Source organism: Pholis gunnellus, assembly GCF_910591455.1.
Source record: "Pholis gunnellus genome assembly, chromosome: 17".
Classification (NCBI taxonomy): domain Eukaryota; kingdom Metazoa; phylum Chordata; class Actinopteri; order Perciformes; family Pholidae; genus Pholis; species Pholis gunnellus.
In genome coordinates, this window is record NC_136544.1 from 7387693 (window position 1) to 7531871 (window position 144179).

The 144179-nt window shown below is 41.1% G+C and overlaps 2 protein-coding genes across 2 annotated transcripts in view; one reads left to right on the forward strand and one right to left on the reverse strand.

The window, feature by feature from the left end:
* Positions 1 to 18950: 18950 nt before the first annotated feature.
* LOC306709742 (protein shisa-9-like) lies at positions 18951 to 103621 on the forward strand (the record flags this gene model as incomplete). Its single annotated transcript, XM_079178009.1, has 4 exons — positions 18951 to 19516; positions 52557 to 52672; positions 93248 to 93364; positions 103050 to 103621. The coding sequence occupies 4 exons, from the start codon at positions 18951 to 18953 to the stop codon at positions 103619 to 103621; spliced, it is 1371 nt and encodes a 456-aa protein (XP_079034135.1).
* A 39252-nt stretch (positions 103622 to 142873) lies between these two features.
* desi1a (desumoylating isopeptidase 1a) overlaps positions 142874 to 144179 on the reverse strand; it is a gene marked incomplete at its 5' end in the record, with an annotated part of 6174 nt that continues 4868 nt past the window's right edge. The window contains one exon of the mRNA XM_079178201.1: positions 142874 to 144179. This exon is cut by the window's right edge and continues 1670 nt beyond it.

Sequence of the window (144179 nt, forward strand, 5' to 3'; positions counted from 1 at the left end):
GAAAGAAAAGCCACAGTGGGAGAGAAGCCCCGAGATGCTCCTTCAGTGCACCGTTATGAATCACATAAATTGAGGCGATTGAATTGAGTTCTTTGCATCAATACCTTCAGCAGTGGGGTCCTTAATCGTTTTTTTTTTTTTTGTGAAAACTAAAGGAGGGACCACTCTTCAAACCAGCCAATCTCCTGTGCACTGACCCATTCACACACGCAATCCTCGTTATGTTGGCTGTAAAGCAGGCTGAAGGAAACGATGCGGCGAGAGCCCGGGAAATGAGATGGCTTTTTAAAAATCCATCAGAATATCGGATAGTGCTCTGCTTCGCCCACAATTGCAAATCTTTAGAAATAAATATAAAAAAAACGACAACTTTGAATCTCCTAAACTGGAGCAAGCTTTTTTTTTATTGGCGGGAAGAAAAAAAAAAACACCCTTAGGGGAAACTGTTTGCAATGCTGTGTGGATAAACGGAAACAAAATCAGTGAGACGCACAAATGTGTAATACAGCTGCAAGTCGCTAAGAGGACTTCTACTGTAAATATCAGCGGGGGGCGGCGGGGGGGGGTTGCACTTCTGTTTCCTGAAGGTGTGGTAGAGACAACGCAGAGACAAAAGGAATAGATAGAGGAAAGGAAAACAGAGAGAGAGATTGATAGAGAGTTGGATTCAAGAAGCATTTAATTGCTAATTAATAGGATCATGTTTGGGCTGCAACAAACTGTAAAGCCTTATGGGACCTCTACAGTGCTCCTTATGGCACTGCCTTTAAACTGCCTTTGGAACACTAATTAAATCACACCCTGCTGCTAATTAATTCGCCACCGCTAATTAAACTGAAAGGCACCTTCTTTTCACCCAGTCCTCTCTGTCCCTCAGCTCCTCTCCTCTCTACGGTTTCTCCATCTTTCTGTTTTTCCGCCTCCCCCCCGATTCAGCGACTCGCCCGACAAGCCGAACGCTCGCTCTCCCCACAGTGTCTTCACGGCTGACAGCTGATGCTATTATTGCGTCGTATGCCCCCAGCTGAAAGTGAGGCATCTTGCTATTTGTACCTTTTTTTTAAATGGTTTCACCAACAGGGGGATTGTTAACAGGATGTCAAATATAATCACTCTCTAAATTCCAGCACCACACTCAGCTGATAGGATTCAACCTCTTGTCTCCCACACAGTCGATCAACGGCTGCGTACGCTGCAAATGGCTCCCGGAACAACAACGCGATACTTGTTGTTTTTCCGTACCGATGAATAATACTGCTAATCTCTGTCCCTTTTTAAAAAGGAGAAAATGTCTTCCGATGACTCACGACTTTCAGCGATCCATAATGTGCTTTACTTCCATGCCTGTAATCATTTTGTCAGGTTTCATCCTCTGCATATCTCGCTTTGGATTGTCTCGAAGCGGTGCACTGTGGTTGAACTGTGAGGAAGAAAGGAGGGCCTCGCACAGGAGCCCTTGGTGCGCGGCTGCTGATTTGTTGGCGTGCCATGCGGTGACTGATGGGAAGACGACAGCTGTGCGGGGATGCTGTGTGATTCTGGCCTCGCTTGGTCGAGCTCGGTGCTAGTTTAGTTCCCCCGTGTGCGGACGCCGGCCTCCTGACCCCTCCTCAATAACTCTGTCATGGAAATGTGTTACATGTCAATTTGAGGCCCTATGAATACCCCCACACCACCCACCCCCCCACACACACACACACATCCACACAGGAAGTAACTGAGCATAGCGGGGCATGACAGTTAAATCTCATATGAACTTGTATCGGACAGCTTTTCAAAGACTGTATTAGGTCACGCAGAATAACATGGATTTCATCCATCCATCCATCTATCTACCTATCTATTTTTCTCTCATTTATAATAATTGAAATGACCTCATTATATCTTCAATTTAGTCAACTTATTGACGCATAATGAGCAGCCGCAGAGCTCCTCACCGGGCACACACATACAGTGGCCTGGGGTTATAACGGCCGGCTGAGGAGTCTTCCACACGGAGACATTGACCCGTGGCTAACTTTGTCGTCTTCGGTCAAGTGATTCATAGACAAACTGTTTTTCAGCAAAGTAGCATTTCATGTTTTTCACAAAGCAAGCATGTCATTGTTTCTAAATGCTTTGTTGCCCTGATGTGTGCTAACTACTGGCATTAGAAACCATTTGAGTGAACATACCTTCTCATCTTGTGCTGAGGGGCATTTAAAGGAGAATTACACTTTTTTTTCAATCAAGGTCGATGTTCCAGAGACTCCAGAGACACTGCTGGGCACAGCTGACACAATTCTAATACTGTACAAAGCACTGCCTTGAGGTTCTTGCACTTATAGCTTTATTCCATTTCATGCCATTTTATACTTCTACTCAGTCTTTGAATTACGAGCTAACCAGGGGGGGCTGAGCTCCCATCGAATCAATAAAAGGTAGATTTTTTTAGTGTCTTGAAAGAATGGATAAATCATTCAGCCAGTATATTAGAGGATTTTTTAATGCCGCAGTTACTGAAATACTTTAAGAAATAGTTGAAATCAGATGAAGCTTAAATGTCCATTGTCTGTGTTGTTTAATGTTTCAGCAATACATTCACACTTATCATGCATTACTGCAAAGTAACTATTGAGTACTTTTACTTTTGATACTTACATTAGTTTACTTCAGTACTTCTACTTGAGTTTTGAATAAAAAACGTATTTGTTACATAGTATCGCTACTTTTCCTTGGGTAAAGCACCTGGATACTTATCCTTCCACTGGTTTTATAACCCATGATGTAATTCTACACAATCCATGTGACCAACTGAAACATTCACTCTGACTAACCTCCACATAACCTTCATTAATTTATATTGAGTGAAACTTTTTCTTGATGAATACGCATTGATACACAGTGTGCAAACATACATTTCACTCAAATGGTATATTAGGTCCTCTGCACTGAAATGAATGCACTTTGAAAATGGACAGGTCCAATAATTGAGTTAAAAATAACCTTTAGTTAACCCAAATGCACAAATGACTCTCTCTTTGACCCAAGCAGCACTCATAAAACACAACGCTGCCACAGATTGTTCACCCATGTAATGGGAAAGTGTTTTACAGCTCAGATCTTCAGTTTGAAGTTCAAACTAAATGATCTTCCAGAGGATCAGTGTAGTGCTTCCCTGTGCTTTAAATATCCATCCACTGACATCAATAACAATTATGACGATGATTATGATGATAAAGGATTGTGCTGCAGTTCTCTCGGGCTATGATGTGATTAAATTACCAACGACAAAGATAATGAAAGTCATACACTATTGATTACGGCTGAGATAAACCTTTACGGTGCTGGTGTAGAATTTAAGGCCTCACTCTTCAGGAGAGTGTGTGTGTGTGTGTGTGTGTGTTTGCATATTCTCTGTTTTACTCTGCGGTATCAGCACAGACAGCACAATGACCTTGTAAGGGTCATTAAGGATGGTTTGGCTCAAGGGGGTTAACTGGATGCAAAGAGTGTTTGTGTGTGTGTGTGTGCTTGTGTGTGAAAGCAGATACACACCACGTATATAAACATTCACAGCATCAACACCTTCGCATGCGGCATATAGAAATATCATGTGGTGCGAGTCTCTGCGTGTGAGCGTGAACACTGGCGGAAGGTATGTGTGATCACATAACGAGGTCTGGTATTAAAAGATGTGTTGAGTACATCTTACCAAGTCTCATGCAATCTTATTCGGCATGTTTTATTGAAAAGCTTTTCATCTGCTGCAGGGCTCTACACCAACTCATGAAAGTGGTTGCCATGCAGCTTTTGGTTGCTTGCACTTCTAATATGCTTGGTGTTTTTAGTCACCTTATATTGTGAGTAATTAACCCTCAATGCAGTTATCGGTCAGCTCAATCATGAGAATGTGACATGAAAGAATCCAAGCTTTAATGCAGTAGCTGAACAGAATCCTTTGTAGTTCGTGCTCCGTCTGCTCCTCTACAGAATTAGAATCTTAAGTGTTAACGTTGTCAGTTAAAATGCCAGTAGAGCAGCTGTCCGTTCTCTCCCTTTCAATTAGTGGTTTTCAGCCCAACTTGAAAGAAATAATAAATTGTCCATTTGTAAAACAGTGTTGTTGTGATGTTGTCTCTACAGGAGATGTCGGCACCGCCCGGTGAACGATAGCAAACAGACACACATCATGCAACGGCAATATTCATTTAATACCACCAATGCAACACATTTTAAATGGGGAGTGCATGTTATCATGTTTGCTGTTCCTACTTTTTAAACATTTCTCAACATAGTTGCCAATGGAAACATGGAAACCCCTACTTTAGGGCCCTGTGTTGTATTTATTTTGTCTATTCTATCAATCTATTTTCATTGTTTTATCTATTTTATTGGTGTAATTCATCCTGAGTTGTATTTGTTCATTCTGATCCTTTCATGGAAAGTATACTAAGCAGTGCGTCTGCATTGGTAGCAGGTTAAACAATGATAGGACTTTAATCAGCATATTCTTTTCATTGGAGATCTTTTCAGATTCTCTGACTAACCATCCAAGTCTGCTCAAACACTCCTTTAGTCCACGTCATCTTGAATGCAATGAATTTCGAATGACTAGTCTGATGGAAATTTCATTTCAGTGTTTGCTCTCTTTGTGACGTGCGTGTGTGTGTGTGCGTGTGTGTGTGTGTGTGTGTGTGTGTGTGTGTGTGTGTGTGTGTGTGCACTAAAATCCACTGGGAGATGTCTGGAAAGAGAGTCTGCCTGAAACATCTGCTTTAGGACCCCTACGAGGGACAGATGTGGCCCGTGTCCATTGTTTTTCACTGGATTTATTTCCAAAAGAGGATATGATCCTTATTAAGGAAGACCTTAGAAGTAATCACACAAAATATCCTAAATAGTTAATCACTTTATAGATGGTCTCTGTATTTTCCACTTTTAGAAGTATAGAAAACCTGCAAGACCAAAAAAAAAGGCCTGACGCAGAACTGTGACGGATGAGCTGGCCAAGATCAATTTAACTTGAGGAGGGAGAGGCTCGACATGTGGCCAAGGATGGGGAATGATGTAGGGTGCTCACTGTGGCCTTATGTCCCACAAGAGACAGGGAGGATTAAGGAAATTAGGCGTTTTAAGCTTCATTTATGCTTCTGCATTAAGGGGTTACACCATCCCTACGGCGGCTACGTGCGTAAGCTCAGCGGGCTATTTCATAGCTGACGTGTTTATGATACAGGAAGGTGTCTCTGTAAATTACAAAGTAGTATTGACGCTGAAACAGTCGCTGTTAATATTGTAACACAACGGTCAACGTTGGGAAATGTTGTTGCAACTAAAGCGCTTATTTAAGGTTAGAAAACATATCATTGTTCGGCTCATAGACTTTATACAGGAAGTGGACGTAGTCACCGTGACATCACCCACTGGTTTGTAGACTGCTGTTTGAAATCTTTGATTTCGATATTTTGGCTGTCGCCATCGTGGGTTTGTTTTGGAACCAGAAATGACAAGAGAGGGTGGAGCTAAGTACAACTGAACGTTGAATAAGACAACTGTAGGCAACCAACATTTTACAACTAACTTTTAACTGACACGAGTGCCGGTCCCCTGAATGAAAGTCCTTTGTTTGTTTATCCCATCCACCGCCTCAGGTGCCAATTTGATCTCCCAGGAACCACAAATATACCCCTGCTTTAAAACACAGATATTTGGAGGGATACGTTATATTCAGATAAGTAAAATAAAAGAATCTTGTAAGATGTTATTTTCTTTTTGTTGACTCATTGATCCTGGTTGTTCTTCTCTTTAGCCATGCTGTTGGAGCGGCGGATATAGCAGTGTAGGTCTCAGCCTTCGCCCACCACTTTGGTCCAGCCTGAAATATCTCAGCAGTTGGATGGATTGGTATAACATTTTGTGAAGATCCATCCTACTAACTTCAGTGACTCTTACCACAATGAAGATTGCAGTTCTGGGATTTTGTGAAATGTCTATTGGTTACCATGGAATTTGCTGCAGGTATTCATGACCCCATCGGGATGAATTGTAATAAGTTTGGCGATCCATTTCCTTTTCGTTTAGTGCCATCACCAAGTCAAGAATTTGTCCGATACTTGATGAGCAAATACCTGCAAAACCATCGATATTCCCATCAGTCTCAGCTGTAGTGCTATATGACAAATGCATGCTAACTATCTATAATGCATCTATTCATTTGAGAGCAATCCGTCGTCCCTGCTCTAATCAGGAGCTTTGATGCTTCAGCAATTACTGCTAGAATAATGGAACCTGATATGTTGTTGTCCCAGTTCTGTGTAAATGGACTTGGGCATGTAATCTTACACAACCCCAGGTGTGTGGCCACTGGGGTCAGATTGAAATGTCTTGGGACAGGTGCATTAAAGAGCAGTTCAATTGTAGACACTCGGTGAAGGTTCAGTGTCACGGCGATGCACTGAGCAATACAGTGAGTCTTAAAATGTCTCACTTTAATTGTTTATTAAATTATGAAAGAGACAAGGCCCATGTTTGAGATGTAATTTGATCATTTCAATTGGTTTACAATTGTGTAGCTTGGGGAAGTAACTAATGTGTCTCTCAGTAATATTTATTCAGATTGATATTGTGCAGAGTCAATGAATGTAAATCTAATCTAATAGTGGAGTACTTCTATTTTCCCTTCCAGGAATAAGGATATTCTCCGTGGCTACAGAACCTCATTTTGATTTAGATTGTTTGCGATTGGCTGAGACAGATTTTGTGATGATCCCATTTCTGAAGAGCTTTGAAAGTTTGAAAGGTGTAATGAGGTCACTGCAGCGGGCTTTCATGATGCCGAATAAAACATTTCTGTCGTTGTTCCTAGCTTCTGTGCAAAGTGAGCTCTGAAGGCTAACGGGTTTGGAATGTGAACGAGGAAAGGAGACAACACCATGTAGGAGTTTATTTCAGTTAGACCCAAGGTCGCTTTACTCTAAAACGTCTTCTCTTTTTATTAAAGCTTACTTACTATCTGTGAGTAAAAGAGGGAAAAAAAAGGTGCAGCTTGTTGTCAACACCGGGGATTCACTGGGACTACAAAATCACTTGTGGGTCTAATATATCTCTGATGCTTGCAATGTGCCGCCACACTGGACTGTTATCTTGTGGAGTATCCTGGGTAAATGCTCCTTTTAAGCCAATAAAAAAAGAAATCTCTTGGTAGAGTAGCTGAATGTGTTGGACCGGAGGAGTTATAGTTATGTTCTCGCACCACTTTGTGGAGACTACAAGTGGTCTTTATCAATTCTGAACAATAAGAAACAGCTGTGCTTCTGTTCCTTCTGAGATGCATGCAAGTTTGTGGCCCAAAAATGGCTAATTACACACGTATGGTGACTAAATCAGGACTGTACTGGATTATGAATGGCGGACTTCTCTAAATAAATATTTGAATGGATACAATAAATAATTTTGGCTAATTTTTAAATATTTCAGTGTTCAGAAATCAACCATTAAACATTCTCATAGTTTCAGTCTTCTCCAAGAAAAAAAAAAAAAGGATTCAGTAACTCAGTTGACTCAACTTTCCCTTTGAAGAAGTTTAAAGAATCAAATTAAAGAGGAAGCCCCGACTTTGATACTGCCATCTCAGCATGAACATTTTAGATTAGATCAGGAAAAATATCCTCCCAGAGGCAATTTGCTTTCCAATATATGTCACGTTTCTACACGCTGTAAAATATATGGGGTTTTCTCGAGTTTACAGCCCTTCACGAAAACCTAAAGGTGCTCCTGGGCTCTTCGTGGCATGTAGGTAATCGACAGCACACGTTGGAGTACGTTTCTGTAAGTGTGATAAGATGATAAATATAGAATTGGATAAACAGCTCCGGGGAGAAGCACTGTGAGATGTATGGTGATGTCATCAGCGGTACTGGACCAAATATGAGTCATCTGCAAGTTTAGCAGCCTCGGTGATGAAAACATCAGCCTTAAAATAGGCTAATCCACTGAAATCCACAAATTCAAACTGCTCGCACACACATAAGCACAGACACGTACTTAAACCAAAGTGGTGCCTGCACAGATCATTTTAGATGAACTAGAGATAAATAATGGAATACTTACTACATGTGCTAATACATGTGTGAATTATTGACCTTAAGCTGTAAAGCTATCAAACATGTTAATTCAAAGGCTTTATACTGCCATGTATGCGCGTGCATGCACAGATCACAGAGCTGCAATAAAAGCCTACTGGATTTTACAAATCCGCTTTGTGTCACAAAACTTTAGAAGAAGAAGAGAGAGGGAGCGAGTGAGGGCAAGTTAGTGTCTCTGCATTAACAAGGTCTCCTTACTGCAACTCTATCCAACTCTCACTTTCTGTTTGGATTTTTATAATTTTCTCCATTTATTTCTCCTTAACATGTCCTGACATCATGGATTATTCAGTGAGCCTTCCAAGCACAGGCCTGGAGCCCAGAGGGTCAGGGGGCCCCTGTGTCAGAGCGTCTGTGTGAAGCTAACATTATAATGTCATCAACATTAACATTTCTTGTTGAAAAGTCAATAAAAAAAGACCTTAAAATGAGTACGAAGAACTGCAAAACGACCACAAAGACAAGCAAATCGACTACAGAGAGACAGAAAATGACTACGAAGAGATGCATAACAGACTCAAAACGACTGCAAAAACATGCAAAATGACATTCTGTGACCCAAATCTATGACAAAGAGATGCAAACCGTTTACAAAGAGACACAAAATTAGATTAAAAAAGATTATAAACAGGTACAAAATGACTACAGATACTCCCAAAATGACTACAAAGGGACACAAATCGATGTTTTTAGTCTGGGGGTCTTGCTCTTGTTCAGCTCAGAGAATTTGGGGGATTTTCACATGTCTGTTCCAAGGGGCCCACTGTCTCATAACCCGGCTAATGCCGGAAATTTGTGCACGTCCTTTTTTTATTTGCTCTTTCATTCAGCTCCTTTCCTGCCTTATTGTTCCACCGCCTCCACTCTTCTTTGCTCACCTTTGGGTAACCTTTCTCTCGTTCGCACAGTACCTTTCTACATCCCTCCTCTTTCTGAGGACAGATCTCATCTCTGACTGGCTGATTGGGTTACTGCGGCTGTCCCTGTTGACACACACACGTACACACATTAGATGGCTTTGCAGGGGACTGAGACTGCATTAGAATGAAATGCAGACGGACAGCGAATAATGACATGGACCTCCCGCTGATGCACAGTCGGATAAGCTTCTATTGGCGACTGCTGGCTGACTGCTCAACTAGTCATCTGGCCTTGTTGCTCCTTGGTGCTCTGGTTAGCTGATTGGTAGCTCTCTGCTGACTCTTGCTGATCTCTGAATTACTTTCATCCATCCATCATCTATACCCACTTATCCTGTGCAGGGTTGCATGGGGATAGAGCAGTGGCGGGCCGTGGATTTTATACCCGGGCCTTCAGTGCTGTTCTACACTTCTAATAACCTCATTATGACTTCACAGCTACGGGTTATTATTTGTTTTGTGTAAAAGCCGCATATTCACATAACACTGCAACATTTGACAAATGAAATAAAATGTTACATGAAGCTCAACACCTACAAAACACGAAATGCAGAGTGCAGATACATGAATACGAGCATGACGGGACGCTGCGTCATTAATGGACAATATAGTCCAAATCAATGTAACACAAATATTATTCATAAAAACGCCACGATAGACAAATGAACAGTAGTAACTGTAGAGGTAAACAGACAAACTTCACTTACCAAATGCTGTCTATCCTCCTTTCTTTGTTGACAAAGAGTTTAATCCCAGTACATCGTTTCAGTTCCAGTAAGAAGTCCTTCTCGATTCATGGACGCCAGTGATGACAGTCGAGCCTCCCCAGTTGTATTTTGCTGGTCGTCTTCGGCCGCCGGTTGGCCGTCTGTCTTCAGCCGGCCGTCCGTCTTCGTCCGTGGACCGGCGAAGGGCGGGCCGCGGTTGTGGAGCTGTTTCCCTGCGAACGTGGTCGTTGAGTTGTAGATCCACTCGAGTCTCTCCAAAAGTACCGACGCTCAGTTAAAATGAAACACATTCCCAGCCATAACATGTGCAACGCTTCTCCGACGCTGCATACAAATTCTTTTCCTGCCTGGGTCAGGGCTGCTAGCTGTGGGGTTGGCCTTCTTGAGAAAGGCGTTCCCAGTAACTTCGCCACTAAATCAGTTTCTCCTCCTCCTTCCGCCATTTGATGTTAAAAAATCAAAGATAGGTAAAAAAAAATAAAAATGCCATAATTTGTTCCATATCTTTCCACTTGAACTCTGACTGCTACAACCCCTGCTAGCAAGCATACGTTTCACTTTAGTCACATGCTCGCCCACTGACCAATCACAGCACACTCTGCACCTCGCGGCAGAGCTGCACCTGGACACTGAGCTGCACGTAATGCTGACGTAGTTGTAGGCCAGCTAGCCACTCTGGCGCATCAAAAAATGTCAAACTAAAGATCTGATTGGTTGAACACTATGACAATCAACAATATCGTCCACATTCACTTAAACTGCACATGGATTCACTTGTGAGTCTGCAGGCCTCGGGCCTCTCTTCTTACCTAGAGACACAGAGGTGAAATCTGATTGGATAAAAGCTCAACTTAAAACAAGCTGCAGTGGAAGCAGAGCAACTGAGGAACACAGTAGCTGTGCAATGAGAAAATAAGATAATGGGAAAAATATTTGTATAAATTATGATACATGTATTATTAAATTATAAAATAGCGATAACTTTGTGATTCTGTTTAGGCCAGCAGAGAAGGTTTTGCAGCCCCTGACGGACCGCCACTGGGATAGAGCTATACCAGCAACACACACACAAACACACACACAGGGCCAGCACTTATACACAGATGACTATTTAAATTTTAGAATGGCAGACACCAGAGAAGTGACGCATGAGTCGAGTGCTGCAGATGATGGCAAGGAGCAACTTTCTTTGGGAGCGAGATGGATAATGAATGATAACCCTCATTATGCTGTGTCGTCAGGTTCGTTGACAGTTTGGCTGGATTGCTGATGGGTTCAGATGACATTTTGGCTGATAGAGTGTGTTCTTGGCCATCATTAAACTAAATGGCTGTTTGGATGGCTGTCTGACAGGACTGGATAGGCTGGTTAACAAATGGATAACAACGATCATCAATACTTTAAATACATTAGCAGCGGTCATTGATCCGCCCATGGAAGGGCATGTGTGGTAGTCTTTCTCAGTAGAGTGAAATACAGAGGAACACAGGGAAAAGAGAGGCATGATGTGGAAACAGACGAAACACTAGATATACACTAGATGTACAGAGTGCTCCAAAGTAATGCATTCCAATAGTAAACTTTTTCTAGTAAATTTAAGAAACCCTATAGATTGTTTTCTTCTTACTGTATATCCGACTGACCCACATTGTCTGACAGAGAGGTTAGAGCCGGGGTTTCCTTTCACAGCGGTCTGACACAAGGAACAGACAGGGTGAGATCTTTGTGTGCTTCCTTTTGATGGAAGAAGAGGGAAAGCTGAGAGGGTTTACAGACAAAGAGGGATCGCTGTACAAAAAGTGCCACAGATGGGAATTAGACCCTGATGGGGGTGGGGTGAGGGGGGGGGTTCATTTGCAAATGACACTTTTATTTTTAAGAGAGCTGCAATGATGAGAGCCGCGTAGCAGCTTTAAACCTCCAGTGAGACAGCGTTACTCTCAATAACATTTTTATTTTTATCTTTAACCTTTGAGATAATATTAGACACAAATCTGTACTTGGCTGAAATTTCAAGTCTGATTTCAATGCATTGCTTTGGTCTTTGCAGTGTAAAATACCACTGTCATGGTCAGAGAAATAATAGCAATAAAATAAAGCTACAGAGACACACACACACACACACACACACACACACACACACACACACACACACACACACACACACACAGGACACAAACACACCTTATTATGCCGTAGGGCATAACAATAAATTCAATGCCGTTAAACTCTGTCTCAATCCTCCTCTGGGGAACATGGTAGCTTTTGTTTGTGGGTGTTCGTGCTTAGGTGTGTGTGAAAGTATTAATTTGTGTGTGTGTGTGTGTGTGCCAGCTTCGAATCAATTGCAGGTATACGATGTCTGACCCTTGCAGTCAAGGACAAGGTTGTGGGAGGGCATTGGCTTGGGACGGAGCTGAACATAGACTCTATATAACAAGTGGACGTAGTGACCGCGACGTCACCTATTGGGCTGTGGACTGCCGTTGCATTCTTCGATTTTGGCTATTGCCATCTTGACCTTTAGGCTGTTGCCATCTTGTTTTTTGACCGTAGCTATCTTGTTTTTTTTGCCGTTGCCATCTTGTGTTTTGTTTGTTGCCATCTTGGCTTTTTGCAACCAGAACTGACACAAGAGGGTGGAGCTACGAACAATCGGTCGCTGAATAAGACATTTTTAGGGAACCAAAATGTTAAATAGAAATAGGGTAATTTTTTCATTGACTACAATCAGACATCTTTTTGCAACTCTGCTGGCTATTAGAAAGAATGCAACTCTAACATTGACTTTCAGCCTACAGGTTGCCACCTGGTGCTGAACAGTGCAGTGAATCAAAAACAAAGGAACACGCCTACAACCACAAACATCCATCAACTCCACAGATATCATCAAACTGTAACTTAATCACTTTATTTTCTGTCTTTTCTTTTGTTTTTGGTTTGTATCTACTTCATTGCTTCATTTTTTTTTTCAAGGACTTTCCATTATTATGGATTCCTTCATCCTTCCTCTTTTACTCACTCTGTATTCTCTCATGGCCTTGAGTCTGAGTTACACTCACATAACTCAATCCGTTTTCTTCGTGCTGATCTCCACCCTGAACTAATCTATACTGAGTGACAGTCAGAGAGTACAGAAGTGATGAGCAGCCATGGCGTGTGCAAGGAAGTGACACAGAGCGAGACATAAAGAGTGGGAGTGACAGGCGTGGCGTGGCACCACACCTACACTGGAATTTGAGAGACAACGGGAGACAGCTTGATGAGAGCATGGGAAGATAACGTGAGAGATTGGGACAGACTGAGGGAAGGACAAAATGAAGGTAAAGAGGGGATGTGGTTTGAAGTGGCAGCGGAGGCAGCAGGTGACTGAGATGAAGAGGTAGATTGAGGTTGGCTTTGAGGAAATATAACATGCTCGTCCTCCTCAAGTTTCTTTAAGATGTAATGAATGAGGAGAGGAGGCGAAGAAACGGGGAGGAAGATGAGAAGAAAGTAGAGGAGAAAAGAAGGACATGGAACAAAAAGAAAGGAGACAAGTACCAAGGAAAGGGGAGAGGTGACAAGAAAAGGTTTAGAGCAGAATTGGAAAATCTACTGAATACAGTTCAGTAGATTTTTATCTACTTATTTTAGATAGAATACACTAGAAGGTGTCAAAATAAACAATATATATTCGGGATGTAAACGAAAAGGAATACATTTTCAGAATCTTTGCAGTAATATCTGCTGACTCCCCCTCCCCCAACGAACCTGTCACCGGATTGTCACATAAACGTTGCAGCACATCGTCTCAGCAGCCCAGTCGCAAGTTAACACATTTTTTTTGGCACTGTATGTTTCTGCAGACCACAGATTTGTTGAATGTGGACATTTGTAATTATGTGTACGTTTTAGCATTCGGTCAAAGCAAGTAACAGTACAACCAGAGGTTGTATTACAGCTGTTACGTTACGTTTTAACATTATTTCAACACAAACCATGATGTTTTTTCTAACCTTTACCGACAAGTGCTGTTTAGTTGTTTTTTGTATTTACACTTGTGCGTTTGTGTGTATTTTCCAAGAATACAATGTGGAAAATATAATTATTTTATATTGTAGGGTTGACTATTGGTGCTCTCACAACATATTTAGACAATGAGATTTTTGATAAATAATCATCTGTAATGTGGACACAATGATTAAGTGGTTGAAGGCAAATAAATGAACAGAACAGTCTGGTAAATTCAGAAAATGACATCACTTTACTAAAATGCAGCCTTTAAAAACAGGAACAACACTTATGCCATATTACAATATAACAATGTTGCAAATCTAAGACAATATCTTGCTTCATATCACAATATCGATATAATATTAATACATTTCCCCGCCCTACTAGAGGACTTCTAATAACTTCCGATGTAGGCCTACAGAATATGAATCCTAACAGATACTTTTGTGACATAAGCAGAAGATGCAGATGGTACCTTTTAGGGTACAACCCTCATACTTAGATATTCATATACTATTGCATGAGTTGTGCCAGAGAAAGACCAGGACAGGAAAATGTGCTATTAGACCACAGCCAAGCAGAGAGAGAGAGAGGGAGAGGGAGGGAGAGAGAGAGAGAGAGAGAAATGATTTAAGACAGATCACCCATTCAATCTGCGCACTCTGCCCTCCATCTCTCCCCTAGGACTCCTCCTCTCCATCCATCTCATCCCTCTTTCCTTTCCATCTTGATTTTCAGCCAACACCCTTCGCTCCCCCGTCTCGCTGCCTCTCGCAGCATTGAGAGGCAGCGTCCTGCCTTTCCGATGGCGGTGAACCAGTCCTTATTCACCACAACTTTTATTTCTATCTCTTAATTAATGACCTGCTTTCCATTAGGGGAAATGTGCTGAGGACACTTTAATGTCAGACCGCAGGAAGGAGGAGGATTAGCTGATTTGTGGCTCATCACAGAGTGTGAAGTCGCGGCAGTGTGCCGGCATGCGATGTTTGTGTGCATTTTCTAAGTGTGTACGTGTATTTCTTGACACAACTTCCGATGCACTCTGCCAACGATTTTAAGCGAATTTAGGCCGAGAGGGTTGGACAGAGTACAAACAGCAAGGGAAGATGAGCTGGGGGTACTTGCAGCAAAAACAACAACAACAACAAAAAAAGACAGTGTGGCTCAAATGCATGAGTCTGCGGATAGTGTGTGAACAAAATATAGAAAGATAAAAAGAAGAGGGTGACAGGGAAATGAAAGAAAAAGCCTTCAAGCTTTTATGTAAAAAAAAAAAAGAAGAAAGTTTGGAAAATGAATATTTAAGATGAATATAATGTTCGCCACTTAAAAACAGAATAAAATATTGAGCAGCGTTTCCGTTGCTGCTTTTTTTCTCTCTCAGAGTTTTCTGATGAGGTTTGCCCGGTTCATGGTCAGACCCAGAGGCACTACTTCTTCTGCATCTTCAAAATTTTAGTTCACATTCAACATGATCATGTGGGATTGTTCAAAATTCATAACATTTTGCTTCTCAGTCTCTCTCTTCGGTCGATTTCCTGGGAACTTCCTGGGGCCTTGACTGACGACTGTTCCCTCTCTCTTTCTATTCAGGTCTAACGTCCTTTTCCTTGGCGATAACGTTGCTTTTTTCGCCTCCTACCTGTCTGCACCCCCTTCCTATCCCCTCTCTTCCTCCCACTATTCCTCTGTCAGTTCCTATTCCAGTTGCTTTCCCCATGCTTCTTAATCCCCCTCCCTTCCCTGCGATAATTCCTCTCCTCTTTCCTTCCCCAGCTCCTCTCTGTCAAGCCCTCTCTTTGGCAGCTGCTGCGCTCTCCTCTTCTCTCCTGCCCTCCCTCCCTTCCTGCCTCCCCATTCCTTTCTGTTTATATCACTCTCGCTTCCTCCTTCCCTCTTTCTGCCCCTCCATCCACCCCTCTCTCTTTCTCTCTCTCTCCTTCCCTAAATCAGCCCTTATAGACTGCAGCATCCCACATGTTTCATGCATGCAAGGTATTAGAGCAGTAATTACGCACAGGCACGAACGCAACACGCACACACACGGAGATACACACGATACCATGCATCGCACAAGCACACTAAAAAAAGGTTAGACAGACAGCAGGTAAACTGAATGGATGAATGGATGGAAAAAAAAGAACAGATGACAGGAATGGAGACTACATGAAGGGAACATGTGTGTTTGATAATCGGGAGCAAAAAAAAAAAGAAAAGAAGAGACACATGGGACAAAACTGGGAGAAAAGTGTCAGTGACACATAATGAGAGACAGAGGAGGAGAGTGAAAGGGAGAGTCAGCAGGCTAGAGCTGCGCTCATTTACGCACAAAAGACATATGTGTGGGTGTGTGTGTGTGTGTGAGAGAGAGAGAGACAGAAAGAGAGAGAGAGAGAGAGAGAGAGGGAGAGAGAGGGGAGGAGTGAGTTGGAGAGGGAGGAGTGAGAGAGAGAGAGAGAGAGAGAGAGAGAGTGTGTAGTGCACATTGTCATCCAGTCCTGGCAGAGAGCAGCAGTAGTAGCAGCAGCGCGAGCATCACCAGCGGACGGGATAAAGACGCACTGAGCAGACTGAGGCAGCGAGGACATAAGGAATACACACTGATGAAGAAGCAACAACAAAGGGAGAGGATGGAATAAAAAAAAAGAAGCATTTTATTGCTTCTCCTTTCTCGTCCCACTTCTGTTTGGAGCATCCCACAAGCAGAGCACCAGTGAAAACACATACATATGATATATATATAAAATTCCTATACATATATATCAAATTATGACTGTTTTCAAAGAAGCTGCAGCCGGACAAGGACTGAATTGACAGCAAAATCCATTGCATGAAAAATTTGGGAGATGATATGCCTAAAAACTGTTGCATATTAAGGCTTTGAGAATATTTTTTGTCCGTTTCTTTTTGCTCAGAGGGGGGGGAGACAACAAAAAAAATACATTGATGCAAATGGAAAATTTGGAAAAAAGGCAACCGAGTTGTTGAACAACAAAGAGCTTCTGCTCCAGACAGTCCTATATTTCCAAGGGGGCTTCTTTTGAAAACAGGATATTTTTTGATCTGCCCTCATTGCCACGCGGCTGTTTGGCTGTCGCATCTCCACTTGTCTCTGTCGTCCGAATGGGCTGGGAGAGTATTATTCCGGTGAGGCTTTCACAAGTGCGACACTGAAAGTGCAGAGGGCAGTCCACGGGCTCTCTGACCCCACGCTGGTATTTCCTCAGCAACAACAAAAGCTCCGCACAGCCCGGCTCGAGCTGAGAGGAAAGGGGGAGGTAAGTTGTGGGGGAGAGAAAGAGAGGCAAAAATATCAAAGAGAGCTTCGAGGGAGATTATGATCAGAGAGTAAACAAAGAGAGATAATCAAAAACTGAGCCAAGAGCAAATCAAGGAAGGAGAGAAAAAAACCCATCAAATCCACGATCCATTCCGTGGGACACACTGGTCAAGTCATCCCAGCATCTCTTTTTACAGCTTCTCTTGAGTTGTGAATGCAGCAACGCTAAGACATTAAGATTAGAGATTCAGTGTCACAACATCAGCACCCCCCCGCCCCCCCCTCCCTCCCCTCCCACCTCTCCCCTTTAGTCTTAGCACTTGTAGGGCAGCACTGAGCAGGCTGACAGATAGAGCACCCAGGCTGGTGTCCCGGGTCTGTGAGAGACCGTGGGATCCGAGAGCAAAGGAGGGGTTCCAGTGGAGTGTGCGGCAGCAACAGGAGCCCCACACACGGCGAGGACAAAAAGCCATTGGACTCCTTCTGTGTCGCTTAAAAGCTACAGACTGACACTGACAGAGCACTGTCACCAGGGGGATTTGAGACGTTTTGTGACTGTGTGTGTGTGTGTGTGTGTGTGTGTGTGTGTGTTTGTGTGAGTGTGTGAGAGAGCGTGTGTGTGTGTGTGTGTGTGTGTGTGTGTATGCGTGCGAGAGAAAACACGCCTCAGGTGCAAGAGCTTTTGGACCGTAATCATCAAAGGATTTCAGCTTGACGAGAGCCTGGAGCAATGTTTTGAAGAACACTGCTCAGCTGTTGTTACCTGTTGGGTCTTTGGCTGGAAATAGGAAGGGAATATCCTGCGCAACCTTTTACAAAATAAAAGCTCAATATTTAATATCGCTCATAAAGGCTGGATCTTCACATCTCACGGAGGGAGTAACGTTCACCACAGTGGAGCAAGGTGGCAGCGAAAAAGATGCCCACCACAAAGATAAAAAAGCTCCCTTTGAACAGTGACATTGAGAGTAGGGGGATGATAGATGCAAGTTAAGCTCTGAGAGGGACCGACTATTCCAGAGGAAAAGCCTGCACTCTGGTCAGAGTATTTCCAGGACATCAGAACTGATTTGACTCCAGCGTTGAGCATTAGAGTCGTTATCCACTCAGGAATATGAGTCCGTCTCCAGAGTAAAAAGCCTTTCATGTGGGAGCCCGTGACTATCTGCAAGTCTGAGAGGAATCTGCCTTCTTTTTCTGCAAGCGCCATCAGGAACCAAGAGTTCTCACTTTTCACGGATTATTCAACCACTCAGCAGGGGAGCTTAGTGCAGGAAATGCCAGAGGCAAGTTCATTCGTAGGTAACAAGCCCTCCTAAACTAGATTGCCTCCAAAACACCGGATTTGGATTTGTCTACAACCGCCTCTGCTGTCTGCTGGTGACGTATGGCTTCGTGAAAGGTGACTTTTCCTGAATTTTGGAATATTTATCGTGCTTGGATAAACACACACCTACACACATACTGTAAACAGCCAGGGACTGTGGTGTGTCTGTGCATGTGAGTGCCTGCTCACAAGGACCTCATCCACTCCTGTTGAGATGTGAGATTGATTTCTTTCACTCACTTGTTCCTCTGCCCCTTGACGACAATTCAGCCCTCTGTAACTCTGTGCATTAATAACTCCCACTGCGCAAAGTGAATGCTCTCTCCCCCCCCCCCTCCCCCTTCTCCCGGGCATGCATATAGGCTGAAACTTCTCTATTTATGGAAATTGCTATCTCAATGATTGATCATACCTGAAAAGCTCACATTTTCATTCAGTGACTATCATTTGAAGATCTGGATAAGAAGGATAAATAACGCTCCATTTCTTCTTTTTTTTTTTTTAAACCCAGAAGCTTTAAAACTTAGACATCGGCATTGAGCCACCACAAGATACTGGAGTAAGTCTAAGATGGCCACCTCCGTGCATCCACTCTTGATTAGCTTCTCCCTGGCCATTCTGCTGGGTTTGACCTCTCTGGGTGGACTGAACTCTTGGCCGTCAGGTCAGGCTTCGGCCCAGGTCTCTGCCGACAACCAGACGACGGATCCTTCCATGATACCGGAGGCCGCGCTGGCAACCCCGACACCAGATGCGGAGGACAAAACGGCTCCCTCTAACGGTAACCGTTGCTGGGGTTACTATGATGTCATGGGCCAGTGGGACCCGCCTTTCAACTGTAACGCAGGTATCTACCTGTTCTGCTGTGGCTCCTGCTTCTACCGCTTCTGCTGCCAGTTCAAAATCCACAGCTTGGACCAGACTTCCTGTAACAACTACGACACACCCGTGTGGGCAAACACCGGCAAGCCGGCGGAACCCGTCACAGAGGTCCAAGAGGAACCGGACAAGGATCGGACCCACATGATCGTGTACATTATCTGTGGAGTGGTGGCCATCATGGTGTTGGTCGGGATTTTCACCAAGCTCGGCCTGGAGAAGAGTCAGGGAGGACAGACGGACATGACCAACTCCAGGTATGAACTGAGAAAGGTGGACGTATGGATGATGTTGGACACAAAAGGGAGTGATGATTAATGTGTAGATGATAGATGTGGTAATGATTAGCAGGGGAATAGATGATGATGATGATGATGACAATGATAATGATGTTGATGCTGCCAACAGTCATTATGATATTGATGCATTTAGTTTCATAAGATTATCTTGAATTGCTGGCTGGCTTGCTGGATGGAAAAAAGAGTCAATCGGCTCATTTCAAAACATGTGTAAGAAGCTTTCTACTTTAGTAAATGTCTAACTGTTTATATTAATTCTATACGATACATGTGTATTTACGTGTTTTACATTTTCTAGAATCACGTTGAGATCAATAGATTGCTCATTATATTAATATTTTCCAGCTTTACGTTGTTGGGATGAGGGGATAAAATGAAGAGTTGCGAAGTGGCATGTGGTATCTTGGGTCCTCATGGATGGGCGAGTAAAGGTCCCATCAATTTGTCCCATAGACAATGTCAATGTGACTCACTGTTTTGAGTTCTTCTATGGCTACAGCCTACCTGTTTGAGGCATTTACTGGCTCACTTCTCTTTTAGTACACGCTAACGTCCTCCCCACACCTGCAGCCCCCGCACCAAGCTAACGCAGATTCTCCAATGAGACAGTGCAGACTAAAGACAACTACCATTTGTATGCATCACAGAATGGTGAAATGATTGTACATGATGGCACTATTGAGCATTACTGGTTGTACATTGGACACAGAGCAAAAATGATCCTACAAATACAATAATTATTTGCTGATGCAGAGACCAGACTGATATTGACTCTTCACTAAACTCACTGTAAGACGAGGAACAAGCTGCTGCCTTCATTTTCAAAGTAATAGAGCATGAATGGGATTAGTAACTGTACATTTCAAATTGTAAACCAATACAATGATCGTTGCTGAGTAATGCATCACCGTCGGTCACATACGGAATGAACAGGAAAAAAAAAATCTCGTCTGTATATTGGTGTGTTTATGCTTGTACATGTACACGCGTAGGTTCCTGCATGTCTGAACGGACGTGTGTGCGTCTGTCTATCCGTTTCTGCATATGTGTGAGAAGGTCACCAGCTGGGTAATGAATCAAGTGACTGAATCACAGAGAGGTGATAATGGGTGTGATGTCTGTATGCAACCATGAGGGAGCAATGGCCATAGCGAGGGAGAGGAAGGGAGAAGGAGAGGGAGAGAGAGAGAGAGAGAGAGAGAGAGAGAGAGAACCAGCTGGAGGTCAGACAGTGGGAGATGGATGGAGATTCCTGTGTCAGGGGATAGTAGGGGAGCAGTTTGGGGGAAATTACTGTGCAGTTGTGTGGTGTTTTCTCCGTATCAGTGTAGCGGTTTCACATTGATGGGTGATTGATTGCTGTGACACAACTATGACTGTGGCAATGTGTGGCCTCCAGTGAACAATGAGATGAGAGAGGGTGTTTTTTTGGAAGGGTGGAATATTGAGCGGATCTGACTGGAGTGCAGCCAACGGCTAATTCTAGTGTAGAGAAAGAGAACAGGGTTGTTTGTTTGTGTGTATGTGTGTGTGTGTGTGTGTGTGTGTGTGTGTGTGTGTGTGTGTGTGTGTGTGTGTGTGTGTGTGTGTGTGTGTGTGTGTGTGTGTGTGTGTGTGTGTGTGTGTGTGTGTGTGTGAGAGGGGGAGAGGAAGAGATGGAGACAGTGTGTGCTGGGTGTGACCGACCAGCCCATAGGGTGTTAAGACTCGGGCCATGGGGGCTTCTTTAAAACCCTGTTATTACCAGACCTCCTCTCAACCTTCCAGGGGAGGATGGGAAAAGGAGGAGGAGGAGGAGGAGGAGGAGGAGGATGAGGAAGAGGAGGAAGAGGAGGACAGCGGTGGACATCAGTGCTCATTAGTGTTATACTTCACTGAGCCACCCATAACACAATGAAGGCTGGCAGCTCTTGGCACGTTTTCTCCCCTGAATCAAACAATTATGTGTGACGCTCTGTACCGGAAACAAGGGGTTGTTTTGGGAGATATCTCTGAAATCTGGTTGGCTGTCTTCCCCACATGCAGGTCGAACACTGTCGAAAGATACTCAGCATCTTTCTTGAGGTTTTCTCAGAAGTGACATACATGTGAATGCCTCAAATCAGCAGGACAGATGTTGGCAAGCGCTGACGCGTCCTGGAGCAGGACACTCTGCTCACTTGACCGTTTACTGGATGGAAACAGTTTTTTCCCCAATGAAAATGAATAAGATAGCTGATTAAAATGTATTATTATTACCAGTCCTTAAAATCAAGCTGATAGTTAAGGAGCAATTTTATTTGAGCAATTAAAGCAACACATTTATCATTAATGTTATTTCCGTACTCGCAAATCCGAAATGACCTACCCCAGTCCTCTGCTGAAATTGTGACACACCGTTGTCCCAACTGTATTTGTCTGTGTGTAGCCTTCATCAGGGTGATAAAACACATCACAAATAACAGTAGAATATGATGGGTATGAAGAAAACCCCTTTTTTAAAAGGTAAACAAATAAATAAGACAATCTTATACAAAACAACATACATATCAGCCAACTGGGCACCCACCCATAGATGGGATATTCACAAACTGGCAGAGGGGCAAAAGGGGAGTTTGCCTTTGTGTTTAATTAAACCACTGTGGCTCGGACCAATACGCGTCCTGTGAGGATCTACTGGCAGCTACAGCTGAAGTTTAGGTATGTGTGAGAAGACACAGAGAGGCCACTGTTCATTCTAATCTCTTTCCAAACTGGAGGGTTTTTCTTAGTGGAAAAGAAGAGCAAAGAACGGCACTAAATGCTTTGATTGATGGAGGTGATGTTTTGGCTCTTCTCCCGGCTTCGGCAAGAGATTGATTGACGCCCAATCTGACTTATTTTTGCAGCTAAGAGTCGCCCCCCATTAGAAAGAATGCAAATTGAATCTGCCTTCTGTCTGCCTTGCAACATTTCATATCCGAAATACAAAAGAAGTGCTGTGACAAAAGCTGAATCGTTACGAATGTGCCCCCTTTTATTTTTGCACCACCGTGGCAGAGTCCCAAGGAAGTGCCTCATAACTCATAAGAGAGGACGGTATGAAGGAGAAGGGAGAAGGCTATGTTGGGGGAAACAAAGCCAATGAGGACAGAGCTAGCCACTGTGGTGATGTGGTATAGGAGCCTGTTTGAGGACAGTCCACTGGAGCATGAGGAAGGGAGTGATCAAATGGGGAAGGGAGAAAGTTACAAAAGAGAGAAGGAGGTGCTGATGAGTGAAGGGCTTAGCTGATTGCCACTGAGAGCCGTGGACGACTGGTTAGCTTCGTGGCCAGGCTGCATGGATAATGACTGTCGATTCTTTCGAAACTTGCTTAGAAGACATTTTCACTCTCGAGGGCTTGTTTTAACACCTTTGGACTACTCTCGACTTCTTTTAGGATGAAACTTGGCTGGTTTTGTTTAAACTGCTGTGGTGTCTGGGTTATTAAGTCTTATTAAAAGCCTATTTCGAGCTCACTGCTTTGCAGATAATCGGTTTTCATAGGAGTTTGGTAATCCATCCGTGTTCTGTGGGTCTGGGGAAAAAGAGGTCTGGGAAAGATTTTGGGGGATTATGGTGTGGGTAGACTGAGTGAGAAATGTGATTTCATGAATTGTTAGTTATTCCCATCATGATTGTCTTTTAAGGAAAAAAACGTCATTGCAGCACAGTTTCCCTGACAGAAAGGGTATGTTCAGCCGAAACACTTTTTAGAGGCAGCACTTTGCACACAAAGTAGGTGAAATGACACAAGTGGAAGCAAATAGACATAGCTAACAGAGTTGAAAAATGTTTAAAATTAAGAAAAAAAAATGTCATGAGCGAGACAAGAAGGTAAAGAGATGATGTTGGAGGAAAAACCAGAAAGAATAGAAAGAGAAACCGCTGATTGTTAGTTGTCACCTAAAATGTAAATATCCCCAAAAATGCATTCCGTTTGAGACCCCGATTATGAAAAGTGAATTCATGATCTTGGATAGTGTCTCTGTTTGGTGAGGCCACTGTGTGTCTCTGTGCAGACCGGATGAGCCCAGGTCAAATCATAAATCGCAAAAAAAAAAAACTCATTTTAAAATTCATTCTCAACCTGCATACTTTTGACAGCAAGACACTTTCACCCAGCTATGAGCGAGAAAGTGTAGTGGCTCTGTGTGTAAACATGTGTGTGTGTGTGTGTGTGTGTGTGTTTGTGTATGTGTCCTGTGTGTGCACTGAACGCATAAATCCAGCCACAAAGCTGTTAAGGTGGTAATGCGCTGAAACCCTGGGTCAGGCAATCACAACAGGCAGCGGTGCAATGATGTATAGCACCAAACACACATGCACACATGTGCATACACACGCGCGCACACACACACACACACACACACACACACGCATAAACCTCTCATTATAAGACTACTGCCCCCCCCCCCACTGCTTCTCCTCCCATGCGGCTGTTTGTGTTTTTGTTTTGCTCTCACTCTGTCTGCTGCTGCGTCTGTTGTGTGGAAACTGCTGCAAAGCCAAATTAAAAATGAATCATATCCTTTGATAACGCGATTCAGCTGTGGGAATTATCAGGCCAGATCAAGCTTCTTTTTTCTATCTTAAATAACGACACATCAGCTCATCATATTATGGACTGTAGCTTCATTGAAGGTGAAGAGGGAAGACAGAGGGAGGAAAAGGGATGAGGACGTACACAAGGATCTTTCAAGTAGTAAACAGGTTAATATTACCACAAATGCTAAAAGCTGACACCTCACATCATTGAGGCAAATTGGTAGAAATCAGCTCAGCTAACATGTCGACGAGGCGCCAACATGCCCAGGGCAGCAACGTTCTGTCGTGAGACCAACATGTAATCTGTAGCTGTAATAATCAAGTTCCAGTGCAATTAAGATGTTGGCCAATAAATATCTGGCACATACACCTTCATAAAATCTAACTATAAAAAAGACCCTAGTACAGCATAACTCCAAACACTGCTTCTGGTGCATTACGCACTTTAAAGACAATAAAGCCAACTGCATAAATAATCTAAATGCCAGGCAGGAATTAATGCCAGTGTTAGAAGCACCAAAATAAGCACAGGCTGTCTTGTTCACAGTTAAAAAATACATACAACCACCATATATCTAGGCAGTGTTGGAAGAACTCATTTCTTACTAAGTATCAATTCCACACTGTGAAAATACTCCACAACAAGAAAAAGTATTACGTAAAAGTATGTAAATATTGTCAACCAAAGAGTGTGCAGTCAAATATTTTACGATTAATATTTAAGGTTGGGCTGATTTGAACTACAGCAATGCATCATGTTCTATAAGATCATCATATGTTTTGTGGTGTCTCTGTCCCGTGAGAACCACGTATCTCTGAAGAAATCAGGAAACCCCTCTGTGTCATCAGGCAGCTTGTCCCAGAGATCAGGACCAGAGTAACTGAAGGCACCTGAATCTAATTCGGGGTTTAGCTAGAAGACCTCTGCCTGATGACCTAAAAAGGCCTGATCAGGTTTTAATCGGAGAGCAAGTCGGAAATGTGCTGAGGAGCCGAGCTTTTATAGACTATTAGCAGGATTGTGAAAGTGATTCTGTATTGTGCCAGAAGCAAGTGAAGTCATTTCAGTATCAGAGTAATACGTTGAAATGTCCTTGTTGGTTTAAGGATTCTGTCTGCGTCATTTTGAATAATGCAATTCACACAGGAAAGGTGGGAACAATTGTAATTTAAAAAGTAAAAAGTACAATATTTGCCTCTGAGATATCAGTAGAAGTATAAAGTCAAACTACCTCAAATTTGTACCCAAGTCCAGTACTTGGGTAAATGTACTTTTCACTTTTCACCGCTGTAAATAGGTCATACTGTCTCCATGGTGATGCGTGTCTGTCATCAATGTAAACAAAATGATTTACTACAGCACAGCGTTGCATGTTGATGGAGAAAACCGCTGGGATTAACCCTTCACAAAACTAATCCTGCAAGTCATACTGCTCATGTGTCATGCGCTGACAAGTGCTGACAAGGATGGATTACTCAAAACAAGCATTGTGTTTATTACCTTCATCAGTGACCTTGTTAACACGGCTGATCATGTCTAGAATGTCACAGTGATTATGGCGACACATCACGCGGCTAAATGGCCTCTTGGGTTTTTGTTTTGGGGAAGAAGTGACCACTTGATACCTAAATCTGTTAATGCAGAAATATTCATCCTAACGCACACGCACACACACACACACACACAAACAAACTCCCTTTATTATCATTGTACCACTTATCCTAAGTTATTCCACTGAAAAGCCATGTGTTCAAGGGCACAGGCGATTGAATGACCCACTGGGGATCCAAACAACCATTTCCGTCGGCCATTCTGTTCCTCTACTGTATTGTGCTTCATCAACAGCGCTTTCTATTTCCTTTATTGTTCAGCCGCAGTGGCGCTTTCCATCATCGGCTTTGACAGGTGTTTAGAGCCAAGAGATAAACGTGTGCACACGGCTCTGCTGTCCTGAAGCTGTTACAGCAGTGTCCGGATGAATCCAGCATTTTAAAGTGAGGTGTGCAGTCCAAACTAAGTTTTTGCGTCAAGGCCTGTGGGGTCGTATAAACTGATGATGTGGGGTTTAGTTGCTTTTTCCATTTAGACCAAACGTTTTCAGGTACCGCGAGCAAGAATCAATTAAAATATCAAATGGAAAATGACATGAAACAGATCAAACAATTCTTCAAAAATGACTTCACAATGAAACTTGTCGTTGATGTAAAACGGGTCTTCAGGCTTCGGTGCTTATGTCTCCTTTATTGTTGGAGCGCTTTCTAAACTCACTCTTGAAAAAGAGCTTGTGTGTGTGTTTTTCTTTTTGCTAAAGCAGTGAGGCTTGTTAAGCTCACGTACTCCTCCTCCTCCTCCTCCTCCTCCTCCTCCTCCTCCATGCTTGATCTGGACCCCCAAAAAACCCTCTTTCAGGCTGCAGCAGTATAAAATAAAAACTTTGACCCAAAGTGCACTCAAATAAACAATGAATTATTGTTTCTGCATTTTATTAGCATCTGTGCACGCTTAGGGAGGAATAGTGAATATATAGTCAACCTAAACATTTCATTACTGACTTCACTTTATGCTTCCCTTTGCCAGTACATCTGCTCTTTAGAATGAAGGCTAGAGTGATCTTTGGCAGTTGTACTGTAAAAGTGATTACATTATGTTCAGCAGTAAAACACACTCTTAGCTCTTAGCCGACTGCAGGCTTTCATGCACCAGCCTGAAGTTCTCTTTGACGCATTTTACTCGTTGTAACTTCTTCATCTGAATAAAGGGTTTAAACCGGTTAAACCAGTGAAGTTGAGGTTAACGGCTCAGAGAAGCAGCGCAGCACTGGGGGATGATTCAGTGTGTTTTTATACATCCGACCAAACTAGTTTGTTCGATCCGAACAGTGCGTTTCTGGTCTACTATGTTGCTATTCGGGTTACTCCATGCAAGCGCCCTGCTTTGAAATATAAGTTGGTTTGGAGTTGTTGTCTTGACCTACATATCTTGTGCACCTATCGTCAATAAAGTGCAGTAGTGCAGCGGCCGTTCGGATCGCGTGTCCATTTGGAGCGGGCCGGTCGATTGGCCTTAGGTGTCGTGGACTCATTTAGATAGTCAGATAATATACAGTTAATGCAAGAAAGAAACGCTCAATGATGGGAACCAGACACAATTTAATCCAGTCACTGGTTGTTTTAATAACAACAATTTTATTTTTTAGCAATACTCAGGATCAGATATTGAAAGAGAAATAAGAAAACCTTGTTAATGAGTTTTTTGCAGATGCATTTAATATTATCTTAATATGTCATGTCGTGCAGTGGTGGAATGTAACTAATTACATTACTAAGTACTGTAAGCAAGTACATTTATTGAAGTATCTCCTAATACAATTATTTCCATTTTATGTCGCTTTATACCTCTATTGTACAAATGTACGTATGTACTGACAGCTACTTTGCAGATAAAGATTTTTGCTAGCACACTTATGATTATTTTATAGATCGTGATGGATATTTGTATATTAAATTACCCAACAGTATGTAAATTCGTTATGATTGGCTTAATCTTACAACATGGCCAGTAATAATAATCCGATTATACCTCTGACAGGGTGCTTTAACGTCTGTACTTCTACTTAAGTCAAATTATGAATGCAAGACTTCTACTTCTCAATCTCAATACTTCCTCCAGCCCCAGATGTGTGCATACTATGCTGTATTTCTGCGTGTATAAACAGCGGTGTGTCTCCACATGCATGTCCGATAGATGCTGCTGTGTCAGCTGTGTTACGATTGTAACTCCACACCACACCTCAGTGCAGCAGAGCCCAGAGAGACAGATTGCTGCAGAGCCCTGATGTTCCTCAGCTCAACTGTTGCTGCAGTGACTCCACAACACGTTTTCTGTTTCCTGTCCAATTCGTGGGCAAATGGTCCATTTCGTCCTCTTTCTCCCTCCTCCAGTCAACCAAGTTTATTTGTGTAGCACCTTTTGACAGCAACGCCATTTAAAGTGCTTTACCTAAAACATAAAGGCATTGAGAATGGATATAAAAGTCGGACAAAATAAAAAAATTCTAATGCTATTACAGAATGTGCACTTTATGTGTTTTCAACTGCTCCCAGTCAAGCACATTGTATTTTAAAACGGAAATATTCTGCGTAGATGCAGCGACAGAACGTAATCAGGAGTTTAGTTACTTATATTTTGCGGTCATGCGATCACACTTGCTTCTCTCCTTTCCTCTCTCCTATGACGTCTGTTTCACTTGGCTGTCCACCAACTTGTTGCTCTTGCTACCAATATTAGCTATTGAGCAAATGGCAGATTTTCTAGATTTAAATATACATGTTTCTATAAAATTCATACTACAGGTTCCTGTATTTAAAGGCAAATCTTGCATAGAGAGGAACTTGTCGTTTTCACTGCTCCGCAGAGTAAAGTATTTTTATATTTTTACTTCAACAGATTCTTTACAGGGTAGACTAACGTTAATATTTTCTACCTGGACCCTATTTTTTAAATAAAACTAAGAGAAAGTGAAAAGTAAGAAGAACGTTTTATGTGTCTGTGACACTTATAATATCAATTGGAGCCTGTCAGTTGCCCTCAGTGATTACATTGCAGACTGTTTAGCGACTGCTGTCTGCAGCGTTCTCCCTCAATACTGGACCAATATCAAAACTGGTTGTCCCCATTCGTTACTTAGACACAGAAACATGGGAAAATAGGGTCCAGCTATAGGATTAGACATGAAAAATAGCCTCTTGGCTAACTCTGGTGCATTTACAGCAATGTTGTATTACTGTGCACTGTCCCTAACCAAATAAACCAATAAACAAATAAAGCTGGAAACATACCAAACCCCTTAACCTTTCCCACATCTTCCCTTTCTTCCCAGCTACTTACATTACGCATCAAAATTGCAGAAGTTGCCCAGTTGCCTCCTCTCGTCTCATCTCGTACTTCATCATCACCTACTTCTTCCGTGTGATTATTTGTATCCGATTTTCTTCAAAGCCAAATCACCTAAATTAGCCGACCAGATATCTACCATAAGTTACGTATAGTCTAAACACCACATGTCACTTCATGTTTGAAAAGATGACAAATCATAGATCAATGAAGTGTGAGGTTTATTCTTGATCGGAGCCGTGGATCTGTGTCCTTTTTAACTTTCCAATCTGAAGGCATTGTAGGAGGTTTGTGGGAGGCTCCATTGTTAAAGTGTGTGAATATATCCCTGTCTACATTCAGCCTAACAATGTTTTGCGAACTCCTCAGAACTGATGACTGTGTGTGTGTGTGTGTGTGTGTGTGTGTGTGTGTGTGACTGTGAGCCTCTCTGTGACTGTGTACGTTTGTGTGTACAGTCTACATAGACTTTGGGAACAGGCCGTCCAACATGGTCTCCATTTTCACTTCAGTGATCCTGGTAATGGTCTTGTCCCAGTGTGGATTGACGCTGGCTCCGAGTCGCCTTGACAGAAAATCAACTGCTTACATGTAGCTGTTTGCTGAAGCGCGCACAGTAGCAAGCATTATCGCTCCCTGTGTACTGTAGCTGGTCATCTCTCTTTCTCTTGCTCCTCTGTCTCACCACTGACTCAACAGTTTCAAATCTATCCGTATATCTATTTGTCTGTCCGTCCGTCTCATTGTTATTCATCGCCATCTCACCATTATGCATATCTTCATTTCTTTGCAATCCCTTCAATCGCCCTTCAACCTTTTGTTTCTTTCTCATCTTTTAGTATCGTTCAGTCAGAGGAGAGAAGAATACTGCACCATTTTACTCAGGCAGAAATACTGTTACCTGAACCACGTAGACCAGTATAAAGTAAAGTAGCCTACTGATCAAGTAATTAGTGGTCGTAAATAAATGCAAATAGTCATAAGCTAATTAAAACACAAAACATTCATTTTTATTTACAATGTGTCAATTACAAATGATTTGTAAATACATACATACATCCCCAGGCCACAGAACTTGCCAACAGACAGCATATGTTAGCTTGGTCGCTAGCCAGTCAATACGTTTGCAGTTTATTCAAAAGAAGTATTTGTAACTTTGATTTATAACACTACAGAGGAGACTGCATAACAATGGATGCTGTAATTCATGTTGGGCTCACTGATTATTGTCCATTCTTTGAAAGGGCAGCACTGTGCCAATGGTCAATGACGCAGGTCCGCGTGGCGAGGTTCACCAAAGTCGAACCTGGCGTGAAAATATTGCACTGATCCAGTGAAATAAACAGATTTTGATGCAAAATTCCACCATTTAATACCCTTCATAACTGATCACTATTATAAATCCTGTGTACAATCATCTAACACGTTCTATCGCTGTTCTCATCATCATGTATCTGCAGATCATGACAGCACTCTTGCTAATGAGACAATACAGCTCTTATTTATTACGGTGTACGCTATCATTTCATACAGGTTGTTATTAGTAATGGACCTCAACCGATTTGCTTTGCTGCATGTAGCTGTAAGTCTGTGTTGTTGTTGTTGTTCTCCCTCTCTTGCTTTCTTTCCCATCCTTCCCCTCTCATCCTCTACCCATCGTGGCTCTTTGCTTTAGTAATCACATCTCAGCTCTAATCTCTAAACACCATCGCACCCACAGGAAAGCTTAAACTTAAACACAGAGATTAAACAAGAGAAAGAGATCCATCCCCTTTGACACTCATCTCCCCCCCCCTCCCTTCTCTTCCTTCAGCCTTCACCATCCATCCCTATCCTCCCATCTCCAGCCATTCCTTTTCTTTATAGTCCAAAAAATAATTACCTGCTCGCTAGTATCGCCCAAAACCGCCGTACATCTTCAGCATTGTGCAGGGACGAGGATGAAACAAGAGTGTGGATGAGGGGGAAACTCAGAAGGGGGAACAGGATGGCGCAGCGAGGAGGATTTCACTTCTTTACTTTGCTCTTTACTTTCATCTCCTACCATCATCCTCGTTCATGTTCTGTTTGCTTTTCATATTCGTATGCTTGTGCTTGTCTCGTTCCCCGTTGGTCTCTCTTTGTCGCTAACATGCTCTGTTTCTCTCTCTCTCTCTCTCTCTCTCTCTCTCTCTCTCTCTCTCTCTCTCTCTGTCTCACCATTCTTTCTCTTGTCCTCTCCGCCCCATTTCTTTTCCAATGTTTTTTTTTTGTGCTATGATAGGAGAACATACACGGTACAGTGTGTAGCAAGTAAGATGCATAGAGACATTATTGCAGCCATTGTCAATTAATCAAATAAATTAGTGTTTTTTTTAAGCACGTATCATTCATAATGGTCACATTTTAAGAATAGATATTTCTCTACATGGGCTGCTCCTCAAAACTACTAACCCTCTTTTTTTTCTAAACTAGCACCAGCAAGCACTCACCTACACACACACACACACACACACACACACACACACACACACACACACACACACACACACACACACACACACACACACACACACATTTTTCACCTATATGCACAATACCACACAGAAACTTGTAGCGACAGGCTGCAGAGTGCAGTGCCTATATATGTTGAGACCAATCTCGGCAGTCGTTTCTCACCTTTCGGCCAAAAAGCCGGGTTATTCATCTTCTCATACCAGCTGACAGACAGAGAGAAAAAGGAGACAGAGAGGGAAAGTAAAAGTTGAAACAAGAAAGTTTCCATTTTTTTCCCAGCTGGATAAAGAAGGAAATTGACAAGCTACCCATCAAATAAAATGATCACAACATTTACCAGCTGCAACGTTAAGGTGACATATTTATCAATAATCATAACTTTGATGCTATTACATTTATGCACCATTACTTGAATACAATTTTCTTTGCATGACTTTAACTTGTAAAAGAGTGTCCCTAAACTGTGGGACTGCTACTTTTACTTAAATAAAAGATTTGAGTACCTCTTCCACTGCTGTTCCTTATATATTCGTTCGAATATTTTAACCCTGTTTCAGAGAAATATTTGTTCTTATTTGCTCAGTTTGTTTGTTTGTTGCAAAAGGGTCTAAATCAGGACACGGAGAATAATACATCAGTGTAATGCAAAATTCCAATTGCTTTGTTGTTGCAGTCAGAAACAAAACACCACACTATAGTTGCTGTACTCATCCAAAATTGACCCAGAATGCAAAACTGAATCAAACGGCTGAATGTATTACAGTGCGAGTGTCCCACAAATTTGAGTCTTGTTTCCCATTTCCAGTTAAAAAATAGATAATTTACAGTAATGGTTTTAAATGTGGACTATTACCACGTGTGTCTGGTTTAGGATTTGCTTCATACAATATGTTACTCGCATTCCCACGGCAGCTAATCGGGGTTTTACTCTGTATGTTGTTGTGTGTAACATGTCACATGATTGATGAGACCGTGATGGGTTCAGGGTCTACAGTCGATACCGCCACTTTATCATTTTGTCGTCTGCTCGCCTCCCTTGAATCCCCCACCTCTGACCCACATACATGCTCATTCTCATACTAACGCACACAGTAACATCCACAATAACTGCAACAACAACAACAACACAGAGCTGCGCTTAACCTTTGCTATCTCGAAATAGAGCTTTTCTGTTACACTCAAGGCAGCAGTTAGTTCAAATCAGACTAGAAGAGTACAACATAATAAATAATATATCTGACACTTACTCGCCCTCACTTCCAGTATTGTATTATATTAAAACATGCCACAAAAGCCTGTGTGCATTACAACAACAAAAAAGCCGCAGAGTGTATCTCTGCTATCTGTATACTGAACAGGATTGTGTTTGTTCTTTGCACTCGGGATTAATAACACAGTGCCTGAGCTATAATGAAAATCAATCATGATTCAGGCCTGCAGTTACAACGCGTGATGACACTGTCATCATAGTACACAAGAGCCACTGTGCTGTCTGCAGAGTCAACAGCAAATATTGAATTCAGTATTTTACCTGCGTCTTTCTAAGTACTTTGGAAGCATCCCATCATCGCTGGAGATGTGCCCGGTTTTCTAATACTCTGACTGTCAACTCTTTCCAATTTTTATATTTTTTTCAGCTGGTCACAATGATGCCAGTGTTGTGCCAAGTACTGTCTTCATTTATAGTTTTTTTTTTTGTAAACCATGTGAATCATGCACTTTTGTAGTGTAACAATTGCACCGAATACTAATAACACCAGATTTTAGTGTGACAACATATTGTTTTATAAACACCAGATGCAAGATTGCAACTAACTAAATGTTTAACTTGGGGGACTATAATGCAATTGTAAAAAGTCAGAGTTCCTCAAAACCTTTGCATCATGATTGCTCTCAGGGTCATTAGTCTGAATTTTAGTCGTACTGCACACATGCCCAAACACACATACGCACACACACACATTTGGCAGGAGTGACCCAGTCAATATGTGTTCTAATTATACCGATGCTCTATCAACGTTTTAAATGTCTTCATGATGCAACACTGACGCTACATGAGGGACAGAAAGAGAGAATAATAGCCAAATAGGTGGACAGGGGAGCAAGAGAGGGAAATAGAGTTTGATTTCCTGTCCTTGAGCTGCAGTGAAAACAATATAGCATCCCCAATGGGCCACTGTGAAATAACAGTCGACAGAAAATGACAGGGGAAGTGAGATTCCTCATCTCTACATGACAGCAATGATGGTCAAAATGCAACTCATCTTATCCGTCCGCTCCTCCGTCTCTCCAGTCGTTTCTCTTTTAATCCATCATCTTCATCCCCATTTTACGCCTCTTCCCCTGCTCTCCTTTCCCTCCTTTCCCCTCCTCTGCCATCTTCCTCATAAACTCCCCAGCCTGCCTGACCCCTCTGGTTTCTAACCCCACATTACTTGCTAATATAACACTGAAGGCATATTCAGTCTGTGCTTGTTAAATAGTCGAATCCGCTGTATGCGGCTAGTTTAACTGATGACCCTGGTTATTAGAGAGACCACCCTTCAAAGGATGATCGTCAGACTCTGTTGCCCTCAGGCTCTCTGGCAGGTTGCTCTGAGGGGTGCAAACAGAGATATTAAATGCTCTTTCTACTGCAGATCCTGGCCTTCTAACATCCAAAAGGCCAACCCTAGAGGACAGAATGGATGCACCAGGAGCGTAATCTTGAAAAGAAAACAGCATGTCTGGGATATACTCAGGCTGCAGTGTGTTAAGCCATTTGAAAATAATTGGCAAGTAGAAAGGGAAAGGCTTTTTCTGATATTTGCATGTGTGGGAACACCCTACATACTCGCCTGTAGATAAGTGTTGATTTGGTTATCACCTTACATTAGTCCTGGTTTTCAAAGAGCCTTATAAATATTTATATTCCTACACGCCAGCGCCAGCGACGAAGCATTTTGTTTCCGTCCGTCTATTCTTGTGAATGCGATATCTCAGAAACACCTGGAGGGATTTTCTTCAAATTTGGCAGAAGCGTCCAGTTGGACTCAATGATGAATTAATTAGATCCCGTCTCAGGAACAGTGCTTACAAGTTTTGTTCAGCGAGATAATCTTCACAAATGAACACCGCCTTTAGATTTTTGAAGTGTAAATACAACCGCGACAAGGTTACTAATAACAAACTACCCCACCGTCGCATGATGTCACCACCAGTAAGCTTAAGGTCGGGTCGCGTTCGGCGTGATGACGTTTAGTAGTCTCATTTAGCGGAACGACATGTTCATGTTATGTCTACCCCAGACCTTATATCAGGCATCTAACCAAAAATACATTCAAAAACCCATCGACTATGAGACAAAGGAACCGGAAGTGCAAACATGTCAACTCATTTCCGGGCTTTGGGACTCAATCCTGCAGGACTCCACTCCGGGTGTTTCTTTACTTTACCGCACTTTCCTGTGTCGTTGTAAGTCACAGCATGCAGATGTTTATTGAAAAGCTCTGATAAATCCATTGACCCAGTTAGCACAACATTTCAAACAAACAGTAACCAAAGTGAGCAACCTTTACAGGTGAAGAGTTTGTTGTCCAAGTGGCCCCAAAAAACGTTTTGATAGTTGTTTAAGTCGTATGACAAGTATAACCTCTATTACTTTCCACAGCGCCAACTGTTATCATAACCAATGTGTTATAGCAATTTTCTTTCCTTTTTTTAAATTTCCATTTACTGCCAGTAAAACAGAAAGCACCAATGCATGCATTAGCAAGGACTAAACCCTTTAGGACATTCTCTACTGTGATTATGGGAGAGTTGGCAGTGGTAACCACACTAAAGAATGTCCACTCAGGTATAATGACAACAAAAGAGCCATTCATGTTTAGACTATTCAGTCAAGTTACACAGTGGCGGATGTGAAACAAGCACTCTAGAGTTCATCTATTGCTCCAGGAAACAAAGTCACTTCATGTACGCTGTTCATTCCTGCTCCGTCCTCAGTGAGGGAATAAAAACACTAGTTACTGTTGGTCCCCATAACCAACAAACCCAGCACTCTATCCCAGTGCTCAGCTGCACTGTTTAACCATACAGGGTCCTTTAATCTCCTTACCAAAGTGGAGCACTGAGGCACAGAAACATGGTTACATAACACAAGCCAACAGGTGAGAGATTTGGGGGGAAACAGAGGCCGAAAGCTTCAGAAGCAAATAGAGAACACAAAGATAAAATAATGAGGTAGATGGGAAGAGAATGTGAGAAGAAGGGGGTAGGTTTGTAAAATATAGAAGGAACGTGGAAAAGGGACACACAATACCATGGTTTTCTTTTTATGTTGATTCATTTATACCATCCTGAATGGATATTAATAAAGATATTTTCTCAAATGTTAATGAAGCCTCTGTCTTGAACATTAAGGCACAGCCAGCACTGACAACCAGACGGCGACAACGCTTTGTCACCAGGATCCCGACACAAAAAAAACCCAGCCTGCTTTAATTATTGTTTCTTCTAGTAAAGGAGACAGGTTGTGAATTGACAGAATGATTAATTCAGTAGAAGCATGAGAACGCAAACTAATGCGGGGATGCACATTTGATGACATTAGCCAAGAAGTCCTGCGCTCTAAATGAACAAAAAAGGTCATTTGTCATCCGGGAGAACAATCCACACCACACCTATATGTTAAAGTGGCAACATCATTTTCCTCATATATTTACCTGAAATATCCTCTATGTATCTCCAAATGTTTTAAGGAAGCATCCCTCGGATGTATACAGTAAATTCTAGCTACTTACTTTAGAGTACTCCTGAGTCCTTTCCCATCTATTTCTAATGTGTTTTCCCTCCATTTTCAGGCTGTAGGAACCCTTTTATAGTTTAGAGTCAATTTAAAGGTCAAATCAACCCTTAATTACAGAGGTATGCCCGACGAGATGTAATGTAAATGATCAAACGATGCATATAATGTTTGTTTTGCAGCCAGCTGGATCTCTGAGCAATCTTCCTATTATTTTCTTTCTGTGCAGATGTCAATTTGTGAGAGACGCAACCCACTTATGCCAGGATTTTTTACATTTCACAAACACAAAGCCATAATTACGCAATACCCATTCTTGACAGACTTTAACTCCCAGCAGCTGCAGCAACTTACACATTTCAGCCATTGGGAACACTGAGGAAGACTGAGGAAGACTGAGGAGTAGAATATAAAAGACAGACACAGGGGAAGTTGTGTGACCTCCTCCTCTTGTTCTCTCATGATTTTTGATGAGCAGGCAGCCCTCATGTGTCCTTCGCTTCTTCTTTCCTCTTTTATTACCTTCTTTCCACTCATTCATCAGCCTCTCCGTCTCTCCTCCATTCGGTGTGTTTAGCGTTATGAACCACTGTGAAGTGAAATGTAAAGGGACATTTACATTCCAGCCACAGGCTTCCTCTCCTCCTTGCTGTTGTTCAAATGATGTGATAAATCTTAAGGGAGGATGGAGGATCGCCATATATGCTGCATACATGTTGTGGCAGAAAGGAAGTAGACAGCAAACCAGATGTTGAAAACAAGAGTAAACACTGCCAGCTGAGATTTTAAGGCAAGAGTTAAGTATTCTGTCATGCCATAATAAAAAAGCGAAAGAGGATGTTTGAAAATCTATTGGACAACTGACTGTTAGAAGTGACCGAAAAATTGGAGAGATGGAAGCAAATTACACGCTGCAAGGCTTCAAAGTCATTTGTCCGAGTGTAGCAAAAGGGATTTATGTTACCAAACAAATCATTTTTGGGTTTATTCAACAAAACATTAAAAAAAAAAGTGCTTTAACCGTTCATAATGCATTAAGGCATGCATTTTGTTTACGGTATACAATATATACACACCTACATATATATATATATATGTAGGTGTGTATATGCCTTGTTCCCTCCATGTACCAAACAGAGCTAATATGCAATGAATTGATGAGCAGCATCAGGGGAAATATCAGAAGTGACCAGTGAAGTAGAGTCAGGAGAGAGCAGGAAGTGTGACTAAAAACAATGTACTGCAATTGTATTACTTAGCTTAGTTATGTTTATTCCTGCCTCTTATTCAGTCAGAGGGGAAATCAATAGACACCCTGAAATGATAAATAGAAACAAAGAAGGCTGTTTAAGCAAGCATTTATATTGTGTCAGTATGGAATAGATGGTCGGTGTTTTGTTGAACATTATCACCATGACAAAGTGGAGACAATTTGTCATTGCAGAGCCCTGACATCCCACAATACAAACTGACGGGGCTTTTCAGGCTACAATTGTCACCCCCTCCCCGTCTTTTGCTTGCTGACTTGTCTTTTTACATTCCCTCGTCTTTCTTCCATCTCCAGCAGTGGAGGACACTCAAAAAAAGAGTTTCAAAAGCACTTCTGCCCTGTTGACAGCCCTCCGACACTTCTTAGATTATTCTGGGAAACGGAGCAAATAAAGTCTGCATCACACTCAAAACACTGCAGATTATCAGCAGGAAAAGCCTGTTGTTTAATGGCATGGTGGGATTTGTAGTTTCCCGTCACACTTTACTGTGCCCTAACATTGTGCTTATGCTTCTGAATGTAGTAAACCACAACAGCAACCCAATCTAATCTCTCATCTCTCTCAACACGCACGTGGCTTGTGTGTGTGTATGTGTGTGTGTTTCCAAAACTCCATCGGGAGTCAATGTGTCATGTACAAGTGTGCAAGATAACATATCACAGGTATGTAAACACGCATACACACACACACAGTCCTGCTGAGGAGGGATTTTATTTTTCAGCCTCAAGGATGCACACAATATGTTTTGCTGAGGTAAACGTTTGTTTGTTTAGAAAACACTCCACAGGGTACCTTTTATTCGGGACCACATGTTTGCATTCATATGCACGCTTGTTCCTTTGTTGATGACCGATTTAGCAGTTCTTCATGGAAATCGTAGCTATTCGTTCACACGTTATACTGTATCATCAAAGATATGGATGAAAGGTTATTTCTCAACTTATCATAATTGTAAATATGCTTTTTTTTACCTTTTAATGTTTTTGCTGTTGTGTACAACAGAACCTGAACAAATGACACACATATTTAGTTATAATTATAGTTATTGTTTAGTAATAGTCCATGTATTAGATAAAGAGAATATCTTGCTGCCAATACATCTGACAGTAGACAAGCGGCAAACTTTAGAATTTTGGTGATGGGCAACATTTTGTGCGATTCAGTCCAGCCTCTGCGTGTCTGTATGTAGAGACCTCCTTCTGTGTGTGTGTGTGTGTGTGTGTGTGTGCGTGTTTACCTTCATCAATATGTTTACAGGCCTTCATTTACGTGCACGTAAGCACATATAATAAACCACTTTCCGCTGTTCTCATCCCCTCTTTGTCTGTCTGTGTCCCTCCCTCCATCCATCTCTACCTTCCTCTTTCCTCTAAGTGATGACTACCCCACCAGCTTAGCTCATGCTAATATCTCCAGCCATTAAGTAGATTTATGGCCCTGCCTTTCTGTGAGAGCTATAGGACCCTTTCTAAGACTCCCAATCAATGCTCTTTCCCCCAGCATGTCTCCCTGTTTCCATGTTTTGTTTGTGCCAGCAACATGTCACACGTACATATATTATAGAGTCAAAAAAAGAATCTTTTATGTGAGGATATATTGGAGTATTGTTTATCTGAGCAGAGAATGAAGTCACTCTCTGTGTGTGTGTGTGTGTGTGTGTGTGTGTGCGCTGTTGTCCTAAGCCTCTCTGTGCTTTGTTGACATAGTTGGACTGGCCTTGTGTGCCTTTTAATGCATATTAGTGCATGTGAGCGTGTCCCACTAGCTATCTGACTGACCCTGCTCTGCGCTGCGCTTACACGGCATGTACAACAAAGCTCCGGTTCCCCCTCATGTCAACACTGTTAGCTCCGTCAGTGCTGTTGCCGTTGTTTCCACTGTTGACACCGTTAACTGCAAGCCGCCGCATGGAGGCAATAGTTGTTGCTCTGAATTTTGTATTTATTACCTTTTCATAAGCCACCTGCGTAATAGTGTGTTAGACTGTAAAACCCACAAACCAGCTCCAGAACAGAGTTCGTACACTGGAAACAAACGCGTTTGTATTTTTTATGTTACTTGTGTCTCTATCGTCGCAAATCAAGCAGAAGCCTATTCTGCATTTGGGGCATTTTGCTTGTTTTGTCGTGGATGGATAAAGAGCAGCTTCCACACAATAATCCACAGTACACACTCTTACAGCTTTAAAACGTGAGGTATGGTCTGTTGTTTGTAGTTAATTCAAAAGACAAGTATATTAACAAAACTGCTTATGCATGGGCATTTTTCACTTCAAATATCAGCCCATGGCAGAGAATGACCTTTGCGCCTCTGAGGCCTTAGGACACCATGCATGTGTTATTTACATAAAAACGTGGTGATTATGGTGTGTGTGTGTGTGTGTGTGTGTGTGTGTTGTTGACTTAAAAAAACAACTGCTCAGTATGTAAACAGTTTTAGTTTTTGGACAATTTCTGGGGTGCCACCATACTCATTCACTGTGCTTATGAATTAAAGGGGTAGGCTACCCAACAGACCTAGTGTTGCCCTTCCATTAGGTTACAGTCACTTGCAAAGTTGCGAGAGACAAACTCAAAGCAGCAGCTGCTGAGATATCCTGACTTCTATTTCCTAGTACTGTCCGTGTCAACCTCCAAAAAACACTGGATACATTTCCCATGATGATTTTGTTTGCTACAGCAGCATTTATGGTACAGGGAAACAGCAAAAAAAAGCAAAAGCAATACAAATAACAGTACAAATATTAAATATAAAAATGCACAATATATACAATAAAATAGACTGTGCTCAAAACACTTTTTTATTTATAAAATTGCAATAAAATGTTTGTATCATAACATAACTTGTTTCTCCCACAAACATACTGAGTTTGAGATAATACACTCACTGTTACCACAAGCTGCATTTGTTGCTGTTTGTAGTTGAACATTGAGTGCACACGATCCAGGAACACATTTTGGTGTCTGTTTTCACACCTAGATAAATTGACCAATAGGCCAATTGGAAAAACCAAAAAGCACAGTATATTCCTTTAAATTGTTTGTACGAAGACAGGCCTCTGTGTAACTGAAAGCTAAAGCCATGCCTGTGCATCAACTCAAAGCAATAAGCCAGTGAAAGACACAGAGATAAGGAAAAGAAGGGGGGTGGGGGATTTTTCTGAGAAGACGCTACAAGTGTGTGCGCTCATATATATATATGTGTGTGTGTGTGTGTGTGTGTAAGTGAATCAGAGGGCAGTTTGTCATGTTGCTGCTCCACAGCCCTGATCCAAGCTGACAGGTGAAGCTAAGCGCAGCTAAACAGCACACGTAACAGAGAGAGAGAGAGAGAGAGAGAGAGAGAGAGAGAGAGTCAGGAGGCACCGGAGATAAGGAGAAACAAAAAAAATAGAGAGAGTGGAAGGTGAGGAAAGAGCGATGGACATAAAATGAATGTAGAGGAATGGGAGATAGTCTTCAGAGTTAGAGAGCCATTAAAAAGAGAAACAAGCAGACGACAGAAGAAAACAGGAGCAGAAAGAGAGAGAGAGAGAGAGAGAGAGAGAGAGAGAGAGAGAGAGAGAGAGAATTTGAGCAAAATAGAAAGCTTGGGAAAAGAGATTGAGATTAACCAGTGAAATAGATTGGTTAATTGCCATTTTATCAAAAGAGTGGACTGAGCGAGTTAATTTTTTTTATACTATCGCTCCATTAATCTATTCTTCCCTCGTCTCTTCTCTCCACTTCCACTGAAGTGTCTGTTTGTCAGTGTGGGACATCGAGGACATGGGAATTGATTTAATGTTTTTTTTTAGCATTTAAAAATAAAAGAGAAACATAATTTAAGTACAGTAAAATCAATGGGAATCAAGGCTATTGTCCGCTGAAGGAATATATGCAGCGATTGTGGAGAAAGACAGGAAAAGCAGGGAGTGGGAAAGATAGAAGACATGGGAAGAAAAGTCTTGGAAATGATCAACACCATCGAATGGAGGTTGCAAAATGTTCAGCAAGCACCTATTGAAAATGCATCGTTTCCTTTGTGCCCTTTGGAATAACATTTTTGAAAGCATTTTAAAACGAAGGACAAGCGAAGTCAAGTGATCTCATGAAAGCGAGGCAAGAGAAAACAAAATGGCTAAATGGCTGAAAATGATATCTAAACTTTCACAGGCGGTGGGGAAAAAAAGACAACGAGAGTCTGCCGAGTATAAAGAGAGAAATGATAATTTGCTGGCTGAAAGACTTCAAAAGTGAAAGTGGCTCAAGTGAAATGGACCACTTCAACACTCGATGTCTCAAAGATGATGCGGAAGAAGACCGAGGTAGATGGGTTGTATAGAGACAGAGAAATAAAGAGAGAGAGAGAGATGTGTGTGGCAGGAATTAGAAGCAGTCAAGTGGGACAGGTTGATAGATTACAGTTATTGATATGACCCGCCCCGTAGGTACACACTCACTCATGTCAAGGGAAAAGCCAAGATCAAACTTACTGTACATGTGTGTGAGTGTTTGATTTTAATGAAAAAATGAGGAGCAAAAATTGGCTGTGTGACTTGCTTATCCATTAGTGTATTATACCGCATTGTCAGAGTGTCCTTGCACTCTCTGTAAGTGTTTGTGTGTGTGTGTGTTTGTGTGTTTGTGTGTGTGTGACAAACTACATATTGCGCATAGCTTTGATGTCAAGGCTGAACTTTGAGCTGAATGCAGTGTGAAGGGAATATCCGTGCTTGAGCGAATACGTGTCATGAGCTAAACACAGGTTGACTCCTGGCTCCCACTTCTGTTGCGCTCATTGCAAAGCTTTTTATAGTGTTGCTTCCTGTTACATTACATTGCATTGCATCAATTTTATTGTACTGCGTCAAACAGATTAGCACTGAGTTTGTTTTGTTTTAGCTGTGTGAACAATACAGCCACAGCGAGTAGACAAAGTTGGTTTCGTCTTTGGAGATTAAGAATACAACAAAGAAAAGATAACACAGGGTTATAAGCACAGACTGTATAAATATGGACGACAGGACAGCTCCCCCGAAAGTGAAGCCAAAACATCTCGATCAACCACCGGTGGCTGGCTGCAGTATGAGACTGCTGTTAAATCACTGATGTTAAGTGCATGTTTTCTGGGGTAAATTATCCAAAACCTTTTAAATAATACTATTACAAACCACCTTTACTTATCTGGCTGGAATTCTACACTGTCAGCTAGTTCTTACCAGGATGTATAAAGATTGTTGAACAAGTTTCGAAGGGCTGTTTTAAACGATTCTTTTTGGGTACAAGCTTATTCACTTTCTTGCTGAAAGTTAAATGAGAAGAACAATATCACTCTAATAACCGTCCACCAAATGTGAAGCTACAGCCAGCAGCAGGGGAGATTAGCTTAGCATAAAGCCTGGAAACAGCTAGCCTGGCTCCGTCGGAAAAAAACAAAATTCACCGAGCAGCTCCGCTTAAGCTTACTGATTAACCTTTCTTGGCCGGGCACAGTAACTCCCTAGAGTCTTTGTTTCTTTTTTAACATTTGGTTGGAGTCAGGCATGTTTGTCTACCGTCGTTTCCAGACTTTATGCTAAGCAAAGCTAACCAGCTGCTGCCTGTAGCTTCCTATTTAGCACACCAACATGAGAGTTGTATTGATAGAGTGTCCTATGTTCACATATTGATTTTATATAGGGCCTACATCAATTCAACAACACTAAAAAGGTAAATCAAAGTTATTGAATCATTAATCTGACATGATGTGAAACTCACATGGACCTGAAATAGGATCTGTAGATGTGCACTCATGCAGCACAGTATCTACTCAAACTGTTTGCATGTCCATTGATGGTTCACATTGCTGGCTGACCAGCTGCATCCCCTCATCCACTAATAGCACCCATCAGGGAGACGCGGAGCTGCCAATTGCTCATGTAAACTGCATCCAAATTGAGCACAGTTAAGATCTTCCATTCATCCATCCATCCTGTAGTTTATTTTGAATTGTGCGAGTCTGTGTGTGTGTGTGTGTGTGTGTGTGTGTGTGTGTGTGTGTGTGTGTGTGTGTGTGTGTGTGTGTCTGTGTGTCTCACCTTCCAGAATTGAGCAAACAGCTCCCTGAATGAACACCGCACTGGCCATGGCAGCGCCATGTGTCCGCGCCCGCGGTCGTAATCCAAGGTCACTTAACTCTGCCGTTCACACACCACTAACACCATTTACCAGAGCCTGTCCCAGTGCACTGATGACAGAGTGCTGTGGTATTGCTAATTCATCAATGTTGCCCTCACGCTAACCTGATATTTACAGTACATGGCGTGTACAGGTTGCGTGTTCGGCCCACATGGGTCCATCCATAGCACGCGTGAAAGGGTGAATTGATCCCATTGTCCATGTCAAAAGGATGGATGGGATGTCGATCTCACTGGCTGCATCAAATGTTAGGATGAAGGAACTGTTATATTTAGCCCCATAATACATTTAATTCAAGATGCAGAGTCTACCACCATACATTGTGGAAAACTCTTTTCAACATACAAAATAAAGGCTGCTTTAGCACATGTATGCCTAAATAGTCTGAATTTGAATTATGAAAAAAAGTCAAAACAGCCACATGCTGGTTGAAACAATGGTAGATTAGTTAGAAATTGCATACATCTACTGTATCTATTCTATTTGATCGACCCCTCTATGGGCTCTCCTAATGAGTGGTTCAGACATTGATAGATATCTGATAAAACAGATCAATAACATTCTGTCTATCTCAGTGTAATGATGGACGAGGGTGGGATCATAGCGTACTGAGTACCTGTGCATCACCCATACTGTCAAAGGCTGCACAGGATGATAAATATTCTGCTGACAAATGTGTGTCTGAGTGTAGGTGTATTCATGCGTGGGTTATGTGTGCGTCACACTGATGAATGTTTGAGAACAAATCCCTTGAGGAGAGTGAATCTTTGTGTGTGTGTGTGTGTTTTGTTGTTTCTAAAATAAAGACGGCCCAAAAATAATGAGTGCAGGCAGTGACTCAGGGGTTGACATATGGTATTTTCTGTGACATCATCTTTAGCAACACTACAGCCTCAGCGCTGAGATCCTGCCAGCAACTGGTTCATGCCGCTTCCAGCATGCTGGCTTTGAATTTGTTCATTTTATTATTATTATTTTACTGCTAAATCCCGGCACCGTGGTCTATAAATGTATGTAGCAAAATTCTTGTGAATCAAACTCGGCCAGGATCTTTGTCATTCCTGTAACATTTTTGGAGATTTATGAAACGGAGATGAGAGGAGCACTAATGACGGACAACATACGGTGACCTTAATTCAGGCTTCTCCTTATCAGACACGATGAACAAAGTAAAAACTGCTTTTTGTATAGAAAGTTTCAAGTCCTTGAGGGCATAATATTGATACTTCTCATTTTTAAAAGCTACTGCTTTCATCATGGTTTTGATTGACTGGTCCACTGGGATTGTTCTCCGTTGACCCAGCATGTGCCATGCTTCTGCCTCTGAACTCTGTTACTTTGTAGTACACACATATTTGAGGTAGTATATCTCTATTTGTGAATATTCAGGCACCACTTTTGGTTCAAAAAGCTCTTCCGACGTGAGGTTACACACACGTAAACACACTCATGAAAGTGGATGAGGGGCTAGTATGCATGAACACAAACCGGCCCTGGCACGGCAGGCGCTCAGCCATGCCAAGGGACATTATTTGGCAGCTGTCAGCTCTAATAGGGGTATAGCAGGGTGGGAGACAGATCCAGGCTCTGTACCAAGCCTACAAGGGTGCACTATCTGGCAGCCACAGCATATCTGTGTGTGTGTGTGTGCGCAAATGCAAATGTTTGTGTGTCAGAGGGACTGGTGTAACAGACCCCCTTTGAGTAAATACATGCTTCCACTTGTGCCGCTACAGTGTCCATTTAGCCTACTATCTGGGTGTGGGAATCTGGCTGTGTGTGTGTGTGTGTGTGTGTGTGTGTGTGTGTGTGTGTGTGTGTGTGTGTGTGTATTGCCTCCCTCTGATAGCAGTGGTGGGATATTGTGCAGTGAATCACTGATGAAGAGTGTTTGCTCCATCACTTTATGACACCATAAGACAAAAAGAAGGAGAGAGAGATGAAGAGATGGATGAAACTACAGCTACCCCCCCCCCCCCCCCCCCCCCCCATCCCCCCCCCCCACACACACACACACACACACACACACACACACACACACACACTGTGCTACATGTGAATATCTCTTTCTGCCTCTCCTCTTACTTACAAAAGGCTTCATTTGTCATTCCAGTTCAAACCGCCCATTCAGAGGCAACAGTTTTGGAACAATGACTATGAACTTTAATTCAATTTACATAACAATCACACTCTTCACAAAAAGCTGCTCATTGCAATTAACATGAAGGAGAATGGACACCAACTTAATTGTATCATTGTTGAAGTAGAAAAACAAAACACTCAGGCGCAGTATGTAATATTGTAACAAGTAGGTGGAAAATCAGATCATTCGGTCATAATGAAGAAGGCGCTTGGTTATTTGTTTAGCGTTATGGGGTCTCACATATCTAATTAATAGTGAAATACGAGAGACAGGACAGAGAAAATACAGCCCCCACATGGTCATAAACTGTTATTCATCCTCCGCTTGCTCATTCCCTAATTTTATAATTCCCTTGCCCTGCCTCAGAGGATTCAACATGAAATCATTGTTATCCACCACACACACACACACACACACACACCTACACACACACACACACACACACAACAAACAATTCCCTCCCACTGTAACCCCTCTAGTTTACCACCAATGAGAATGAAAGGTGAGTCACTTAACTCCCTCTACGCACAACTGTAGGTAGGACGCCCGCAGCTGTGTGTGTATGTGTGTGTGTGTGCGGGTGTGTGAGCACGATCTGTGTCTTTGTGTTTGTGTGTTGGTTGGTCGGGTGGGGAGCCACGTCACAAACAATTATACACCGCCCCTGTTTGAAAACAGCAGGGTTGTATCTCCATGCGCGGTCCCATGCTAGGTTACAGGGCCCTGGAATCATCTGTGGGGGGCCTTGTAATATAAACTAACCTGCTGTGACAGTGAAGAGTGATTCAGCTACAAAATGCTGTGCTACAGACCCAGGGGAGTAAATGTGTTTGTGTGCAGAACAATACTGAATGTCTTATTACATGACCGTGGGGTGTTTTTCTCACTTTATTTTTAGAACGAAACGCACTTTGACAATTGAAAGCAATAGTGCACATTTAGTTATACAACCAGGACCGGGCCACTGCAAGACTGGGATACACCGACAAACACAAAGGGGTTTTGTTTCAGCATTGATTTGCAATTTGACCAATTTGACCAAAAAAAATAGTTGCCCTCTCCTCTCGTCTGGAGTTGGCAAATTGCAAAATGTGTTTCTTTATTGCTTGCAGATTGAATTCTTTCAAAATCCACTCACTCAATCGACAGGCCTTTGCCAATGTGCATGCAGCAGAGTGTGCAAACAACAAGTGAGCAAGTGCTGGAACCCTTAATCACCGTTTTGAGTTTACTGTTAACAACAAAACAATGAGCGCTTCCATGAGCTCATAAAGTTAGCCTTTAGCTGCTCTCTTGGAGTACTTACTGATGACAGAACAGTGTTCAAGGGTACATTCACAGCGACTTCTCGTGCTTTCAGACGATTGCATTATTTGTTCTTTTGATAATGGTATCTAATGAAGCAGTTTGACATACAACACATTACACAGACTCAATTATCAGTTCTTTTAATACTCTAATTGTGTATCTAATTGCATTAGCTCAAGTGTACAGTACCTAATGAACTGAGAGTAAATGATATGTATATCATGAAGACTGCTGCTCGGTTTATTATGTGATTTGAAGCCATGTTAGCGGTAAGGCCCTGGCGATGACAATGTTGATGTGTGGGATGATAGAGATCCGCATCTTTGTTCCAGATCCGCGGCAGGATCCTCCCTAGCTACTGTTTTTACAGAAGACACTTAAATATGTGGGATCAAACAGCACTCTGCTCACCCTTCCATGGGAACTTTAAGCTTGTCAGACTGCCCGGATATGTTTCTGTGGAGTTTTCCAGAAGTTCCAACAAACCACACAGGATTAAAACTCTCTGTGGCGGATATTTACAGCCTTTGGCTAAATCATTTTTGTTTATGACTTTTGAAATATACAGTCCCTGTACATCTGTTCACTATTCAATTCATCTCCTCTTGCATGAAATACATTTTTCAAGTAATTTAACAGGAAATTAGCCTCATCTGGTATTGTGTGAATGCAAACCTCATGAAACTAATTAACAATACTTAATGTAGAAAACAACGCTTCATAAAATGTAACCGTTGAGAGTTTTCCATATGAAGAAAGTTGACACCATTTTTGCGAAATAGCCTTTGTCTTTACTGTATAAACATGAGGAAGATGTTATAAGTGAATAAAGTAAGTTGTATTATGATTAATTAAAAAAAAGATTGAAATATGGGCAAAAAGTAAGAGCACCTGTTTTAAAAGTCATAATGAACATTTCTGTAGTTTGACTTTGGGGTGTGAAACTACATTGTGGGCTGTCCCAGCATGCACTGCGTGAGAGGCAGGGTACATCCTGGACTGGTGCTGTTTAGAGGCCAGCTGTTGTTTGACTTAATGTAGGTGTTTGGGGCACGATGACATTGTACCAATTACGCATAATAAAAATACACCTACGGTTCAGCAAAATTAGATACAAATAATACATTCCTAGAACATAGTATCCATAAATCTGTCAGACGCCACTAATAAATCATTTGTGCTATACATCCTTCCAGCATAATCTTCTCACTCTGGGGTCTTTATAAGAGGCAGATTTTAAAACAAAGGTTCAAACTAAAGCAACATGGGCGGAGATATCCTGTTTTTTAGTCGCTGCTATAGAGTGCTGCAGGGATGATGTATTTTTGTATCTAACTCCAGAAGTTGGATTTTGGATCAGTTGCTGAAAATAAGCTCTGTGGCAAACACACATTTATGACACATTTTGTTCAGCAACATTATCTTCACAAATGAATCCCACTTTGATGAATTTTGAAGCGTGAACGCAATCGTCAGGAATAAAAAAAGTTGACGTAAGGCTATAAACAAACTACACCACAGTGGCATGAGTACGCATTTTATGACTCATTCCTGCAGCAGTCCATGGCCAAGCTGCAAAATCAATAAATCCTACATTTACCTTAATGCAAACAAATAAACATCCGTAACAGGTGGTGGAGAGGAGGACACTGAAGAAACTATTATCCATATTGGATAACCCGGATCACCCTCTCCACCATCTACTGCAGGGACAGCGGAGCACTTTCTCCAACAGACTGATCCAGCTCCGCTGTCACACGGACAGATACAGGAGAACATTCCTGCCAACTGCAATAAGACTTTATAACAAACCACCTCTGGCCAAATCACCCTTCAATTGACTGCAACACTGCTGGACTGTTGTTGTTTGCTGTTGGTGATCCTTGCACTACTGTTTTTTACCTAGTTAGTTCATTTAATACCATTCTATTTTATTGTATATACTGTGCATTTTTATTTAAATGTATTACATTCTGCTCTGTTATCTTATTGTATCGTATATATTGAGCATCTCTCACCTTTCATATTTTTATGTTTACTCTGTAACTTCGTTTGCTGCTGCCACAAACAAATGTCCCCCTGGGGATGAATAAAGTATACATCTATCTATCTATCTATCTATCTATTATCAAAAGCTTGACTAAGGCCATTATAAAACTGTTTTCAAAGACTAAAATGCCAGTAACATCAGCTCAACCGAAACAGCCTAGTTTCAGGTCCAGAGGCTGTGCAACTACTTCACACTCTTTTAAAGAGAAGATCGGTTAAACCGATCAGCATCTTATAACATGCCCATCTTTTAGAAAAGCAGACAGCATTTGAATATAAGTTCTTCCAGAATTTAGAGGGCCTGTGGTATATACTGAACGCATTGTTGTGTGTGGGCCTGTGCTAGAAGTGTGTGTTGTGTGAAGTGCTGCATGTACACTGGGCGGATGCTATTCTGAAGCGGGGTCCACACAGTGTCTGAATTGCTCCACAACGTAAGCAGCCATTTGTCAGAACGATGCGGTGAAGAGCTGGTAGAGATGAAAGCTGTTGCTAGATGCATGCCATTACTTTATTATTTATCATATTCTGGAGTCATTTATTGATTATGTTTGTGTGTGTGTGCACCAACATGGGGGCTTTGATGTTCTCATATCACTCTGTATTATTTCATGAGTGCTAATATTGCAAGTTAAAATAGTTTATGTGACACTTTCCTCTGGGAGGGGAAAAGAAACGAGGGAGGAAGGGCTGAGAATACTAAAGGGGAAGAGAGAAAGAGAGAAGAGGGGAGGAAATAGGAACTGGGCCAAAGGGTGAGACGGACCAGGCGCAACGATGTGACCGTGCAAGAGCGTCAGAATCAGAGGGCTAAGAGGAGATGAAAGAGAGACGGAGGGTCGGGGAAGCGATACAGGGAGAGATAAAAAAATAAAAGACTCGTAGCGACGAAGAAGACGAAGAAGGGGGGCAAAGATAAGAGAAGGGGAATGGAGTCCGACGCAGGAAGTTGAGAAGATAAGACAGACGGGATTAGAAGAGGAGAAAAAGAAAGAGAAGATGTTTCCAGGGAGATTGAGGGTGTTAGAGAACAACAAGCACTCAACAATAGCGCTCTTGAGCATTCTCAAGGGGACGAAAGCAAGAGAGCGAGCGGGCGGGCGGGGGGTGGCGAGAGAGTGCCGAGAGATACGGCCTACAGAATGGGGGGGCTGGGGGAGTGTGGAAGACAAATGAAGTATTGCAATGTAAGTGGACAGATATTAATGAGACGGGAGAGAGAAAATGGATTAGCTGGCAAGCAGAAACTGCAAAGGGCAGTTGAGATGCATGTGTGGGTACAGCATATGTGCTCCTGTGGCACACACTGCCCATGCTATACAGTATGAGGACACATTTTATGGGTATTTATCGCCCTTGCATGTGCCATCAATGCACTAATTTCCACATGGAAATCGTTACAAGTTTCGTTGTATCCTTCAAGCCTCAAATGTTTCAAGAATAAACTCCAACACTAAGCGCGTACATGTTTACACAGCATTTGCCAGAGGAGAGGACTTGTCACGTCAGCAGGAGTGTAATATCAAACTTCAAACTTTTCTCCTGACGTTAATTTATTTAAGTTTTTGCTGAGCCGGGTATTTTTTTTTCACACGCACACCAGGGATCTGGCCAGTACAACCACAGTCCACTGGAGCAGCTGAGGATTGCTTAATAGCGCCTTAGCAGTGAGAAGAATGTCAAGGGAGTGGAAAGAAATACCAATTTACTTTCAGACTTTTCCTGCCTGATGCTTTTGATTTGGGGCTGTGCTGTCACTTGAACTCTCCCAACAGCATCAGTGAGCATTTCTTTGGTGTTTCGTAGAGATTGAATTGTACCGTCTAATTTCCGGAGCCAAAGAGAGCATGTTTTCTACCCTGTCAGTTAATTTGTTAGTTTTCGCCTCGGTGGATCTTTTCAAGAGCTCCTGAATTGATTGCTTCTCATATTTGGTGGATAAATAGCCCATAAAGATAAAAACAGCTGATCGTTTCCATTTAGTTTTCGTAATATCTTGTCGCTTCATTTGGGATCAAATTACACAAACATGCAAAAAAAAAAAAAAAAGAAACTTTCACTCTGGCACCTTGTACCAAGTGCCTATTGCAAGTCTACTGTGTAGAATTACATTATATAGTACAGAGGTTCATGTGTTTATGCATACTGCTCCCATGACCACAGGCAATCATCTCACAGCGGGCTAATAAAAAGACATTTGCTCTGCTGCATTTTAGGAGGCTGCGTTCGGGGTTTCAACAGTGAGATTAACAGTGAGGAAATATTTATGGGTCTCTTGATAGCAACTCTCAGGTCACAGCTGATTTGTTGACTATGTTGCTTTAATTTCCTTGTCAATGGCTGCATGTTGATGCTGAGCGTTCCCCTGTTTTTAGTCCTTGTTATTGTGAGCAAATGCTGGAAAGTTTTCTAAACTAATTAATGAGGTCAAAGAGGAGGGAATAGAATACAGCTTTTTATACGAGTGACCTATTTACAGCAGGTTTTTGATATGTTTTCTTTTTTTCATCGCTTTATTAAAAAAACATTTGGCTGACTCCCCAAAAGGGCATTTGATATCCTTTCGGTTTCCACCAGGTTTGGTTACTGAAGCAATTAAACCGCAATCACTCATGTGACAGCGATGCAGCTTTGTATGAGACACACTTTGACGAATCAGATCACTTGGCTGAAACCACACTTTTTCCTCTTCCATCTTGCACAGAACAGACAAAATAATCTGTCCAGAATAAAATCGACCAACTACTTTTTGTCTGATTAAAAAAACACTGCAGTACTGCAGGTTGTGTTTGCTCCGAAGGAGTTAAAACTGCATGTTTCCTGCCTGTGTTCCAGTTTTGAGGACGCATCAGAACTTGTTCAAAGGCATCAAACAATGAAAGATGGCAAGTGGAAGTTGTTTTATTTTTTATATAAATGATTGATGCTCCCTGTTGGCAAACATCCAGAGACTCATGCTTTTCATCCTCGATTCCACTTTCTTGAATTTAATTCTGAGCGGTTTCTGTTTGGGTTAGTTCTTATAGACGTGAACAATCTGCCTCAAACTTGTCTTTGTCCTCAGGTAGAGCTATTACGCTGTTTGGCTACCTTTTTAATAATGGATTTTCACATTATGTCTCATGAACATGTGTTTATTTTTCCAATCTTTTATCATCTTTCTCATTCTGTTCCATCACATCTCTTTAACACTAATAGCGTCTCAAAGGGTCTCTCATCTACCAGACAGCGCTCTCTTTCTTCTCTCTCTGCCTTTCTTTTGTGAGGACACTTTTTATTACTATTCTGTTTGTATACGCAGGATGATTTTGTAAGTGAGTAAATGTGTGTTTTACTTCCTCCCTCCAGGACTCTGACAGAGCTTATGAAGCAGCCAGGGGAGGCAGGACTGGTGGATGGAACAGGGGTTCATCATCCTATAGGGACCAACGGCATCTCCACCAGATCACTACGCTCCAACAACGGTCAGTCCTCCGCGTGTGTGTGTGTGTGTCTGTGTGTGTGTGTGTGTGTGTGTGTCTGTATGTGTGTCTGTATGTGTGTGTGTGTGTGTGTGTGTGTGTGTCTGTGCATTTGAATGGGTTTGCATTAGGACTATACTGTTTAAAATGTACAACACCTACATTATGATACTGATACCAATATAGTACTTCTACTTTTTTGTTTTTGTACTTCAATCGATACCCATTGTATGTATGGAAGCAAGCACTTGCATAAAATGCCACCACCACCGCGTTTATTTTTGTCAGTCGCCACAGGCGTTTAGGAGAGCCATATGTTTCTAACTTAATGCTGAACTGAACTGAACTGAAAATTCCTGCTTTGTCTGGTCTTCAGGACAACAAGCATATTATTTTACAATGCTTGTTTGTTTTTTTAATGGAGTCTGGATCGATCAGTGCATTGCACATTATAGATGCCCCATCAAAATAATTTCATCTAGGCATGAACATGGCAGCAACCTTACTGTTAACACCACAGACACTCCATGTTTCAGACACATATATTTATTCACAGAGTTTCGTCTGGTCTCTGTACAATGTATGAGGTACTGCCCACAGATAGCTACAATATGTTTTCTCTCTATTTCTGATTCAACAAACATCAGGGCATCAGTTAACAGGAGGATAATCTCAATACTGATAGGCCCTGAAATATGCTAATAACGCAAATAAATAATTAGCATTTTTGCATTGACTTTGTATGTCTTTTTTTATATATATATATATATATATATATACATCATTATGTTGTCTTTTGTCATCCTTTTTATCTGTATATTGCAATTATATCACAGCTGTTTATTTTGGGTTTGTACCGATGTGGTAAACCAGCAAACATCTTCTTTGTGTTGGCCTCAGTTATTAGTTTCGGCAAGGACTGCGTTTGGTTTGAACACACGATTAAAGTCGAGAGCAATTCAGAAACAAGGCGATGGATGAATTGAGAGGACTGGAACGAAGCCTTAACATCCGCCGAGACACAAAACAACACATCAGCACTGAGCTCATTGAACAGTGAAGACGCCATAGACCCATTAAATGCACATATATGTTTTACAATTCTGCACCGGAACCCCCTTTGTACCCGTTTATATTGAAACACTTATTGGGTCTCACTCTCTATTGCTGTCTGTCTTACACATGTGTCATCCATGGGCAAACAGCAGGGACAGACAGGTCATTTTTAATTAAGATGTAATTAGCTGTCTTCCAGCTCCGAACCCACAGAGGGAACACTGTGACCCATCTGTCTCCCTCTTTGTCTTTTGACCACACACACACGCACACACACCCACTCACACACACACACACACACACACACACACATACATGCTCAAAAAAGAAAAACCCCTGTGCTTCTTCAGTGCATTGAGACTCAAATTAGTGGGCATGTTTCCTGGGGGCTAATTTGTGACAAGAGTGATGGCATGTTTTAAAGGACAAAGGTCCCTGTTGCCTCACAATTCTGTCCTCGTCATCAGGCGCAGCACAGCAAATGTGAGCCGTGCTTTGGTCCAGACGTTTTCAAGTATCCAGACTGACCTGTTTTAATGTGTGAGGTAAATGTCTTTATTGTACACCACTGAAGTCTGGTGGAAATCTACACTCACGCTTCATATGAAGCCATATAGTATCAATAAACATGACAGGTACTTTTTCCAACATACATGCACAGATAGAAACAGTGATACCAGATGTTTCATATGCTCTGGCTCATATGTTAATTATTATAGTGGAAGGTTTTCTTGTTTCACACTGTCACAAATGCGCACACTTACACATGCAGTATTTTCACACATACAGACAAAAAGAAAATGCCGAGGCTTCTCCCTGACTTTCATCTTCCCACCATTGCAATAAACAAGTTTTTGGCCTCTTTTTCACCCCACTGCGCTTATTAGCAATCTACTTTCTTCTGTCTTGCTTTGCCTCGCTTTGCCTCGCTTCTGCCATTGCTTTCTTCCCCTGCTATTAAATCTCCCCTTTTTACCTCTTCTGCTAGACGTTATGTTGTCTTGGTATTTTTTAGTAGTCTTCAACATCATTGTCTAATCAGCCTTTCAGCATCACGCACACACATTTTAGTAGCTACAGCAGGTAGTGTACTATTTACTCTATGTGATTTTTTTGTTTTGTTTAACTTTAAGATTCATTGTGTCTGATATATAGTTATCTTTTGATTATTGCTTCTTATCTCTGATGGCTCAGGGGGAAGCACACTTTGAAAGAAACAAAAATGAACCTGAGTCTGAACTGGAGCTCCATTTTAAAGATAATATTTACTGTAGTTCTCAGCTTTTTGTTGTGTTTATCAAAGTTTTACATCTTGTTTTTTCTCTCATCTTTCTGCCCATGCTATACCTGCATGATTTAATGTAATGACACATATATAAATATATAACGAAAGAAGCAAAAGACAAAAGAGGGAGAATTAATTCTGCAGATGAAATGATTTAAAAAAAAACAAGGAAATAAAAGACAGAAGGCTGTGAGAGGTGTAAGGGGGGGGGGGGGGTAAACAGGGCGGACTTACGGAGGAAAGAGTGTGTATTTGAGTGTGTGTGTGTGTGTGTGTGTGTGTGTGTGTGTGTGTGTTTAAGGGTTGAATCGGGACACAGGGTGAAGACAGTAGGGCGATGGAATGAAGCCAAAGCAATCCCTTTTGTGTCAGCCGTCTACACATAATCACCTCTTAATTATACACATTTAATCCTTCAGGCCACTTAGACAGAGAGAGAAGAAGATGATGTGAAGAAGTGAAAGACAGAGAGAGAAAAGGAGAGAGAGGACGGTAGAAAGTTGAATATAAATGTGGCTGAAATGCATATCACTTCACAGATTAGAGTAAAAGTACTTTTCAAAGGAGGTTGGCGATTGCGAAAGACATCTAGGCAGTATGACAAATTATGTTTCACCACTTTACACATGACCTACAGCAAAATGGCACACTAATAATGACACCATTATTGCCTTTCAATGGAAAAAGCTCCTATAATTGAATGTCTACATCATCTTGAATGTTATCTTGGAATAGATTCCACAGCAGTGTTTCAGCCACACCGGAGGCCTGACTCTAAGACAGTGTCTGTGTCTGTGAGTGGGTCTCCCAACGTTGGTCCGGACTGAAAAAGCGAAGCAACTGTTTGCTTGAATGTAAAGACATTCATGGTCCTCAAAGGATGAATCCATACTGACTTTGACAATCCCCTAATATTTTTCTTTAGTACCACCTTAACGTTAACAAGTTTGGCTCAGTGTCAAATGTCCCCCCAACTATTGAATGGATTGGATATTTGGTACACACATCATGTCCCCCTAAGGATTAATTAATAACTTTGGTGACCCTCCACTTAATCTAATCAAGTCAAAATTTAAATTGTCCAATACTGTAGTTTAGGAACTAATAGCTTGAAAGCTAATGACATTCCCACCAGCCTCAGCTCGACTTTGTGCTGACTGCTAATTAGCAAATGTTAGCATGCTAACATGACGCACATGGTAAATAATATACCTGCTAAACATCAGCATGTTAGTATTGTTATCATTTAGCTTAAACTACTGCTTTACTGAAGTACACTCTGACAGATATGGCTATATGTAGTTGTATTGATGTATTTATTTGAATGATGCAGATAGTCACATACAGCACCATGTACCTGTAAACACCTTGAATCTGACCTCCTTTCTGTCTTTCTCTCTTTATTTTTAAATTATAATTATTAATTGGCCTTGATTCTGTCCGTGTAGGTTTATACAATAGTGGTCCTCAACTTTTCTTATTTATCCACCCTGACATGTGCACACCAGATTAGGATCACTTTATTGCTTGGTCCATGCAACTTCTCAAAACTAATTTTATAGAAGAAGTCGGCCGACAGATCAAAAACAAGGCAATTCTCATCAAGACTAAAAGCGTGCTCATAAATCTCACATTCACTGCTATTCTTATCACTATACGTGTATATGAATAGTGTGCATCAATGCAGTGTGGCTTGCTATAGACTTTAGCTGCACAAGTTGGAGTGCAGTGAGAATAGGATGGAAATACACTGAACATGTTCTGAGCCCTTTCCCTAATGAAGACAGCAGCAAAAATCCTCATGTTTCCTCTCTGAGAAAAGAATGATCTCCTTATCTGACTTCCACTCTTCTCCTGCTCACCCGTGCTCATTTTCAAGGAAGATATATTTTTAATACCATGTAAGAGATGAACTAAGGGATAAAAGTGTCAGGATGTAAAGTCTAAGGCTGGCATATTTGACAGAAAGAGAGGAGAGGGGAACAGAAAAACACAAGGAGGAAAAGTATTGAGGTCATGCGACGGTTACAATTACTGAATCAGTGAAACAGGAAGACAGAGAGGTTTTTTGTGTGGTTACAAAAGACAGCTGATGTGATGGAGAGAAAAGGGTTTGAACAAAGTCAAAGAACAAGGTAATGGGGAATGGAGAGAGGGAGGAGAGGAACATTAGATGAGGTTAAAAGAGGCATACCTTAACAATAACACCACTGAGGCGTGCAATGGGAGAAACGGCTTGAGATGGAGGGGAGGAGAGGGGGAGGGAAGGTAAAAGTAAAGAAATAAAAAGACGAGGAGGTGAAAGGGGGCTGAGGATGATGATGAGCGGTGGGCGTGAAAGAGACTGGAATTTAAAAAAGGAGGGCCAAGGTGAGGGTGAGAGAAATGTGTGAGAGAGCTGGAGCGCAAAGCAGCGAGTGAGGAAAAGAAAGAATGAAGGAGTGTGAGAAAGAGTCGGATAAAACTAAAAGAGAGGGTTAGGCAGGGATGGAGAGAATAGATAGAAGAGACTACATGCTGCTAGCTGCGAGGGGGACAGCTGGTCAGCTGCTGCTCTGCTCTGTTCTGGTGTGGAGAGCTGCCCTCAGGACAGTCACCCTGCTCTGCACACACACACACACACACACACACACACACACACACACAAGCAGAAGGTTGCATGTATACATATAAACAAATTACACACAATACAGACTGGGTTACACAGTCCAACACACATTTTGTTTCGTTTTACTGTACACATTGAGTGCAGAGATTAGGGGGGGGGGTTTCAAGGAGATGGTACATGAGGTGTGGAAGAAAGTAAAGAAATGATGGGTGAGATAAAAGCAAAGATGTGAACAAAAGGGCAGATGGAAGGAAAAGGAGGAGAGGAAAGCAGACTAGAGCAGAGGACTTTTAAATTAAAAAAAGAGTTTAAAAAACAAACATACGGCGCAAAGAAGTGAGACAGTGGGTTATTATGTAAAAGTGAGAGTGAGAGAAGGAGCGGGTATAAGGCAATGGGATGTAAACAAGAAAGTGTGGCAGGGGAAGAGGAGAACAGATGGCAGGGAAGAAGAGCAAGAAGGAAGATGGGAAGCTGGGAATGCGAGAACGCTCCCAGATCACTTATAGCTAATGTCAGCCGTGCCAGCATTGCCTCTAATTGTAGCTCTGACTGCAGCAAAAGAGTAGAGGAGAACAATTCTGCTGCTTTGCATCCTCAAATGACGGCTGATCTCCGCACCATGGACCGCTCCCTTGTAAACAGACGGGACTCTATGGTTTTCTTCAACTGGCTAAACAAGAACTTCCTTGTAATACATTATAAGAGTAAAAAAAATCTTAAACCAAGTGGTTCACCACAAGAAAAATCCCCTGAAACATCTATTATCATTGTGTGATGTATACAATTTTAATCTGAATTTTAACGCTGCTGAGATCAGTGCTGTAGCTACTGTTTAGGAGTGGGCATGTTTATTGAATGTATGCAACTTTGCAATCTACAAATACAATAAACAATGTATATAATACAGTACACAGTGGGTATTTCATAGGATGATTTCAGTATTTATTGACTGAAAATACTTTAATTTATACCTTTAGTACTTGGACCTGACCCTTCTAATGACCTTAGTGATCCCCTGACTTTCCCTCGAGCACCACCATGATGTTCACTTTTATGGTTTTGAGGGAAATGTCTCGACAGCTGTTGGATGCACTGACATTAAATTTGGTCTCATGTTACCTTCAGGTTTTTTCACTTTTGTGATCCCTTCACTTCGTAACCAAATTTGTCGGACTGCTGAGTTGAAATAACTTAAAGTGTACGATGGGGTATTTTCCTGTTTCCAAATCAGGGGAAAGGAAATGCATCATGCACATCGGATTGTGGGTGTCTTATGAGCGCTGAGATTACACACATGCATCCTTGAAAATCCTCCAAACTGTTTTCTCAGTATTATTCAAAGGATCCTAGACATTTGAACAATCCTCCTACGGAATTCAATGACGTAGCATCCTTGAAACTCACTCCGTTGAAGGACCTCTGTCTTGATTGAGACTGTGTTCCTCGCAAAATCTAATCAAACGCTAGCTGTCTTCCTCCGTTTCTTAAGCACAACAATGTAGAAATGTCATTGAGCTAATGGAACCATTGCATGATTCTTTTTTTTTTTTTTAGCTACGTAACTATATTGTTACACACAAACCAATACAACAATGATACATGAGTTTAAATTATCGTACCAATGATTCAATTACCAAAACATGAATATATACCATTGGAACCCGTGCCCTAGTTGTTATTGCCACTTCCGTTTAAAACACATTGAATAATGATGCCTTGGACTGTCTCAATAATGCACATGCACACATGTGCTGCTTTATTCAGCAGTTCTCAGAGGTAACCTTCAAACGAAAGACGCCCCTCGGTTATGGAAGGAAAGGACTTCAGTGGGGCATATCGGAGCTGGGCGGACTCCTCGTCTCCACTGGAGGTCTCTTCTGAGATAGGAAAGGATTTGCATTTGTGGGGCATAATTTGCATGTTGCTGGCCTGCGCGAGAGAGAGAAATATAAACACCAGAGTGAGAGGGGGAGGAAAGGAGGTGGAAATGGAAGGAGGGAATATTCAAAGAGGTAGAGCAGGAGGAAAAGGCGAGAGAAGCGGCGTTTGTTTGATGCAGGGAGAGAGGGAGAGCGGTGGAGGGGGGGGGGGGAGATAGGATCGGTGTGACATTGAAATCAAAACACGGAAATGAGTATCATGGGAGCCTGCAGGATGGGTGTTAAGTGAAAAGACGTACTATAGGCAGGGGGCTGGTGTGTGTGTGTGTGTGTGTGTGTGTGTGTGTGTGTGTGCGTGTGTGCGTGCAGGAGTGTATCAGCATCTGTGAGAGAGGGAGAGTGTTTGTTTACATCTGTGCGCCCTTGATTTCTTCACTACAGTGCCACATGGGGCCAGTGCCAATTATATCCGCACTGAGCTCGTCAACGACACCCCACCAGAGAGACAGAGAGACAGAGACGGAGGGAAGGGAGTCAAACAGAGCAAATATGCTTTAAGAATATGTGAGTATATGTGTGTTCATACAAGCATGAAAACATGCTCTCATGCATGAACGTATCGTACAGTTTGCACATCAGGTGGCCAACTTGTCTTCTAATCCAGTTACATTCCCACCATTATGTCTGAGTGACTGACAGGACCCCAGGTCTCCCTACCAATCTGTTTGCTGCTTTACGGGAGTTTATTTTGTCCTAATTAGCATCTGACGGGATGCGCTTGTCAGTCAGAAATGACTGATCCTGACCGTGCTGGCCTTGTGATGGCTACTGTGGCCTAAAACAACCGGAGCATATTTTATGGAATCACAGGAATACAGGAATGTGTTTTCCCAGACTTGGCAGCTGTAATACATCAACACAAATGTCAGTGCGTGTATGCCTTAATATAACTGTAAACAACCAGAAATCCACAACTTATACAGATGTCAACTATTTTTTTTAGAAAGTGTAGACTCACAGTTGATAATCTAGCATAGCTCCAGGGATGGTACCGTACCATTTTTTTCCAGACTGAAATATCTCAACAATGTTGGGTGCATTGCCGTAAAATAAGCTTTCCCTGTTCAAATCTGCCCACATTTTGATGCTAAGCTTTCTGTTACTTTTACCAGTGACTGGTGATTTCCTCTATTCTTATTCATCTGTTTCTCAGAGGGATCATTGTCTATTTCTGTCGGGTTGAACCATTGTACGGCGTTTTGTTCTCCACGTACACAACAAACCCTTCGTACTAAATGATCTATTTGTAAAAAGGACTTTCTACAACTAATATTTGACTTTGAAACTTGAGATTGTTGAACACACCAGCTGATGTGGTTCTTTGATAAGACAAGCACACTGAATATATTTCTAGTTGGCTATATGCAATACCCTTTTTAGAATAGACTTAATCCTCTTCTCCCAATCTCAGTTGACCTTTGTGTTCCCTGTTTGACTCTTAAATGTCTTCTCCTGGATCTTTGTTTCTTTCTCTCGATCTTGCAATTTTCGTCTGACTTGGAGAGGTCTACATTTCTCTTCTCTTTGTCAACTAACTTTTCTCTGTCTCTATCTCTCTCACACACAGTTCTTCTCCGCCCTCAGGCCAAACTATTTATATCTCTCCTTCCACCAAAACCATACTGACACAGCAAAAACTACTGAATATCCCCAAAAAAAACACCCATTTCAAATTTCTTAGTTACATATTTCTCTCACCTGAAGGTATTTTCATGAATTTCGTTGGCTTTCATTATCTCCCCTATTTGGACGAGTCTGTGATTACGATCTTGGCTGTTAAGTGATATGTATCTGTCTCTGACTCATTTAGGGCAGTAAAGATTTAACTCATGAAGCCTTCACACTACCAGATCGACAGTAGGATTGAGATATGCCCCCTGACTTTAGGGTTGGTAAGTCAGGTGCAAGTCCGGCTGATAATCCTCTGGTGCATCGCTTGCTTTACTCTCCCACTATCTCTTTTTCCCGTCTCAGCTTTTCCAGCTCCCTCTCATTAGCCGCCAATCTTCTCTCATCCTCCGCCTTCTTTCTGCTCACAGCCCTGCTTCCCTTGAGGTCTCTCTCTCTCTCTCTCACTCTCTCTCACTCTCTCTCTATCTCTGTTTCCGCTTTTACTGTCATCTCTCAGTGCCCTCCTCATCTATCTCCCCTCTTCTCTCTTTCTTTCTTTCTCTCTAAATCATAGCCCCAGTGTCTGCAGACTGAGCTGTCTGATCCCTCATTTTCTGACTGAACTCTAAAGTCACCCAGAAATGATCACAGAGCTACAATAAATAGACCTGATGTTCCTTTTGGTGTTTTTAGGAGTTCAAGAGTTGAATTGCACTGAGTTGAAAGCAAACTTTTGGGGTTGCAGGGACAAAACCTAGCGGCAACGTGATGAAAATACAGAGAAAAAAAACGAAAATTAAAACGATTAAAAGGTAATGAGTTAGTTAACAAAAGCTTGTGTCATGGAAAATAAAGAGAGACATCTAAATTGGACGATGTAAATGTAAATAAAGTGAGAATAAATACCATACTGCACTAGAAAAATGAAAAATGCAGAAAATGAAATGATTCAAGAAGCAAGCGAGGACATGGATGGTGCCGCTCTATTCATCCTAGTTCTGTGAAGATCTGTCGCCACTGCTGAAAGTCAACCAACTCACAGCGGAGGAATAGCCAGAATAGGCTTATTAATAAGCCATGGCAGCGACAGATTACGGCTTTAGTGAGCCGCCAAAACAATGACTGAGACTGACAAACAGAGAGACACAGTCAGACAGGCAGAAGGTCAGTGAATGATTGGACATATTAGCTGATCAACAGTGTGCCTCGAAGAAGTGTTCAACGGCTGTATCTTCCTTCACATCTGCTCTCTCTCTCTCTCTCTCTCTCTCTCTCTTTCTCTCTCTCTCTGTCTCTCATCCTGATAAACAGTTGACTCACGAATGCAAACTTCCAGGTAAGCACACAGGAATACTGACAGACACACCAACTGACGGACCGACCGAGATGCAGGCCTTTAGAAAGACATGATAGGATATTGTCTGCTGAGATGAACTCTTTACCTAATTAGGTTAAATGGTAGGTCCATTATTAGTATTATTATATTATTTATTTATTTGTATGGTGGTGATCCTTATGTATTCAAATCCGAACATTCAAATTTTGGTCAAAGTACATATGTTTTAGCATCAGAATGCTATGTCCCCAAGTCTTTCTGAAAATGTCTTCATACATACCTGACTGACATGATACCATTGCTACATATACACACATAGACCTTCAGACCATAGTCGGTCTCTAATAACTTAAGTGAATTAGATGGCTGTTGGCATGCTCCCAGTTTGGAGAAGCAGACAGGAGTACCAGCAATGTACTACGCAGCATTAGTTCAGATCCGAAAGTCACACAATAAGCCAAACAAACTAACTGATGATTAAACCCTTTCATTTATTTCCAAACTTACCACAGCTAACGTTGACTCATTTAGTGCTAGTGTTCACATTATTCACAACCGTATTGATCAGCTCACTTTGGTTCCATAAGTCAATGTTTGCTGTCCATTGAGTGACCGTTTCCATTTCAAAAACCTCAATAAAGAACACAGATAGAACACAGAGTCGACCTTCAAACTAGATAATTCAGCCTCATCTTCTAAAACACGTTTTGCAGTTTTGATTTCTGGCTCTAGACACTTCTTATCTTTATTGTGTTTGTCAGTTATAAATTAATGTGAATGTCGTTAGTTTTGCAGCTATTCTGTCATATAATATAACATATAAATTAACATTATCAACTGATGTTGGTGTTATATGGGAAGTTAAGGATTCCCCAAAGTGACGACAATTCATCCTGAGTGGGTCATGATGGATCCCATATTTCCTGATACATTTCACTCAAGACTACTTACATGGACCTCATGGTGGTACAAGTGGGAACGTCAGGGCATCATCTTCTGGGTAACATGAAAGTTTGTATAACATTCTGTGGCAATCCATGCGGTTGTTGAGGTGTTTCAGTTTGAACCAAAGTGTCCGATTGCCTGACAGAGCGACATTGCTATAGAGCCACACCTCTAGTAGGGCTAAAACCCTGCACATGATGGGCAATGTATACGCTGATTCCAGCATTAATTGAAAATGGCAATCTATTTTTATTCTTCGCAGTGTCCCTGCCTTTAGACATACATGTTGGGAAATATTATTTCACAGAAAATATAATTGAACTGTTAACAGGGGATGCTTGAACTTATTGTCTCAGTATTTAAAAGATCCAGGCTACCGCCTTCACTAGACACTCCTACTGTCCTCCTGCAAAGCACTCAGGAAATGTGCTAGGAGCTTTTATTTATGTGTTTATCTTGTACAAGGAGTATTCAAGAAGATTCCAACTGCAAATACACAGACATATTGATGAACAGCATCAGGCAGACTGTCAACGAACTATTTTCTATTGATTGATCTTAAATTGATCTTAATTTATGGATTTTGACGATTTAGTTCCGGTTTATCCAGGATAATATCATGTGGATCTCGGTGCTCTTGTTAGGGTGATGTTAATACACTTGCCCCCTGCAGCTGCTATGGATGTGTTTATAATGTATACAGCATGTGTCGAGTAGAGTATCTTCAGGCATATCTGTTCTGCTATTATATATACGTGTGCATGACGAGGAAGGATGCTTGTGTATGAGTGTGTTTGCGTGCTTGTGTGTGTGCGTGCAATGATCCAGTGAGGTGCAGGGGATGTTTTCTCTCAGTCATTTGAAGGACATCAGACCCCTGCTCAGCAGCCCTACGCGTCATGACAGCCCCCTAAATACACACACACACACACACACACACACACACCTACACACACACACACACACACACACACACAAATACACTATCACACAGCAATGACAACAATCGTGGATAGCACGGACAGACGACTTCTTAAATTGCCGCTCGATAGAGACAAATGACGCCACACATTGTCACTGTGTGGTGTCTTGATGAGTCGGGGTTGTGTATTACGCACATAAATGAATGTGTGTTCGTTTATTTGTGTGTTTTGGAGTTGGCGAGAGTAACTGAGGGAGGCTTTGTTGTGTCTGTCACTTCCTCTGCCTCCAGCCATCCCTAGGGTCAAACATTATGGATTGACACATTTGTACACATTTTGACCTAAAAAAAAAAAAAAACCTTCATGTGAGAGCGAGCGGAAGTATGTGCAGCAATGTGAGTGCATTTACAGTAGTTGTGTGTAACTGTTTTTTGTTTGTTTTAACCTGTTTGTATCACTAAGATATAAGATCTCTAAGAGTGTCCATGAATATATCAGAACGAACTACATAAAGCAAAAGAGGCACCAGTCTATTATTCCTGTTCGGGTGTTCAATGACACATTGAAGTGGAAGGTTTTTTCACTTTACATGCATGCAAAGGCTCTCAGCTGTGCTGCATGCGCAAGTAGAGGGTGGCATTTTTATGCGTAAGGAGCAATGAGTGGCAGTTCAAAGGGAGAATATGGGTTTCCATGGATGTGAAGAGTGTGTAAATGTGTATACGTATATGTGTGTGTGTCTGTTGGATACTGATATGAGCCGCTGTTGAGCCCCTGAGTGAGGTGCAGTGCGATGCTATACATTAAATGGCTGGGATTAGCCCCGACTGCTGCAGGCTCACCGATAGTATTACTGTTATGGAGCAGCAGGGAGGGATCGGGCTCCATTTTGGCTCTGTTATTCTGTCATAATGAGGCATAACCCCTCTCATAGAGGGCTCAATGGTTTCCTGGTTAATGCATCAGGCCAAGGGTAGTACTTGTGCTGACAAGCAGGGGGGGAGATGAAGGAGTGTGAGAGAGACCAGGGAGGGCAGAAAATCTGCCAGCAGAAAAGTACATTTACCGGACGAAACAAACCATTAGAAGGGTAATTTCTACAAAGTCTGACTGCCTGATAATATTTAAGTTAGATTATTATAAAAATCAGTATTGTAATACACAATTGGTTTCTGTCATTCAGTGCATACACAAAACATTAATTGGTTAAAAGAATTACCCAGATTATGTTGATATAGCACGAATGCAATGCTGGGTTAACGTTATAGTACCAGGGGGCTGATTTTACAGTGTGTGACACACACAACAAGCTTACGTTTGACCTAAAAAACTGACCCAAATTCATTGTTAGTTGTACAAAACAATGTTAATATGACGTCATTGCGGAGGGGTAGCACCCACCCTGCAGTTCCCCCTAAAATAAACACTGTTAGATCTGTAACCATTGTTACCGGCGATTACACTGTTAGCGCTGTTTGCACCGTAAGCTGCAAACCAGCAACTCAGCCGCTGTCATGTTGCCAATCAGATCACTACCAATTTCGTAAATAGCACGTTTAACAATCCGTAACAAATTGTGAAATGTAAGTTTAAAAAGTGCTTAATAAGTAGATTATAATAGTTTCCATTTGATTCAACAGTAATATGAAAATAACACCAACACTGGGTCAGGACAACACCTGGGTTGTTTACTACCCATGGGTGCTGCTTGGTGTTATATTGTCCCAAATTGGGTCAGTTGTTAGCCAGAGATTTTTTGTGTGTAAGAATACACACAAGACAAATTAGTGTTATAAAATACAGACTAACAAACACAAAAACATGTTTCATTGTGATTATGATGGTGATGCAGCTCTGTATGACCATGCTTTCTGGGATTCTTCAGTCGCACCACAGGCTGATCTACCCATGTGTCATCCAGTTGGTTAATTGTCTTTGCACCACTCTATACCACGTTGAGAATCTGTACATGTGGTCTGTCATGTTCAACAAGAGCAATTTCTTACAATCAAACCAGCAATCTTGTTCAAGCTCAGTCCTGTGATTACAAGCTTAAAGATTATATCAGATGAACGGAAAATGTATTCTGGAAACCTTATATCTCCATGAGAGGACTAAAGTCACAAAATGCTTGTTTTTATAAACCGTTGTAGGAAGATTGAAGGTGCCAGGTTTTCACAGGACATCACTGATTCATAAACATAACTTCATGAGTAAAACCAATAAGAGCTAACAGAGGAGGGTGTGTCTTCTGTCTGCGAAGGTTGCTCCTACTGTGAGCTTAAATTGATGTAGTTATCACTAAAGAAATAGTAGCAGAGCTGGGCTCTGCTTGCTTATGTGTGTGTGGGTGTGTGTGTGTGTGTGTGTGTAAGTGTGTTTAAATGCGTGTGTGTCTCTAAGCTAAGCCACACGAAGCTGTAACATATCTGATTGAAATCAGTCTCACATCAGAAAGCCAGAGCTCTGGGTAAGCAGCATGGTAGTCCTTGGCGCGCGCGCGCACACACACACACACACACACACACACACACACACACACACACACACACACGTCAAAGAACAAGGAACAACAACGAGCAGCACACACCTTAAGAATCTTAGAACACACATCTGAGCACTGCACATAAAAATTACAACACATGAAAATGACAAACCCTCTCTCTCTTTCTCCAGCCCATGCACACACACACACACACACACACACACACACACACACACACACACACACACACACACACACACACACACACACACACACACACAACACACACAACACACAATGCCACATCACATCATGTCATTTCAGAGAGCGTGTTTAACCTAATCACACTCAACCATGCGTGATCCTCAGAGGGGGAGTCAGGTCTGTTATGACAGTCGATGTGCTGTGTGACGGCCACAGGGTTGAGAGAGCACCGACCAGCACCTTTCAATACTCACACACACTTTAAACACACATGACTAAGACCTGTGCAGGACGACAGGAGAGGCAAACATTTGGACCGACAGAGCAGGAAGCCAAACAGGCAAGACAGCAGTGACGAATGACTAATTCTGTGGTTCATTTCCATATCATTAACCTGTGAGCGGGCACACAACCGGCTACAACTCCGACGTCCGATTCGATTTGCTCCATGAAATCTCAGCGGGAGATGTTTAGTTTACTGTAACAGTGGTTGCGGTGATTCAGTGCTTACCTGTGGGGAGATAATAGTGGTGAGGCAACAACCTAATGCATGAGTAGGAGAGTCATAGTTGCCATGTTCAGAATTAATACAGTCAATCTCTGTTACAGTAGCACAAAGCCTCCTATATTCTTCCCTACGAAGCCAAAATGCTGTTACTACATAGGTGATCTAACTGAGTGAAGAGCAGAGTCAGACTTTTGTGCATTACAATAAAAACATTGTATCCTAGAAAATATAGTGAAAATGTCTCAAATATGACGAAACATTAGACTGCAGTGACAGCACGCCAGCTAGTTCACGTTGTCTGTTCACACAGCCTTAGCTAAAGTCAATCAACGCACATTCTTATTTTGTTTCGTTTCCTTTGTCAAATTTTTGAATATCGTAGTAATTGAGTTTGTTATATCAAAATAACAGTAACTAAATCTTGAGAATAATAAAAGCTGAAAGCTAATCAGCCTATGGCTTATTAGAGTAGCAGTAACTGCCATCTCTGGTTCCAATTGAATTCAAATGATTTTATATAGTTTTCCGATTTTTGCTAAAAACAGCTGCGACAGATAAGGAATTAGAATAGACTGAACTAAAGTAAAGCTGTGGACCAGACTGCTCAACAGAGCGCTGGAAATCGCAAAAAAAGAACTAAATAAAGCCAAGGAAAGCCGTAGATTAAGGTGATAAGTCCCCAAGGTCGCCAACTGTCTCATAAAATAAGGAATCATCCGATGATTGTAAACTAAAAGGGGAGCTCTGTATTGAACTGAATAGGAATGCGCTTTGTTCTTTATTTTTGAGAATCAAAACATAACGGAAAAGTAAAGATAAACTAGTCATGTTTCTGTACCACTCTCTGCCCTTATAAGGGTTCAGTAGTGTCATAGATACTACAATAGTTACAATCCATCACTGGGACCTATAGAAACAGACCTTCACTGTGTGTGTGTGTGTGTGTGTGGGTGTGTGTGGGTGTGTGTGTGGGTGTGTGCGCGTGCGCGTGCGCACGTGGGTGTGTATGACAGACAAGGTGAGATTATCATATAACAAAGTGAAGCCATATACCACTGCCAGTATACTGCTGCTGCTGTGTAAGTGACAGATATCATCTATCTAACAGCAGTGGAACAAGGGCTCCCTCTCTCACTTTCCTTTAACACACACACACACACACACACACACACACTTCATCTTTCGTTATCATTAAGAACAAATATCTCTCTTGATTGAATCATTAATCTGCACACATTTACTTAATCCCACATTGGATGCCATTCAAACTTCCCCCTTCCCACTGACTGTCACTCTCTCACGGTGTTCATCCTCGTCCCAACACTCTCGCCATATGTGGAAACACACTGCTGCGATCCCTGCCTGCCAATTACCAATCTGCAACAGGGATAGAAGGACGAATCATCACATTATTTATCCCTGACATTAAACAGTGATCTGCATCTGGAAAATCATTAATTCGACAGTGTCCTTGCAGTCGCACCTGGAAATTATGCACACATGTCGTCACTCTGTCGATGTTGTGATTGATTCTCATCATTCACAAATACTCTTGAAGCCAGATGGGGAAGTAGCAAGTCTTGAAAACAAACCTTTAAAACAAGCTTCCCGGGTAGATGTGATGTCATTGCTAGCTACCTATTGCTGCTCAGAAACACGGTATAATGGGCTTTTTCTGTAATACTGTCAAACTGTCACTCTTATCCCACACACTGCTATAAATCAACAGGCAAGTTTTTTTTTCGGATCACGGGACAGGAATCTCTGTGATTGTGATTCGACTGTGTTTCTACTTGTGGTAATGTCATTTCAGTAAACTTGTAGTATGCATGGACATTAATCACACGCAAATCTATTCTCCTCATGAAATAGAATAGAAATAGAATTTGTATTTAGTTTTTTTCCTTCTTTGTCAAGGTGATTCATGAAAACATATGTTTGGATGGAAATCTATAGACCCTCCTTTTGTGTCAAGTTGACACCATGTGTGTGCATTCTTATACACAGTATCTGGGCTTACACGTGCTGTAGGCCGACTTTAAAAGAGCTAAATGTCTGGCTGAACGGATTAAGACAATAAACATAGTGCTAACTTTTGTGCTTCAGCACTGTCTCACTGTCTGACAGTGAGTGTGTCTACTTCCAGACCAGACGGACATATCAAACATTTAATACAGATATTCATGCCCCCTTCAGGATGAATTGTATTCACTTTGAGGATATCTTAACTTTTGATGCAGTGCCATCATCAGTTTGTTTTGTCCAATACTTTGGTTTCTGACCAAATACCCGCGGACTGCATTTGAAACATCTATCTCCCTTTGTTCGTTTGCATTTTGAACAGCGAGGATAACCCTTACCAATCTCTTACAATGAGTCTTGTTTTGAAGACAATAGGCAATACAAAGGTTGATTACACACTTTAATATATGTCACCTGTTGCTCTATCTATTGTATCTCTGAAATCCCACTTCACAGCTACAAATACTGGCTAATGTAACAATATCCACTTACTACAATGGCCAATTTCTGTCCTGGCACTTTCTCTGTGTTTGCTGAAAATGAGAAACTCAGTGTCAATTTATCATTGTCTGGTTGCAGAAAGTGGTTCATGTCAGTTTTTTTTTTTTTGTGGGCACAAAATCAAATTTCTGAAGTGCCAAGAAATTGCTCTGTGCAGTTTATTTTCAAAAGTGGTCAAATTCAGAGCAAATCCAATTTCTCTTTGTATATAAAAGATGGTAATGGTTGGAGGGGTACCTGTAAGCATAGGGGGCAAATTGAACTCTGAAATGGTTGCACTGACCTTCCACTGACAGGATTTGTTAACTTTTTATAACACAACCATATTTAATGTGCAGTGAGGCGTTCCCGCTTGTGCGTGTGTGGCAGGGAAGAGTGGGAAGCAGAAAGAAAAAGACAATAAATAAATCACAAAAAGCAAGGTTGACGAGATAGCGAGAGAAGGCACCGTGCCGGGTGGAAAGGGTTGTGAGAAGTGACAGAGAGATAACATAGAGGTGGAGAAAAGGAAAAGGGATGGTGAGGAATAGTGAGAGAATGAGATAATCAGACAGACGGAGAGGGGAGAGAGACCAGCAGAGAAAACAGTTCCCTGGTGAGACTGTGCTATTGATCGTAGCTTGTTGCTTAGACATAGTCTCTCTGAGATCAGCCTGAGTGCTGACACAGCCATCACAATGCATTATGGGGGATCAAAGGGAGGCCAGTGTTGGCCACCATGCAGGAGCAGACGCCTAAGGGGTAGGAGAGAGAGAGAGAGGAGGAGAAAAGAAGGGGGAGAAGGAGCGGGAGAGGAGAAACGGAGGAGAAGGAAACACACTCAGCTAAACAGGATTTTCAATCACAGCCTGTCATTTGCCGTGGCATCTCAATCGTTCACCATCGCGCAGGAGAGACGAGGGGGAAGGAGCATTAGAGGTGGAGGAGAGGGGGAGGCGAGGGCAACAACATGAGAGGGGAAAGAAAAGTAGAGCGCGAGGGAGGAAGCAAAGGAGTGAAAGCCAAGATGCCAAAAATAAGGAGATATTGGAGAGAAACTGCAATGTGGCAGCGCGTGCGTGCGTGACAGATGGAGGCAATAGGGTGACGATGAGGTGAGAAACATGGTGGGACTCGGGGAGCGAAACTTGAAAGAGAAAGTGAGAAGGATGAGGGGAGGCAAGAAAGACTGGATCCAATAAGGAATAGCATGTCTGTGTGTTCGGGGTAATAAAACCTGTTTGAACCTCTTCAAAACACTCTTCTGTTTCCCTTTACTGCACACACATTTCTTTCCTGGTTTACATCTTTATTTTGTCGTCTGTCTCTGTCCATCCCTCCACCCAGTGTGTGAAATGTCACAGGACGGCCTCCATATGCTGTCTGCAGAAATGTCAAGCCTTGTAAAACCGCTGACGTATTTCATTGTGTGTGCGTATGTGAGTTCTATATTAAGTGCCTCGTGTGTGTCAGCATATAAGTCGTGCTGCTGCAAGACTAGAGGCGTGTTAACATGCAGCATGTATGAGAACTATTAGTATAATTACAGGGCTCGGCATGGAATGAGACACGGAGGATAGGTTAATTAGATTAACACCAGGTTAAGGCTATCATTAGTTTTAGATTCATGTTAAGGCATTGAGATCAGAATTAGGACTGTGTCAGGGTTAAAGGGTTGAAGACAAGTAGCAGAGAGTTTTTGTTTTTTTTAATCAGTCAGAATTCCTCACATACATATTATTGTGTTTGCATGTGTGTAAGCCTAAGCGTAGCGCAGCCATGTGGCTCAGTGTGAGTGTGTGTTTTTTATAACACACCCCGAGGGGGTACACTTCACCCAGCCCGTCTCCATCAATAACAAGCTGAGTCACGTGTTACAAATGTCAAAGTCCTGACATATGAAGTCACAACTGTTCCTTATTGACTCGTTGTGATATTTTGTTTCTTGTTTGAAGCAAAACTTAAAATTAAACACGTGGGACAGTCGTAGCTCAGAGAAGATTGGAACCAGAAACCTTGAGACCAGTGGGCAAAATTAGGCCAGTGAAAGTAGTGTTGTTGTGGAGAAACTCAAGTCACTCAACCTCTGCTTGTTCCAGTGGGGCCGATCTATGGCCACAGAGTGTGTGCTGGGAAGGAGTGACTGTACGAAACGCTACGAATGACAATGAGCAAAAATACTGGAGAAGATGGTTACAAATGCCCCAGGGCAAATAAAGGCTATGAAAAGGCCAACAATGTCAGGCACAGGCTGCTGAGCTCAATTTGAGTCATCTGCTAGTTAGATTGCGTCGACACGATTCGACATTGAGGCTAATACAATTCATGGGTTTTTACTGGTAACAACTATTCCCAAACAACAATTATATTCTTATGATGTGCATATGCTGCATCAATGGGATGGCTTACTGGGCCAAAAGAGTGGAACAAAGCCATTGTTCATGTTATTAATTGCACCTGTGCTTTTCCTGCTATGAAGAGGTTTGCTGTGAAGATATCTATTAACGATTTGAGTGGATAGACATGAAGAAAGAGCTGCTTAGGTAAAAGGTAATAAATCCAACGAGAAAATGTGTTAGACAATAAGAACGCTTAGAAAATGTTTTAAGATGTATGTGGACAGTTGCGTTGAAAATGGAAATTTCAGCCAATCAAGCACACTTTGATGCTGTTTCCTCATGTTATTTAAATGGTAGGGGGTCCAGAGTGTGACCCTTTTGGTGTGTGAAACCTCGCCCTGCACTCTTCCTCGCGTGACATCATAACCCTAAAACCGACTGGTAATTCAAAATAAAGAGAACTATTGATCGTTTTTTCCTCGAGAAAAATATTACGATGCCTGTTACACAGTCCCCGGCCCTGAGAGGCCCAGCCCAGACCCTACATCATCGGCGGAGGTAACCTCTCCACCAGCTGTCTCCCCTGTCCCCTGTAACATGCCTAATGCTGACCAGCAGCGTTGGATTCATTGGAGTGTGTGTGTGTGTGTGTGTGTGTGCGTGTGTGTGTGTGCGTGTGTGTGTGTGCGTACGTGTGTGTGAATGAGGGATCAACACTGTACATTAGATAACACAGGACAACTTAACCACATATTTCTTCTCTGCTTCAATCAGAATGAGCCTGAGCGCATCTACTCTCTCTGTCGCTCGACCACACACTCGCTTCCACACATTACGCTACTCTTATACAAATGTTATAAGTAAAAGTGGATCGCACTTAAATCCGGCCTTGGCCATTTACACATGCTATTACTGCGAGCATCAAAGCTTGAGGGGGTATTTGACACGTTGTTTTCTTTATTTACTCTCATTCACAAAGCGGGACAGGGGTAAAAGTGGGGCATCCAATGCACCCTTGGATCTCCTACTTCCACCCAACATCTTGCCGGAGAAGGCCTTATCTGACTCCAAAAACATCTGTCTGCACCTTTATTCCTTTTTACAATCATTTAGGAAAGTGTTACCAATGTGTATGGGAACTGACAACAAAGGCACCTTATCTCGACAGATTCTGCATTCATATGCTCAGATTCTGGTCACGGAAGCGTTCTGGTTTCCATTTGTTTCCTTTGAGTAGTAAAGACCAATCATGTTTGAGCAGGCTTTGGTTCAATGCAGGTAAACGGTCCGTGTCGAGAGCAAAAGAGGCGGAACACGTTTGCAAAAATGCCATCTCGGCACCCACCAGCTGTTGTCTGACGACTACATGGCTTTTTATTGGATTAGCTTGTAAACTGGTTACTTGTGAAAGAATCCGGTCTTACACGTCGTCTATCAGCTCTAACTCCAGGCTCCCATCTCAAGTTGCTTATCAGACTGTAAGAAAAGAGCAGCAGTGGCTACAACAGAACCCCAGAGTTATAGCCCCTTGTCCTCAGTGGCTTATCCATTGTTGGATCGTCAGATGATAGGTTCCGACATTGGGGTGCGCCTGTATTATGTGCTGCTGCACCAGAATAACCAATATCAGTTCGTTATAATAAGCCCTGTGATATGAAGACCAGAAAAAATGTAATGTGAAGGCTAATTATTTTTAACAAGTGCACAGACGGGTCCAATTTTAGCTGATAGGATGACCTTTTTTTTGGAATTTTCTAACATGCCATAGCAGGAAAAAGCACAGGTGTAATTAGTGTCATTAAAATGGGTGAAATCCTTCAAGGTGTGTAATTGCCAGGTCTCCATTGTGCACACTGGCTCACTAGCATTGCTTACTGGCCGCTCCAATGGAAAAGACACAATAATGTAATTAGGTGCACCTGTGCTTTTCCTGATATGACAAAGTCTATTGTTTATATGTCAAAAAGTCAGCCGTTTTGACTTGTCATAGTAGGAAAAGCACAGGTGTTACAGTACTGATAACATTAATGATGGCTGTGCTCTCTTCAAATGTGCAGTGAATGCGCCTTCAGACTGTTTGACAACAACAAGCCTGAACTTTCTTTGAAAATAGCGCCTACAAAATGCCACGTCAACCAGTGTATCGGCTCTTTTCACTGCAGCCATTTTGACATGTCATAGCCGGGTAAACGCAGGTGTAATGGATGAAATTAGTTATGGTCCCATTCTACTGAGTGTGTCACATCTATTCCAGTGAGCAGGCATGCACAATACTAGGGCCTGAATGAAACAGGGCCATCATAAATGTTACACCTGTGCTCACCCTGCAATTACATGTCAAAATGGCAACTGTGAAAAAAGGCCTATTCTGCGTAATTTCATGTTGTCATCTGATTGGTTGGTTCATAGCAGAAGTCACATTGTGAGAATTTGGTCCTACATTTCTTACACAATTGTGACATATTTTCCAATCGTGCAGCAGGATTTTTTTGGTTGCCAAAGCTCCAAATCAGAAAGCACAAAACAGCACAATGTGAAGGCCTTTGTAAACCAGCACCCTGAAACTGAAGCAGCTAAATGGGATTCAGCCATCGTTAATTATATTATTGATGTGTTTTTCCTGCTGTGATATGTTAAAACCTCTATGAAAAGGTATGTTTCTACATTTGTTGTTAATGAGACACATTGTGAACCTACAATAAAAAACAATAAAGAATTGCCACAAAAATGAACTCCAATTAGATGGATGTGATGATGATCATATTTAAAACAGGACCACTGACCCACGTGCGTTCAAATGAACCCTACGTGCTTCAAACTTCAAAAAATGTTGAGCAATCGTCAGACATCTGGGCATGTTAGTCCAGATTTCCATCAATGCTGCATCTACAAGCTTGGTCTGAGCAGCAAAGTCAATCGATCGTCTGCTTAATCCAAAACCGCAACACAACAACAACACTGCACAAAGCCCCGCCGACCCTCAACCTGAGCGGAGGTCTGATCAGCAAGAGCAAAACATCTGTGCGAGTGTTTGGAAGTTAACCTGGTGTTTTTAAGAATGGGGGAGTCGTTGAGAGCAAACCATCTCAGCAGTCCAGAATATTTTTAGTCTGGTAGCCTACATTTCACACTACCTAAAGGATGACAGCGCATGGAGAGAGGGGACATGTAATTATTCGGAGGTGGCTAGACTCTTATTTCCTCTCATACTCCCTTTTCTCTCTGTCTCTGTCTCCTTCTCCTCTCTCTCTCTCTAAGGGGGGGACAGGCAGAGGATCCAGCTGCCAGAGTATGACAGAATCCACAAATCACTGCCTTGGGGGAGCAGAAAGTGGGGTAGAGGCAGAGGGGGGAGGGGGGAGGTAGGGCTGTATGGGCAGATTGCTGAGCGATAAGGGAGTATTTTTAAAAAGAAAGAAAAAATAGAATATAATCGGAAGCACGTCAGAGCGGCTGGAATGACGATTATCCATGGAGTGGTTTCTAACTTTCTACAGAGATGAGTGAACGAGTTCATGACATTCCTGAAAACATGCGTACGACATTAAAAAGTGGGCAGATTGCTTCTCTGCGAGACAACACCGCTGCTGGATGGAGTGATGTAGCATTCTGCTCCTTTGTCACTCTCGTATCATCCGTTTCCCTTTCGAAGCCATCTGCTCCCTCTGTTTCTCTTCATGAGGCGCTTCGGTCCCCCTTTATCTTTCTGTCTGCCCCATCCCATCACACCTCTATGTCCCAGGATGTATCACGGGCTCTCTCTCTCTCTCTCTCTCTCTCTCTCTCTCTCTCTCTCTCTCTCTCTCTCTCTCTCTCTCTCTCCCCCTCCACTCTTTGCTACTGTCCATCATGTCCTCCCATTTTTTCCTCCATCCTGTCCTCCCTTTGTTCCTCCCCCTCCGCAGGGTATATAGCCGCCAATTAGCAGTCTGTGCAGGATAAGCTAACACCCCCCCCCCCCCCCCCCCACCCTCAGGTGGCCTTTGCAGTACTGAACCCTCTTCCATGTAAATCGGTCAGAACATACCAAGATGGAAGCACTAATAGGGAGGTTGGGAGGTGGTGGTGGGTTGTTTGGATGGAAGGTGATTTGAAGGTCAAAAACAGCCACGCACGTGCACACAAATACACCCACGCTCACACACAGGGTCTGTCTGAGAGTCTGTGGAGCATCAATCACTGTTAGACATGGCGGGTGGGCACACTAGCAAGAGATTCACGCTTAAGGAAACACGGAGAGGAGCTGGCTCCTGATCCGACAAGACAAAGGGACAGAGGGGAGGACTAGCTCAGTGCGTGCGTATGTGTTTGTGAATGACCACACAGTATGTGTTGGTGTGTTCTCGTGCAAGTTGTGCGTTTGTACGCGGTCCTCATGGGCAGTCCACGTGACCGAGGTGTTTGTGTGTGTGCCTTCTAAAGGATGTGGCAGAGGAGTAAAACCCGCCGCATGAAAAGGGGCTCATTGAAGCGCAAAGCATCTCTCAAAACAGTGGCTGGGTGCATTCTGTTGTTTCCTGTTGTGAGGTTTTAGTTTCAAATCATTTTAAATAATATTCATAAGATACTGTTATGTTCTTATTTTACGCTCGTCCTCTATTTCCACTTCCTTGCTTTTAATTTACCCCCTTAATCACAAACAGTAATTATATACCATCTATTGGTGGACAATACAGGTTCCCATGAAGTATTATAGCATCAAATACAGCATGTAAAATGTTCATGATAATGAAGCAAGACATGACAGGTGAGACAAGGACAGGACTTAAGACATTGGGTGACATTACAGGTTTAATAAGACCAAAAAGAAAAGAAAATGTCAGATTTTATGGTGTGGGGTGTGTGTATTTGCGAAGGTGCAGGGCAGTCTATTGTGCAGGGTTCTTGTGAGTGTGTATGTGAGTGCAGAGGAGCCATGAGGGGGAGTGGTTTTAAAGCAAGGAAAAAAAGAGACAGTGGAGAATAAATGGAGTTTGCTTGGCAGTGGTAAATGATATCCCATGGACTAACCATTTTATGATATTTTGTTTTGTGTTCATCTTTTTTTCTTTTCCAAACTTTGCACACATTTTAGTTTCTACTGTGTGAGGCAGATTGGGATGAAGAGAATGATTAATCAGAGGGAGATAACGGGGTGTTGCTGGTGTACTGTAATTCTAGTCTGATCTGTTTGTATGCATTTCACAGGGAACAAATTGATGACCCGTGACATTGAGACTTTTCCATATGAAGTGTATGAAAAAAGGCATCCTCAATTTCAATTAACATTGAAATCTTTAATTATGCATGGTAGTTTACCCAGATCACAAAAAACAAGTGGTAACCATACAGATAGTTTTAAAGGAATAGTTTGGTTTCAGGGTTGTTTATGTGCCAGACTAAGAAACAACGTAAGAAGTAAGATTGTAAAAATGTGTTGTAATTTGGACCAGGGAAAATATCAAGATCTAAGTAAGCATATTACATTACAGTCATTTAGCAGACGCTTTTATCCAAAGCGACTTACAATTCAGATTCTATCACAATTCTCCACCGTAGGCACAGCTACAGGAGCAATTTAGGGGTTAAGTGTCTTGCTCAAGGACACATCGACATGCGACAAGTGGAGCCTGGGCCTGGGGTCAAACCGCCGATCCTCTGATTGAAGGACGGCCCTGCTATCCACCCCGCATAATTGACTGGCTCATATCAACATCACTAATGTTGGTCTGACTCTAGTGCTTGCTTTTGTAAGCTTTTTATGTTGAAGGTTGTAAAAACAAAAGTTTGTTTCCCTGCTGCACATTGGTTTAAAATGTACCGTGGATAATAGTGTCACACTGAAAGTTAAAATGAATAGGGTGTTTGAGATTTTTGTGTCTGTGCTAGTGTCATTATTCACCCTGAGTTCAATCAGTCCATCTACTGACACGACTGTCAAAAGAAGACATTTTTGAAAACCACTTATTTCAGCTCGCTACGTCAACTACACAAAACATTAGATATTTCAGAACTACATCAATCCATCTTTGGGTGTTTTGAGTAGCTGAAATGCGTCAAGGTCTATAACATGCACTTCCAAGGGTAAATGCTGGAGAAACATGGACGACAGGTGCAGCATAAATGCAGGGTAGGTGGCTCTGCTTGGATGATTGCCTCCGTGGAGGATTTTGAAGAGCTATTCAAATGATTTAGCTCTACATGAAGAGATGAAAACCTTATCTTTTTTTTCTTTTTTTTTTGTTACCTTCATGGGTATAATTCCAAGATGCTGTATGAGCTGTTTTCTCCAACGTAGGTTTGCAGTTAATATTCTTAATCAGTCGTCCCTTGCCAGGTGTTTTATTGGGAGCCATAGAGTGAAGGACAAGGCCTACTGGCTGCTGGGTTTTTATGGTGCTGCGTGAAGTAAGGCAGCTGAGCGATTCCACCGCCGCCGCTGCTGCTGCCTGTATATGGATGAGATCATTCCTGCAGACGCACACGCAGACAGTACACATAAAAAGACTCAACGACCCAAATGAAAGGGCTCAGACTTCGGTCTCTATACATGGAAAAACACTGACGCGTGCAGGGGAATTAACACGATAGGGTATGTGCCTGTGTTGTTAGAGAGAGTAGAGAGGCCTATCGCCTCTACAATCGCATACAGGCCTGCCACAACGAGCCAGGGAGCACCAGCATAGCACAGAGCTGAGGGGAGGCAGAGTCAACAAGCATGACACAAACATTCAAATGCACACACATGTATAGATAAATGTATTTACACATACATGCAAACTGGGACTGGGTCTACAATACACACGCACACACTCGCACATAAAATGTATGACAGGTAAATGTAGTCGCACTTTGTACAAGCTGACGTGATGGCTGTATTGAATGGACTATCAATTTAGGGCTGGAAAAAACATGAATATGTCTATTATATATATTCATTATTACTTGATTAATGAGTCAGTCAAAAAATAAGGCAATTATATGTTTACAAAGCCAAAAGGGACGTCATGAGAGTCTGGTTTTGTCCAACCAACAGTCTAAAACCCAAATATATTCAATTTACAATGACAACGAAAATGCAGTTCATCCTCACATTTTGAGAAAGCTTGATATGAAATGCAAGAAATGATTTTTTTCTTCAAAGAAACTGTGTGTCGCATTCAGGGGGATCTTTCGTCGTGTCATATTAATAATTGTGTTTTCTTTAGTGTATAATCGTCTCAAAAAGGGAATCTTTGTTTTCGTGGTTGTTCTGCACGCTTGGCACGCATGAGCAGTTTCAGTTTGTTGCAATCTGCAACCTCACTGCTAGATGCTGACAAACCCTACACACGGCACGTTTTTATAAGACAACTTAAACAATTATTTGTTTAGCAAGGTCTTTCCTGCTTTTCTGTCAATCAACTGATCAACTACCTGGATAACTGGATTGTTTTTAGCATTATAAGGGTGATGTCCCCACAAAGTAGAATGCCATTTAAAAAACATTAATGTATATTAGTATTTAACCATATTGTTGAAACACACACAGTCAATGAACAGTCATATATCTCCTCTTCTCTTTCTCTCTCTCTTTCTCTCTCTTTTCCTCTGATTGCATTGTCAGTTTCACATAAAATACTGCAGATCTTGACTGTAGAACAGTCAGACTCACCATGCTGCTGAATTTACATTTCTTACTATCATTAATTATTAACCACAAGTACATGTAAGTGTGTCTTTGGGTGGATGGCTGATGGAGTTGTGCATATATATCAGGCATCCATGTGTGTGGCCATGTAGCTGTGCGTGTATGAATCTACTTGGATGGTTGTCCAGTAAACGGGGAGTATCCCGCTAACATGCCGAGGAGCTTATGAACCGACACACAGCCGCACATACACACATTATTGTGTATCACTGTCATCCCCCATTATACATCAAATTACAACACAAGAGATTGGGCCCATTTCAGAGGCCAAACTATTAAAGTGACACTAAGGGTGGGCAGCTCTTGTGTAATGATAGGCTTGTAGCATGTACAATTTCCACACACACACACACACACACACCACACACCACACACACACACACACACACACACACACACACACACACACACACACTCTTTTCTCTCCAGCTCCAATTCCTTATAACCAAGTCAGCAATGTTTCCCCGTTTCTTTCACTTTACTCTCCCACTGTAATCTATCTTCATTCTTTCCAGCAAACTTTTTAGACTATTCATCATATCTCTGACTTTCTGTCTTTCTTTCCATGCTCCCTTTCTCCTCCATTTCCCTCCCTATCTTCCTCTATATCTCCTCTCCTCTCACCTTTATTATATTCCTTAGGCTGCATCAAAGATCTGTTCAGTAATATTTCATAGAGAAACTAATATGCACACCTCGTGCCCTTTCTTCCTGTCTGGATGCATGCATACATAATTAAGTCCACGCTTGATGATCTCCTTTCACACCACCTGGCAATGGTTGGAAGGGGAGAGTGTGTGTCCATATTTCATATTATATGTTTGTGTGTTCTCACTGACCTTGACCATGTGCATCTGCTTTTTGAACCTCATTTACAAGTCATTGCCTGTTTTACCCACACTCACCAGCAAACATTAAACATCAAGATTTCATATTTATTGTTTCTTCCTGCTGACATTCATCGAGTATTAATTCTTCGTACTCTTTAAACAATATGCAATATCCATGAAAAACAAATTATTCTTTAAACCAAGCCTAATTATCTCAGTATTATGACCGTGATATAGACACGAATGACATCCTTATTTTATTATTCTCCCTGCTGGATGTTTCATTTGTATGTGCCCTGGTCACACCTCATATTGCTGATAATGTTGGTACCCTACCTGCAGCTCAGGTTCAACAGTTTTTATGGTCCTTGGACAGCTACTAAATCAGTTAAAGAAGACATGGCCCTAACTCTGACAGACACACGAAAGAAATTCGATTTAATGAACAATATGTATCAATTATTTTCTTCCCTCACCTCTTTTATGGGTACACCATTAGCCCCTGGTCACAACTTAAATGGGTTTTTGGATGAGGAGGAATAGGCCTCTGAATCTCTAATGCCAGACGTGACGTTTACTCTGGTACAAAAGATCACAGAACAATAAATAGTAAGGACGTGTCTGGTTTTTGACACACCAAGCAAAGAATCTGATCTGGCCGTTTTTTTAAACAACTGTGAGTTACCTGGCCAGAGAAAGGTTTCATATAATCACTGGTATTGTCATATGTCTCTCTGGGAAAGTACACAAGATCACAGGAACTGTACCAGAGATAAATTCATGTGCGTTTTAAAGGACGTTGAAGCGAAAAATACAGGTTGCTTCCATTCATTGCTAATAAAATGTTGATACATGTTTTCAGATCATATTGGTGGGGCAACAGGATGGATGTCAGAGATTTATATTAACTAAAACCCAATTCAACTTTTTAATCTATATATTATTTACATAAGAAATGGGGTCAAATCACCCGACACAACTCTCAACGAAAAGCGTGCAGACCAGGACACTGAGACCACAGCTGAATAAGAACTAAACAGACGGTTTTATGTCGTCAAAACAATACAATGCAAAAATTACATTTGAGCAAGGCGTCTGACAAGTGGACTCATAAAGGTCATCCCAAAAGAGCACTGCGCAGGAAAAGCAAGCACTTAGATACCAAAAAACTAAACTAAATGTTAGTTTAACGATACACTTTTATGTTCCAGTCGATGGTAGAGTAAAGGGAGGGCAGACTAAAAGACGCTCAGACAAGTTGGTGTGAAAGGATAACTAAAGGATTTCTACTGAGAGGAGTAAATAATTATAATATAATAAGTTTAAAAAATATTTGAAAGTATCTAAGAGAAAGTTCAACCTAAAACCCTATCAAACTAGTGCTTTGCAAGGCCATAAAGTTATATAGTAATATGTTTTTATTTGTGCTCGTTAACACTCATGCTGTGCGGCAGTAATGCACGTAATGAAATCAACTTTTCTGAAAAAATAAATCCACGCTGAAGGAATTTCTCTTGTGACTTGAAATGGTCTGACCCTCTTGAAGCAAGTCTTTGAGTTCAGTTTCAGAGATTTGTGAGTGTGAAGTGAAGCCCCGGGGGCTGCTTGGTCTCTGTGATGAAAGGGCCTGTTCATCACTGAGATTAGCTCAATAATTCACTGGTTCTCTAAGTAAGTAAGCAGGAAAGAGTGTACCTGTATGCACCCACTGCAGTGACGCACACGTGTACTTACACACGCAAACACAGATCTACCAGATTGGTTATCATTAATTCATTAGTTCTACAGGTAGAGTCAATAGGAAGCCTGCAAGCCTAAATATCTGTACCCATCATAAAGATTTAGAAAGTTACATCTGTAATGACAATTTATAAAACTGAATAGTGGAAAAAGAGATGGCGGTAAGGGAAGCAGAGTTCCTTGCAGTCTTTAAAGGTTCTCTATACGGCAGGGGTTGCCGTATAGCTGTGTTTGATGTTTGCTCTTAAAGATCAACACTCTTCCAAGATGTTTCATCTCGTCTCCTAAGTGTATACATTTAAACCTCGTAGGGGCTCTTCACATCCAGATCTTAGATTGCCCTTTCAATGGCAAAAATGCAATGCAGGGCCACTAAGTCCGCTCCACATGCTAGAAAACATTCTGCATGCTGGGGCCCCTCTGCATGCAGCTGCTGCCCTATTTTTTTTCTCTTTATTTTTGCCTCGGACCATCGGACCCCTACCACTGGACCAACTAACCAACCAACCAATTCAATGAGCTGAAAGAATAGGTCAACAGCTAGATCCAGCGCTTTATTGGGGTAATGATACAAGAAACAACCAACCGGAGAGTAGATAGGAGTCATATTTGACACATGTTGTGCATTATTGGCGTAGTGATACAAAAACCAAAGACCAACCAAAAAACAACAAACCTACCAATCAGATACAACCAAAAACAAACTGACAAACCAAATACAACCAACCAACTCAACTAGCTTAAACAAATAGGTCAACAGCTTAACAGCTAGTTAGCTATAACACAATAGGGCAAGCCATCTCAATGATTTTTAATATATAAATATTCTATATTCACATCTTCCTAACCATAGAACCAGATTGTTACATTATGATGTATGTGGATATGATTCATGAAACAGTGATCTTCAGTGGGTCACAAAAAAATATGTTCCTTCATGCAAAAATGAAAACAAATCATGATTCTATTGAGAATACATTCTGTAGAAGAAATACGAGTCACTTTTGACCCATGATGCACATTATTGGGGTACTGATACAAAAATATGTTGCTATATAATGCTAAATTAAGTTTTGAGTAATTCATGAAATATTCAGAAATAAAATGCATAACACGCAAAGATATAAAACAATGTAATTCACTCTGCTCACTTTTGAGCTTTTTGTTGTGCATCAGAGGGTTAAACAAGTTCATATCGAGAGTTCATGACAATAAGAGAGAGACAATGGTTGTTTTAGATCTGTCATCAATAAGCTGAGAGATACAAATGACCCTCACTTGACCTCTGTAGTGCACCAAACCCTAAGGAGTCCGAGGCGATTGATGTGAAATGTTTTCATGAAAGATTAGTTCAGGCAAATTAGCTTAATGCAAGAGACCCAAATTGAGTCCTGTTTCATAACGAGGATTTTTTTACCTCTCCAAATATCTGCAGCTGTTAGAGGGAGCTGGAGATGGTTATGCAACACACACACACACACACACACATACACACATTGTGCATGTATCAATACACACACAAATTGCGCATGTACCACTTCACACACACACACACACACGGTAAATCTGATGCACACACAAGGTTACAAGATTGCTTACAAACACAGACATAGAAAAAAAGAAGCCAGAACACAGAGAACATCAGTAAGTGTCTGTGGGTTAGCGAGTGAGTTTTAGATGACTGTGCAGTACAATTACCTCTTTTGAATAATTGAATCCTCAGAAGTTAAGAAGCGGTGGCCAGGGGTTTGCTTTGTTGTTCCTTGAAGAACAATTAGAGGGAGAAGCGGGGATGGAGAGAGAGAAGTGTGGGGGGGAATGAGTCATGGTGACTTTGAGGGGGGGGGGGAGCTGTGGGACTTCAGACGCCTGTCAGAGTTAGAGAAGCTCTTTGTAGATAATGAAAAATAAATAATGGAATAAAGAGATTCACTCGCACCGTTTGCTTTACTGTTACATAACGTGCACATGCTAGCACAAAAGAATGCATACACCCTCATGCACGCATACGCCGACTAATTATAAAACACGTCATGACTTGAGTGTTTGTGTGTGCAAAACAACTTAATATTCTACTTCCATTTACCCGTCGCTGTGCATTTCTTAAGTTATCCCTGACAGGTTAACCATGCAGCCAGACTATGAAATCTAGATGAACAAGGATCTAGTGTGCTGCAACCAGACAGTTTATTTGAGGAACAGGAAACAGGTGAGGGACCAAAGGCGGGAAAAGGAGACAGAAGCAAGACAAGGGAGTGTGAGGAAAAGAGGATGCAGAAAAAATAGCATGAATTAAAATGATTGTGAAAAGGAACGGCCTCTCCCCACATGTTGTGTCGCTCTTTACTGTCCATTTAAGTCAAAGGAGTAATGGGTGTAGATGTGGTTTGGTATTGAGGCTAACGACGCTGTCCGCGGTGCTGAAATGAAACAGCTGAGATCTCCGTGGGACACTTGATTGCTCTCCCCATGGTGTTGAAAACATCTGATCTATATTCTGCCAAAGATGAAAACCGAGATGGACATTCTCAGCTCTTTTGTGTCCACTTTCTTTTTCTTTTATATGTCTCCCATCTGTTCATCTCTCACTCCCTCTCCCCTGTCACCCCCCTTCATCAGCTTTTACGGCTCCCATCTTTCATTCCTACTTTTGTGACACATCATTAACAACATTTACATAGACTACAGTAATCTACCAAATTGATCTATATCTTTATTTCTTCTTAGACAGTAATACATTTACTTAAAGCTGCACTAAAGCTGCAATATTTTTATATTAACAATGGATCAAATGACCGATAATAATATATAACTCTCTGCATTGCATAACTCTGCAGTTTCCTTCAGCCCAGCCAGTTATTTTACTGTCTTTCTTTTGGGTTAAGTTCACCACTCTTAATATCCTTGAGTCCAACCTCAGAATTAAAAGAGTGAATATTGGAAATACATTCAACAGGTGCCCAGAAATATGACTCCAATTAAATGCTAATGTATAGCTACATGTCTCCTGTATGTGCAACTAGGGAACTGTTTGTTAACATGTTTGTTATCAGTTTCATTTCAACTTTATATGCCTGTTATACGTTAATTACTTTTAAAGCTACTAGTTTTGTTTCGCTGCTTTAAGCATTCTTTATATGTTAATATTGCCATTCTTGATTTTTGACTATTGGTTTCATGATCTTTCAATATACTTCCAGTCGTGTTTACCTTTATTCCTTTCTGCCTCATGTCCTTCCTTCATTTACTTTGCTCACTCCCTTTATTAGTCTGTTTCCATTCCACTTCTCTCTGCCTTCCCACGGTGTTCAAAGTAAAAGGCGTTGTCCAGCCCCGTGTTTATTACCAACCCAGTGTGTGAGTATGTGCATGTCTCTGCGTGTGTAGATGTATAGCGGTCCACTGCATTATGTAGAGTGCTGAGCAGACAGACAGTCAAAGTTCAATGCATCCAATGTGTGGGCTGAAGTCAGAAAATAATGGTGTTATCCTGGGATAAGCCCTTGTTTACCCTGCATGTAGAGTGTGAGACGGAAGAAGGAGGGAGGGGTGATGACGGCCAGACTTCCTCATTAGACTCAGTGTACTGAAATGACTCAATTTACTCAATTTAACACACATAAACAAAAGCGAGACGAAAGAAAGAACGTAGGAGAGAGGCATGGAATGAGTGGGTAGGCAATGGGTGCAACAACTCTTTCTAGTCATTTCATCACTGTCTTTATGTGCCAGTTGTCATTGCAACGTGTAAACCTTCTGCCAGTCAAGACGGCCAGCAAGGCACATTTTACTGCATGTTAAATGTAGCAATTGAGAAAAATACAACTTCAGTGTCTCACTGGTGATTTCTGAGAAATACAGTGCAAACAAACCACAGAATCAAAAACAACCATGTTCATGCTGGTTTGCACGTCTATCAATTATAGTAAAAATGATGCTCGACGTTTTTAAAAATTACAGGTGGATGAGTGCTCCCCACGCGTCGCTTTTATTGCTTCATTGCAAGACAACAGATGGCCTGCCTCACAATCACGGAGAGGGAATAAAAGAGTATGATAAGAAGAACTATGGGAATAACAAGCTAGTGAGGAAGGAGGGAAGGAGGGAGGAAGGGAGGGAGGGAAAGGGGAAAAGACATGAGCGGAAGAGGCATATGACAGGAAATGTAACAGAGAAAAACTAGGTGATACACAGAAAGAGAGAGAGCTGAAGATAAATAGACACATGGTGAGAGGATAGGAGAATAGCTAAGCAGCATCTGCTCATATGCTGTAGATGTTTTCTTTGCATGATTTAAAGTAACTACAGCACGATATACTTCACACGTGTATTTTTTCAAGCACACTAGACAAACATTAATGAAGGAGGCCCATATGTTACACACATGCCACCCAATGAAAGCGTTAACATGCAAAGAGTGCAGTTATCTAACATGGTCCTGGTTAAGGTTGTATTTTCTTTACATTTGGTAGCAGCAGCAGCTGACAGCATTTATGAATAAATTCACACTAAAATAGTTGATATATGATTTACAAAAAGGTGAAATATTATACAATTATGTCAGTGCCTCCATTAGCTGTGAAATAGTCACACATAGATACATAGTGCTGGAACGCTGGCTGAGAAATGGAAATTATACACAGTTAATATTTTCTAAGAAAATCTAGATTTGCTGTAGAACAATGTTACATTTAGCCCAAAATAACTTATACAAACATATTTTCGCAAAATAATATCACGAAATATTAAATTATTTGAGGTGTGCACTCATGCATTCACCTGCTGTGGGCAGCAAAGTTGTTTTGGAATCACTTTTCATGTACACGTTCAGCTCCCAGAGCAAATCCTTATATTTAAAGAAATAGTTTGGCATTTTAGTCGAGAGTTAGACGAGAACATCAGTACCACTCTCATGATTGCAGTGGTGCACTGGCCATTCCCGGTGTGCCACCGCATTAGTGAGCTGGTGGACTGTCAAAAAATCCATCAAGTTTTCAAAGGCCAACCGTCTCTTTAATCAGCCCTCTCTGTCATGAGAGCGCGCTGCATGCGTGTCCCGGGACTGGGCTCACTGGACAATTACAATCAAAATAGTTAACTTATATATTTAAACTCATACGCTCCACCGTAGCCATACTCTACTGTTACTGTCGGTACTGTTGCAGCTGTAAAACGGTGGATACATTGTTTTTGTGCGCAAAATGTTCTCAGTTAACTATCAGAATTTGATCAATTCCGGCCAATAAAATTTGGGAAAGGGAAGAGCCATACGACTAAATTATTTAACATCATCAGCATTGTAATTATTTATATTTTCATTTGTTGTCAGTAAGGACGGATCAGTAAGAATCTAAGATTTGTGCTGTCTTATTTACTTTAATATTATCTATATCGTTAGAATATGTTTTTGTGTAGGTTCGGGTTGCAATAAGTACATGTGTATTATCCTTCATGCTAAGCTAAGCTAACCAGATGCTTCTTCATATTTAGCGTACGGATATGAAGGTGGCATTTATTTTCTCATCGAACACTCGGCAAGAAAGCAAACAAGTTAATTACCCAAAATGTTATTTATGTTATTTAACTATTCCTTTTCTTCCTTTTTTTTGCAGCACAATCTTTAGGTTTGCTACAAACGATTTTTTTTTTCAAATGTGTGAGATAATGCTGGTTGCAAGCAGTGGATGAGGACACGTGGATGATTTTGTAGCTTCTGCTCTAATAATTTTATGTGCACATTGGCCAACGTGGAGGCCAGTCCCCTAAACAGCTGGTTCATTACTCTAGGAACATTCTTTGCACTCTTTGTTACACGCTCCTATGGAAAATGTGCTATCCCTTGTGCAATCCAAAGATGAATTTTTCAACATGTGTCATAAAGTAAAGTTCTCCTTCGTGGCCTCCTTTGACCTGTCCAGCCCTCTGTCCTTGTTTTTCTCTTTCCCTCTCCTTCTCTGATACACTTACATGAAATGATGTGACATATACGCCACTTGGCTGTTCATCCAGTGTGCCCTACAGTTCTATAAGTGCACTCATCTTAGCCTGCGTGGCTAGCCAGAGTCAAACTCTCTCCTTGTGAGTTGTATGCACAATGCATTAAACAACACAGGAGTCTCCTCTCTTTCTCCCTTCTTGCTACCCATGCCACTCCCTCCTCCCTCCATCTATTTTCCTCTTTTCTTCTTTGCTTCTCTCTCTTTTTCTGTGTGTGACAGTAGTCATGTCAGAGCAAGGCTGGCTGAAGCCCTTGCAGCAGTCTGCCTCTTTGATGTTGAGCCCTGCTGAATTAGGCCATCACCCAGCGGTGCTCTGCTGCCTACTGCATACACTACACACACACACACACACACACACACACACACACACACACACACACACACACACACACACACACACACACACAGTACTCTGGCAAGCACACACAAACAAACAAAAACAAATGGATGCTGGTAGCAAAGCATGCACATGCGAAAAAACAACACGACAACAGCACACGCACAAGCCATGCAGGTCTCACACTACCTTAATAACATGCTCCAAACCATATCTAAACATTATTATTCTCACTCACACACATTGCGAGTTCCATTCATTCATACTCTAAGTCCTCATTTCCTTCTCTGCTTTTCTTTAATAAACATAAATTTGAATTCTTATGAGTGCTTCTCCTCTGAGGCCTCCATACTATAGTACATCAAAGAATGCACACACGCTCATGAACACACGCACACACGCAGGGAAAATGTAGGACAATCAGGGACAATTTATTCAAGAATACGGAGTACAGGGAAGAATTTATTCCCTTTCAATCTGCTCTCTCTTGCTCTTATATGGTCGTATGAATCGTAGAAAAGTGACTAAAGCAGGAAGCCTACGCAATTACGCATAAAAACTGGCAGCTGACCTGACATCTCATAAAATGAACATGACGTGTTAAAATGGAAATACACTCCGTTCACGACAGAGAAATTCAATTCAGTTGCAAAAAGATGGGACTTTGGTATCCCATGTGCAGTTCCCAAATCATATGAAGACAAATATTTTACATCCCTGAGTGAGCTTATCATGTCCACTGAACCTAATCCAAACAATGAAGCTTCAGTAATTGATTGTACCATTGCATACAATGATTATGTGTATTGTGAAAGGTGACAATCCCATCGATAACTCCGCAGCCCCCTCAGTTCTACGCAGCTTTTTAGCTTCTTTCAGCTCATTGTTTACATTTTACGGCCCACTACTAAACTATTCACTACCACTTAGTAAAACTTACAGTATGCTACCTGCTCTAACAACAGACATACATAGTTCGAAACATGCTGGTGGACATAGTGGAGCATTAAGAAGCTTAAGAACCAGATATTTCAATGAAGAGCTGGAGGAGAACAAAAATGTAGCTAAAAGAAGAGTGACAATTGGATTTATGTCCATCAGGTGGACAGAAACACGACTTCAAATGAATGCTAATATTTCTTCGTATCTGCTTGAAGTGTAAATAGGCCACCGTTTGCTAACACGTTAGCCATATCAAATGATGTTGTGTTTACTGCTAATTTTGCTGCACCCAAGTGGAAAAAATCAATTTATGCAGACTTATTAAAATGCAGAGTCCCTAATTTGAATTAGGAATACTGTAGGAGTGTTACTAATTAATTAGTATCACTCCTACAGCGGCAGTTATGTAAAATGTCATTTTTATGTGTGATATTTGTTGTGTTTTGTGTTTGAGAAAACACATTTTATGAACTCTTATACCCTCCTGTACCATTAATGGAGAAATGGCCTTTTCACTTTTCACTGTGTCATGTTTATAATAACTTTTATAATTACCTCTTCACTCTGAATAAAAATAGAGAAATCGGTAAGTTGTTTGAGACAGGTCAGCAGTTTCCATCTTTACAGAACTAATAAATGGTCGCACACCGTCTGTTGTTAATCCCATATACCTTATCACATCCCATGCCTTATTAGCATGACTGCTATTTTGTACAGTATTGTCAAAGCAGGCTATACAAGATATATAATGGTACATCTCTCTCTCTCTCTCTCTCTCTCTCTCTCTCTCTCTCTCTCTTTCTCTTTCTCTCTGTCACTCTCTCTTTCTCTGTCTCTGTCTCTCTCTCTCTGGTGGCCAGGAACAGCCCTGTGGTCAAACTGGAGACCGGCCAGGGAGTTTTCCATCAATTAGTTGATTTTTTTCGCCTTCAACTCTCTCTCTCTCTCTCTCTCTCTCTCTCTCTCTCTCTCTCTCTCTCTCTCTCTCTCTCTCTCTCTCTCTCTCTCTCTCTCTTTTTCTCTCTGTGTCTGTCTCATTATTTCCACTGTTGTTGGCTCGGTAGAAGAATGCTTGAAAACATGAATGTAGGACACTTAAAGAGCAAAAGCTGTTCTTTTAAATGTTATTAAAGGCAGAGCGGTTTGTCGGTTGTGCACTTTTTTTGGAAGAAACTTTGTCCACTTGAAATTTCGCCTCGCTATATTAGCATTTTTTTCAACGCTGTATCCACCATTTTAGTATTTTCTTCGTATTTCTCTGTGATCGGGACGTTTCTTGACGTCACCTTCTTTAAAAACACTGCAAGTGCCAGATTGCACGTGTACATATAAAGGAATATCCCACAATTCTACCTTTAAAGGTGCTAAATTCCAACAATGATGCCCTAATATAGCTGTGAACAACTATATTCCATGTAAAAGATATAGTGAAGTAATGAGCAGAGAATGAAGTCGCCCCACATGAATGTGAGTACCAGTGTGTACTCGCATACGCTCAGCTAATAGCCACCGCTCTGCACTGAGCTCCTACAGCGGTTACCACTGATGACACTGTCACAACCCACGGCGTCGCCGCGGAAGCTTGTGCCCACCCTTCGTTTACCACCAAAGTTAACACTGTTTGCTCTGTCGACAGTGTCGCTGTTGTTTGTGTTCGCGCTGTTAGCAACGTTTGCTGCTAGCCGCCAGCTCAGCTGTCGCCATGTTAAGAGTCATGTGAAGGCAAACCCCTAAATCTACAAACCCCTAAATGTGCTCTGAATTTGGGATTTAGCACCTTTACGTGATGACCTAAAATGTTCCTTAAAAAACTTTTTTTAGCCACTTGTTGTGGGTGTCATGCATCTTTAAATTTCTATTTTTCAAGAGTTGGCAGATGAATGAGTTAGAAGAGGTACCAGCAGTTCACATAAGACAATAACAACTCACATTTTATACACACACACACACACAGCTGCACACGCATTAAATTACAACACACAGTCATGCATCGCTACACTCCATGCCGCACACAGCGTGTCATCCCTGCATATCAATTACACGGGGAAGTGAAGATCTATTTCTAATTCAATCAGTCAGCGCTGGTGTCACATCCCTCGCTCCCTGGCTTTCTCCCTGCCTCGCCCGCTCTCTCTCCGCCTCGCTCTCCTTTTTCCCCCCTTCGCTCCATTCTCACTGATGCGTCCCGGTCATCGTGGGGCTGGTGGACGTGGGTGTCAGGTTTGTGGCTTTGTTTAGGCGTGTGTGTGAGGGTTTTTATAACCTTGTGGAAAACAGTTGAAGTTTTGGAGTTGAAAGTGTCGACATTTTCCAAATTCCAATCAGAATCAGTTTTATTGGTCGAGCATGTGTACACAAACAGAATTTTGATTTGTTATTTGAAACTTTGTTGAATTCATGTTTTTCTATATGAAACTGTCACTGATGTCACTACGTTTACTGATTTAACTTACATTAATCAATTTAGCAACAGCTGTTGAATCTACCTCCGATGTTCACTCTCCTTTTAGATCTGTTTTGGTCTCCACCAACACCAGAGCGGAAAATAAATCTGTCTCTTAAGCTACTAAATGCTCCACTACGTTCACCAGCTAGTGACTAGTGTACTCACTGTATCCATGGCAACAATATACTTCCTGTTTCTTGTTCTTGTTCTTAAGTTTATCTGTTCACTCAAGTGAAGACTTAAATATCAAAATGAAATTCAGTCCCTGGCCCATCTTTTAATTTCCTGTTTTTGACTTTCATAAACTTGCATAAAGTTTCATTTTTTTTTCTCCATTTTCCGATTTTGGATTCTGATTTTGGACAATGATACAAAGATTTAAACTCTGTGAATCATACAGTCATAATTTCTCATAAAGAAAGTTTACATTACAGGTTTGTTATTTTGCTTGTCAGCTGTCCATGTGTGTATTTTAACGGTAGGACAAAATACATTAAGTCTCTTTCTTGTGCAACCTGCAGGCCTTATAAATACATGTATTCATATAAGCAGTATGTAATGGGGGATGATAGAATGGGCAAAACGTTATCCAGCTTCAGCTATACCATGACATCCATTCTCCAAAAGAAAGACATTTATGTCACATTTGGGATACTGTGTGCAAACATTGTGTTTAGAGGACAACAACTCCTAAAAGGCCCTGATCGACAGAGGACTTGTAATATTGTTACTCCCTCTTGAAAATATTCTCAAAACACTAGTTGATGGAATCATCGACTGATTTGCATTTCCTCTGGCTGACACTTCGGAAATGTATTTTGTTTTTTATGTGCACAAGATTTAAATGGAAACTTTCTCACTCTCCCTCAGATCATAACCATTTGAACAACGCAGCCTTGTCTCCCCTGGGCCCAGCCATGGCCTTGTCTCACCCTCACAACAACCTGGGAATTGGCTTCAACAAGTACACCTCGCTCAAGGCCGTGGGTGAGTAGGATTACACGCACACACACACACACACACACACACACACAGCAACTAGATAGATATACAAAGGATAAATCTAATGGTGTGTATCAAGAGGGACACAGAGCACATACTTACTTGAAAGAGGTCAGCAAGCTCAAATACTGTACAGTATAAACAAACTTGAAGTAGGATGAGTGTCCCCATATTGGTACACACACTGAGTGGGAAAGAGGTGAAGGTAGAGCAAGCACCAATTAGGATAATGATTTTGTAACGAGACTGACTTCTGTGGCCGATTTAAGATTTCTCCATGTTACATTAGCTGACAGCAGCCATGATGTAAATATGACTGTGTGACTTGGACGTCATTTCCATGCCCTGTGTCCACGGACAGCTGCGGACTTCTACCTGTCGCATGGACACGCATGCGGTTCCATTCATACTACAATTGAGGGTCCATATCTGTCTGGCATTCCGCGCATGCACGTTGGCAGCAGTTAGGGTTGTCAAAATTGATATTTGAATATTTGTTCTAAAATAACATGTAAGATTATTAGAATAATCTATTTTTGTGCATAATGTCCATGACCATGTGTCCTAACTTTCCGTGAGCTGGCTGGAGGGACATCTCCATGAGATCACCTGAAAGCTTCCCACTTGCTGTTGTGGTGACGTCTCAGTATGATCTCAATCTCAGTCATATCTTTTTTTCTAATATATATTCAAATTTAAAATATTAACTGCGGATCTCCTCGCGCAATCTCTCCTCAAAAGAAGCATCCGTTTTGTCGTGTTCTTCTTCTTGGAAAACCAGCTAGAGGTGCATACAAGTGTGAAACGAACCTGGAGCATGCACAGTTGGAAGTTGGCACTTGTTATGCATATAGTCCGCACGGTGACAAATTCTGGGCTGCACGCGGGCATCCACATAGGACTTGGGCCAATGATGATATGGTCAAGGACAAGCGGAGAGCATGAATGGTCCACTCACAAGACAACACCACAACCTGATTTCAATAATGTCACTTTCCCAAATCTTTGTTTGCTACAATGGTGGGAATTTAATATTTAAAAAAAAAAAATGAATGATGTTCTTTACCACCATGATGCGTAAACCAATGCTGCAACAGAAAACTGACCATTACAGGGACAAACTCGAGTGAGTTGAGGCACAAATGGAAAAAACCTTGTCTTTGTTGAATTGGAAGAAAAAGCTGTTTGCAAAGCTCTCTTCGGTGAGATGAACGGCACGAAGTACACGACTGGAAACTTAAGTCAGGCTCATGGTGAAGCACAGAATCAATGTAACCTCTTATTCTGTCCTCTGCAGCTGAACATCACACACCTCACTGAGAAGCTGTCACTGCTGAACAGGAGATTAGCAGGTCGATGTAGAATTAAAACATAGCAGCTGTGCCTTTTTGCGCTAAAACCTATGGACGACACAAACCAATAGACATAACTAAATATGTGTGTCATATATGTACGCAATGTACAATATGTATGGACGGTATATTTATACGAGTGGCTGCATGCTGTTTACTTCGAACTGAGTACATAATCTGTTTTATAATACGTTATGAAACTGGGGAATTCCTTTATTGAACAAAGCAAAATTTAGGATAATTGTATTGCATGATAAAAGTCACTTTGTTTCAGTTTGTTATTGGCGAGTTGGTCATCTGCCTAAAGCGCAGCCACTGTACGGCTGACAGTTATTGACAGCTCGCCTTTCTGTTAATGGTTACTGTGAATCAGCTGTGGAAAAAAAGTTATGATGATGGTATAAATTCACTGCTGATGATGACATAACTAATGCTGGACCGGGAACTCAACTGGTTCACAATTTAAAAGAAAGGATAAAATACACACACAACATTAGTAATGCAGCAGCAGTTTGAAACGACTGGTTAGAGGCCTCAAGTTTGGCTTCTGCCTTTTGCCTTCTCGCTCTCTTTCTCCCTCGCACACAAAAACACAATGGCACTGAGAAAATACCCACATGAATGTATACATCATGTGTACTTTATCCTACTGCACAGGCACACATACTGTTAGGGGCACAAGCGTGAACGTGTCCATAAAAACACGCGCACAAATATATACCATCTATCATCGGATCCCTGCAGACCGATGAAGACTTTGTGACGATGATGAGGAACGGCAGTTTGGCACATGTACATACTGTCCATTGAGACTTCCGACGGTGGTAGTCAAAGCAGGCTTCTGATTTCTAGCCAGCGACAACACAGTGGATGAGCTAGTCATGAACAGGGCCTTTTATGCCTCAGGAATGCCTGGAGGGGATGACTTCATATTTAGACTCAAAGATGAAATGTTTATAATTTGGAGGTTCAAAGATCAAGGTCACTGTGAAGTCACTTGCCCAATGCTCAAGACTTCATATGCTAATTATATCAATTTCACACACATCTCTAATAGGGTAATGAGGAAGTGGTGACATTTTGCAAACTGCAACTTGACTGGTTGGAGGAAGCATACAACCACGAGGCATATAAAGCACGAGTTACCTGTCGACACATGGTTTGTGACCTTTTAAACAAGAAAAACCAAAGACAGAAGACATTGGTTGTGTTGGTTCAGCAGGCTGTTCAGTCTTTTATTATACAAAATTGATCTGTTTCCTTTTCTCTTCATCAAAATCCTTTTCCTTTAACTCTTAATTTGCCCTCCCCCATCATAAGAAGAAACTATTTATCGATTGAAACACTATCCGCTGCTCTTTTTATATTCTCACAGTCTCTTAGTCAATAGCTAAGAAAGGCCTTTATGTTTAAAGCTCACTCTGATTGGAATAATCTACCAGTAAATGTTTCCACATTCATTAATGCCCAGTTTTAAGTTTTAAACATTTATAATTGTGTTTTATAACTGGACTTATTTATAACTATGAAAGAATGATCCATTTCCATGCTCAGCTTGGAGTATGATCTCCTGTCTTTGTAAGTCTTATTTGATCTAATCTAATGGTTATTCTTTTGCGTGTTGTTTTATTGTTACATTTAATTTAGTTATAGTTGTTGATATTGTTTTTTTCTCGTTGCGGTTGAATTGTATCATTGTTGTTGAGGACTGTTGAGGTGTTTTTTTCTAATGAAGAATTTCCAACATTTTCTTTCTTGTTTTACAATAAACTTGTAATCAGTTAAGACAGTAAGAAGGAAAAGGATGGCAAAATGAGTGTGAAAAGTAACCTAAGAGAAGAAGGGCAGAAGAGGGAAAATCTCATCTCATTTTTCTGCTCAGTGAGTGAGAAACAAAGGCCGATTGCAGCAGCAGCAAACCCCCCCCCCCCCCCCCCCCCCCCCCCCCCCCCCCAACCACCACTCAGTGATGAGTGTGAGAAGTCAGCCACATTTCACTGAGAACTACGCCAAATAACAAATCCTTCACACACTGAGGTGCAGTGCTCCTTTCTCACCTCTCAGTTATGTCTGATTGTTTGATGACACACAGACAAGAACCGCTCCTCTTTGTGCACCTCTGTTTTTGTCTCAGACACACACACACACACACACACACACATATTATGGATCTTATGTATTCATGCTTCTTTTATAGTAGTTGTGTGTCGTGTTTTCTGCTATCAGAAACAATGATCCATTGAATCTGTGGGTCCACATGCTCTGAATGATGCACATAACAGCAAACACAAAACACGTACAACACACACACACACACACACACACACACACACACATACACATCCAGCATTGTTATAGAGACACACTCTTAACTTGTCTTTTTCTTTTATTCTCTCTGTTGTTTTCCGTTTCTCGCTGTCGTCGTTCGTGCTTACACCCGCGTACATTATGCAACATAGGTTGACAAAAATGTCAAAAGTAAAAGAGGGACTTTTATGCCCAGAATTTTGCCTCTCAGGCTACATGCAGTCTGCATCATCTTCTTACTGGAGGTTCATGGGGCACGTTGTATACAGTCTGAGCGGAGGACTGCAGAAACTACTTAGGGCTAGGTCCTCTGCTTTAATTTGGGTAAAAATAAATAATAATATTTCAGTCATATTGTTATTTAAAGTGTTTATTTGGCATCTCTAAAAAAATCACAAGAATTGAGTATCAATCAGATAAATTAAATATCAAGGAAACTAAAAATGGTTTTAAATTAGGTTAGTGCACTAACATTACAGAGGTTTACACAGCATTTCAATTTCTATTGTTGTTAGTTGTACCTCAAGCTTTGTTTTTTTATCATTATTTGTTCTCACTGTGTCCTTAGAATGCACTCACATGGAGAGAATCATGAATGCACACACAGTCCAATCATATTTTCACACATACTTATCAGTTCCCTTGCTGGGTAATAAACAAGGAGCCCAGTCCAGAGATCCTGGCTGTGTGGACAAAGTCATGGCTAGGACACACAACAGTTTGCCAGCTGAAACAGAAGGTACCTGGACCAAGCTGCTTTAAAAACTTTATTAACACGTTGGCGCTTAATGCAGCTGTTGACACGTTTGTTCTCTAAAACATCTCGTGCCAAGCAAGACGAAAGAGATGAAATGTGGCAAAAGGAAGCAGTAAGTACAAAAGGGGGCAATAAAAACGAAGAAGGGCATAACAGGTCAAAGATGCCAGGACTCTCTGACAGCAACCTGTGCCAGGTGTAGCAGCAGGACTGGCTCAAGCAGCTCTGATATATCTGTCTTCATTAAAGCAGGACAGGTGCACCGACGGGCTGAGAAAAATGTTGGATAAAGATGCGAAAGGTTAGAGTGTGAAAGAGAGAGAGAGGACATGTATAAAATGAACGAGGAGAGTTAAGCAAGAGGAGGAAGAGATAAACTTACATTGTAGAATTTAGATTCCCTGGTTTGGTCTTAAGGAAGCAAATACTAACAAATACTGTATGTGTGAACCATAGAGCTCCACTCAGTTGAGTGTCAGGGTTCCAGGAAGAGAAAAGAAAACATAAGAAAGAAGGTGGATGGGTATTCTCGAAGAGGGTGCGAACGAGTGTTTGCCAGGATGCTCGGACTCCACGTTCTGGGCCAAGACTGCCTGAAGTCTTTAATTAAGATCTAGTGATCACACAGCTTGAGCACTGTTTGAAATATCTTTTCTTTCCTAAGAATCAAGAGCCATATTTGTTATTGTTTTTAAGAGTTAAGCAATCAATATTTAACAAGCACAATTTGTCATTTGTCTTTATTTATTTTTTTTAGGGGGGGGGGGGGGGGCTTTGGAATTATTAGATATTTTTGCAGTGCGGTTGCTGCGTTTGTTAGCATGCGCTTCAGGTCACATAATGGGAAAAATAAGTTTGGGGATTTCTTTCGTGACCACATGAACTGGAGTGATCTCATATCCCCCAAAGTATAGCTTTGAAGTAGAAGGAGCTCCACTGGTTCAAAGTTGTTTTTTTATGTTTTGCACTTCAAGATAGGGTATCTTTACAGTGGAGGACCTGTGGAGACTAGTGAGGACATTTTAACATTTTCTTCACTATATTTTATGAGGTGGGATGGAGATCTCAAAGTGAAGTACCAAATATGTCAGTCTGAATTATATTGAAATCTGCATTAAGTGCAAACATCATTGAATGTTTCTATTTGAGGTAGTGGTGCAGCCATAAGAGCATTAGCATCTGGGGTTTAAATATTTCACTCAGTAAAAGACATCATATAGCTGCAATGAAGTGGAAAACAGGTACAGGACACTGTCATGGAAAATGTGGAAAAAGAGGAAATATAAGAGTGCTAAGCATAATTGAATGGCACTCAAAATAGACCAAATACAATACAGTGTATTGTCAAACTCCGTTGCAGGGCCCACCTTCTGCAGTTATAATGTGGTGGCCCAGATTGGGCCCACGGGCCTTGCTTTAGGCTTCTGCTGCAAAGAAGCTGATGTTGTTGAGGAGTATGGAATAAATGAAATACAGATGGAAAGATTGGATAAGAAGAGAAGTGAGAGAAAGAATGAGCAGATGGAGAGTCTGTGAAATGGAGAGGAAGGCACACAATACTGTCACAGAGGACCCTGCTGTCAGGTGCTCCTCCTGGCAACATGTGTGGAAACACTCTAATGGACAGCAACAGCAGTTGTTGTGGGAAGGAAGGCTGTGTTTAATTCATTGTTTTTGTGCCGTCCCAGATTCTCCCGCCCTGTCCAGAGATTTGAACCAATTTTCTCTCAAATTCAGCTGCAGTATATTACACCAAAAACAGAGTCACCAGGTCCATAATGAATAACTGACACAAAACTGAAAAACAACAATACAACTGCACAAAACATATTTATTTACATACATTCAAAACCTTGTACAACACTCTGCATATAAAACCTGCATTTGTAGCAACAGTACCAACGTCAAACATGTATCTTCACGGCATCGTGACAAACAGGCAGCTGGTAAAAGCTGCCAGAACCACACGATGCTTTGCTTGCACAGACGCATACACATCAAGCGGCTTATTCGCTCTTCAATGTGCAATTGTTATTTCTCCGTCTCTCATAACTGTCCAAGGGTTGATCTACTTGTTGTGGCACAGAAGTGCTTCTCGGTTCAACAAGTAACATAAAGGTTTCAAGTTTCTTGCACATCAGCATCACTGCTCACTGAGTTTGGTTAGCTATGTAACCACACCCAACAGTGATGTCACAGTGTACTGACACACCGGTGAGTACACTTCTACATCACTGCAGCAAGGTGATGTCAAAACACTGGAGGTCGGCAAATATATGTTTGTCAGTAATCCTTAGGATCTCCATACTGGTTGATTTTGCGACAGCCACGGTCACCATGGCACCACTAAGTGCATTTTAATGTGACAGCAAACACTATTATGTCAGAAAAGCAACAGATAAACAACTGGTGTATCTGTTTACGGCCAAACAAATTCTCATTTCAATGAAGAATTCAATCAAAAATAATTGCAACTGTGATCATCCAACCTTCTTGTTCCATTACTCGCTGCTATATTTAAAAATGTCCTGCCATCAAAACAATGCAGCAAATTACCGTCTCGTTGTCAGCGCTAACAGATCGTGTGGCTACATCACAATAAAAGCCACCCTGTGTTTCACCAGTTGAATACTTTTAATGTGAAGCAGCAGCAGCAGCAGGATATTAAGTGTCCATCCAGCATCTGGATGTGGCGCGGGAATGCAGAGCATAAATACTACCAAAAATGGGGCTTGATTTGATGAAAATCTTAAAAATGATAACTGTAAAGACCTCAGCAGTATTCTCTGGTGCCACGTCAATTCTTGGGCGGTCAAATATTTAGATCTGCGTCACCAGGTCCTCTACCTTGTCCCAAAACATGTGTTTGGTGGTCCTGGCTGTGGAAATGGTTTACAGTAAAGGTCCCATTATAAAGTGAGATTCCTTTGAGATGAGAGATGTCTTTTTTGTTCATATAGCAGGTCTAGGTGCTCCATAAATATTGTGAAAGTATGAAAATGCTCAATCTATGGAGAAATGCACACAGCCTGAAATTCTTTATTGTCCTGTCACAACTATAAAGTCACCAGTAAAAGTTCTGCTAAACTTTGCGTAGGTGACACACCCAGTAAGTCCCAGGCTGGAGTGTCGCGACAGTGCAGTTGCAAAAGACCGAAAAAAAACGCTGAGCCAATCAGAGCTTACTGTTTTTTTCTGGTAGGGGGGCTTAAAGAGACAGGAGGGTGAATACAGACCGTATGAGATAAATAAAGTATTTTTTGAACATTAAAGCATGTAATCATGTTCAAGTAGAAACCCAAAATACAAGTATGAATCTGAAAATGAGCATGATATGTCTCCTTTAAAATGTTTAATATCTTTCATCAATTAACCAGTTATTATCAATAAACCAAATTGTTAAAGTTCAAGTTAAACGTAGGCGGCATTGTCATGTTATGAGAAAATATATGCTGTCATCCTTTGAGATAAACAACATTTTAAATAGTTGTAATGCTGCCACTTGCCTTATTTGATGGTACATTGAGAAAAGATGGACCGGCTTGGAGAACTTTACTGAATGATTGCTGGTGACTCTGTCTCCTTCCTCAACAGCTGCTGTTGAAGTGCCCTGGAGTTATACAATGGACCCACATTTGAAGTGTTCAATAAGCAATTACCAGACAATAATAGCGTTGGACAGTTTCTTGACTTAAGGGAATGTGAGATGAGTCCTCGAGGTGTTTTCTGAAAATACAAATATAAGAATAAATGTTGTCAGTCATCTTGGCTTGAGTAAATGATTAGAAATGAATCAAGAGCAGTGGAGGAAAACACAGGCCTCTGCTAAGCTTTTCTAACAAATAAATCTAGCCAATGGATGAATTATTTAAATGAATATTGTCCAAAGACTCTTCTTGAAACTGCATGCAGAAAACTCAGAGCTTAAGCAGTCCAGTGGTGCAAATATACAGCACCCCAAATATGCTTTCAAATGATGTCTTTTTGAGTTGTGTTTATGTCTCAGAACACCGTGAAATGTATGTGTGTAAGTGTCTCTCTGTCACACACGCATGCATTAACACTAAGGCACATTCATCGGCATTCATTACAACAAATTAAACTCAACAGGTCATACATCTTCAGACCAGACAATTGTCATAATCATATTATTATGTTCCTGTTTGGAGTGTAATAATGATAAGATCAGACCCGCAGGCACACAAACAGATACAAAAAACAGACAGATGTACATATACATGTAGTACAAGCTGATAGCAGCTGCGTCCTGTTATCATATGAGGAAGACAGATGTTAAGAAATTGAAAGATAGCAACTCTAAGAGGCAGTACGATTCAGAGCAATAAGTCTTTGAAAGAACGAAAAAAGACCCAAATAAAAATCATCATAGAGAAGAATTTTTGTATTTCTCTCCAGGAAAACGGACCAATAAAGGAGAGCTAAGCAAACAAGGTTGTTAGTATCTTTAGGGCAGTGTGTGTGTAGACTGTGTGGGGGGGGAGGGGGGCAGTGGTGATGAACAGCAGAGTCGAGTTCCACTCAGGGAGCTCACACTAATCTGACTCGACACGCTGAACCCACTCTATTTTTACTCCTAACAAATCTCCCGTTTTGTCCAACACTCACTTACGCACCCTCCTTTTTCCCCTGTTTTGTCGACTATTTTCTAGATTCTCAGTCCTGCTCCCTCTATTCTTTTCTCCCTGGTGCTGTGTTGGTGTTTTTGACTCCCCTGTCTGTGTGTAGACAGTTCAGAGCTCAAATACATAATATATGGTACACACACTCACATCTCCATGGACACACACACATACTGGACACCCTGCAGGATTCATCGTGTTTTCCTTGGCTTATTTTGTATGTGCCTACCTGACAGATTTGCCAGATTTGCGTGTGTGTGTGTGTGTGTGTGTGTGTGTGTGTGTGTGTGTGTGTGTGTGTGTGTGTGTGTGTGTGTGTGTGTGTGTGTGTGTGTGTGTGTGTGTGTGTGGATATACAGTACAATATGTGTTTATGAGTTGATGTGTCTGTGTGACTTTAACCAGATGAGCTGTCCAACTATGTTCAGGGTCACAATGTGATAAATGCCACACACACACACACACAACACATACACTGTTAAATTAGTCAGATGATATAGGTGTGAGGTGAAGCTGATTGCTTTAATTATTTACTGTCTTAATTTTTCATTATTCTAATTTAACCATACCTCTGCCTTAATTTGTCAACCTCTACTGTCTCCCCCATCCTCCAGACACGTCTGCAAGAGACTACTACAAGAGCTACCCAATGGTGGATTACACCCACCGCCAGTCCCCTCCCACGTTCCAGCCAATCAACTTCCACCCCAAGGACAAGCCCTTCCTCCCGCCGCCCGACATCCACGCGCCACTGGCCATCACAATCAACGCCTCCCAGATCCCTAAGCCCAAGATCTCCAAGACAAACACCCACCCCCTCACCTCCAGCTCGGCCTTCAAAGCATGGGACCCCAGTAAGAGCCACATCCAGCACCCGGTGGCCACCCACATGAGCCTCCAGGGGCAGCAGCACCACCCCATCCAGGGGCAGCAGCACCACCCCATCCAGGGGCAGCAGCACCACCCCATCCAGGGGCAGCAGCACCACCCCATCCTGCAGCAGCACCACCACCAGCCGCTGCACCAGCAGAACAGCCGGCGCCTGGCCTACTCCAACAAAAGGCAGTTCAGCATCGAGACGCTGCCCGAGCTCTTCTCGCAGCCGCTGGGCTACAGCCACTCGCCGCATGTGCACCCCAAGCACAAGGGACTTACCACCAACAGCAAGACGGAGGTCACTGTCTGAACATGAGGATGAATGGGTGAATAGACAGAAGAGGAAACCAAGTGGAGTTGTAAGCAACTTTCAAAGAAATGCTCAGATATCTTTTATATCCAAAGCCGTAATGGCGAGAGGAGAGAAAGCAAATATCGTGTATAATTAGATTTCTTTTTTTTTTTTACATTTTCCTCATCATTGTTGACAACAATAATAATAATGTCAGTGATATTTGTGTTCTTTTATGACCACTCGATCAAAACAAAAGGTGGTGGATTGGCAGGTGCTGGCTGTGACTCTTTGAACCTGGCCACTCCTCTAAATAATTGAGTGGGCTCTCAGTGTGTTGGCACAGCTCTCCCCTTCTTCTGCTCTCAACCCCTTTGCGCCTCAATGACACTCTGCACAGCTCTGTAGCACCACTCCACCACGCACACACATTCAAATCCCGCATACACACACTATTTACCCCACAAACTACCCATCTGCTACTTCAGCACCACGGACAGCACCACAGATTTATCATAACACAGCACAGTGATAGCCGCCTTTGGGACGCTCCTGAAACACACTGCGGCGGGTCTGGTGGAATCACGAAATGGAATCAAGTCTACAGTGGCCACGATCAGCTCCGGCGCCGGCGGCACAGCCGGATTGTGGCGCAGCTGCGCCCGGTGGAGGCTACTGATATTTCAGAGCCATAAGGTCGGGGCCATGGATTCTAACTTGCACAAACCTCAGTGAGATAAAAGATCAATGAGTCAGGCAGACTAGACTAACATATTTAACTAAACAACCCCTCTGCCACTGCACTCTCTCTCTGCTACTACGAGATGGAGAGGCGTGATGTCAGGTTAACAAGGGGGATGCATTTTGGTCATTTTGCTAACAAGGGGGATGGCATCCCCAGTAAAAATCGCCTGCTGTTTTTTCGGAAACTGTCAGAGAGGCTGGTAGGAGGAGTGTTTCCCTTAAGACTTTGACTCCCCATCACCAGAGACAATGCCATTGTGTTGTCAGCTCCCATTGCCCTCCAGCACCTCCAGAGAGTGAGATATCAGCCTGGCAATTCATACCAGCGGGGGGGGGGGGGTTGGTTATTCATCTCATTCCAGGGGCAAATGAGATGAGAAGGATCTGAACCATGTACACAGACACACACACACACACACACTACACACTTGTCAAAAACTACAGACTGTACCCAGCAGTCTCAGAGACCACAGGCACCTCCCAGTGACACACAAACAGAAACAGACTTGTCTCTCCACAAACTGATCTTTTGAAACTGGCAAAGTGATTTAACAAGCGCTCTGTTGGTATTAGTAATGGTTTTTTGAGCTGCTCACTTCAGTCACTATCTCTTGTGTTACTGTTGGTGTTAACCTCTAAAGAAAACCCACGATGGGTGACGATACAGAGAAAGGGAGCAAACGAGTCCATGTATCCTATTGGTTGTTATGAAGTCATCGCGTTCTCTCCTCTTCTCTGCTCCACACTAGTTTAAAAAATGAGGCTGGCTTTGTTTCAGAGAAATGTCAGCCCAATGCTGCATACATTTAGTTGTACCAGGAAGTGAAATTATGGTCTCTGAATATAGAGCATGTACATCCATTTTTACATTTGACTATTCAGCAGACGGATCCACAAGTTTGCAGAGACATGATTTCATAATCAAACACTTCATGATTAACATCATGAAGTGTTTATGGTTGTAGGAAGAAAATAGCAGTGATGCGTTACTTTTCACAGTATGGCTTATTCCTAAACGCAGCTGTTTGATGCATGTGTTTACTGCTGCAATGCTAACATAATCTGAGCGGCTGAAACCACTTGTCAGTGCACTGCAATTTACTTCAGTCCCTGTAATGCTGTCCTTTTGCATCCAGTGAACGAAAAGTGATTTAATTCCTGCTTTTAATGCTTTCAAACACAGTAAACACATCTAGTTTTTTTGGCATGAAAATTATCGGATTGTAAGTTTTGATGCTTTTATGCTATTTACATGTTGCGTCTTCTTTGCTGGCTCGTTAGCGTTAGCCACATTCAGGACTCGGCTGCTTTTGTTCAAAGTTGAAGGGTGTATGAACCCCAAAGCTTCATTGTGTGGACTTCTGGAGAGCTGCATGCAGTCACCAGGGCTAACGTTAAGCTAGCTGTTGATGGTCAGTAAATACCTCCAAACTCTAGGCTGGCTATTTGTTAAACCAAAATCTATTTCTTCTATTTCTACTTAATTAAATACAGAAATTATGACGTGTTGTTCTTTCAAGGAAAATTCTGGTATATTTCAACCTGGCGCAGTTTCCTGAACTATGTCTTTCAGGACAGCTCAGTTATCTTTTTTCTTTCTTCCATGTGATGTAGCTCCTCGTCTGATGTGTACGGTTCCATTTAATCAAAGTGAAATGACCTGTAATAATCCTTATAATAATAACAATGATAATAATAAATTATGCCTCGGATGTAGATCCCTATACAGTTAGCCACAATGGCCGTTCCAGGTGGCTTCTTTTAGTCAGACTCCGACACAACCGTTTGAAAGAATGGAGGTGGTGAGTGCAAAGTTTGCATGACCTGTAGAGTCACATTTATGGGAAATATGTTGAAACATACCAGAATTTATCTTTGGATGATAAAATTAATGGAGCAACTATTTACTTGCTTGTGAGTGATTAGCAAAGTAATTACTTTTTATCATAATATATTTGACATTTTATTACATTTTTCAAGTAACTTGTCAACACGCTGACAATTGCTTGCTTCAGCTGCTTTTCAACCTTCAGAATCTCCACACCACCTCCACACCACATTTTCTCCCCTCCTCCTCCACCACTCAGAACAGCCCAACAGCCAGCCTGACTCACTGATTGAATTCACCTTCATTTGTTATCGTGAGGACACCAGCTATGCCGCAGTGCATATGCCTGGCACATGCTGTAGCACATCAGACAGGTGGTGGAACCTAATCAAACGGCAGCGCTTACCAGAAGTCACACACTATTTAGCACTTTCTCTTGCTCCCTCTCTCGTTTGGTCTCTCTTTCTCTCTCTTTTTCCACTTCCTGGCAGCCTCCTGACAGACTGTCTTCTACCCCCCCGACCTCCCTCTGTGCATCCATGTCCATGAAAGTTGAGCGATGGATACCAAGCACTTGTCTGGTGTTTGGTACCCAGTGCTCCAAGCTGTTGTAAAGCATGGTATTCTCACTGGGTCCTCAGAGCATGCGGGTGGGGCAAACTATTATTAATGACAGAGTCAGTCACAGGGCAGACTCCAGATTTACTCCCTAATACACCCTCATGCTCACACGCACATGCAAGTAAACCTCAAGCTCTCACACTCAAAAGAAAACATTCACACACTGGCATCCACAAACACAGACATGAATGACCAGATGCTTTACAATACATTATTCACATCTGGAGCTTTGCTGGTGCCGACCTGCTCCCTTAAAACTGCACAAAGTGGATTTCATGTAAAAGAGATATACATTTTTCTCCCAAGCAGAAATGTCTGTCAGCCAAATTCCCCATTTTGCATCTCAATTTAATGGAGCTGTGGATGTACACAAGCAAATAAAGCGAGCAACGGAATCAAACTTTAACTGGAGAGAATAAATTAGCAATATAATGCTTGTTTGTGATGCTGCAATGGCTTCTCCACTTTACCTCTCCAAGATGTGAAAAACCTGTAAAGCAAGGCTGCTGGAGTGGTGCTTGGAGCTGCTGGCATGATTTTGTAATAAGGGATCAGCACAGAGTGGGGATCATGAATACAAAAGCATGAATGGGATATGCATGGTGTGAATATGCATCAAACACATCTGCGCTCATGCTCTCGCCAGCACTGCACTGTATGTAATGTACCATGTTGCAGCAGGTCTCTTCTCCATGGCTTCCCTTTCTCTTTGACTTTCATTGGGTGCCACACTTTAAGTGGGTCACTCCATATATGAAAAGTTTCCTGGCCTCTAACAGCCCTACCAAAATATTCTGTGGGGTCTGTCCTTAATCACTCGGAATGCATTAGAGGTTGAGAACAAACGAGGAATGACAGCGAGTAAACAAGCAATATGCGTCGGTAAAGCAATAAGCGCCCAACCGTCCTCACCCTATCCTTATCTCTCTCTCTATGTCTTTCTGTCTGGAGCCCTCCTCGGAGTTTAAAGGGTGAGTGCTAATGAGGGTGTGGGTGCGTTCAAACCGAGCGGAGAGCTGAGCAAAAGATTGGGCGGTGTTGCATGGACTCAGCTGATATGGCGATGGTTGTTTTTCATTTGGATTTGTTTGGGTCGTCTAAAAAACATTAATTCTGGGTTTTATCTCTCTGATGTACTCAAACAACCAGCTTTCAAACGCATGATGTGGCTGTAGCTGAAAGGGGAAGTCGGTCTTTACTTACTGAATTGCACAATTTCCACATCATAGCTATTGTTGTGCTTGGGTCTTGGAAGACAGGACCCTTTCTTACTCTGGCTGACTTAACAAACAGCACTGGAGGTTTGACACAATGGCAACACTTGCTCCAGGATTGACAATAACAGGAGTCTACAGTAAGTCCTTCAGGACAAACCGAGCCTGAGGACAGGCTACCAGCAAACTTCTTCTCAACTTTCCTCAAGTTTCGTTGGCTGACATTGCTCACAATGATTTTCCCAACAGAGTTTAAACAACAAGCACTGTGAATGGCAGATTCTTGATTATCTTCTTGGTCTTTGGGAGATGCGCATCAGATGTGCCACAATCACAAGAAACACTCTTGCTGATGTGCTGGAAAACACCTTTTAGTGTTAATTTCCCTGTTGCCAGGCATCCAGGATGCAGAATTTTTTTCTCAATGCTGAATGGACTCGATGACTCCCTTTCTTGCAAAGGACTGCCTGGAAAAGCAGTTGGTAAAGCTGAATAAATTAGACCGAAACAGCTTCTGATGAGCCACAGTTTTGCCTCTGTTGTAGACAATGTAAATACTGGAACACATGCAAAAACATACACGCACATACATACATACACCCGAAACAAGACACAAGAGCCACAGTAATTATATATCTTCCATACGATGTCCACAACTTTGTGGTACGCAACAGGACCAAAAGCCTTGAATCAGGGGAAACTGAGTACACCTAACTGATGCTTAAACATCCAAAACAATGAGAATGCTGAGACTGTTTGGATCATCAGTTTAGAGTGCACTTACTCAATCTCTCCTGATTAACGACAGACTATGGCGCCATTCGCTCATCTCAGAGCTAACTGACTGTTGTTTGTAAAACTTTCTCTCTATAAAAGAAACAATGCAAGTATTCTACCACGGGTTATCCGAATGCAACCTGGTAGACATACTTGGGCTCCATGATCCCTAGCAATATATAGATTATGGTGTATGGTTCAATTGTTTCTTTGTTTTCTGTCAGTTTGGTTTTTTGTAATGTGTTTTTTCAAGGATTAATCTCCTGTCAAAAACAAAAAAAATAGTTAATTTGACCAATGGAAAGTTTAAAGTGCTTCCAGATGTTAGACTCACGGCTGCGCACCCTTCAACCCTGCCCCTACTCACCTTCCTTTACCACCAGAGGATGTCATATGTTTGAAGCTTGTGATCTTTTGAGTTACATTGTATGGTATACATGCACTCATGTATTTAATGTTAAAAGATATTGCATAGTATCCAAGTGCTTTGCCAACACATTAGCTGAAAGATGAAAGGAAGAGTCAGTGATTTCTTGTACAGCTTTTGCATCTGCAAAAAATGAAAAAAAAAAATTCATGCAACGTTTCATGATAATTTGTAATGGCCAGCAATAGGCTGCCTTGGATTGCTATGTACTACTTGTGTATATATGTATGCTGTACCACTTGTCTGCTGTGAAATTTGTTGACTACTCAGCTTATATAAGGGCTTTTTATAGATATAAAAAACAGACTGGGCAATCACTCTCTGTAACTCAAGACAAATTTCTCTAGAGGTTTTTTTTTTTTAGGGATGACGGGATGTGAACAGAATTTTCATGCATACAAAATGCTATATAAATAAAGTTTTGACTGACAAACTGGCTGAACTGTCTATAGGCAACCATACGACGTTGGTCCATGTGTCCTGTTTGAATAAATCTTTCGAGAAATATACCATTCATTTGTTAATCGTACATGTGTGAACTGGCTGTTTCTGTTCAGGAGGAGCAATATTTTAAGCAATGCTAACATAAAGAACTTTTTTTGTGACAGCCTAAACTAGATCATTAAAAGTACAGTTTGACATTTTGGGTAATACGCTTGTCCGCTTTCTTGTCGAGTTATGCTGTGTCTCAATTCAGAAACTTTGGTTGGTACACTTCCATATACTGTGCCCGCCACTGTGTAGACCAGTGGCGGGCCGTCAGGGCCTGCAAAGCCTTCTCTGCTGGCCTAAACAGAATCACAAAGTTATAGCTATTTTATAATTTAATAATTTTTCTTAAATACACTACATAAATATTTTTCCCATTATCTTATTTTCTCATTGCACAGCTACTGTCTTCCTCAGTTGCTCTGCTTCCAGTGCAGCTTGTTTTAAGTAGAGCTTTTATCCAATCAGAATTCACCTCTGTGTCTCTCGGTAAGAAGAGAGGCCCGAGGCCTGCAGACTCACAAGTGAATTCCTTTGCAGTTTAAGTGAATGGGGACGATATTGTTGATTGTCATAGTCTTCAACCAATCACATCTTTAGTTTGACATGTTGGGCGTATTCTTTGACGTGCCAGAGCCTTCTAGCTGGCCTACAAGCATGTCATCATTATGTGCAGCTCAGTTTGCAGGAGCAGCTCTACAGTGAGATGCAGCGTGTGCTGTGATTGGTCAGTGGGCGAGCACGTGACTATTGTGAAACGGAACTTACAGCAGAGGCTTAGTCGGAGTTCAAATTGAAAGATATGGAAGAAATTATGATATTTTTTGCATTTTGCTTGGTGTAGATTATTATTATTTTTACCTATCTTAGTTTTTTAACACTCAATGGCTGAAATCTGAAGAGAAACGGATTTGTGAGTTGGGATTTAACCGTGGGATTAAACTCTTTGTCAACAAAGAAAGGAGGATGTGATCAGCATTTGGTAAGTCAACTGGTTAATTTTTTTACATCTAATATCTGAATGGCCCTTGAGTGTGTAGCAGAATGCGTGTTGCTGCTGTTGTTTTCCCGTTAAGCTAGTTAGCCTAGCCACCCAGAACACTTGCGGAGCCCCAGCTGTTTTTGTTCCAGTTCAGAGCTCACACAGACCGTTGTCTCCTAGTGAGCGCAGAAAACATTATATTTCCTACAATTTAAGCTTCTGCATTTTCCAAATGCACTAGTATTATTCAAACATATTGTTCAGTTTGTAAGCCTCGTACCGAACGGTTCAATACGTAACGTTATATAGCTACAGCCCAAGAAAGAATAATAACCCTAGCTGTGGTGCCATCATGTGGTTATAAGGTGGTATTTCAGCAGTGAAGGCCCAGGTATAAAATGCACGGCCCGCCACTGGTGTAGACTATATACTACACTGGATTTAAGGGTAGTGTTGTCTCAAATAGAACATGGCTGTTGTGCACTTACCGGAAATGATGAATTATTTTTCTTCTTTTTCTCGAAAATTGCAAGATGGCAACCATTAAAGGTGAGAAGTGTCCACACTCAACTCTTTGTTAAGAGTATACTATCCGGGTACTAATAGTGCACTGCATTCTGCCATACATGTCAGTGTACGCACTTATGCACTCAAAATAGCAAATTGAGATCCAGCATTAGATACTATATGCCGAAAACACACCAGAGCAGTGGCGAAATGTGGCATGTGGTGAGCTGCCATGCAATATCTACGGAAAGCTGTGCCGGCTACTTTAAGCTCAGTTTGGATTGTGCCATGATGTGCAGCCAGAGAGTACCTGCAGCCAATCAGTAAACAGCATCTTCTGACTCCTGTGACATATTGACCTTTGTCACAAAAATTCCTCCCTCGCCTTAAACACATGAACACACCTCCCCAAAAAATGTAATTATCACAGCAAGCAACGTACGCATCCGCTTACCGGAAATTTGTTGTGACTGCATGGACCTGTGCCAGGCTAGCTTTTTCCCCCTTTTTCCAGCCAGTATGCTAAGCTAAGCTAAGCTAAGTGCTGATTGTAGCTGAGACATTTTCAATCAACAAGTAAGTGTAATAGCTCAAATATTTTTAAGCATCAATAACAAACATTAGTTTTTGGCAACATGTCGTGACTTATTTTCTGCACTTTTTCACAGGATTAAACTCAACGCAGAAAAGGAAATATGCCAACAGTTGCCAGAACGGATTACAGGTAAAAGCTTCATCTGATATTCACCAAGTTCAGGCTTGTTGGAGCTTGTCAAAAAATATCCAGGGAAATACAAGAAGATAAATATCTTAAATGAGTGGGTTCAGCAGCTGGGTAAATTATGACACTTCATCACAAAATAACCCCCAAAAGCACTGACTCTCATAGACTGATGATATAAACCTAATTAAATGGTCGTGACATTCATGGTAGTGCTAGAATAGGAACTGCCGCCTAAAAGCTGCAGCCCAAAAGATCTGCTTCAAGCTTTCATTTGACCCAGTTAGAGAGTTCCCAAGCTCGACGCCCGACACAACATGCTTTCAGGTTTACTGCTAAGTGCCACACATTGAAACAGAAAGGACAGAAAGTCACAACATTTAACAAAAAGATAGACAGGTATACCAAAAGGTTAGAATATGAGGAACTGAGAAAAGGGAATGCCAGTTTCCTCATCCTCTAACATCACCTGTATTCAGCTGGGAAAGATAACAACTCTCTCTTTCTTTCTCTTCTCTTTTCTCTTCCTATGTCTTTGTAACACACAGCCTAAAGTCTGGATATCCCAAAGAGGCTCGTTGCCTCTTAATTTGTTCTGACATCATCTGGGATTTGACTCGATGTGTTTCCCTTGGGTTTCGAGCGAGCTGGCAGCATGTGTTTTAGAGCCCTTAAGTGTGTGATGTCATCCGACAGCACGTTAAAAATCCTTTTGAGTCGTCTTGTTTCCTGCAGCCTGTCAAAAGACCAATCCCTTCTGCCCACACATGACAGAGGTAAAGTTCAATCGTAATGCATTAAGAACAGTTTTGTTAAATAGTGATTGGTGAGAGAGACCATACACAATTCATCAGGCGTGGTATCTAATTGACCAACTGTAACTAATTATTTCTTAATAAGTGCAGCAACATCCTCACGGCTGGATCAATAGACTAATCCAGTTATGGATGTCTGCACAGTCATCTGACTTAATTTATGTTCAACCTGCAGCTCACATTTAACATCTTTAAGATGAGTTCGTTGATTGGTTCTGACACTGATAATATGATTGCCCATTTATCCTGCAATAAAGACATGCTGTGAACTAGACATTGTATTGCTTTTTACCTGCAGAAATGTCAGTGTGCAGCGAGAGTAGGAGGGAGACAAAGAGAATAAAGAAAGCATTACAACATAGGGTGAGTAAGAGACAGATATTTGACCTCAAATATTATTGTGTTGTCTTTCTTTGTAAAAACAAGCATTTGAATAGCTTATGCTGTCTTTTATGCACATAGCTGAAAGAAATAGAGCAAAATAAGCATATCTAATGTGCACAAAGTAAGTAATGTGTAAAAGACAGAGGAGTAACAGATATTCACACATGAACACACATCGCTGCAGAACAATGTAGAAAACAGTGTCGTGTCAATAAACAACCCAGCCAAGAGGTTAAACAGGATGTGTGTCCCTGGAGGCCCGTGGCCTTAGAAACACAGAGCGGAAAGGCACTTTTCGACTTTGGTTTTATTAACATAGCATTCTTCATAATGACGCAGCTTTCACTCCCAGGGGGGTTCAAAGAAAAATTCACAGCGTTTTTTGCATATATTTTAATTCAAAGTGCTCTTAAAATCTGAAAAAGTTGCAAGTATAGAATAAACCACTTTAGCCCCCAAGCACTTGCCCCACACTAATAGCCATGCAAGTGTTTCAACCCATTGTAATAATTGTTCATGTTTTTTATTGTTGCAAGAAAATAGCAACACATTAATATGAATTGTAATAGTACACATAGCACATACACTAGATACCCAATAGATATATAATCCATATATGAGTAATAGCTTCATTAATCTAAGAAACTGGAAACCGTTGTCTAAGGATGGAACACACTGGGCTTTGTGTGTGTGTGTGTGTGTGTGTGTGTGTGTGTGTGTGTGTGTGTGTGTGTGTGTGCGTGCGTGCGTGCGTGCGTGCGTGCGTGCGTGCGTGTGTGTGTGTATGTGTGTGTGTGCGTGTGTGTGTGTTTGTGTGTGTGAGTGAGAGCAGGCAGGGCAGTGGGCATCATCTCCAGCTGTCATAAATGTCACAGTTCATTTGTGTGTCTCAAGGGTTTGGACCAAATCCATCACAGAGAGCAAAGAAATAAACTCTCTCTCTCTCTCTTCCTCCATCTCCACCTCTTTCTCCCACTCTTTCTCCCACTCTCTCTCTCTCTCTCTCTCTCTCTCTCCCTCCTTCTCTCTCGCCCATGGCGAGGATCCTGGGGCTCAGTACCAGTGTATAAATGTTGTTATTCAGGTCAGAGGACACTGGAATAATGCATTACCATTACTTATTCAGCCATCTCACCAATACTAATGCACCTTTGAGAAAGCAATCGTTATCTAGGAATTTATCATATAAAACAATTCTGCATCCAATCAATAGGCCATTTTTCTCTTTTTTTTTTACTTTATTTTTATAGCACCTTTTAAAAACAGAGTTCACAAAGTCCTTTGACAGTATGTCATACCGCATTTCCATTCTCTGCCTTTATAACTGTAAAATAAAGATATAAATGCCAAAATAAAATGTTAAAAGTTAAGGAAACAGTACAAGCACAGTAACAACATCAAATCCAACTAATTCCCTCCATTGTTCCACTGATAGTTAGATAAACTGAGAGAAGAAGAGGAAATCAAGACACATTGGGGCCATACAGAGTGTCCAGCTAAAAAATGTTTCCTCCCATTGCAGTTTGGAGGCAGCACTGGCATTTTACCAGCCCACCTTTGTGCATCCTAGCGCTGAATGGATTTTAACCGGCACCTGACAGAACCAGATAAGACAGGAACTGCCACACAAAGCCACTCACTGCAGTCGATAATGACAGAGCAGAGAACCAAATGAATGAGGAACAAAAAAGAAAAACACCAAAAAGCCAGACGAGGAGGAGGGGAGGGAGGGAAAATGGGAGGAAATATCCCCTCTCTAAAGAAATATTGTCAAAAAAAAAGAATGATCGCAAGAATGAGACTGAGATAGATAATACCAGGAGAAGAAAGGAAGAACAAAGGATATCTGGGAGAAAAGGGAGATGACATTTCCAGCAGCACAGGGAGAGAGAAGCGAGAGGCGTGCGTTTGCCGCAGAACTAACAGAATTTAACATAAGCTGTGGAGAGAGAAAGAGAGCTAGATGGGCAAAGGCAGGAAGAACCACAGGACTGCTTTAAGTCTGGTGCTGCAGGAGAAAGACAGACAACCAGAGTGAGCCTGGAGGTTAATCCAGCTAATAGTTGACTGAAGAGTTCACAGCTGGAAACTGGGCCATGGAGAGCTGAGGAAGTGCTTAGCCTGGTGGTTTGATGGGCTAAGTGACATGGGGGGCCAAAAGCATGTGGGTTTTACTGGTTTTCATTTCCAACCGGAGGCCAGTCCACTGAGCCATTACAAACAAAGACCCTTACTTTTTTAGCCATGCTAGATGCTGTTGAGATGGTATTATCCAGACTAAATTTGGTCCAGATTGAGATATCTCAACAACTACTGGAACTGGATGGATTTCTGTGAAATTTGGCACAGTAATTCATGATCCCCAGAGAATCAATCCTCCCCGACTGCCTCAGTAACTGCTGATTGGATTGCCATAAAATTAGCTACAGACATTCAAGCCCCCTCAGAATGAATTGTAATAATTTTGGTAGCCTCCTGACTTTTCATCTAGCCCCACCATCTGGTCAAATTTGTCCAATACAATGCAATGGTTTATCACATTCCCATCGGCCTCAGCAGCACTTTGTGTTTGTTGCTAATTAGCAAATGTTAGCATGCTAACACGCTAATCTAAAATAGACTCTCAGTCTTGTTTTTTTAACCCAACATTTTTAAGTAATAACCTAGATAAGAATATCTCTGATGAGACACAAAATATTCTTTTCTCTTAGTTTAGTAATTACATTTTCACTCTATTTTCTTCACAACTTTTGTATTTTCAGTATATGCGGAATGTTTTTGTCCTTTCTTTTTCCCCTCTCATTTTTGTCTGTTTATATATTTGTATCCTAGTCTTCACTGCTTTGTCAGATCAGGTGTATTTATAAGTATTCTGTTCAGTATTGCCTAAGCAACCTTAATTAGTTAATAAGCTGCTTATCAGGAAGGCACTCGATAGAACTGAAATGGTTAAATAAGAGTAAACAAGAAGCATTGAGGCATTAAGGTGAGTATTAATATAATCACAGTGACACTGAACATCTTCAGTAACAGCAGGAGACTGTTCAATTCACGTGTACATGGAAAGAAGAGCACTCACTGGTGCACACTAACATTCACACACATATTCACTCTCTGCTCTTTTATTCATACGTATTCATGAGCATATAATTTCACCTCTTTCACATTGCTCTGCATCCCAAAGACGTCTCCCTCTCTCTTTCTTGTGCTCTAATCTTCAATCAATAAATTTCCTCTCATACAAGCAAACACAGCCAGCCAGCCAGCCAGCCACACACACACATGCGAATCTGCAACTCTGCAGGCCTGGCCAGCGACAGCTTCATCAATCCGGTCAGCTCTCTGTCTGCAACCAGCTGTCAACACACATTCAGAAATGTAACAGGCTGACAAAACAGATTTAGGTGTGTGTGTGTGTGTGTGTGTGTGTGTGTGTGTGTGTGTGTGTGTGTGTGTGTGTGTGTGTGGGTGCATGCATGGGTGTGTAATTGTGTCTTTTAGATTACAGTCTACAAATAACTGTATAGTTATTAAGTTTATAGTGTATAAATAAAATACCTAACAGGTGTATCAGAAAGGGGAATAAGGGGGGAAATGTGTGTTTGTATGAGGAATTCCATCTGAGGTAATGAACATAATGCATGAGGGAAAATGAAGTGCTTTAACAAGCATTGAAAATGTGAAAACTTCTATATTTTAAGTTCTGGGTGTGCCTGCTTAAAAATAAAGAAGGCCCCTGTTCATCTGTGTTTTAAGACAGGTTATAACACAAACCTAACCAGTTATTCTATTTCAAACTACTAAAATATCCTGGAGACACTAGATCACTACCAGTGCTGCTCATCAGCAGCTGACCCTGCGCTCTGACCTCACTATCTGCCGCAGCACCCACCAAGGCCAGGTCCCCAGCCTTTTCGTGGGAAGAGGGTTAGGTGGTGAAATCAGGATTACACTACAGCAAGCCAGAAATGCTAAAATACCTATGAGATCATTTATCATTAGGTTTTAAATGAGTCTGGTTGGCTTCATCTACATATATGCAGGTTTAAGCGATACAAGTTATATCTAAAAGAGACAATATATCAAAACAGACAACATGCAAAAAAAAAAAAAAAAACACTGCTGCTGTCTGTCACTTTGACACATGGCCAGAGATGGGCAGTATTTCTATTACTTGTATTTGAAATACGTATTTCAATTACTTTTGAGTATTTTGTAAATTGTATTTGATAGGGCCGATTCAAAATCTAACATAATTTGTAACAAAATACTTTAGAGTGGAGTAATTTTGTATTTAAAATACTCAAAATACTTTCTCCACGAATCAAAAAACAGTTCACGAGTTCAGTCTTCAGATCTTCAAGTTCAACGGATTATCTGTCAAGTTAAATATTGTATCTGAGTGTGACAGATGTCAACTAGCTTGATGTATAACTTATGCTGGGTCTGGCTACATAGCCTATTGTATATACATGGTGATGGTTATAATATCAAGCTAGCGATCGATGCTAACATGCTAATGACGCTAGCATGCTGTCTAGGCTAGTGCATAGCCAGTGTTTAGCAAGTTAACTTATCAGTCGAGTAGCTAGCTATAGGAAGAGGGAGATTGGGAGCTTGTATGTCATATGTGATGAATATTTTCTTGTTGATACAAAGCCAAACTTTATGGGCTGTTAAGTCCCATTAATACAAATATATATATACATAATCAAGTTGTTGTCTTTCAATAGCTTTGCTTAGTTACACTGACATTCTGTGACTGTTCTTCCTTTTTGTGGGGTTCACCAGAGCTTTGTGTACATTATATAAACCTGAATGCTCTGCTATACCACATTGTGAGAAAACAGAAAATCTAGAAAAAAGTATTTCCTATATTTTAAATACAAAATACATGTATTTTGTTACATTTTCTGGCACCAGTATTTTGTATTTTGTTGTAATACATTTATTTGGGGGTATTTTGTATCAAAATACATTTTGATGTATTTTTGCCCATCTCTGCACATGCTGTTATAGCTACATGGACAGAAATTCATTTGCAGACATGAATTAGTTTGGTAATATGTGTAAGTTAGTCAATTGTTGTGACAGCAACAATAACTACAACAGGATTTTCCAACCAGCGGTTATAACATTAATGACATGGAGGCAGAGGCCCCGTCTGTCCTGACCTGTAGACTTGTAGGCCTACTATACTGAAGGCCTGTCCTTTACACTGGTGACTCTTTACGGCCATCTGCAGTTATGTTTGATCAAGTTTATGAGAATTGACATGTAAATGTAGTATTACATACATTTTTTTGACACTTCAATCCACATTCCATCTGCTGTGTCTAACTGGAGTGGTGTGGCTCACTGCCATACCACAATTACGCGAGGCAGATCGGCTGGTTAAAGTGTGTGCAACCAGCATCAGACTGTCGTAAACACTACAGAACGCCTCCGGGTTTATGTGCACATCAGGATTAGGACGACCTCTGCAGGCATCTTGAATTGGCCGTCTGAGAATCAGCCAAGCAGGAAAAGCACTACGCTCCCCTGCGGAAGAGGAAGGCCGATATCTGCTCGCTGAATAAGCACGGCCGACATTGAGTTTGTGTAAAGACCCCAATCCTGATCTACACATTCAAGGACTCACAGACTTTGAGGCGCGTTCCGGTAAAAGTCCGTGAGGGTTTAGGGCTGTCCCACTGTCAAATCATTGAGCGTTTGAGGGCTCTCTCGCAGACATTTTGAAACTTTTATGAAGACTTTCCGGAAGTACACATCCCAAGGGAATTACCCACAATTCATAGCAATGTGGCGTTAAACTAGGGGTTACCAGCAGGGAGACTTACAGAAAAGGTAAAAAAAGAGGACGGCAGGTGTGTTTAGACTGGAATATTAGATTTATTCAGAAACTTTTAGGATTGAAGATGGAACATAAAAACGCATGAAAGCAGAGGAATGGAAGCGGAGATTATACTACGCAGATTTATTCATCAAACATTTCATTTTGTTATTGAAGCTGTTTTGACAAAAATGAGTCAATAGATTCTTTTAAATTTCCTCTCATCTTGTGAGGAAAGAGCCTGGAAGACGTTCAAATCAGGGAGTAAAAAATACTAAATAAATACCTACAACTAAATGTTGTATGTTTTGACGTCGTCATTGTAATGTGATATGTTGCAGCAAAGGTGGACATTGGAATTGGGCCTGCAAGTCCGCATTTCTGCAGACTTTATCTAAGGGAAATACCCACAATTCATAGCAATGTGACATTAAACCCGGGGTTACAAGGTGAACAGAGGATGGCACATTGGTGTTTGGCATACATTGAATCAGAAACATTAAGGATGAAGATGGTACATAAAAACACATTCAAGCACAGCAATGCAAGCAGGGACTATATTATACAGCTTTATTCATCAAACATCTTTTAAGTTGATTATTTGACAATTACCTCTCATCTTGTGAGGAACGAGCCTGTAAGACGTTCAAATCAGGGAGTGTTGTTTTGATTAAATACAGCTGTCACAATTTAAAGAGGTAAACATTACATAACAAGACTATAGTGTGACCACAGCAATAATACATAGATAGCAGTAGTAAGAACAGCAATACGAGAAACACAAGACTGATATGCTAAATAAATGTGTTTGATGTGTTATATTACAGCAGGAGGACAGAAGGACTAATTGGTCCTCCAATTTGTTTTGGTAACAAACACCGAATGTAAACATAGCTTTTGTTTGCAATGAATAGAAGAACCAACACTGTTCGAACTGATCATGAGTTTCTTTTTCAGGAAGATCCTTTGCATAAATCAGTGCAGACCTGGTCTTGCTCGTCCGCACTCTGGGCAGTTTGACATGGTGTCCAACCAGCCTTTACCACAACAACTTTAAATCCACATTCATTATTGTTTTACCAGACTGGCAGTACAGTTTGAAGTCTGAGTAATTGAGTTTTTACTGTACAACTTCTAAATTCTATAACTCACTGCACCCAGATTATTTATCAACCTGCTTACACTGTCGGCTCCCATCTGCATCTTTGTGACGTCAAACCTGTAACAACATCCCTGATTTAAATGAAGTGTAGTGGAAGTAAATTGATATTAATCCAGAGCAGTCAGGCGGAATAATTGGAACAGAAAACTGTTGTATATTGTGACATTTATTATCAGCACGAAAATAAGTGTAACGTCCATGATTAACAAATGAGGAAAAAATAACAAAGTATGACTTCTTTAGTATTTAGAGAAGGAGGTAATATGGTAATCAGATGGGATGGGAAGCACAAAGAGAGAATTTTGTACCAAAAAGACTTTCATTTTGGAAGATACCCACCTGATTTGTTGAAATTTCATAATTGGCTATAGAAGTCATTTTTACAAGAGCAAAAATTGTGGATTTTGTCCACCGTCGCCAACATTGTAATTGCTCTAGTAACATTAGACGATCATTTATATCAGTATTTTAAGATTTATATATGTATATATATATATATATATATACACACATATATATACATATACATATATATGGTTACATATAGTTTAATTTCTTTGGCATATTTTAAGGATCATCAGAAATCATTACATTCATAAATTCAAAGATAAACATTCAATCTGGTATCCATAGTAACGATGCCATGAAGGACTCCATGGACAGAACAGTGTTATGATGACATCACGGATTCTCTGCCTTTAATGTTGTCTTTGTGACGTCATTAAGCCCCTCCCTACTGGTATTCGGCCCCTCCCCACTACTTCATGTCTCACACATTTCACAGCAGGCAGTAGGTTTGTAGGTTGGTTTTGAGGCAGTAGGTTGGTAAGTTGGTCCTGAGACACATTTGACGATTCATATAGTTAGCATATAGACAGATATATATACATACACATATACACCATAGTTAGCTCACATAGATTATTTCATAGATACATAGAGACAGATATATATACATACACATATACACCATAGTTAGCTCACATAGATTATTTCATAGATACATATAGACAGATATATATACATACACATATACAAGCAAATTGGTTCAGAAACACATTTGGCAATTGCAATGGAAAGCTCACTGAACAAAAAAACACGACAGGTGCTGAAGGGTCAGCAAAAGGAGATGGAATTCAATTCCAAAGAGGTCGAACCTCCAATGAATTTTTATTTAAGTTCACTGGAGGAACAAGTGAGATGTGAACTGTTGGACAACGAGGCGAGGATCACCCCTACAAGATCTGAGGGGAGAGTCCTCCTAGAAGTTGATGAAGACTGTCTGCAACAATTTCTAGATGTTCTCCACGAAAACAAAATCACGAAATCCACCGAGTGGGAGATGGAGATATCTAAGAACTTCTGTCAGGAAAAAGCCCCTTCTAAGGCTTTCTGTCAAGCCCAGATGGACAAACAGAAAGCGGAGACAAACAAGATCGCAGCAGCTCTGAAAGAAACACAGGAGCTGCTGGAGTCTGAGCGTCTCAAGCTGAAAAATGGACATCAACAATGGCACGAGGAGAAGGCTTTCTGTCAAGTCCAGATGGACAAACAGAAAGCGGAGACAAACAAGATTGCAGCAGCTCTGAAAGAAACACAGGAGCTGCTGGAGTCTGAGCGTCTCAAGCTGAAAAATGGACATCAACAATGGCAAGAGGAGAAGTCTTCCCTCCTAGACCAGAATAAAAGAGCTCGTGAACTTTATCAAAAACAGGGGAAGATCATAGCTGATTTTGATAGAATACAGAAGGAGGCTAAGCAAACGCTGCAGAGATTCCAGGCCGCACATGAAGGCCAGTTGGAGGAACAGAGGGCAGAGACCAACAAGATCGCAGCAGCTCTGAAAGAAACACAGGAGCTGCTGGAGTCTGAGCGTCTCAAGCTGAAAAATGGACATCAACAATGGCAAGAGGAGAAGTCTTCCTTCGTAGACCAGAATAAAAGAGCTTGTGAACTTTATCAAAAACAGGGGAAGATTATAGCTGATTTTGATAGAATACAGAAGGAGGCTAAGCAAACGCTGCAGAGATTCCAGGCAGCACATAAAGGCCAGTTGGAGGAGCAGAGGGCAGAGACCAACAAGATCGCAGCAGCTCTGAAAGAAACACAGGAGCTGCTGGAGTCTGAGCGTCTCAAGCTGAAAAATGGACATCAACAATGGCAAGAGGAGAAGTCTTCCTTCGTACACCAGAAACAAAAACAGGGGAAGATCATAGCTGATTTTGATAGAATACAGAAGGAGGCTAAGCAAACGCTGCAGAGAACTAAACCTAACTAACTAATGAACACAAAACCCTAACAAAAAAGAAGAAAAAACAGTTTAAACTCTTCAAAAAGAGTTAACTAATGAACACAAAACCCTAAGAAAAAACGAAGAAAAAACAGTTTAAACTCTTCAAAAAGAGTTAACTAATGAACACAAAACCCAAGAAAAAAAGAAGAAAAAACAGTTTAAACTCTTCAAAAAGAGTTAACTAATGAACACAAAACCCAAGAAAAAAAGAAGAAAAAACAGTTTAAACTCTTCAAAAAGAGTTAACTAATGAACACAAAACCCAAGAAAAAAAGAAGAAAAAACAGTTTAAACTCTTCAAAAAGAGTTAACTAATGAACACAAAACCCTAAGAAAAAAAGAAGAAAAAACAGTTTAAACTCTTCAAAAAGAGTTAACTAATGAACACAAAACCCTAAGAAAAAAAGAAGAAAAAACGGTTCAAACTCTTCAAAAAGAGTTAACTAATGAACACAAAACCCTAAGAAAAAAAGAAGAAAAAACGGTTCAAACTCTTCAAAAAGAGTTAACTAATGAACACAAAACCCTAAGAAAAAAAGAAGAAAAAACGGTTCAAACTCTTCAAAAAGAGTTAACTAATGAACACAAAACCCTAAGAAAAAAAGAAGAAAAACAGTTTAAACTCTTCAAAAAGAGTTAACTAATGAACACAAAACCCTAAGAAAAAAAGAAGAAAAACAGTTTAAACTCTTCAAAAAGAGTTAACTAACGGTCAGGGTATGAAGGCAATTAGGGCCTAACCCTACACCCCTAACCCTTTGCCCCTATCCCTACGCCCCTAACCCTAAATAATGCCCACTCAACCCACCCATCAACTCTGTTCATTCTGTACACATGACATCTATTGCACTTCTGTCCATCCCGGGAGAGGGATCCCTCCTCTGTTGCTTTCCCACAGGTTTCTTCCTCGTTTCTCCCCGTTAAAGGGGTTTTTTGGGGGAGTTTTTCCTGTTTCGATGCGAGGGTTCTGGGACAGAGGATGTCGTATGTGTACAGATTGTAAAGCCCTCTGAGGCAAATTTTTAATTCGTGATTTAAATAAAAAAAAAAAAAAATGTAATTGAATGTGTTTGTTTGAATTATTTCATGCTTGTAAATCGTTGTTGAAAATTCTAAGTTGTACTGCTGTCATGTTTAATATTTTAATGTGTAAAAATACATTTTGATGTATAAATTCAGGGACAATCACTGATGACTTCTCATTTGCACCCAACAGCCTGAAAATATACAGTAAGTTAGCTCAACTGATTTGACATGTTGGTCCAAATATAGTGTCTTTAATCTGTTGGTCATCTAAAGAGATTAATTCAATTAAAAACACCTCAACATTACTTTCTGCAACATTTTGATGGTTTAGTACGAGTCTAAAGTGGCTTGAGAACTTAAGGCAATAAGGTTCATTTAATGTCACAGCGCCTTTCAAACACAGCTGCAATTCAAGGTTTTATGGCAAGGAAATGCATTAGAAAGGTTAATATATCCAGCATCCAGCAGCAGACGTGAGCAGAGGGCTGTAAAGACCCGCTGACAACATCATCAACTGTCTGCAGAGACCTGAGGCCCCGCCCACGCTAATGCACAGAGCCCCAAGGTTTGTATAGTAGTAATTATCGTTAATATTTATTCATATTATTCAACCCATGCCTCCATACAAACAAACGCATACTAACTTTACACAGGTTCAGGTGGTTATATGTGCATGACTACTAATCCTCAGATGAGGCGAGTGAAGGTATGTGACTTTGGGCCTACCTGACTTCACAAAGCTGGTCATCTCGTGGTCTTCAAACTGTGCTCCCTTTTAAAATCAGGTCCCACCATCATTTGTCTTCGGATCGCTGGAGCCACGATATAGGTAATGCCAATTTACGTCAACGTTCTGAAAGAGTTTTTCAAACAGTTTATCTTGCATTGGTTTTGTGCAAATGTTACACACTGAATGATGATGATGTCCATTCAGTTTTCCAGATGAATTTATTGTGCTGTGAATACAACAAGACAGTCTCAGATGAATATCTGCTTCTGCCTAAATTGTATGTCACTCATTTCTATCTTTAATCAGCAATTGGCTAAACTGCTTCATAGACCCGCCTCGGTGGGTTTGGCCCCACTAGCTGCGTGTTCTGAGACGTGCACACAAGTGGAGATGATGAGCAGACAGCCTGCATACAAAATCCCCTTCAAAATAAGAGCACAGGATTTTCTTTTCTTTTTTTGGGAGGGCGGCTCAAGGTGGGGCCAGGCCCATGGCCCTCTATTGACCAGCCGCCACTGTACTTGAGCATTATATTATCACAGAGAGATTCAAGTTGACCAAATCATTCTATGACACCGTTTTCATAGTTTGATACTTGATATTGTTATATTTACCACGATTACTCCATCTTTGAGACAAATACAGAAATATTTAACACTTTAACTTTACAGTTACTGAATTAATAAAATCTCTTCAAAGTAAAGCTCCTTTAAAACATGCCTAAAATTCCAGCAGATAAATGTTACATATTTCTCTTTAGCTTACACTATAAATTAATTAAAATAATGAATTGGAAGTATACCCTTTAAACATTAGTTTTAGTTTGCCCGGCTATCAGTACCAAGTGCCATAGGTTCTTTCTTCTTTCAAGTAAATGTCTTAAAAATCTTAATAGGAAATTATTCAGAAATTACGAACTGTTAACCAGTGGTGTATAGTAACTCGTTGCTGTACTTAAGTATTTTTTTGGATATCTGTACTTTACTATTTATATTTCTGTTGACTTTCACTTTTACTTCACTACATTTTGCAAAGAAAACTGATACTTTGACTCCGATACATTTCCCCTGAAACCTTCGTTACTCGCTACAAAATAAAATCTATCTTTAGAAAATGAATCATGAGACCAACGTCGGGGACTGTGGTGGAACACAGACTGCAAGCAAGCAGGTTTGGCGAATCAGTGGTCCTAGCTTGCAAGTTAAATCATTGGCTAATCACGTTAATGCGCAATTGCAAACAAGTGCTCTCAAAGCCGCGGTTTTTGATTCCCAGTGTTGGAGTTATGCTAATAGTCGCTCCACTTAACTCCGCCTGATGTTGTCGGCAATGATTAATGAAATCTAGTATGACTTTCATTTGACATCAATATCTTACATAATAAAAACATAAGATTACAATAATATCAGGATATCAATCAAGGTAATTAAATGATTGAATTGCAAGGATGAAATGTTGTCTCATAGTCTGCTTTTTACAGTTCATCTATTGCATCTGGTATATTTTATGGTATTTTCATATTAGACTGTGTGTGCTCTTGAATTTCTGTGTATTTATTTCAATCTAGGTGTATGAAATGGAATGAAGGAAGATGTAGAGGGAGCTTCTGACAATACAGGCTAAAGCAGAGATGGAGGTGTGTCATAAGAATAAAGAGGTAAAGATGTAACTGAAGAGATGACTGAGAATGGAAAGGAGGAAAAAGATAGATAAATTGAGATGGTGGAGACTGTTAAGTGGGGATGTGTGTGTGAAGGATCTGGCCACATAGTATGAAAGTGTTTGTGTGAGAGTGAAGAGAAGAGGGCAGAAAGAAAGATCTAAAAACGAGGAGAAAAACGCAAAGAACAAAAGAGGGAGGGAGACGGTAAGAAGCAGGACAGTAAGTGAGATGAATAGAGGAAGTATAAAGGGGGAAAGGGAGTAAAAGGCTCAGGTGAAAGACGCAGAGCGGGTAAGAAGAGAGTCCACAGACATCATAGTGCTATTAGATGGATATCCTCCATCAATCTGCTCCGTCCACTGCTTCATAAACTCAATTAAACTGCAGGCCTCCTGAGGAAGAACACTCTCCTTCTCCATCTATCTATCTGAATCTCACTCTCCACCCCTCCCCCTCTAATCTGACAGGAAATCTACCAGTTTGTACCATTAATTCTCCACTCTTTCCCTCTAGAACAGCACACCTTGCCTCTATTGTCAGAGGCAATATAACAAAGGAAATTAAAAAATAGCACTACTGACCATAGATCATTTACTTAACACCTTTTGTTGCCCTCATTAATCATGACTTGGAGTGAAAACAGATCCAGGTTTGCAGCATTATCTGATTCTTGAATCCTTAATATATTTGCAAAATTTTACAGTTTATGTCAAGGGAACGCTGTTTATATTATTGCACCGACAAGTCAAATTCCACTTGCTTTTAGCGCCAGAACAACAGGGCTATAAAGAAAAGAAAAACAGAGAAAAGCACTCCGGACTACTTCAGAAAGCGACGACAAGCCCCAATCAATACCTCTGCTTTAAAGGGGAAATGATGGGAGATGGAGAGGTGGGCGGCAAACAGCACATAAAACCTGATGGATAGAGAGAGCCAAGACCTACTGCACAAAATTAATTAAACTTAAGGAAATTCATGGTGATTGGACACATCCATAATTACTCTGGCTTGATCGTGTGTGTGTGTGTGTGTGTGTGCGTGTGTGTGCGTGTGTGTGCGTGCGTGTGTGTAAAGATGGAGGTCTTATCACGAATAAAGAGTAGGGGGGTTGTGTGTAGTTGAAAATTAAATGTAGTGGAGTGTGTTTGTGTGTGCACTTTTATATTAACTCTTTGGAAGGGAAGTACCTCACTCCCAGTGAGTAAACCAGTCATTCATCAGGTAGCAGGCGACCCAGTCGGTCGGTAGTCCTTCTGACCAGAAATCGATCACAATGAATCAGTGAGTGTCTGCTGGGAACGTTTCCTCCCAAATGTTCTCCAGTACAGCTTTGCTGAGTATGCTCCTGCAGCACCATCTTCCTTCACTTCCTTACTGTGCTGCTAACTGCTGTTGCCCACCGACCAGCTGGGAGTTCAGCGTGTTGCTGAAGGAAACAATCACCCTAATTGCAGAGAGAGAGATAGACACACAAACCTCATTCAGTTTTCCATCCTGCATGGGAATTGAATCTGCAATCTCCCAGTTGCAAACCTGAGTGGATGACCTCTGACTTCACACGTTTTTAACCCATTTTAGCCAGGAGAGTGGTGTGGCTCTAAGGACGGCAATGTCGGTTTGTCTGTTGGTCGGCCCAGACTGAAATATCTCAACAACTATTGAATGTATTAACATGAAATGATGCACAGATATTCTGCAGACAGACAGACCTTTCCTCGTCAGCCATCAGTGGGTCAAAATTTCAATATATACATTCTGCCCCTCCCTCCAGCTTCCCACTTCCTCAAATCCATTCATTGCGATTCTCTTCCTGTCCACCAGATGCCCTCTCACTCCCACATGCAGCCACTCCCTCCTGCCTTGCAGTAACCCCTTTTTCTCCAATCATAGTCACCTGACCTTCCCCCGCCCACCTGCTTACCTGTTCCTTACCTGCCAGAGCGTCAAATTTGCTTTATACCACTGCTTTCCAGTCATCTGAACCTGTGTCCTGTTGCCTGACCCTAAATCTGTACCTATACCTACCTGTCTGACCTTCTGCCTGTTACAGAGACTGGTGATTCTCTGCCTTACCCCTTTGGATAAGTTGACCTCTTCAGAATGCCTTCCTGGCATTTGCCTGCCTGAGTAAGTGTATGTACCTCCATTGAGTCTCCATTTATTTTATTTTGTTGCTGTGGTAAAATACCTGCCCAACTGATTGCATTCAGCATTCATAGCAATTGATGGCATGCTAACACGCTAAACTTGATGGTGAACCTACCTGCTAAACATCAGCATATTAGCTTAGTCAATGTGAGCATGTTAGCATTTCGCTCAAAGCATTACATAGCTTACAGCCTCAGAGCCACTGGCTAGCATGGGTGTAGTCTGTTTTTTAATAAGTGAAGAGTTGTTTCTGAATGAGCAACTTTTGCCTGAACTGTATCCTTTGTTGTACAATATTACTTTATTCAGATTCTACTGAATTCTCAAATCAACAGTTGCCTCAAGGATAAAGAAAATGTCACAACCTCAAAGGCACTGGGGTGAAACTAAAAATCTTTCCTTTGTGTAATTTCCTGCATTGATGAACTTCTCTATCTAAAGTAATAAAAATGATAGGAAATGAGCTCAGGTTTTTGTGAATGTAATGCATTGTTGCTTGATGATTATTGTTCAGACGTAAAACCGGAGATGGAAAGATTTGCTCAGATTGACTCAGATATAATCTGGGTCACTACACAGTGAGAAAATATAATGTAAATATAATGAGTAAATTATACACTTTAATGTTCTTAACCTTTTGTAACTTTAGGCCTATTTGCTAAAAAATAATTCTGAGGACCACCTTCCCACATAAATGAGAAAAAAGAACATAACATGACAAAAGTAGAAAAAGTAAACTGAACCGTCAATATTTGCCATGCCATTGTCAGCTGTAATGACCAAATACATGTTCTGTTACCTTCACCCATCACAGCCTGCATTTATGAATCACAATTTATTGTATTACGGGTCTTATTTCCTCATCAGCACAGGGTTGTCTCTACATCAATTTTTCAAACTAAAACTGATCCACGTTGTATCAGTGTGTCTGAGGGAACGTGAGCTAGCCAACAGTGTTGTTTGTCTCTACCTGATGTGTCGTGATTGGCATGGTAATATTAAAATGTAACTGGTCATAGAATTTATGCGTTTTTAATTTGATGTTGTTTTTTTATGTGAATTATTGAGCATGTTTAGATATAACAAAAACATTTTGGTTTAACCATTTGGCAGTATCTAGCCCAATAGATGGCGCTCTGAGGCCCACCCGTGGGCCCATCTTTTTAAGTGGACATTGAACACTTCTCTATGTTTAGTAATCAGTACCCAACAAAATGAATCCTGGTAAACCTGCTGTTTTTGTTGAAGGTTTAAAATATATCCCCATTCAAAGGAAAACTATTGGTTTTCCTACAGTCACTCTTTTTCAATGCAAACAAACCCACAGAGCTACTGAATGCAGTATAAATCATTAGTAAGCAATCAAACAGTGGTTATGACTGAATCTTCTCATTGTCCATCACTACTCCCTGTGTCACTTTGTAGTAATCTACCTCAGCACCACTACAATCTCTCGCCATTGCAGGAGCTGCAATTGTTCTACTCAATTACCAGCATTTATCTGCTTCATGTGAAGCTTTTATGTTCCCTCTCCACAATAACTAACCTGTCTCCCATAGCAGTTCAGTCAAGCAGCACTTTTATAGTAAAGAGCTAAACAGTCAACAGAACATATGGCACATGGTATCAAAAACTCAGACGGGGTATATACAAAACGATCGGATTTAGATCGGAAGTTAAATCCATAACTTGTCAAGTTCAGACCAACATTATTGGAAAAGCACTCAAGGCCCCGCACACCCACAGATCTCTTCGATTACTCCTGCTGATTAGATGTTTTTTAAGGCGGACTGCTGTGTTGAGCTTTGTTGGAAGCTTGCTGAGGCCTCCCAATTCTAGTTGTACTCAAAATAAATTGCCATGAGGCTACTAATGAGGAAACGTGAGAGGACTTCAGACTTAAAGCTGCACCAATCCCAATCATCATTTTTATGTATCATCACTGGATCAACTGACTGTGTGTATGTGAAAGTATTGATGAAATAATTCCTTCACCCAGCAACAAAGGACAAAGTTGACTACTTGCTGGTGAACAAAGTGGAGCAGCGAAAGAGATTTCCCTCAACAAGGCATAATAACCTTAACTTAATAAGGCATTTTTGGGCCCATAAAGCTTGGAATTCAGATTCAGGAGAAGGGAGTGAGACATGGTATGTACAGGCCCGCGTAGTCCTGAAAAGACGTCTAATCAGCAAAACACTTGCATGTAATGGTGTGTGTGGGGGAATCGGTGCTAATTGACACATTGCATCTTGCATTGGTGGTGGTGTCTTTCCATTTCAGAAATCAGAAAACAATTCAGGTCTCAGTAACTGTAGACACAACTGCCTTTATCACATTGGAAGAGAGGTACTCTTGGGGAGGGAGAGAAACCCAGGTGTTCACGAACAGCGAAGATTTGTCAGTTGGATGGATTTGTTGGATGAGGAAAAAGGTATATCAGCATTGTTTTCTTCAGTTATCTTCATCCTCATTTTTGTGACCTGGAAGAAGGTGCAGTCACTTTCACTTTTGCTCATTCCACTAAGTGTTTGTAAATGTACAAAAACAGTAACTTAGTAAGAGATATACACAGCAGCTTTGGCTGCATAGATAAGTGGGTACAGTTAAATGACAAAGAAAGAATTTCACATCTCAACTGAAATATAGTTGAACAGAATCCCATGGGGAACGTTTCCTGTAAGATTACAGAACACTAGTTAAACGTTCAATTACTTTAGGCACGCCGACCCATGATAAGCCAACTTCCACATTTCTTCCACACATTTTCCATTCAAAATAGTCTCTTTTATTTCAAAACATGTCAGACTAGATTTACATTTAGATTTACAAAGCACCATTGTTCTGATTCCCCATGCAGGTCCTACCTTTTTAATCAGCCACACTTGGCAACACATTTGGCACCTGTAAGCAGCTGAATTAATTTATTACACTCCGCTTGCAGTTAGTTCCCTCTGTGCCACAATGAACGTTTCGATCCCATTCACTTGAGTTTAACTCAAACTGTCTTTGTGATTGCTGAATTAGAAACAATAATGCCAAGGCAATCGAGCACATAATCAACATTGTTTTAGAGGCTAAATGAATCCCATCCCCTCTCGTAGTGGAGGATTAGAGATTAAAGAATGTAATCATGCAGAGTATTCGGACTCCTTATCACTCCAATGTTAGAAACTAGTAAATAAATAACGTGGTTAATTTTAGATAGTCATTACCAGTGGAGATTGACAGTAATATGGAGTGGAGGTAATAAATGAATACCATGAAATATAGCCACAATCTTGTCAGTTCTCAAAACAAAATGTACATACTGTAGGTCAGAAATCCATTGAATAGTTATGATTCCATTTAACTCTATTACGGTATGTTAACCTGATTCTCATTGCATTTCTCTGTTGTTTTACTTCTCTGCTATCCTGTCTGTCTATCGCTGTGTGCCTCTCTGTGTGTGTTGGGTGAGTATCTGTTGTTCTGGGGTCAGGTTGAGAGGATCTGACTGCTGTGTTGAGCTGAGTTTGGCTCCAATTAAAACAACAACACTTGACAGCAGCAGAATACAAAGTGAGAGATACTGCAGCTCAGTGGCCTGTATACTCTCTGCTAACCAATTCTCTCTCTGTTTTTCTTTCCCGCCCCTCTGTCTCGCTGTGATGAGATCAATCTTTCATGATCGCGGTTGGGAGAAAAATGCCACATTGCAGCAGCAAGTAGCAAAGGGCTACAAAAAAAAAGTGAAAGTAAGATTGGTGTAAATAAAAGAATGGTATGAATTTCAATGCAGAAATGTATGAAATATAAAAAAGGTGGCCAAGCAAGGCCCTGTGAAGGTGTGACAAATAGCTAACAGGAAATAGAGCAAAATGACAAGGCAATGTGAAAATGTGCAATAATGAAAAGCACACCCTTAAATGTGTGGAAAGCATAGCGTAAATGCAGACGGATAGAGATAGTTAGCATAAGAGCATAAAGATTTTAATCTCTGCGATACTGGCTGTGTTTATTTATGTATGTCCCTTCCCTCAGGCCTGTTTCTTTGTGTGTCTCCTCTATCTAATTCTGTTTGTGTCCCCTTCCTCTCATTCTCTTGACTCAGCCCTCTGTTGTGTTTTTTTTCTGTGTGGCTTCATATCTTTTGTTCGCTGCGCTGTCACTTAGTTGCTCAGGGCTACTTGTTTCAGCTCATCAGTAAAGTCAACTATACAGTGCAGGGCTCAGCTCCCTGCAGCTCTCCTGCTCACATTTTACTCACATCTGAGAAAACATCCAAACTTTCTATAAACCCACCTTCTAATTTTATCCATCCTGAGCAACTGCACCAGTTTGAATGATTTTACGCACACTGTTTTTTTAGTTTGTTTTAATCTTTAGCTATCTGAATTGACCATTTTGACAAATCTCTCCCCAGAACAGTGATTGTCCAATCATATGGTTGTGTCTAGTAGGCGACCCACAAGTTGTGAAACCCTCTCGAGATGGTTGTGGGCGATGACCTCGAATGGTTAAGGTTAGGCTTGGGCGGTCACTGTAAATACATTATACCTGTGTTGATAATGATTGGCACAACAGCGTGATATGCAGTATTATTTATTTTTTTGCAAATTGTTTAATTATCCGGTTTTATTACACCTGGTCTTCCTCATAATTTGTCTCCTCTGCACTTCTCTCCTATGTCTCCTTGAGGTATTACTCCAGGTTTTTTCCAAAGGCCTTTACCTTTTCAGCTTGACATCCAAAGTTACTCCGATAATCACTTCTTAATTAAAGGTTGAAAAACAAAGCTTGCTAGGGCATTCACATACTGCACTTTGTAAGTAGACTACAATGCACAAGTTATCAGCAATTTATCAGCATCTCACCTTGACTTCAGGCTGAGCCGTGTTACAGCAGGCCTTTTATTTCTCTGCTGTCCTGGTGAAACCAAGTCTGTCAGGATGTTGTTGTGTGTCCTGCCCTCGTCTCGCCGATGGGCACACTCCAAAACGCTCCACTGCACACCTGCCCGTGCACGTCGTTACCTTTGGTCCTAACTCGGCGTGTGTGTGTGTGTGTGTGTGGTAACAACATCTGCCTATCAACACTTCTAAAGTTCACTAATTAAAATGTTATAGTTGGTTTAATTCGTATAAAAACGAAAAGGTAAAAACAAGTTGAGGTTTTCCAGTAGAGTTATTTCTTAGCCAGAAGCAGGAATTCTGTTCCCAAACTCTCAAACTGTTACTTTAGGGCTCGTTTTAGGGTTAAGGTTAAAATTTAATTTAGGGTTAGATATTTGATTGTGATGTTAGGGTTAGAGGCAATGGAGTGCATAAGATAAATGAGCCCTCAAGCACTGACAGACGTGTGTGCGTGTGCGTGCATATAATACACAATAATATATAATGTATAAAACCCTTTCGGATTATGATTCCTGTATACAGTTTAATGTAATTGGTGGATTAAAAGCATTTAAAATGTACATCTATGTGTAGCTGTCTTTATGGATGTATACATCTTTAGAATGAAGATAGCTAGAGAACAATAGTATTAACGTCAGAAATAAGTAGTTGGGTATTAGGCTTTAGGGACCAATCCAGACTGGCATTGGTGCCAATACTTTTGGATCAGCACATACATCCCTATTAAGGTTTAGGGTTTATGTAATGAATGCAGTCATCCAGGTGTCATATTGAAGTTGTAGTTCCCCATCAGTGAACCTCCAGTGAAACGGTCAGAGAAGTGATTTCCCAGGATCAACACAAGGGAGTTAATTAGAAGACTGCTGTTTTTTGTCATGTGAAGGAGATGTCAAATCTCATAAATGTTTGATACAAAAAAAATAGATACATACTGATAATACCACGCACACAAAAGTCACTGGTAAGAGTAATGCAGTGCATACATATGTGCACCTTTTTAAAAATTGCTGATAAAATGAATTCTGGCAGATGTGGAAGGAAGACCTGAAAGCAAATGTGCTCTATTTTTTACAACAGATGTGCTGTGTGTATATATATGTTTTTATTCTCTGTGTTACAGTGTATTTGGTGACCCACTCAGATTCTGTGACCTAATTTTGAATTAGAGCTATTGCCGCTACAGATATCTTTATAATGGCCCTACACTGTATTTTGACAGCTAATACTAAAGTGGAAGAATTAGCATTAGCCATCAGAATACAAACCAAGTTTATTCCTAAAAGAAAGGATCTGAAAGGTTGCGTGCTGTTTCTCATAAGTGTATATGTGCTCATGCCGGTGCTTCTCACCCAACAAACTGTTGTAATTACAGCGAGCAGACTTGGCTGTTCTCTAAATTGGAGTGTTTTGGTAGCCAGTGTTTCTCGTTGATCTCGCAGGACCAAAGAGAATAGAGGATACCATTGTGGGTACTGATTCCATTTCCTGTGGCTTTTTTTTTTTTTTTTTCTCTGAGGAGACATTTGTGGGACACGGAGAATTGCCTTCGTAAGGACTGCCAGCTGGCTTGAACCTCTTTCTCTAAAATGTCCCAGCAGATTCTGTCCACTCTCTGGTAGCTCCTTTCTGTCAGAGATCTGATCGTCTACCAGTGGCTTTCTTAGCCTGTCTGCATCAAGCCTCACCTCAGGAAACATCATCTACAAATAGAATTTAACTTTTTAAAAACATCCCACTGCAGCTGTCAGAGTGGAAGCCTTAAAAATACATAGGCATTTAGACAGACGTGGATGACGTGCATTCAGTATTCAGTTTTTGTCTCCTAATACACTAGTATCAGAGATGAAGGTATTAATAGCAAGTACTGTTGTATTAGATTGTACAAACTGTACAATAATGACCGTAGTGTAAATAATACAAACATTATTAACTAGTGTCAACCACACTAGCAACAGTGTTCTCCTCAGTTACTTCTCTTTCTACTAGACTTCGGTCTAACATTCCTACCGTCGGCGTGCCTCTACTCCCGACAAATAAAGCGTCTTCACGGCTAACACTCCAGTGTGCACTTATCTGAAGCATTGAAGTGGACGCTCCAGTGCCACGTCTTTTCACATGGTCTAGAATTCGTAGTGACACATCCTAGTTACAGGTTTCATGAGTGCAAAGACATTTCTCTCGCAGCCTCCACATCAGTGAGCACATGGTGTGCATGGTGTAGATGAGTCTGCTTGTGCAGTTTTCCTTTCAAATTTGATGAACTAAAGGTCATAAATAACACAACACAATTTTAAATCCTCGTCAGAATGTTTTTGTAAATACATCTCATAGGTATAAGAGTGTTTTTGGGTCTCCAGCATTATAAAAAAAACAGAAACCTGCTGTGTTGGTGTTTTGTCTCTTATGAAATACTCTGATGTCTTACATTGGGCATCATGTTACGAAAACCCAAACAACATTTTAAAAAAATCCTTGGGTCTTAATATACCTTCAAGACAAACAAGCGTGTTCAGTTGGAATCACCATCATAACAGCTGCATATTACTTCTGTCGGATGTGTTCTGAGCTGGTGCCATCAAGTGGAAAATGTGAGTAATGCAAAATTACAAACCAGCTCTGTTGCTACTGAGGAATTTAAAGCTTCCAGGCTTGTTCTAATTTTAGTGAGCTATATCCCAGTCTGAATCTGTACTATGCCAACATGAATGAGACAACCTCGATATGATGTTTAGGAGTTCCGTTTAGAAAATGTGCAGCTTGTATTTTTAAGAGGGTGAAGAAAGACTTTTTATCTGGTCAATATAAAAGCAGGTCTAATTGTTGCAACAGCCAATGTGTCCATTAAAGACCATTCAATCCTTAGTTCTCAGGTAATAAGTGTTCCCCTCGTACCTCCTTTTCTCCTCTCCATCCCTCATCACTCTTCTTCTCTGTCCCCCATTCCCCACTCTATGTCTGCAGGTCTGCAGGCACCAGATCAGGTCCCTGTAGACTCAGACACCACAGCTCTGCAACTACACACTTCTCCTAATGCGGGACAAAATGAGTTTGCAACCCCGATTCAACTGTAACATTAGCTCTATAGTGGTTACGACAGTACATCGATTGAGTTGTAGACGTGTGTGTGTGTGTGTGTATATATATATATATATATATATATATATATATATAGGTACACAAAGGCAATTTCCTGTCCAAGGCTACATGGTTGCAATGCTTTTGGATTGTTTGAACTACACAGGATATTTTCCCAAATAAAAGTGTGATTAATGGTTTATGCTTTTGGTGTGCATGCAGTCAGTGTATAGTATTGGTAATAGTGCAAAAAAGCACTCAAAACACTAACTTTGCGTTTTCATGCTTTGGTTTTTGCACGGATTAAATAAGGAGATATAATTTATTATTAAATTAGTGAGCTTTAGAGGTGCTGGTCGGTGGATTTTGTTACCTTTTCGACAGAGCAAGGCCAGCTGTTTCTCTCGGTCTCCAGTCTTAATGCTAAGCTAAACTAGCCGACTGCAAGTGGGAGCTTCATATTTGAACAGACAAATAAGAGTGGTATCAATGTTCTCATGTAGCTCTCTGCAATAAAGCAAAGACGCGTATGTCCCAAAATGTCAAACTATTTCTAAGTAATCCCACGCTGATCAAAAGTGGAGGCCACTTAAAGTTCAAAATAGAATGGGCACACAGGCCCAGATAAGTTGTCCCTTTCACACACATGTAGGCGGCGGATACACATGAACTCATTGGCACAAACACGTTGTCCAACCCAAGGGCATTCCAGGAAACGGCTGCAAAGGGTGACTGATGCGACAGACGGTCTTGAGGACAGTTAACATGTCTCCATATATTTATGCATCTATGTAATTATGCAAGTGCATGGCACTTTTTCTGGCCTTGGCTTGACACAGACAAGGAGAACACAGCAGCTGTTGACCCAAGTGATTCCAAAACGGTGACCTGTCCAGCTGGTTGGCCGTCCCCAGTTGGTTGCCTGTGGAGGGAGCTGACAAGTTGAGGTAAACAAAGGAAGGAGATAGAGTTGGTCTGAAGGAACAGATAGACATACAGTATCAGAGCGGGAAGAAGGAAAAAGCAAGGATTTCACACTTTTGTCATCTTGCTTTCCTCTGCAAATTAGCATTAAATACTGTTTATGTTCTTTCATTAAAGTCTTAATCTAACACCCTTAAGCAATCGGTTCACGCATGAGATGAATACAGAGTAATGCATAACTCAGAAATGAATTCACTGTTTGGGAGTGTGTTTGCATCGTGCGGAAAAACAAAAAACGTGACATGCATTGTTTGTATGCTTTTACCTTGCATGAGAGCATTTTTATTTTAGTTATCTTAAGAAAAACTCAATGGAGTACTTTGTAATAGTTGCAAAGTCTAAGCCCATTACGACTAGAAAGCAAAATGGATGATCGAAAATGATAGGGGTTAAGGAACAAGGTCAAGAAAGTAGGAGGAGGAGGCAAGGAAAGAAATGAAAGGAGGCCTGAAAAGCCGAGGGAGTGCAGCCAAGCTTAAACTCCCAGGGTAATTATGGATTTTGAGAAAGGGGGGCTGCAAAGGAAGGATATATGGGTGTGAGAGAGGAAAAGATTAGCAGAGAAAAGAGATCTGATGGGAAACAGGTGATAAATCAACAGAAAGGGAGAAGGTAGGCATATTTGGTAGTGGTGAAAGTGTGAAAGAGGTAGCATGAGGACAAAGATACAAGGAATGAGCAAACGACAGATGAGCTGAGGTAGAAGAGGGAGATGGAGCACGGAAAAGAGGGAGAGAGTTAAAGGGTGCAAAGGAGGATATCCTCTTTTTTTCCGTACATGCTAAAAGAGACTGCTGGGACCAATTGACAGTCATTCAAACTGACATCTACAGCAGAGATGAAACCATGTCGGATCAGGCATGATTGGACAAGAATAATTATCACATTTACTGATGTGACTTACAACATTTATCCAGACTCCTATGAGACTGAACTTAATTAAATGTGGAGGCAATTGCCGTGGCAATGCAAGAAAGTCTGTGATTGCGAGCAATACATATTTCAACACATTATTATAGCATCAGCAAAGTTTATATAGTGCTTATAAAATGGGTAGCTCAAATGAAGCAATCTGATTGGTTCATAGCCATTACAATACCCACATACAACTGCTATGACGTCTAATTCCTTCACACTTTCATTATCACGTGTCTGAAAAACAAACTAATGACTAATGCAAACACACTTTGCATCGGATGACTGTGATATAATCACAACATACGACAGCCATGTCATGAGATATACACACACACACATATATATATATATAATGTATTTGTAAATGAGATTACGGAATGTCTCCCTGCAAAACCTCAGCTGCAGGAAACAAGACAAATTGCAGATATTCTGTTACCTAAAACTAAGAACCTGACACTGCAACTGTGCAGTGCAAACTTTAATTATTCCGTGCTCAAAGTGCCAGGGTAACCTTCAAAAATGGTACATGAATCCCTTAATTATGCATATCAGTGCTGAATGAAACATTAAGCAGTGGGAATGCAGTTCTTCCAGTAAAACCTTCAGGACAGCTGACGAAAAATTCGGCTTTCAAACACTTACCTGTTAAAAGCATCCATCTTTTCTCTGTCTCTCACCTTCTCTCACACCCACACACATCAGCACACACTTTGAGGTCACTGCGTATTAAGAAACACAAGTCAGAATCGTTTGATGGAACTGGAGCTGCCATTAAATCTACATTTTCATTCATTTGCAACAACAATCCTTTTAGTTTTGATGCCTGAATTCTGACCAGCTGCCTCTTAGTATTTTCACTGCCACTGTGGAGGTGTGTACTATTTTTATGATTCACAACTTTACCTCTCTAACCAATATGTTTAGCCATGCAAGCTGTAAAGCTCTATGGATGATTATTGTGGTCAGTTGGTCCATCACTCTGGTCCAGAATGATATTTCAATGTTGGGAGAATTGCAATCACAAAATATATTGGATTGATTGGTGCATACGTTTAATGTAGTTCAACTATCCTTTGTGTTGTGTGTGCTAATTTGCAAAAGCTCTCATTCAAACTAAGATGTTGAACTTGGACACATTACCTGCCATACATCAGCATATTAGCATTTTCATTGTTAGCATGCTCTAGGATTTAACTGCTAGCACTTTCAACAGATAAGCTCAGGTAAACCAAATACACTGCCCTGCACAAAACAGCAGACGGACAAAGATGGCAACCAATTTTATGGAACATTTAGCAGCTAAAGAGCCAGATATTTCCCTTAGGAGTTGGTGGACACCAAAAACCAGAGAAGAAATGGGAGATTTGGAATTGGAATTTAAATGTTGCTCCGAGTCTGCTGCATGTGTGTAAATAACCAACTTTTTGCAATCACGTTCACAACAGCAATTTAATCAGATGACGATACGATAATAATGCTCTTTACTAAGTCTCATTCTGTAATGTTATATTATATATACTATCTAACTTTACTAAGAGCATACTAGCATAATGTAATCACATAATGTGGTAACCAGTCTCACTTGTACTTGTTTAATTTTAACAGCCAGATTTTGAGGACAAATTGGCTGAACTGTATGGCACTATAAACAATTTCACCGTAAAACAATAGTAAAATACTGGCAGCTGAGACGCCAGTAATTTATTGTTATTACAGTTACAGTAATTTATTCATTTATCTTAACATATAATTAGATTACAGTATGTGATAGTATAATAACTGGGTTTTACAGTAAGTTTACATTATATAACAGCATGTTACCGTTAATTTACAAACGGTAATAAAATGTGCTACTTTGCATTTGATTCCCCAAACAACAACAACAAAGTAGAAAACACAGAAATTAATATACAATACAATGACGATACAACAGCCGATCACGTCTTCTCACTCAAAAATGAGTGGGCTTTGAGCAGTTTGATTAATAAAAATGTCCTATCATCATAGCAGAAACATTAGCCTACAATCAACAATACAATGTTGATGGATATTGACTGACTGTATAGAGATGCGTATTTCCACCACTTAACAGAAAATACTGTATTATGCAGACAAATTACAGTTATCTGCCGCTATGGTTAACCGACGGCATTGACTGTTAATTTACATACGAAGGATGCATTTTTAACTGTATGTAACAGTTATTATGAAATACTGTAAGATACTGTTGTAAATCCACCATAAATTTACAGCAATTAATTATTTATTTTTATTTATTGGTTTATTTGATACGGGACAGTGCACATTAATAAAAACATTTCAGTAAATGCGTCAGAGTTAGCCAAAAGGCTATTTTTCATCTGTAGTCCCAAGAGGCTGATGTTACAAAATAAACCTAAAAACAGAAGATAAGATTAAATTTAAAAGGTTATACAATATTGACGGTTTACATTGCGTGCACAAACAATGAAGAAAGTGAGAATAAAACTCTTATACATTGTCAAGAACTAACAAGACATGCAACACAGAGGCTCTCAAAGTCAACACACACCACGCAAATAAAATGAGGGATGACAGTTAAATAGAAACATGGACTAAAGACAATATTATGCTGCAGTTGTTAGACACACAGGCACAAAACATAAAAGCGTGCAGAGTATATGAAATACATAAATCAGTCAGACACAGCTAAACAACAATAAAAGACAATCATGCAGGTAGATGAGAGTCGACCGGCAATATTAAGACAGACAGACAGGTGACAACAGACAGATAGAGGGAAGTTCAACACAGACAGAGTAAGACAGACATTACAGTATAGGCTTCTCATATTCCAACTTGTTTACATCAAAGTAAGATGAACTTTGCCCCACAGCTAAAGCAGAGCCTATAGGAAGAGGAGTCCAAGTCACCCTTATGTGTCATGGAAGGATTTGTCACCGCAGCAGGAGGGTCAGTGTGACTCACTGGGTTTTGTCACAGGGCTACTGCAGCGCTAACAACTTTGGCCAGACTGACAGTACCCTTGTAGTTGGAGAGAAGGTTAACGTTTGTCAAACGTCACATGGACACTCATAATTGTGATACTAACTGAGCTGATTCAGCTGCAGGGAGCAAGGACAGGCTAGGTCTGTCTGCATTTATTATCCACTCTCTCTAAGGAGGGGTGCTGATCTAAAGGCCATGGACCAAGTACGCTTCACATCTGTCTGCAAAACATTTTTGCTGCACAGCGAGATATCCACCATCTGGAAAAGTTATCTTCTCTGCTGACATGGTAAGAGTTCAGTTGACAAAATAATGTAGACTAGATCTGGTGTATTTGTGTGATGAATGTTAAATGAATGAACAAGGATGAATTTCAAGTATTGTTGTGAACTAATACCATAAGTGAAATTGTCTGTGTTGCTTTCTACTTATCCACATAGAGTGCTGCAGGGATGACATATATATATAAACAAACTACACCTCAGTCGCATGACTTTATGTCACCACCACGTAGCTAAAGGCGGACTAGTGTTCGGCATGATGACGTTGAGTCAATTAGCCACTTGTAATTGCTTTTTTCAAGACACGTAAAAGCTAGAGTATTCACAAGTGGGATATTTACTGATGTATTTTATGTCCACCAAACGTTAAAATCTCTTAAGCTTGCGTTAACCACAGACCTTATTCCAGGCATCTAACCAAAAACCCATTTATTAAAAACAACCAATGACTTAGAGACGAGGGAGCCAGAAATGTAAAAGTACTGACTCATTTCTATGTTTTAGGGCTCATTCCTGCAACATTCTACAGAAGAATTTGGTTTTAAAGGACAAGTAAAGTGAAGAATTAGAGATTCAGGGCCTCAGTACACTGCCAACATGTGTCTTTCATTCATTCATTATGCTCTCATTCAGCTCTTTTGTTTTTGTTTTTTAAATATATCAAAACTAGATGAAAGTATTAGTTCCCATTTTTATTTTCCACTGCATTTCCTTTTCCTATTAACCTTTTGATTTTTCCAGAGACCACCCAATTTTGCTGAGCATTCACTTCCTCAGCACGTCAGCCTTTTATTTCTGATTGGTGCTCAATGGAGCAATTAGCAGGTTAACTGCCTTCATCATTGGGTTTTTTATAACAGTTTATGAATATAGGGATAGAAAAGCATGATAGATTCATTTGTTGAAACGGTTAATGTTTAATGCTGGGTAGTTTTGAAACTGCAAGCTTCTGATCAGAATCCATCGCTGTCCTTAAGATGCATCTCAAACTACAGACATAACAACACTGTCTCTTTGTGGATGCTCAGAGAACTTCAGTAAGGCTATTAGCAGCCGAGAGGTATGATCACAAAAAGACTGATTGGATCTACTCCATCATCACCTTGTCCCCTAACGGTTTAAATGAGGACTTTTATTAAGCCTTTGTTGTAGGCATATCTTATATAGGATTAGTATCCCCCTTGGATCTATATGTACACATAGCATGAAAACAACCTGCATATATAAAATATTTCTAATATGCCACTTATTCTATTTCTATTAACAGTTCTTGATGAGTCATTCTATCTTGTGATATGGCTCCCAATGTATTACTTAATTGGAATGAGTGTTTGACATTGTTATTGAATCTTGTGTGTATTGATTGATTATTTTCCTCGTAACAAAGATAATTTTGCAATATACATAGTGAATTACTCATTTCCTTCCTGTGGGTATTTACTTGAGGACCTATAGTGGCTGATAGCCCCCAAATGGGGCTATATTATTTGTATTGCAATTTTATAGATTTTTCTTCATCCAGCACCTATCCCTCTGAGCTGTTGTGTATGTGCACACAACTACTCAACCATTAGACCCCTTTTTCGTTCTGCCATTGGTTGGTTTTTACAGTTAAATGATCAAAGTCTTCACCAGACTTCACACATTTGCATTTTTTAAAACTGTGCACTTATTTAGTCCTTAAAATGCAATTCAATAAATGTGTGTGGTTGTGCAAATGACACTTCAGAAAATGGTCAAAAATAACACCAGATAATGTCAAATGTGCAGTCAATGGCTTTATATGTAGGTAGATTTACAAAAAAAAACTATTACACAAACAATATGCATAAACATATCAACTAGATTACTTCAATAGGTAATACTATCCATCACTATCTGTTGCAATTTCACATTACAGGTAGCAGCCAGCATCAACACATACAGTATCAGAGCAACAAAGGGGGACTTGTGCAGTAATACATTTCACTGGTCTGGTTCAGCATGTCACTTAGTTGGTTAGCAGAAGGCAAAAATAACAGAACCCAGATTCACCTGAGCCTTGTAGCTTCTTTAAGGGAAATCAACCTAAAATAGCCAAATACTAACAAATAATGGGTTTGAAAATAAAGTTAAAAATAGATTGCACATCCAATATTTATGTGCAGGTGCATGAGAAATGTGACGGTGACTGCTTGGAAGGTAAAATGTATGCAAGGGTTATTTATTGCAGGAGAACACAATGAAAGTTAATGCTGGTTTAGTCTTTCTTTGAGAGTTCTTGTTTTTCTGTGCTTCTTTGATCCTTCATTCAGTTCAGGCCTGTGAGGTTCAAAATGGTTCATGTGTGTAACATTGTCGTAATCAGATAAACCTGAAAACATGTCATCTATGGATTATCTTGATACTAGACAGAGTATGTGTTCTTTCTGATGGCGTGTGCAGTGTATAATGCACCGAGATTATAGGCTGTGAGTGTTACTGGATCCAGATGTTTAATCTGGTATATTTTCAACTGCTTATGTTAACTACAGTTTCCTACAGAGTTTGGTTGAGGGTTCTTTACTACTTCTTACTCGTTTCACCTCATTTGTGTATAATTTGGACCTTCACACAATAAACTAACTAGCAGATTTGGATGCAGACTGCACAGGGAGTTACCATCTGTGCTATACGATAACCATGCCAACTCCCAACAGTGTGACTGTAGCCAAGCAGGGAAATGAAGGCACAGAGGTGTGTTGTATATCCAACACACTCTGGTGGCTGTTAAAGGACTCAAGCAGGTTGTTATTAAAATGATAGTACAGGACATTGCCCTGATTATGGTCACATCTATAAAAAAAACTGTGGATGAGCAGTTGTTTAGAATTATCCACATGGCAACATAAACTGTATAGTATAATGTATGATCAGCATCTCCCTGTGGAGCTGGTGACACAGCCCAAGAGGCAAGACGTCATATAACCGGGCTGTGGTGCAGTTCACTTTCAGTTATAGCAGAGAGAAGATGTAATTACATTCTTGGGTTTTTTCTGACACAGAAAACCGTTTTAAAACCTTTAAATCAGGATTTGTTGAAGTCAACCATT